The sequence below is a fragment of the Panulirus ornatus genome, chromosome 16, assembly GCF_036320965.1.
Source record: "Panulirus ornatus isolate Po-2019 chromosome 16, ASM3632096v1, whole genome shotgun sequence".
Classification (NCBI taxonomy): domain Eukaryota; kingdom Metazoa; phylum Arthropoda; class Malacostraca; order Decapoda; family Palinuridae; genus Panulirus; species Panulirus ornatus.
This window is the reverse complement of record NC_092239.1, coordinates 1,851,656-1,963,719: the sequence shown is the minus strand read 5'-3', so window position 1 is coordinate 1,963,719 and position 112,064 is coordinate 1,851,656. Positions and strand designations below refer to the sequence as shown.

The 112,064-nt window shown below is 38.5% G+C and overlaps 4 protein-coding genes and 1 long non-coding RNA gene across 7 annotated transcripts; 2 read left to right on the top strand and 3 right to left on the bottom strand.

Annotated features, from left to right (window-relative positions):
- Positions 1-8,215: 8,215 nt before the first annotated feature.
- Positions 8,216-17,941, bottom strand: LOC139754018 (zinc finger SWIM domain-containing protein 3-like). Of its 2 annotated transcripts, XM_071670988.1 has the most exons (5): positions 17,813-17,941; positions 17,222-17,580; positions 15,801-15,909; positions 15,118-15,343; positions 8,216-14,906 (listed from the first exon to the last, which is right to left on the bottom strand). In XM_071670988.1, the coding sequence occupies exons 2-5, from the start codon at positions 17,476-17,478 to the stop codon at positions 14,488-14,490; spliced, it is 1,011 nt and encodes a 336-aa protein (XP_071527089.1). In that variant the 5' UTR covers positions 17,479-17,580; positions 17,813-17,941; the 3' UTR covers positions 8,216-14,487. The 2 variants fall into 2 exon arrangements, with proteins under 2 accessions (XP_071527089.1, XP_071527088.1); XM_071670987.1 differs by having other exon boundaries at positions 17,222-17,868.
- A 1,386-nt stretch (positions 17,942-19,327) lies between these two features.
- Positions 19,328-43,613, bottom strand: LOC139754019 (BLOC-1-related complex subunit 8 homolog). 2 transcript variants are annotated; one of them, XM_071670990.1, is made up of 7 exons: positions 43,595-43,613; positions 43,348-43,444; positions 40,911-41,022; positions 40,049-40,226; positions 36,208-36,315; positions 29,880-29,919; positions 19,328-20,121 (listed from the first exon to the last, which is right to left on the bottom strand). In XM_071670990.1, exons 3-7 carry the CDS (start codon positions 40,972-40,974, stop codon positions 20,056-20,058), a joined length of 456 nt encoding a protein of 151 aa, XP_071527091.1. In that variant the 5' UTR covers positions 40,975-41,022; positions 43,348-43,444; positions 43,595-43,613; the 3' UTR covers positions 19,328-20,055. The 2 variants fall into 2 exon arrangements, with proteins under 2 accessions (XP_071527091.1, XP_071527090.1); XM_071670989.1 differs by lacking the exon at positions 29,880-29,919.
- A 27-nt stretch (positions 43,614-43,640) lies between these two features.
- On the top strand, positions 43,641-50,291 carry LOC139754020 (uncharacterized). Its single transcript, XM_071670991.1, has 5 exons — positions 43,641-44,050; positions 45,896-45,992; positions 46,200-46,262; positions 46,406-46,568; positions 49,278-50,291. The coding sequence occupies exons 2-5, from the start codon at positions 45,931-45,933 to the stop codon at positions 49,401-49,403; spliced, it is 414 nt and encodes a 137-aa protein (XP_071527092.1). The 5' UTR covers positions 43,641-44,050; positions 45,896-45,930; the 3' UTR covers positions 49,404-50,291.
- A 6,172-nt stretch (positions 50,292-56,463) lies between these two features.
- Positions 56,464-58,294, top strand: LOC139754017 (uncharacterized). Its single transcript, XR_011713804.1, has 2 exons — positions 56,464-56,601; positions 57,806-58,294. It is a non-coding gene; the product is annotated as an uncharacterized lncRNA (long non-coding RNA).
- On the bottom strand, positions 56,664-88,094 carry S2P (membrane-bound transcription factor site-2 protease). The gene is made up of 9 exons (XM_071670985.1): positions 87,894-88,094; positions 79,946-80,094; positions 79,611-79,728; positions 78,972-79,075; positions 73,545-73,659; positions 71,328-71,459; positions 66,916-67,099; positions 63,369-63,522; positions 56,664-62,839 (listed from the first exon to the last, which is right to left on the bottom strand). The coding sequence occupies exons 1-9, from the start codon at positions 87,966-87,968 to the stop codon at positions 62,383-62,385; spliced, it is 1,488 nt and encodes a 495-aa protein (XP_071527086.1). The 5' UTR covers positions 87,969-88,094; the 3' UTR covers positions 56,664-62,382.
- Between the last annotated feature and the right edge of the window lie 23,970 nt (positions 88,095-112,064).

The following is a 112,064-nucleotide window of genomic DNA, read 5'->3' as shown; positions in this document are numbered from 1 at the left end:
GGGTTAGTGATGGCCACATATTGAACCAGCAATCAGTGGTTGTCATGTTGCACTCCTTTGACCTAAATAGGTGTCTTCTTTTTGTGTCAACCACATGTAGACTACTGGAGTTCTGTCCACCTACATACAATCTCTCCTTGTCACACAACACTATACAACACAACTCACACAATTCATTCTTCCTAACTATATTTTCCTGCAGAGAGTGCTATGTGCTAGCCCTGCCATTTGGCAAAATGGTAGGAGCAACAGATACAAGTACAAGGAAGGATCATTATAGACAGGGGCATTAGGTAAAAGTGGTAGGTAGGGACATTAGATAGGAGCCTCTGAAAACACAGCATTAGAGGTGCCCTCTGCCATTGGCCTGTTAAGGATGGGGCATAAAGGCTAATACGTAGACTTGAAGTGCACCAGTTTTGGAGACTCTTTTGCCATAGCCATTCCTTTGATGAAGTTCCCTAAGAGAATAGGTGTCATTTATATGGAAAGATAGACAGACAGAGTGCACTAAAACCAGAGCCCATAATCCATAACCAAGCCCTACAGACTATTCTAAAGTTTACCTAAATTGCTTCATGTGCCCTGGTTCAGTTTATTGATGTTAATGATTTCTTTCATGCCTCTTCAGGAAGAGAAAGCTAAACGTCGTTAATAACAGTGATATACAAAGTACATGCTTAATATTTTGATGTATTCCTGACTTCAAAATAAAGACCTGTCTGTTGAGGATACTCCTAATAAAAAGTAATTCTATGGTGCCAAAAGACAATTTCAAAATAAAGTCTTGAGAGCAACCATTCAGAGTTCCATATGAAGTACCAGCATAAAGACACTTTGTACTGTAATGTATTATATTAGAAAACTGTAACAGATGTTACCATATTTTTCCTATCTTGTTATGGATTTAATGTGCAGACATTCATATAAACTGCCCTAAAATAAGACTTTACAATCTGTTTTCATTCTTCATTTCTTTCCCAAATAGTACTTAATGCCACATTTTACAAAGCTGGCTCTGTCACTGACTGCCATGCAATTCTTGATGTCACACTCTTTCTTGAGTGGAAGGAAGGGTCTTGGGTAAGCAAAAAGGAAAGAGAAGACCTAAGAAGGTAGGAGGATGAAATGAGGAGGAGGGAGGGAACATGAAGGTATAAAGGTGAATTAAAAAGGGTGAAAGTGGAGAGAGGTGAAGAAAGGCAAGAAAGAATGGAGGTTTATCACCATGAAAGAGACAATAAAGCAGTAATGCTAAAGAGCAGAAAAGAAACTGAAAAGAGGATAAAGAGAGATGTGAAGAGATTAACTAGTATATGAAGAGAGTACACAGGGAGTGAATGGATGCAAGCTGAAGGAAATTAGCCGATTAAGGAGAAAGATATATGGGATCAGTGGACAAGAACTAAGGATTACTGGTCTGGAAGGAACTGATTAAAATGCAGAGGAAAGTAAGGAGAGGAGAGCTAATGGGAACAGGTACAGAATGGAGGAAGAACAAAAATGGAAGTGGCCTGGGACATGATGTAAGGAGAGAGAAAAACTAAGGAGAAATGATGCAGGTCTTATAAAGATGAAGTGAGTGTGAGGAGAAGACATCAATGTAGAAGTGGATGTGAGAAAAGGAGCTGAGGACATTAGGAATGAAAGTGAGAGAAAAGAGCTAAAGGGATGTAGTCTTAGAAGAGGATGAGGCAAAGCACTTCAGTTTACTGGCTTTGGATGAGTACACATGAATGGAAGGAAGAGATGTAAAAGAGGAATGGATAGGATGTGAGAAGAGAAAAGATGAGGAGAACTTAATAGGAGAGGATGAGAAAGGAGACAAAATTAAGCTAACCAGTCATAGGAAAAAGAACAAAATATTTATCACTTAATAATGTGCTAAAGTTTCTTTTGAGCAAAATCATATTTATAAATACAGGGGATAATACACATGCACTTAGTGAAGTTGTAATTTTAGTATCTTCATTACTACAATAATAGTACTAGTAAATATAAATCTACATGTATTTCCAGCCAGTTTCATCTGGTAACAAACAATTAAAATTTTACAATATACCAGTATGAACAAGAATGATGAAAACTTAGATGTGTAACCTGGCTATGAAATTTCAAGCTATAGAAAATTAACTGATGTAAATAGTATATCATAAATAATGGTATACACCAGATAATACTGACATGTGCTACAATTAAGGGAAATTATCAAAACTTTCCCCACTGATATTATCCATACACAAAGGTAAGTTTGAAAAATACAAAAGCTGATTCACAGACCTCCTTCACAATGCAGCCTATAAATTTCTGTAAAAGTAGAGCGAACTATTGTTTACCATCAAAAATTTTATAAGCTTTGTAAATTTTTGCTTGCACAAAGGTTGATTCATACAGGGTAAACATACAAGTGATTTGAAAGTATTCATTATAATCTACCCGCTTCATATATCACAGATTAAGTTAAATGGCTTAGCTGCCTTAGTTATGCAAGGTGGGCACTTCTTTATATACAAATAGTTGCAGAAATCTGACTTACAACTGCAAATGACTAGCTTTAGACACACACACACACACACACACATATTTTTTTTCATACATATTCACCATTTCCCGCAATTGCAAGGTAGCGTTAAGAACAGAGGACTGAGCCTTAGACGGAATATCATCACTTGGCACCATTCTCAGTTCCTTTTATTTGGAAAAGTAAAAAAATGGGAGGGGAGGATTTCTAGTCCCCTCACTCCCTCCCCTTTTAGTCACCTACTACGACATGCAGGGAATATGTGAAAAGTATTCTTTCTCCCCTAACCCCAGGGATATATTTTTCTTTTTTTTTTTTTTTTTTTTTTGCTTTGTTGCTGTCTCCCGCGTTTGTGAGGTAGCGCAAGGAAACAGACGAAAGAAATGGCCCAACCCACCCCCATACACATGTATATACATACGTCCACACACGCAAATATACATACCTACACAGCTTTCCATGGTTTACCCCAGACGCTTCACATGCCCTGATTCAATCCACTGACAGTACGTCAACCCCGGTATACCACATCGATCCAATTCACTCTATTCCTTGCCCGCCTTTCACCCTCCTGCATGTTCAGGCCCCGATCACACAAAATCTTTTTCACTCCATCTTTCCACCTCCAATGTGGTCTCCCACTTCTCCTCGTTCCCTCCACCTCCAACACATATATCCTCTTGGTCAATCTTTCCTCACTCATTCTCTCCATGTGCCCAAACCATTTCAAAACACCCTCTTCTGCTCTCTCAACCACGCTCTTTTTATTTCCACACATCTCTCTTATCCTTACGTTACTTACTCGATTAAACCACCTCACACCACACATTGTCCTCAAACATCTCATTTCCAGCACATCCATCCTCCTGCGCACAACTCTATCCATAGGCCACGCCTCGCAACCATACAACATTGTTGGAACTACTATTCCTTCAAACATACCCATTTTTGCTTTCCGAGATAATGTTCTCGACTTCCACACATTCTTCAAGGCTCCCAGGATTTTCGCCCCCTCCCCCACCCTATGATCCACTTCCGCTTCCATGGTTCCATCCACTGCCAGATCCACTCCCAGATATCTAAAACACTTTACTTCCTCCAGTTTTTCTCCATTCAAACTTACCTCCCAATTGACTTGACCCTCAACCCTACAGTACCTAATAACCTTGCTCTTATTCACATTTACTCATATCTTTCTTCTTTCACACACTTTACCAAACTCAGTCACCAGCTTCTGCAGTTTCTCACATGAATCAGCCACCAGCGCTGTATCATCAGCAAACAACTGACTCACTTCCCAAGCTCTCTCATCCACAACAGACTTCATACTTGCCCCTCTTTCCAAAACTCTTGCATTCACCTCCCTAACAACCCCATCCATAAACAAATTAAACAACCATGGAGAAATCACACACCCCTGGCGCAAACCTACATTCACCATTCACTGAGAACTAATCACTTTCCTCTCTTCCTACACGTACACATGCCTTACATCCTCGATAAAAACTTTTCACTGCTTCTAACAACTTGCCTCCCACACCATATATTCTTAATACCTTCCACAGAGCATCTCTATCAACTCTATCATATGCCTTCTCCAGATCCATAAATGCTACATACAAATCCATTTGCTTTTCTAAGTATTTCTCACATACATTCTTCAAAGCAAACACCTGATCCACACATCCTCTACCACTTCTGAAACCACACTGCTCTTCCCCAATCTGATGCTCTGTACATGCCTTCACCCTCTCAATCAATACCCTCCCATATAATTTACCAGGAATACTCAACAAACTTATACCTCTGTAATTTGAGCACTCACTCTTATCCCCTTTGCCTTTGTACAATGCCACTATGCACACATTCCGCCAATACTCAGGCACCTCACCATGAGTCATACATACATTAAATAACCTTACCAACCAGTCAATAATATAGTCACCCCCTTTTTTAATAAATTCCACTGCAATACCATCCAAACCTGCTGCCTTGCCGGCTTTCATCTTCCGCAAAGCTTTTACTCTCTTCTCTGTTTACCAAATCATTTTCCCTAACCCTCTCACTTTGCACACCACCTCGACCAAAACACCCTATATCTGCCACTCTATCATCAAACACATTCAACAAACCTTCAAAATACAAAATTGGAGGAGGAAAGATGGAGTGAAAAAGATTTTGTGTGATCGGGGCCTGAACATGCAGGAGGGTGAAAGGAGGGCAAGGAATAGAGTGAATTGGAGCGATGTGGTATACCGGGATTGACGTGCTGTCAGTGGATTTAAGCAAGGCATGTGAAGCGTCTGGGGTAAACCATGGAAAGCTGTGTAGGTATGTATATTTGCGTGTGTGGACGTATGTATATACATGTGTATGGGGGGGGGTTGGGCCATTTCTTTCGTCTGTTTCCTTGCGCTACCTCGCAAACGCGGGAGACAGCGACAAAGTATAATAATAATAATAATAATATATATATATATATCTTTTTCTTTCTTTTAAACTATCCGCCATTTCCCGCATTAGCGAGGTAGCGTTAAGAACAGAGGACTGGGCCTTTGTGGAATATCCTCACCTGGCCCCCCTCTGTTCCTTCTTTTGGAAAATTAAAAAAAAAGAAAAAAAGGAAAAAAATGAGAGGGGAGGATTTCCAGCCTCCCGCTCCCTCCCCTTTTAGTCACCTTCTACGACACGCAGGGAATACGTGGGAAGTATTCTTCATCCCCTATCCCAACAATTATATCCCTCAAGGCTCTATCGTCTCCTACACTCTTTCTTCTTTTAATCAAAAACTTTTTTCTGCAACAAAAACTAAACCCACTGATATATATATATATATATATATATATATATATATATATATTTCTTCTTTCTTTTCTTTCGTACTATTCGCCATTTCCCACGTCAGCGAGGTAGCGTTAAGAACAGAGGAATGGGCCTTTGAGGGAACATCCTCACCTGGCCCCCTTCTCTGTTCCTTCTTTTGGAAAATTGAAAAAAACGAGAGGGGAGGATTTCCAGCCACCCGCTCCCTCCCCTTTTAGTCGCCTTCTACGACACGCAGGGAATACGTGGGAAGTATTCTTTCTCCCCTATCCCCAGGGATGATATATATATATATTTATATATATTATTTATTATACTTTGTCGCTGTCTCCCGCGTTTGCGAGGTAGCGCAAGGAAACAGACGAAAGAAATGGCCCAACCCCCCCCCATACACATGTATATATATATACGTCCACACATGCAAATATACATACCTACACAGCTTTCCATGGTTTACCCCAGACGCTTCACATGCCTTGATTCAATCCACTGACAGCCAGTCAACCCCGGTATACCACATCGCTCCAATTCACTCTATTCCTTGCCCTCCTTTCACCCTCCTGCATGTTCAGGCCCCGATCACACAAAATCTTTTTCACTCCATCTTTCCACCTCCAATTTGGTCTCCCTCTTCTCCTCGTTCCCTCCACCTCCGACACATATATCCTCTTGGTCAATCTTTCCTCACTCATTCTCTCCATGTGCCCAAACCACTTCAAAACACCCTCTTCTGCTCTCTCAACCACGCTCTTTTTATTTCCACACATCTCTCTTACCCTTACGTTACTCACTCGATCAAACCACCTCACACCACACATTGTCCTCAAACATCTCATTTCCAGCACATCCATCCTCCTGCGCACAACTCTATCCATAGCCCACGCCTCGCAACCATACAACATTGTTGGAACCACTATTCCTTCAAACATACCCATTTTTGCTTTCCGAGATAATGTTCTCGACTTCCACATATATATATATATATATATATATATATATATATTTTTTTTTTTTTTTCAAACTATTCGCCATTTCCCACATTAGCGAGGTAGCGTTAAGAACAGAGAACTGGGCCACTGAGGGAATATCCTCACCTGGCCCCCTTCTCTGTTCCTTCTTTTGGAAAATTAAAAAAATTGAGAGGGGAGGATTTCCAGCCCCCCGCTCCCTCCCCTTTTAGTCGCCTTCTACGACACGCAGGGAATACGTGGGAAGTATTCTTTCTCCCCTATCCCCAGGGATGATATATATATATATATATATATATATATATATATATATATATATATTATTAATTTTTTTTATATTATATGTGTGGGCTGGGCTATAGTGGTTCTGTGGAGGAGGTTGAGCTTAGAAATGAATTGAAGAAATGGTCTGAGTGTCGACTCATAAAAAATGTAAGGGTAAATACTGTGTGAGAACAGCAAATATGTTGATAGCAGACATGTTTGGCATTGAACGAGTGAGGATTGCAAAAGGATTATTTGCAGATGAGGAACGAGACAGTGACCAAATTGGAGATTGGATGAGTAAACAGATTTCAGCAATCAGTGCCTGACATACAGGAGGTTAAGGCGTGCAAGAATAGAGTGAATTAAATGATGTGGTTACTGGTTACGTGCTATCATGATTGAGCCAGCATGTGAGTTTTGGGTAAACCATGGAAGGTCCTGTAAGCCTGATGTGAAAGACTTGGGCATCATGCATATATCCATACATTCAAAACTCTGGTTTGAAACGCCTTTTTATTTCCACACATCTCTCTTACCCTTACGTTACTCACTCGATCAAACCACCTCACACCACACATTGTCCTCAAACATCTCATTTCCAGCACATCCATCCTCCTGCGCACAACTCTATCCATAGCCCACGCCTCGCAACCATACAACATTGTTGGAACCACTATTCCTTCAAACATACCCATTTTTGCTTTCCGAGATAATGTTCTCGACTTCCACACATTCTTCAAGGCCCCCAGAATTTTCGCCCCCTCCCCCACCCTATGATCCACTTCCGCTTCCATGTTTCCATCCGCTGCCAGATCCACTCCCAGATATCTAAAACACTTCACTTCCTCAAGTTTTTCTCCATTCAAACTCACCTCCCAATTGACTTGACCCTCAACCTTACTGTACCTAATAACCTTGCTCTTATTCACATTTACTCTTAACTTTCTTCTTCCACACACTTTACCAAACTCAGTCACCAGCTTCTGCAGTTTCTCACATGAATCAGCCACCAGCGCTGTATCATCAGCGAACAACAACTGACTCACTTCCCAAGCTCTCTCATCCCCAACAGACTTCATACTTGCCCCTCTTTCCAAAACTCTTGCATTTACCTCCCTAACAACCCCATCCATAAACAAATTAAACAACCATGGAGACATCAAACACCCCTGCCGCAAACCTACATTCACTGAGAACCAATCACTTTCCTCTTTTCCTACACGTACACATGCCTTACATCCTCGATAAAAACTTTTCACTGCTTCTAACAACTTTCCTCCTACACCATATATTCTTAATACCTTCCACAGAGCATCTCTATCAACTCTATCATATGCCTTCTCCAGATCCATAAATGCTACATACAAATCCATTTGCTTTTCTAAGTATTTCTCACATACATTCTTCAAAGCAAACACCTGATCCACACATCCTCTACCACTTCTGAAACCACACTGCTCTTCCCCAATCTGATGCTCTGTACATGCCTTCACCCTCTCAATCAATACCCTCCCATATAATTTACCAGGAATACTCAACAAACTTATATATATATATATATATATATATATATATATATATATATATAATTTCTATATTATATACTTTGATGTGTGAGGCATGGGCTATAGATAGGGTTATGTGGAGGAGAGTTGATGTTAGAAATGGAATGTTTGAAGAAAATGTGGTCTGAGGTGGTTTGATCGAATAAAAAATGAAAGGGTAAGAAAGGTGTGTGAGAACAGAAATAGTGTGGTTGAGTTAGCAGGAAATGATTTGGACATATGGAAAGAGTGAAGGAAGGTTGACAAAGAGGATATATGTTGCAGAAGTGGAGGGAACGAGAACCAGGTGACCAAATTGGAGATTGAAGGATGGAGTAAAAAAGATTTTCAGCAATCAGGGCCTGAACATACAGGAGGGTGAAAGGCGTGCAAGGAATAGAGTGAATTAAAATGATGTGGTATACTGGGGTTGACGTGCTATCAATGGATTGAGCCAGGGCATGTGAAGTGTTTGGGGTAAACCATGGAAAGGTCTGTAAGGCCTGGATGTGGAAAGGGAGCTGTGCATTCAGTGCATTATACATGACAGCTAGAGACTGAGTGTGAACTAGTGGCCTTTTTCTGTCTTTTCCTAGTGGTACCTCGCTGGAGGTGTGAGTGTGTGTGTGTGTAGATGCTATTTTATATGTTGTGGGGTGGCAACAGGAATGGATGAAAGCAGCAAGTATGAATATGTACATTTGTATGTATGTATATGTCTGTGTATGTATATGTATGTATACATTGAAATATATAGGTATGTGTATATGCATGAGTGGGCGTTTATGTATACACATGTGTATGTGAGTGGGTTGGGCCATTCCTTGTCTGTTTCCTTGTGCTACCTTGCTAATGTGGGAGATGGCAATTAAGTATAATAAAAAAAATACATATATATATATTATATCATTATATCATACTTTATCGCCGTTTCCCGTGTCAGCGAGGTAGCACTAAGAAACAGACGAAGAATGGCCCATTCACTCATATACATATATATATATACATAAATGCCCATACACCCACATATACATAAATATACATAACATATACACATATACATACACATACACAAAGACATATATACACATGTACCTATACAGGGGAGAAAGAATACTTCCCACGTATTCCCTGCATGCCATAAAAGGTGACTTAAAGGGGAGGGAGCAGGAGCTGGATATCCTCACCTCCAGTTTTTGTTTTTCCAAAAGAAGAACAGAGAAGGCCAAGTGAGGATTTTCCATCCTAGGCACAGTCCTCTGCTCTTAATGCTACCTCGCTAATGTAGGAAACAGCAAATATGAATGAAGAAAAATGTATATATATTTTTTTCATACATATTCGCCATTTTCCAACATCACACCATAGTACCACCATCTGGAACTAACCAGTATATACCAACCACTGTCTGCTTCAACAAGCAGTAACAATTAAAAGGGAGAGTGAATAAGGAGGGGTCATGTGGCAGGTGTTGACCTGGGGAGTTGGGTGTGTCTTGAACTTTTTTATATGGTCATCCCTGCATACTGCATGACGGTGCCAATAACACCTCTCCTTTACAGTTTTTCTGTCTGGCCTATATATATATATCTCTACATGCCTTGTATTTGAGGGTATAAATTCTCCCGGTTGTTGCATGATTTGGCCTATTTATTCAGGTCTCACAGATAGTGTTATTGTACTGGAAAGCAACATTACAAGCAGTTTTTAAGAACATGTCTTAGATTAGCTAATTTGTGGGATAGGGCAATGCTTAATGTTTGGACATCCTTATTTGTCACATTTTTGTTATAAGAAGCATAAAATGTCTTCCTAGCTTTCCAGTAAGCTTTGTTCACAATCCAATTGAGATAACATAACTGACTAAAGATACATCTTGTATGACTACATTCATCTACCAGGTCTATGGGATCACATATCTGTAGTGCTCTTAAAAACATAGACATCACTACAGGCATTTTTATAGAAGAATCATGTACTGAAAAATAATGAATATAGCTCTCAGAGTTGGTAAGCTCCTGTAGATTTTAAATTGCAAATTATCAGATTCTCTAGTCAACACATCAAGAAAGGGCAGTTTGCCTTCTTTTTCCCTTTCAATCATGAATTTGATGGTTGGGTGGATGTAATTTAATTCCTGAAACACATGAGATTTCAGGAACATAAAGAGTGCCTATCATCAGTCAAACTGATTGTGGTCATAAAAAGAGTATGGTTGGGAAAGCTAAAGAGGGTGTACTGAAATGGTGTGGACATATGGAAACAATATGTGAAGAAAGATTGACAAAGGGGATACGTGTGTCTAAAGTAAAGGGAACAAGGAGAATGAGGAGACTAAACTAGAGATGGAAGGATGGAGTGGAAAAGACTTTGAGTGATTGGGGCCTGAACACACAGGAGGGTGAAAGGAATACAAGGGAATGAGTGAGTGGGAACAGTGTGATATACAGGGTTTGACATGCATTCAGTGGACTGAACCAGGGTATATTAAGCATCTGGGTTAAACCATGGAAAGGTCTGTGGGGCCTGGTTGTGGATAGGAGTTGTGGTTTTGGTGCATTACACATGGCAGCTAGAGAACAGGTGTGAGCAGACGAGGCCTTTCTTTGTCTGTTGCTGGCGCTACCTTACTAGTTTGGGAAATGGCGAACAAGTGTGAAAAGAAAATCCTGTTTATTATGTAACACCAGAGCATTTAAAGATCTTTCTCCGATGTTTACTTTGACAGGGTGTACATGCTATTTAATTTTTTCAACCAAAAGACCTAAATAACTGGAAAGAAGGTATTAAGTGCAAGTGATGCTAAAGGTACTGAGTAAAACTAAAAAATCATTTACTTAGATGCAAAATTGGAACTGTTAAGGTTATCTAAAATGGTAAAGGTATAACTAAAATTTCTACGATTTGGATTTGATATATCCACAGTGCAGTGGCAGAAGTACAGTGGGGGCTGAAGTCCCCCACTTTGAAAAGTAGGGGGGCTCAGCCACCCCATTTTGTTTAGACGTACTTGCAAAGAAGTGCAGTATGCAGTATGTTGTGAAAGATTTTGCTCCAGTGAGCCCCCCACTTTTTAGAAGCTGTGCTGCCCCTGCAGTGGAAACAAAAATTAATTCTGAGACAAAAAAAACAAGTGATCAGATTTTTACAACTGTAAGTGGTATAAAAATGATGGTAAAGATGAAAAATTGACACCCTAGATATGCCTTAGGTAATAAAAACAAGATAAAGCATTAATGAAAAAAAGACCAAGTGATGGTAAGTGCACATTACCCATTCACATACTCAAAAAGCTAATTTGAAGGTTATTAACAAGTGTTACATCAGGAGGAAATGAACATATTCAAGGTACTAGTTATTGTGGACAGCCTGGAAGACACTGCATAAGTGCCTAATAACTGGTGAGGGAATTGGTAAGAACTCAATTGTAGCAATCTTACTAAGAAAGCAAATGTGTGATTATGGTAGAATGATTAATAAACAAAAGAGCATTACATATGATGAAAATAGACACAATACAATAACTCAAGGGAGTAAACCTAGGTCCCAAGACTAATGAATGATCAAGCACTTCAGCTTCTCTCTAACATCCCTATGATAATCTTACTTTTCTATAAGTTTGTAAAATCTACTTCAAAGGAGTTCTTTACATTCATACATAATCCACCCCAAATAGCAGCAGCCAGCCTCCAGTCAGTGTTGAAAACATTATTACTGGTATTCTTACTTTTGCATTACTTTCTTATCTTATCTAAACATTACTGAATTTACATATGTATTCAAAAGGTTTTCTTAAGTCTTAGGAGTGCTTTTAGTCTTGTGACTGAGCATTTTCTCAAGAAATGTAACATGTTACATAATGGATCTCTGAGAGAGAATAGACTTCTTTAACCAAAATTTTGCTTAATGGTTAACCTCACAGGAATATGTCAACTTTCTAGAAATAGAGATTGGTACACTGCTTTTAATAATAGTCATGAAAAATTACCAGATTTTAAACTCTCAAATTTTAATGTTCTTTGCACTGCTCTTGACAAGATAAGCTAAGATGACATCATCAGTGTAAACAATACAGAAGTAGCTTGGAAAAGATTCAGGAAAGCACTCAAAGCAATAAAGGAAATGTATGCCAATGTGTACCAGATGCTCAATTTCCAGAATCAGGCCAAAATGCTAAAACAATGAAGTAAAGATCTGCCTTTTTTGTCCAACATGGAAGTGCATATTAAATGCAAAGAGGTCAATGCCCAACATAACAGATAATATAAATGTTAGTAAAAAACATAAAAAGTATAGGTCAATGTTAATAAAAAGTTTCTGCTAAAAATGACAAGAAAGCATTTCACAGGCAAGATAAAAGCAGTTAGCTTGTCCATTATTTATGAAAAATGGAGACCTATTTAAAGATAATGAAGCCATTACAATGACCTAAAGTTATTTTTTGCATCTATACTTACCATATACGACAGATTTTGTGTTCCAGATCCTGTCCCATTGTTTGTGGAGCATAACAGTTTGCAACATATTGACATACACGATCAAGATATACAGACAGCACTGAATATAAAAAATTAAGTAAAATGGCAGGCAAAGAGAAGTTTTATCAAAGAACAATGAATGAAGTTATAAATGAGACAGTGAAGGCCTTAATGCACTTCACAATAAGTCACTTGATAAAGGGAAAGTTCCAGAGGACTGGAAGTATGCCAGTGCAACATTGATCTTCAAAAAAGACAACAAATCTATGCCCACAAATCATCACTCAAATAGCTTGACATCCACAAACATGGGGAACTTATGAAAACCATCATTTGAGACAATACTATAAATCACTTGGTGGGTCATCACTTAATTAACATTTTACATAATATTTTTGACGATATTAATGTCTCAAAAATCTCCATGATGTCTTTTATGGTATGTTAAGTATGTATGATGGAAGTAAAATGGTTTATGCCATTCACAGCATTTAGCTCTACAGAAAACACACAAAGTCCTGCATCAAAAAATATTAGAAAAGTTAAGTTACACAGTATGGATAGTGTACAACTTTGGTAATAAAAACTGGATGAGTGGTAATTAGCAATTAATGGTCGTCATAAACTGGGTAAACATAAAATGAGATAAGCCACAGGGATTAGCCTTATGACAAGTCATCTTTCTGACATATACATTAATGACATGGATACTAGGCTGTCTTGTAACGTACCAAAATTTGCAGACAACATTAAGCTTGGAAATCAAGCTACTGCACAATAGAAATTAAACATCTGCAGCTATGAGCTGACATAGGCAAACTGACAAACCAGATTTACAGGTGGCAAGTGAATTTTAATAAGTGCAAAGTTTTACACACAAGCACTAAAAATAAAATGGCAAGGTATGGTATAAGTACTGTACAGCTACATACCACAAATGAAGGAAAAGACTAATCAGTAAGAATCTCCAATGACCTAAAGCCAAGTAAGCAATGCAGACAAGCAGCAAAAAAATCTAAAACAATTTTAGGCTTCAGAGGTGGGGCATTCAAATACAAGCAACTAATCCTCATTTCTGTGTCCCCATCTTGAATAGTGTTCACTTTTGGTTGCCCTACTTGATAAAAGACATAACAGAACACAGCAACCAGATACCAAGATGATTTCTAGATTGAGAAACAGATTTTATGATAGCCTTCTATGTGACTGGAAATTATCTAGCTGAGAAAAGAAAAAATCAAGAAGCGATTTGATACAGGTACTGAAAATCATATCAAAGGCTTTGGCAATCTTGATATAACCAGCAAAATTATACATGGCTAGATGAGTCTGATTTCATTTGCAATAGCAGATACAAACTGATACGCAAATGTTAAATCAAATGAGGCAAAGTACTTTTCCTTTAACATGAATGATGTGCCAATCAGAGTAGTCCATGCAACATCATAGATAGGTTTACAAACAAACTTGAAAAAATTTTCATTTCAGGTCAAAGATTGACATCATATGTGCCATTGTAATTACATGAAAGGTTTACAGGTGTTTCTTCCCACTTTTTCTGTTGGTTTTTCTATTCTGACCACACTAAGCTTTAGATATTTGATCTCATACAATCACACACAGATATAAAAGAGTACATGAACTGCTGCAGTTTGTATTCCTTTGTATAACATGTCCAGTTTATTAAAGCAGTGCATATAACTGTCATGACGTGTCTAACTGATATTTGCAAAAGAAAAAAGTAGTCACCCATCGTCACAAATCTCAGATGGCTCATGTAAAAACAAAGGGCACTTCACTGTCATGGGTACATTACTGCCACAGGATGTAACTCCACGTGGGAAAACCAGAAGAATGAGGAACTTATATGTAAAGTAATACATATATTAGAAGTGCACTTTATTTTCTTGATTACGTGGATGACGTGCAGAACTTAATGCGACAGAAATAAATGTGGCATCTGGGAAATGGTGGCTATAAACTGCCTTCTCCATGAAATCCTTATCTGTCAAAATAGTCTTAATTTTCTCCCAATTATGATTGTGTGACTTGAACATGTCCACTAAGGCAGACATTGTTTCAGTATCCTCCGTCACCACCACAAAGACACACACTATTTCACTTTCCCCGTTGCCATCTACAGCTAGCTGTAGGTATACAGGCATCCGGACATCATTCAGCTTGTACGTAGCATCTATAAGCAGGAGTTCAGGGTACCTCTCAAAGTTCCTCTTCATAGTTTCATCTTGATAGTAGATACCTTTCAGGACATTTTCCTCATCAACAAGGACATCAACAATACTCTCTGCAACAAAATGCCTTTTGTAATAACACAGATGGTTTGTGGATAAAATGGTATACTCTGCTGCATAGGATTTATATTATGAATTATAGCAAAAGGCACTTGAATTACTTTACAAGTATGCAGCTGGGGAGGCCATCTATTTCCCAAAAAGAAATAATGTTAAGCTAAGATGCTGTAATCCCATATACAGAGTGACTCAAATTTACAGTACCTGGGTCATTGATGAACTCTTCCAACATCTCTTCAAGGTTTGAGCCTTTTGCATTGATTTTGAATGAATGGTTTGTCAGGTCACGCAATGTCACAGTTTTTCCTGTTGTTTTTCTAATGTGGTCTTGTAAAACTTTCTTGTCTGGCTTGGTCTGCAAAGCTGTTGAAACCTCCTCTTGGTAATTCTCATTGAGGCGGCGCTGTTTTGTTGGAAACTGGTAGCTATCCTGCAGAAACAGAGTATGGCTCGGCTTAGAGCTACTTTTCCCAACAAGGACCAAAATAATTCATTCTCCTCATGATAATTTATTTACATCTAGCATATTCATGATACTGGATCTAAATCTATGGAGGGTTGTACATGAGCAAGTGTGATGCCCTGGAGGATAAGTATACTATAAGCAGGGTATGTAAATGCAACTATGTTTACATATGGAATCATTTGGATATGAAACAGTTCTATGTCTTAAGTGCTTTAATTATTTGCATGACAACACTATCTCACAACATCTAGGGCAACTTAGCTACATTTCTTAAACAAGGTATGTCAAATACTTTTCTTCTTTATAACTGTATGCTACTTCCTGCATGAGTGAGGTAGCATCTAGAACAGATGCCTGAGCCACATAAGAAAAAAGATTGTCATCTGAGGCAGAATATTCAAGGGCTATTACTAGAACTAACCTTGCTTGTTGGGTGGCTATGCATGAGATTGCTCTGCTTTACAATCAACTTCTGGCCATCCTTACTTGCACAGACCTTCACACATGCACCACAATCTTCTTTGAAAGTTCTGCAATTGAAAGATATGGGTAAACTGACTGATTCTATAATTCAAGCTATGGAATAACAACGCACTTAGTTGTGAGCTGAAGAGAACCTTTAACAACATTCAAAGTCATATTGATGTGTGTGTGTAAGGGGAATGTCCACACCAATGCTGAATAGACAGGTAAACCAATACATCAGTTAGTGTAAATTCAGAGACCATAAACTGGCTTGTCACTAAGTCTGTATACAATCATTTTAAGTACATACAAGAAGACTGACTTTTCCACATGTTGAGAAGGTCTTCAAAGCAAACTGAAATTAGGGAATTCATGATGAAAAGTACATTTCAAAGTAAAAAAAATAACAAGGCCAAACTACAAATGATATTTCAAAGAATGATCTCATATATGCAATCTTGTTAAATAAACACTATTATATTTCTCTTGTTCCTTGAGTCTATTTGGGTTTTATTACATTGAAAAAGTAAGGCATTTTCCATCTAATTTCATAAAAAATAACACGACAAAAGTTAGTGCAAGGTCCTGAAAAGAACATCTTCAAAAAGTCCAAGAACAATTATTTGAAACCATGCATTTCGCCATTGTGGAACACTTTACCTCTAATCATAATCAGAGGCTAAATGGTGAAGTCTTGGAAGTTAAATAAGTTGTCGTGTGAACATAACATTCTTCATAATTACTGAGCTTATTTTATGACTAGACTGGACTTGATGTGAACATTAACAAAACCTGGTACCATACGTGGACAATACTTAACAACAAAATGTTTAAAAAGTTATCATTATTTCTACAAATATTTCATCACCTTTTACGACGATTGACAAAAGGTTTTCCCTGGTCTTCATTACCTTACCTCCCCACTAATAAAGTAGGATGGAATGTAATTCTCCAAATCACATAGCTGGAGTTTAAAGTTTCTACTTTATGTAAGTCTTTGATATGAGTTTCTTCCAAATCTATAACTTAAGGTGTCAGCCCTAAACTTCAATTTTGCTGAAAAACTAAAATAATTGCAACTCTAAAATCTTACTTGATGCAAGTGGTGCCTTTTAACTTTATAAAATAACAATCCATCTATCTTTGCTAATAAAAATTATGTCTAACATTCCCGTTGATAAATGTTTTGTCAGTGTCTGTCACGTGGTGTAGAACATGAATAAAAAGTTTGATTTTTTCTTGCATGGCGCCATGAAGTGCTCATTAATGGCGAAGTACGGCAAGTAAAGTGCATGCTTCAGTGCTCTATGTACGAAAACAAGAGAGAGATAATATGAAACATACCTGGAAATTTATGAGAATATAAGGTCAGCTCACCTCTGGTTTGGTCGTTGCCCCGTTGATTTTGACTGATACGGTCGTCCACCTTTGACACAGGCCCAGTGCACTTGATAGTACTTCAGTGCTGGATTAAACGTAGTTTTTACTATTTTGGCACCAGCCTTAATGGTCCTTGTGTGCCTTCTCCAGTACGTAATGTTCTGAACCTTTTCCAAACGACTAATGGCCTCCACTAACTCTTCGAATGACGAAAATTCATCACCAACACGGATTAAATGCTCTTCAGACGCCATTTTGGCAATTGTAATCGGGTCCGTCACTCGTCAGTGGGTGTTGGACCGCGAGACCAAGTGTCGCCGTAAATGTAGTGACGGCTCACCAACATATAAAGGCTCCTGCTAGTATAATACTATGTCACTCTGGTGCTAGTGCGGAATGCCTGTCAACATATCACTAGACCTACCAATGCCGATATGTCGGCAAAATTACTAGTCCAATAAAACTAAAGTGGGGAGGGATATAAAGTTATAAATTTTCCTTTGGTATTATATCTTTATACGTTCAATGCGTATTTATCCATATATTCCATAAAACGTTCTAACTTCTCATAACAGATGATAAATTTACCTTTTTTGTTATTTGCAAAATTAAGGTTTAGAGCTCTTGTTGACCATCGTTTGCGTTCCTGTAGAATAATGGATGTTCAGCATATTCAGAATCCGACGTATTTGCGTTTGACCTCAAGAACGTAAACAACGCTTAGCTTGTGCTGGTAAATAAATGGAGACCCGGATCTTTAAAAATTAGCAGTCAAAAGTAGTATATATTGGTTGCTAAGGAGAATGAGTAAAATTCTTATAAGTTCTAAGGATTCTTTTTTCCCGTGTTTTACGTTATTCTATATTACATGATCCTTCATTTTTCCGTGAACTTCATATGCTGGAAATGAGACCTTGTGATAGTCTTGTGCACCAACTGCCCTATGGGGCTTCTGTAACATATTTCCCACTGCTGCTTAGTTAGGAGCCTCTGGAAACTGCGCTAGTGTTGCCTTCTGCCAGTGGCTTAAGGGCAAGGCACTAATAGGATAAGAAGTGGAACTGAAGTTCATGATATGGAAACTATGCTGTTTCCCCCTTACGGGAGTTCCCACAAGACATCGTTAGATAACAATACTGAAGAAAATCAAATGAAACTAAAAGTATGCCTTAATAATTTTTATACTGGTTAGTTTTACCTAAATCAGAGGAATGTAGAGACTTTCACTAAAATATTGATAATCTAGCAACTCATACCATGTGAGAGACATAAGACGATGACAAGCTTCATAATATCATACAGATGTAACATTTCTTATATCCGTCAGTTTATATCTACTTACACTTTGTTAGTAATAATATCTTAATAAATACCTCTATATCTCTGATGCCTGTTCCCTTCAGGAACTCCCTCAAGGAGGTAGCCAGGCAGAAGGTTCTCTTTAACTGGTGAACTACAGTGCTGCTTCTTGATCTTTAGTGCCTTACACTTAACAGGCCTCCAGTAGAGGGGAAGTTTAGCACAATGTTTTCAAGTGCTCCAACACAATGTTCCTTGCAATTGCTTCTACCTAATTTTCCAGTGTACTACTTTATCAAATGTTTCTATTTAATGTTCCCTTAAAAGGCCACCACTGTGTTTTCAAATGCTTCTACCTATGTGCCTGTCTAATACTCCAATGTACTACTTTTACCTAATGTTCCTGTCTACGACCTCTTATCTATTGCTCCTACAAATTTGCCAAAAGGCAGGACTAAAGCATAGTGATCATCACAAGAAAATATAGAGTAAAAGAAAAAGCATAGTGATCACCACAGGAAAATATAGAGTCACAAAGAGTTGTGTGATTTAAGTGTTGTTGAGTGATATGTGTGACAAGAGAGTTTGTGTGTTTGTGGACAGAATGCCAACAGTCCAAATGTGGCTGAGGCAGAGAGAAAAGTCAGCCTCCTGGGTCAAAAGAGTGCAACTTGACAACTTGTACTAATAAAACTTTGCGATAATACTTTTCACATGACATGTCACAGTTGACCAAATTCAAACCACCATGTCAGTATTGTAAACATCAATAATTAAATATTGAAGGCAAGAATGATATTGTACTAAGTTTTATATTTTTTTTATATTACCATGTAATGATACAACTTTTTTCCCATATAGTTTGTTTTTCATTCCACATGACATTGGGGGTTCCTTATGACTATGATACAGTGACAGTTTATTTTATTCACAGTTAACCCAGGATCAATTTCTTCACAAGAGTCCTGATATTACCTAGGATCTCTTTCCAGAGACTCCTGCTAGCCAAAGCTGCACTACTTCCAATAGCATGGAAATGTGGTATCCTTTGGAATTTGATTAGACTGTACTCTCAGTGACACAGCCTCAACAAAGGTGGCTTCACTCACGGTGTACCCTGGAGCAGGCAGAGTCAGGTAACACATATGGTGAAAATGAATGGGTTAATAATCATTTAGTCAATATATGTATCAATGTAATATACTGTGATGTCATGAACCTCAAATTCTCTGTGCTACTAATATGGCAAATATCATTGCCATGACATGTCAATACTGTCGTTTTCTGTACTGTAAATTTAAAATTTTTCTTTACATTGCACTTCATAAACAAGAGTTTCCAGTTGCTAACTTGAGTCATCATTCTTTTCCTTTTCATCACTATTTTCATCATCTTTCTTATCATATTTATCCCCATCTTTTTTATCTCCCTTCTCCTTACGGGTATGACTCTCATACGAGCTCCTAGCATGTTGGAGAGCTGACTCAACACGAGAGGCAGTTTCCCTGAAGGCATCTGGTAGGTCGGGAAGGTCAGGAAGATCGATTGAGCTGATGTGGGAAGAGAGACGCTTGTACATGCTTGGCTCCCGTTGCTTCCTGCATTAAAAAGAAATAACAGCACCATTACATCAGTTATCAATAGTGGTTTATAATGATAATTTTTCCATATCAAATAAATCTCCATGAAAAATGACAACAATATGAGCAAGATATATTGATATTTAGTCATCTATCTATAGTGCACCACAAAGCTATTATTAAGTGCAATACTGGATACCACAATCTGGAAAAACATTCAAGGCAAGTACTGTAATGTAGGAAAAAACAGTAATACCAAATGATGCACTTAAAAGTTATTTAAATTTATTTGCCTAGTTTATTCACCCTACAAAATTCAAAATACACATATTTTCAATATGAGGATTCAAATACACTTATTTTCAATATGAGGGTGTATGCAGTAGAAAAACTCAAGAAACCAGATTAGAAGTAATGCCAACTGCACCATCTACTACAATGTATGTTAAATCACCAAACAGAAGGTGCCAATAAATAATGTTGGCAAGTATGAAGTCTGTTGGGGATGAGAGAGCTTGGGAAGTGAGTCAGTTGTTGTTCGCTGATGATACAGCGCTGGTGGCTGATTCATGTGAGAAACTGCAGAAGCTGGTGACTGAGTTTGGTAAAGTGCGTGAAAGAAGAAAGTTAAGAGTAAATGTGAATAAGAGCAAGGTTATTAGGTACAGTAGGGTTGAGGGTCAAGTCAACTGAGAGGTAAGTTTGAATGGAGAAAAACTGGAGGAAGTAAAGTGTTTTAGATATCTGGGAGTGGATCTGGCAGCGGATGGAACCATGGAAGCGGAAGTGGATCATAGGGTGGGGGAGGGGGCGAAAATCCTGGGAGCCTTGAAGAATGTGTGGAAGTCGAGAACATTATCTCGGAAAGCAAAAATGGGTATGTTTGAAGGAATAGTGGTTCCAACAATGTTGTATGGTTGCAAGGCGTGGGCTATGGATAGAGTTGTGCGCAGGCGGATGGATGTGCTGGAAATGAGATGTTTGAGGACAATGTGTGGTGTGAGGTGGTTTGATCGAGTAAGTAACGTAAGGGTAAGAGAGATGTGTGGAAATAAAAAGAGCGTGGTTGAGAGAGCAGAAGAGGGTGTTTTGAAATGGTTTGGGCACATGGAGAGAATGAGTGAGGAAAGATTGACCAAGAGGATATATGTGTCGGAGGTGGAGGGAACGAGGAGAAGTGGGAGACCAAATTGGAGGTGGAAAGATGGAGTGAAAAGGATTTTGTGTGATTGGGGCCTGAACATGCAGGAGGGTGAAAGGAGGGCAAGGAATAGAGTGAATTGGATCGATGTGGTATACCGGGGTTGACGTGCTGTCAGTGGATTGAATTCAGGGCATATGAAGCGTCTGGGGTAAACCATGGAAAGCTGTGTAGGTATGTATATTTGCGTGTGTGGACGTGTATGTATATACATGTGTATGCGGGTGGGTTGGGCAATTTCTTTCGTCTGTTTCCTTGCGCTACCTCGCAAACGCGGGAGACAGCGACAAAGCAAAAAAAAAAAAAAGAAAAAAAAATCAATTAAAAAGATATGCTGGGGGATATCAGGTAAGAAGTTCTGCTTAGCACATAAGCTGACAAGTAATGCTGAATTTCTCAGTTATGAAGTAATGCCTGTAGCATCAGTTAACCAGTAATAATGGTTGTAACAATCAAAAAGTAACATTAGGTGTACCAGTTAACAATTACAGCTGCATGTGTGAGTTAAGTATTGATAGTGGCATACATTAACTGAAGGGCAATTAAATAATACATTTTATATATATTTCTAAATGGCCTTTGAGTATATCTCCTGCATACATGACACAAACAAGTAGTTTCATGGAAATAAATACTGATGACAATCAGTAATGAGTATGGTACTAAATGCTAAACAAGGTTAGGAATTTAATCAATATACACAGCACACGTATAAAAATCCACTTGTTGGGATCGCTGTACCAAAAATCAGTGTGTCACATTTATTTTTAGAGTAAAGGAATTACCAAAGCACATTCAAAACTGAGCTAAAACAGGCACATTAAATTACAAATAGAATATAACTTCTGGCACTTCCCACCAACTAAGCCCCATAGCAAGAACACAGAGAGAGGGAGAGAAAGAGAACAAAATAATATAGAGACAAACAGTTACTGGGATATGTTGGAAAATAAAAAATCTTACTTACATCATACAATCTGGGTGCAACTAAATGGTCAGATAGGAGCTATTTTGGTCTGAAACATGCAAGAGAGAGAATAATAAATGATACTAGATATAAAGAAGCATAAATATTCAACTTAATACAATAAAATAAAGAAAAATGAACTTGTAAAAAAAAAATAATATTTTGTTTGTGAGATCAAATAATTATAACACTGTTTTGCAAACACTGATTGTATATTTTTGGTTAATACAAATAAAAATAATTTATCTGGTAAACCTGAAAGAACACTTTATAAAAATAAAAGAAAATGTTAACTTTTAAAAAGAAAAGAATTTATGTACCAATGAGTCATAAAATAGTAAATATGTAGTGAATATGATTACTTCTTATTGCTTTATATTTCATTATAGGCTAACAGACTAGCAAGATGTTATTGAGATAAAGTATGGTAATGTGCAAATTCTATATGTATCAATGAATATATGCCGTGAGACAGCTTTCTTTATTCAGTGTGATAATTAACAGCATCAATAGGATGTATATAACAAGGTCTGGTTCAAGGTATTTCTAATTGTGTCTTGTGCTATCAGCTATGTTATGCAAATACAGTATTAGTCTGGCATAATTAGGTTCTAATTTGCTAGCGACTTATTACGGAAACTTGTGACAAGAAGTAGAAACTGTGTACTGCACAAAATTCAATCTTCTTTTAGTCACCTAAGATACCTACAGTGAAGCAGTTACCTTGAATTATACTCTACCTTACTGACAAAATCTTTTACTTCTTCCTACATTGTGGAGCACTGGTTTAAAAACATTCAGAGGTCAGGATGAACTAAAATTATATTACATATTACTTTTTTGTCATTGTATACAGTGAACTATACATTTCTTGCTCTTACTTTTCCATGTTAAAGTCTTTGTTAAGCTAAAATAAATAAATTAATGCTTTTAGTACTTACAATTTGGTATTTAAAAATATTTACCTGAGTAAAGAAAATAAAAGCATATCAATTGGCCTCCTCTGATTAGTTTGGTCCATCAAAAATGACCTAAATGATCCTTCCACTACAATCCCTTCTATGGGGCACTTGCAACACTCAGAAAATTGGCCATGTTCATCAGTCAGGACCACACTTCATAAAGTGTGGTGATAAGAAAATGTCTAATGAGGGGTGAGTACAGGGCAACCAAGGAGTAAGACTTCTGTATCTTTGGCCTCACTTCAGAACTGGATCCTTCACCTTAAACCATCACCCTGAGAGAGTTCCAGTTGCTTTAAAGTGCCTCCATCTTACACATCAGATGTATGACAGCATCTACAGAAAGTACCATCATGATTCTGAATGATAACAAGGTTTTTATTTGCTTCAGAAGAGGCATAGTTAGGATGTCTGATAAGAGACCACTTTGGTCAACAATCAAAGGAAAAGTAATCTTTTAGCTTTGATTAAACTTAGAACAACAAAAGGAACAAGTTCAAACACTGAACATCAGGTGCAGTGATAATACAGTGACTCTACAGCTAAGCATATGTGAATTCAAGCCTGGGACAAGACAAGGCTGAGAGGGTGTTCTCCAGTTTTTGATTATTGCCAGTTGTACATTCAAATCAAAGCCCTTCACTATTTCATTTTCTCTGGATCATTTTACTTGGGAAAAACCTTGGACATATGCTCACCTATTCAAATCCAACTAGACTTTATAAAAGGGATTAAAGGTCCTCTTTATTTAGGCTTTTTATCTTAAAGGATAAACTATTAGCCACAATTTTGGCCCAGCCCAGTTACCAAGACTTCTTGGCTTCTTATCATCAGATGCTTAAAGACTGTTTGGAAGGCCCTCCTTTTGAAAAAAAAAACATACAGGGAAACTTGATCTCAACATCCATCCAGTTTCCTCTTCAACAAACAACATGGAAGCAAATGTCCCACGCACCTCAAGAATGTTGTAATATGTACCTTTCACGTAATCCAAAATTCCTGATCAATCCAAGATAATGAAGCTATGCTCAAGCTGGAGTTTCCATAACCCCAACCTGAGTAATAAAATCAAAATGTTGATCTCATGAAAGTATATCAGTCTTATGCAATTGTAAGGTCCCTATTTTGAGTTACTGGAACTTGGCCTGCTATTATGATAGGAATGTAGAATTGAAGCCACTTGGCACATGAGTACAAAAGAAATTCAATTCTGTTAATCACCTTTAATAATATCTTCATGTTATGTGAATCAATGTTGTTGCTAGGGGGCCAGATGATGATAGAGTAAAGATAGTAGTTACGAGGTGTGACAAGATCTTGGGTCATTTCTCCATCCCTTCATGAGCAACAAGATCCAAAGAAAAGACATAACCCAGTGAAAAGGTCAGCATATAAGAGGAGCAAAAACATGACTCAGGATTCTCAGCTATTACACTTTCTACAATAGTAGTTCAAAATATCACCATTAAGCAGGAAAAACAGGGCCTTCCACCACATTCCTGAACAGTAGTTTTCGAATTACAAGGTTCAAAAGGTTCCAAGGCTTCAAAACTGGAAGGAAGACTTGGCTGTTACATCTACAACATTTTGCTTCACCCTTACTTCAAAAGTTTTCACCAAAAGTTTTTTTTTTTTTGAAAGGCAAACATCAAAGTGTATCTCAATGTCTTCTTACTCATGGCCATACCAAATGATATAAGCAATTCTCTTCAAAACAGAACACTTGTCCTTACAGACAAGGGATTTTCTGGTGAATCAGAAAAGTTGTCTCATACCAGCTCAGAGGTCTGAACAGTTAAGCCTTTTGTAGGACACATCTCACTATCATGAGAATCATCCCCCTGACATAATTTATTCTCTCCCCAGAAGATTTACTTTTCATATTCCCAGAAAAGCCTCAAAACAACAAACTGGGAGGGTTATGGGAAAATTAGTTTCATCTGTCTCCATATCACATCACATATAAAGATTCCTGCAGTTAATAACTGATTCCAGCTAGATACTATTCATATGTAGGCCTTCATTAACTATGTCCCATCCTCATTACTTTGCCTTTAACTCAAACTGAATTTCACCAGCTATGCATCAACAACTTTGAAGTTTGTTTAGATCCCTCATAAGCTGAACTTCCCTCACGACCCTTGTATCATATAAGCAAACATATTCAGGTGTGAGTCCAGTCCTTCAGGTAAGTCATTTACTTAGATAACAAAGATCATTGGTCCCAGGACTGAGCCCTGTGGCATGCCATTGATGATCTCAGTCCATTTTAAAAAGGCTATTCTGACGTGCATTTTAAGTCCCCTCTCACTAATTTAATTTTCAATTCACTGAAAGAGTCTACCCCCTTATTACTGTCTGAAGATCCAGCTTCTTTACCTACTCCCTTCAAGCCCAGTCAAGAGCAGAAAATATTTCAGATAGGTAATGGGATGAAGATCTTTTAAAAAGTCTGTGAACGATAGAGAACTTTAGTGCTGAAACAAAAACTCTAATTTAAAGCAAATATTGTAATGGAAGTAGCTAACAGACAGGATAATGTGCTGTGACAATGATCTTTGGTGAAGCTTCTGGAAAATAAGTTATGGAAAAAATAAAAAGGTGCTTTACAGCATGTGATATACTGAAAGGTTCAAGTAAAATATGGAATATACTTGGAGTAGTTAGGAAGATTTTTAGTATCCCTTCATCCAGATTTACAGTTACTCTCTGGCCACATCCACATTCCAGTATCATCTCCCTCACTTATTCTTTTGCCCACATTGCCTTTCTGCACTACCTCCTTCCAAGAAACCTTATTTCTCCCTTGGTTTTGAGTAAATTTTCCTTTCAAAGTCTGAATTTTCTCTCCTTTCATTCATTTGTATCAACTTTTAACTTCCTTACTCAGGCCTTTATATTTAATGCTACCCTTCATTCACCCTACATTCTGTAAGATTCAGTTTCTTCTAAACTTGTATTTATCCAATCAGCCAACTGCTTTATGTCATCATTTCATCATGCTGTTGCTCTCACTGCACAACCTCTTCCTTCAGTGCTACACACCCCTAAGACAGCCTTTATCAATGCACTCTAAGTGTCTCCACATCACCTTAACCTCACTTTCTGTTGTTTTATCCATTTTTTTCTTATTTACATTCTTTGAGAAGTATAAATTTTCATTTCCGTTTGTTAACTTCGCTGTTTCTGTCCTCTCTCTTTTTCATTCACAGTTCTAGTTTTGACCATTAAGCAACATATTATTATCACATGATCTGATAAGCTTCCAATTATTTCTCATAAAACTAACATCATGCATACTACCTTCATATTCTTTCATACTAGAAACATATCTTCTCTTGTTTATCCTGGCTTCTCAGTACCTATAACATGTGTATTAAGGGAAATTCTTGTGGTGAAAATAAGTGCAACACTCCCACAAAAGTATCCACAAAGGTACTTTTTTTGGGGGAAAGTGCACATATTAAACATACTTTCAGCATTACCTTCACTTAAGACTCTGTACTTCCTAATTACTTCAACATTATATAATGTCGATCTATTCATCATACTGCCCATCACAATTGGTTCCTCTCCAGAATCCATTTCCTCAAACCCTGCTTTTAAGTTCTCTCTTGGAAATAACTCCTCTTTATCAATGAGTGGTGCATTTCAACTAAAGGTATTAATTTCAAATATGAATTTTGTAACATACAACTGAGTATATATATCTGCAATCAAAGGTCTTTTCAATCCACAAAACTTTCATCAAAATTCCCATACCCTTTATCACAGCACCATCAGTTCTGTTTAAAGTTTTATCTCACACCCCTTACTTCATTTACTCAAACATTCCATCACTCCTTAAATAGGTCCCTCAGACACCTTGCAATATTCAAACTACCCTTCCTGATAATATGCACAACTTTCATCCTCTTAAATTCATCACTTATTCCTTTTACATTCCATTCAGTTAAATAAATATATGTACTGTGTCTTGTAATTAGCTGTACACACCTTATTTCTGAAGGCAAATGCACCTATAGGGGAAATTTATTTGTATAATTGGAACCAGCAGATCCAACTCCATATGCAGGTAAATGTGCAGACTCACAATTCCCTAGGATAGACTTTCTACCCTACTAGCCTACACCATAGTCTCTTACCTTACTGATTACCTGATTAAATCACTTTACCTAACTGGAGTGAATGCATTTCTTTTTATAGATTATATTCTTTTAGAATATGTAAAAGGATGTGAGCAACATCTACAACAACCGGCAAAATTCCAGAAATTATCCATAACCCTGCATGGCTTGGCACCAGAAGGTGCAGAGATGACGAGTGACTTAAATACATTCTCTGAGGATATTGCTGCATGTGCCATCAAAATTAATATAATATATATGCATCACTGGCAACAGAGTGGCAGCCAATCTTTAAATCTTTATGGCAAAAACTGAAGTATTTAAAAAAAAAAGTTATTTTTTTTAAATATCATAGGGGAGAAAGAATACTTCCCACGTATTCCCTGCGTGTCGTAGAAGGCGACTAAAAGGGGAGGGAGCGGGGGGCTGGAAATCCTCCCCTCTCAATTTTTTTTAATTTTCCAAAAGAAGGAACAGAGAAGGGGGCCAGGTGAGGATATTCCCTCAGTGGCCCAGTTCTCTGTTCTTAATGCTACCTCGCTAACGCGGGAAATGGCGAATAGTTTGAAAAAAAAAAAAAAAATTAAAATTTCATAAACATAACCAATGAAAATAAATTTCAGAAAAATTAGTATATACGATCACCTGAGATCGCTAATAAGCTGATATGACTACATACTCTAATATCCCAATTTATTTACCTACACCATTACCTTAACTTCACCCACTTTACATGGGTGGATGAAATGCATAAAATCTCTCTGCATTCACACACATGTTCAATATGCTAAAGTGAACATATTTTTCCACATTAGTATGAACTTAACCTTTCACTTTGCACACTAGATTGCTTTCCCTTGCAAAAGCAATGCCTCTATGCAATATATCCTCACAAAGAAAACACTTTCAGTGCCTGCTGTTAAGAACAAAAGCCCAGTCATTATCATTATACTTGATTGCCATTTCCTGCGTTAGAGAGGTAGTGCCAGGAAACAGACGAAGAAAGATCCATCCACTCATATACATAGAATCACATACACATGCATGTACATATCAACATATACACATATATACACATACATATGTAAAAATTCATACTTGCTCACCTTCATTCATTCCCAGCGCCACCCTGCCCCACAGGAAACAGTATTGCCACCCCTTGTGTCAGGAAGGTAGCGCCAAGAAACAGACAAAAAAAAGGTCACATCCACTCACACTCATCCTCTAGGTGTCATGTGTAATGCAGCAAAACCACAACTCCCTATCCAAAACCAGGCCCCACAGACCTTTCCATGGTTTACCCCAAACGTTTCACATGCCCTGGTTCAGTCCATTGATAGCATATCGACCCCAGTATACCACATTGTTCCACTGCACTTTATTCTATGCATACTGTTTACCCCCCTCAATCCTTCCACCTCCAATTTGGTCTTCCATTTCTCCTTGTTCCCTCTACCTCTGGCACATATATCCCCTGTTATCCTTACTTAAAATGAATCTAAGCTTTTCTCAATGCACTTCCATGATCTACCTCCTCCTTATACCTTCATCCCAGAGAAGCAGGATAGCAAGCCAATTTCTGAGAGTTGGGCATTCCTGCCCTTTGCCAATCTGTGGAGATGGAACTGAAGACCCTAGCTCTTAAATCAGTAACCACAAAAGGTGCATGTGATCCTCAGATACTGATTAATTCCCTTACTGTTCAGTTCATACCACCTAACACTGCCTCAGATGTTCTCATTTACTCTTCCATATTTACAGATGATGAGTTGAAGCAGGTCCAATAGGCAATATATTTTGTCACTTATGTTACATTGTTGTACCAAGCTGATCATTTCTTTTGTCTGTGAGGCACCACCCTAAAATGTTAAAAGATAACATAAAGGATACTAACTTGATAAAAATTTGTAGATATCTCCTAAACTAGCTAATTTTGCAAAAGTTTCACTAACCTGAGACCTAAAGTGTCATAAGAGAATTACAGAACTTCACAGAGCACTGTAAAGTACTGTTCTCCAAATCTTAAAAGAAAAAGTTAAGAGTCTTATTAGTTAGATCTCTGATGTTTTGGTCATACAGCAGAATTAATCATAAGTATTATTCCTTCCCTCTATATGTAGAAAACTTACAACAGATACTAAATAATCTTCCAAACACATTAATGCTTGCTAAGTCTGATTTCTGCACAGTGATGACTGGAGTGACAATGTATCACTGACTTTTACTGACTAGTTGACTTTGAAGTCTACTTTCAGCATAAATTTAAAGTGAAAAGAGCACAGCAAATATAAATATATTTGGTTTGCTCCCAACTTTTAGTGATACATTAACTGCATTATAATTAGGAAAATGAGAAGAAAAGCCAATACAAAGCAACAAAAGTACATCATTGCCCAAGCCTATTTAGTACCACATGAAATAAATGTTTGCCCTTTACTTAAGAAAATGCCAATCCACAATAAAAAAAGTAAAATATTTGTTTAATATCGCAAAGTGTCTTATGTGGGCAACCTACTCACAGAATTACATGCACTGTTTGTAGCCACCACGGAACCACACCTACAAAAGTGAAAATAATACCAATGAATTAAAGGACAACATCTACATTGCTTCATCAATTTGATGCACAGATACCAAGGTAATGTAAGCCAAATGATTTTATAGTTACATGAAATAAATATTTTTGTGTCAATGATTAACCATCTATAACAGTATATGACGAAAAAAAATAATCAATCTATTGAATAATATTCATAATCTAATAAAACTGTAATACAAGGAATTTGTTATTTGTTGTAAAACTTGTGAAAGGCTTGTTCTTTGTTGCTTCAATCAAGAGGAAAATTAATTTTGAATATGACATTCCTGTTCTCATATGCAGGGCAGCTGCAAAAACATTTATTGCAACTGATTTGTCTGCATTAAGGAGTAACCCAACATTACCTAGGGAACTCAAGTGACACTCTTGAATTTAGCCACATATAATTCAAGTTTGTTGAGCTAAAACAATAAAAAATAAGCACAAACAGTCAGGAAGCTGGACCACAATGCAAAAATGCAGTTACCCTAACAAAGTTTCATAATACCAGTCCAGGATGAAATCTTCAATTTAAATGTCTACACTAAACACGAACACACTCATCCCAATTGTGGTAAATGGGATGGCAACTTAAAAATCTCTGCAGGTGTCCTGCATTTGAAAACAGAAATATCTCTAACAGTGAAAGCTCATACATGTATTCTGCACTTCATTCCTGGCTTACATGGGAAGAATACGCTTGCATATTATTAGGGATAAGGGTGTAGGACAACAAGTCCATCCATGGGAATTAAGTGTCATAGGGTTCCAGGATCCTAGTTCTACAAAATCAATTTCAGCAGAATACGAAATCTCATGTGCACTTAGTTGATTCCATGTAAATGTAAATAAAGCTCAAGGTAACAAAATATTCTACAGGCAATGGATCAATATCCATGCTGTCTCCTTTGAATTAAAGTCTATATTTAATGAAATAAATTACTTCTGCAGCTTATTTTCTTTTGAAGGTCACAACACAGTGAATGAGAAAAATGACTTTACAGCATCTGATTCTAATATTTGCAGAGAATCAAGATTTTCAAACCAAACTATTTAGTATTTCTTAGAGTTTACATATGGGTCCCTGTAAATTCTAATCAATGCAAGTGAAGATTAAGATAAAGATCTAAGTAATTATTATAAAAAATCAGTAAAACTTCCTTGTAATATGAACTGGAAAGATGAAATTGAAAGGTTAGACTTTCCAAAATTCATTCTGATCAAAAAAGACTCATGATGTACATACCTTTGCATATGAGTAAAATTCCTTAAACATGACAAAGCTAACAAAATTTGCCTGAAAAGGGGTGAAACGCTGACTAAAAGTATATCCATTGTTGGATATGACATGTTTACAATATGAGGAAAGAAAGTGTACAGAAAATGCCAAAAAAGTATACAATATAGACCCATGGAACAATGAATAAAAAATAATATGTTTAAATTAAAAAGTTTAAGTCCTTCGATACATACAAGAAATAATTGTAGGAGACCTAAACATTGCTAAAATTAGGTGGGTTTTATTGTAAAATCATCATGAGGGAAACAGAGAAATAAATTATACTGAACATTTCTTTTCATATCAAATGAACCTACAATCAGTAAGAAGTAACAACATATCAGGCTTAGTGATACCTACAAACAGAGATGTAACTAACTTCTGTGAGGTTTGAGAAAAGCTAGGTAAAAGGGATCTCAATATTTTCTGATTCATTATAAATTTCTGCTTTGATTTTCAAGATAAAAACATGACAATACCTAACCTTACATTAGCAAATTTCAATAAAATGCATCAGGACATTGATAATGTACACTGGATTAGAATTTTAGACAAGTACAAAATTGAAAAGATGTGGAGTAGCTTTTAACACATTATATTTATCCTTGAGAGAGAGACTGTATTCCCAAAGGAAAAGAGAAGTGGTGAAAGAGATATGCATGACTGGGTAAATAAAGATACGAAATATGTAATTATGAATAAAATAAATGCACACAGCACATCTAGGCAACAATCCACAGGCTCATGATTTGTGCAGACAAATAAAAAGATTGTGGGAAAATAATCAGAATCAGTAAAAAAGGGATCTGTAATGGGAATGCCACATAACATAAAAAACAATCTCAAGAATCATTTATATATGAAGATGCACAAGACAATGACATCTTAATTACTGACAAGAAAAACATGGCTTCCCTACTAAAGTATTTTGATTCAGTGCTTATGGATGAAAATTTCTAAAACACAATACAAGCACAAAATGCATTTCCTGAGACAGAAAATGAGAAATTAAGCATTCATTCAAAACTATATGGATGTGTTGGAAATCAGATGTTTGAGGACAATATGTGGTGTGAGGGGGTTTGATCGAGTAAGTAATGAAAGGGTAAGTGAGATTTGTGGTAATAAAGAGTGTGGTTGAGAGAGCAGAAGAGGGTGTTTTGAAATGGTTTGGTGGCATGGAGGGAATGAGTGAGGAAAGATTAACAAAGAGGATATATGTGTCAGAGGTGGAGGGAATGAGGAGAAGCGGGAGACCAAATTGGAGGTGGAAGGATGGAGTGAAAAAGATTTTGAGCGATCGGGGCCTGAATATGCAGGAGGGTGAAAGCTGTGCAAGGAATAGAGTGAATTGGAACGATGTGGTATACTGGGGTTGATATGCGGTCAATGGATTGAACCAGGGCATGTGGAGCGTCTGGGGTAAACCATGGAAAGTTTTGTGGGGCCTAAATGTGGAAAGGGAGCTGTGGTTTCAGTGCATCATATATGACAGCTATAGACTGAGTGTGGCCTTTGTTGTCTTTTCCTAGCGCTACCTTGCATGCATGTGGAGGGAGGGGTTGTCATTTCATGTGTGGCGGGGTGGCAACGGGAATGAATAAAGGCAGCAAGTATGAATTATGTACATGTGTATATATGTATATGTCTGTGTATGTATATATATGTATGTGTTGAAATGTATAGGTATGTATATGTGTGTGTGTGGACTTGTATGTATATACATGTGTATGTGGGTGGGTTGGGCCTTTCTTTCATCTGTTTCCTTGAGCTACCTCACGAACGCAGGAGACAGCAACAAAGTATAATAAATAAATAATCAAATACTTGAAAATTTAGAAACATTAAACTGAGTAGGTCAACTGGTCCAAAAAACACTTCTCCCAGAATTTAAAAAAAGACAATCTACCAGATAGCATTTCTGATTACCATGACATTCAATAAATTCCAACAAGAGATGGAAAGTCCCAAATAGCCAGAATCTTGCGAATAAAACAAGAACTTTTAACAACAGGAGACAGCTGATAAAGCTCTTTAAACTACTGATCTATCAATCTTACTCTAAGATATAAATAAAGAAACAATAACTAGGGTAAAATAGTAAAATTTCTATGTATTTATCTATATCTCTGATGCCCATTTCCTTTGGGAATTCCCTCAAGGGGGTGGCCACAGGAAAAGAGCCTCCCATAACCAGTGAACTACAGTGTCACTTCTTATTCTAATATGCCTCCCCCTTCACAGGCCACTGGCAGAGGGTAACTCTAGAACTGTTTTCAGTGGCTCCTAACTAATGTTCCTACCGACTACTTCAACCTAATGTTCTAAATTACCACTAGAATTTTACCTAATGCTCACTCCTAAATGTTCTAAATAAAGAAATAATGATAAACTAATAACTAATTATCAACATGGTTTTCATAATAAAAAATTATTTAACAAATCTGATTAAATTTTTCTCAAATGCAGAACAACCGGGATTTCAAAATAACCTCACATTATCTTATTAAACTTCAAAAAAGCTGCAGACAAAGTACCAAGTACAAGACTGATATGTGAAAGAAGCTTATTGGACAGAAATCAAATATCTACATCGACAGGAGTGGCTCACAGATGGAAAACAATGAGTGATATTAAACCAAGAAGCATCTAACCGAGTCAGTATGACAAGAAGGATACCAAAGGGTTCACTCCTAAACTCATTACTTTAATTATCTATAAATGATCTGGAGATATGATACACCAGGATAATTTGTAAACCTACCAATCATAAAATTATGAAATAATGCCTAACCAAAGTCAGATTTGGTGTGATTTAGACAAGTGAGAAAGTGGTCAGGAATATGGTAATGCGTTTTAGTGCCGATGAATGCAAAGTAATGAATTATGGTATGAAAAATATAAAAAAAAAATTTTCTTTGCTATTATTAAGTGCAAGAAGTATATGCTCTTGGAGTCAATCGGTTGCAAAAAAAATTAAATCTTATAAAGGAACTCAGAGATTTAAAATTATTTTATCTAAAGAGATGCAGACTCCAAAAACTCCAATACAAATTCTCTGATTACTAAATAATTTTGGCAACATCACTATTCTCTACAAGGAATAAGTATATGAAATTACTGGGAAAAGGAATGACATAATATTTGTATGAGTGGGAAAAGGCTTTTTCAGCTGCAGAGTTGCAGAACATTGGGATAAATAACACTGTTTAAATTTCTTTTTTGTTCCTGGGTAATAAGTGTTATTTTCTAATTGTCTAGAAAGAACAGAAAATGGCTAATATTCCCTTGAAACTTTGTTTTTGTGATCAGGACAGTGATATTTTGAAATTTACCTATTTTTCTTCCTTTCACTTCCTCCTTTTGAATCAGCATTTCCCTTTCCTTACTTCTCACATCAACATTTCCACCCTTACATCCACCTCTTTCCTTTTTTTTACCTTCTACCCATATAATTTCTTATTATCCCCAAAATTTTCACTTAACTTTCTTCCAAAATCTTCATTTATTCTTTCTTTGCTTTCTCTATCAGCTTCTTAACATTCTGCTTACATATTCTGCATTCTTTCCTCCTTTGCTGAACTTCCATTGGTACATTCCTATTGAGCAATCTACCATATGCCTTTTTCTTCTCTTCCACAGCAATTCAAATCTCTTCTCTCCACTATGCACTGCCCTTTTTATACCTGTATTTCACTACCTTGTATCCAAATACTGATTCTACAACCTTTACTAGTATTTCTCTAAACACTTTAAACACCTCATTCACACACGACTGCAATCCTACATTCACTACACTTCCATCCAAGCTTTCAGTGACCTTCCTTTCATACTTCTCCCTGTATTCTTCCCAATTCATCTTCTAGCTTGCCAACACTTTAACCTCTCCATTCTTCCTTACACTGCAAAATGGTCAGTCTCCAAAGAATCCTCTCATGACTCTAGCATCTAGCACAGGCTCTCTCAATCTTTCATCCACTACTTACAAACAAAGCTGTAGACTACGGGAGTAATGAAAAATACTTTATGGTGCCACTGGGGCCTGATTCTCTCGTTATGACTATGCTGGCTCAGGTGTTTTTAATGAATTATATGAATCTGTCAGGAATTCATGGAGCAATAACCCATTCATAACTTTGATTCTCAAATTCTTTTTATTTCACATGAGTTTCATAAGACAACAGTTTGATGCATAGCATATAAAAGCATACAAAAAGGCAAAATATGGTGTGGACTAATATAAACCAAAAATTGGCAGAGAAAGCTTGAGCCTGGATTGGAGTGTGCTGAACATGACTGAGTGTACAAGTGTCCTCAGCCATAAATTAGGCAAATTCAAAGACATCTTTGAGATTTTTTTTTTCCAGAGACTGTTTTCAAAAATGCATATATTTTGATATAAAGATTAATGAAAAGTTAACCTTTCTACAATATAAAGTGAATTACTCCTATATAGCAGGGAAGAGTCAATAAATCACAAAAATTTCAGAGAGAGGTTTATGGATTGTGATTTGCACTATGAGTCCAATAATTGAAAGCTTAATAGCAGAAATGAAATACTAAACTGTATCAGCCAAGCACAGTTTACTAATCATTAAAAAACAATAAATTTGAAGTGGAACATTAAAGTCTTCCGAGCAAATTAGTTCATTTAAATAAAATCTCTACAAAAATCTAGTCATGGTAGGAAGGGGCTAAAGCTGCCAATGAACTGATATATGAAGTAAGTTTAGCCAGAATTGAATGCTGTGAGAAGATTCTCCTAAGTCTAACACTTGGTAATTACTTCACCATATCACTTAGATGTGATAAAGGGTATCCAATTCCTCCAGATTATCAAATTTCACAAATACTATTTGAGACAGCTGTCATAGCACACTCCCTTCTATCTTTCCTTCAACACTCAAAGCAATTGCATCTTGAACATTAATCACAAAATAATGAAGCACTATTCGTTCAGAAGCAAACTGAACCAGTAGATACTGCATACCTGCGTGTCTGTTCATATTTCAGCTGCTGACGATGAAATATGGCACTCTTTAAAAGTTCCTGCAAGGAAGTGAATTTTTCACCTGCATCCTTCATTACTCGTACAGCACTGAAAAAGAATATCAATGTTTTAATGACAGTCGTCCTTAATTTAAAAAACTTCCAATGTTCAATTCAAAGTCAATGTTATTCTCTATTAAATTCCTGCATCCTGTATGGATCCCACCCAGTATAAAGTTATTTACAAATAATTGTGGCCTATAAATATTGCTTTCAAGTGTACATGCTCAAAATGACTTTCATGAAGTAAATCCAAGTGTATTTAGGCACTATCATTGTTGAAAAACTAAATGAACAAGCTGAGCTTCTGCCTGAAAATGAGTGAAAAAATGAAATGGCACTAGCTTTTACTCACACACATTTTGTAACCATTTACATAATTCTCTGTTTTCATTTCACTTGCATCCTTCTAGTTTTATTTTAATAAAATGGAAGATCAGGTTAAAAAGTTTGTTTATGTGATCTTTGGGTGGCATCTTTTTCTTTTGACAAGTGGCTTCAGGAGTGTTAAAGGATGTGTCAATGAAGTGTTTGCTTTAAAGAATATATGTAAGTACTACATCAAGAGAGAGGGATTTGTATGTAGCATCTATGGATCTGGAGAAAGCATATGACAGGAATGACAGAAATGCCTTGTGGAAAGTGTTACAAACAGATGGGGCATGAAGGAAGCTACTAAATGCAGTAGGAATCTTTTACCGGGAGAGTAAGGTGTGTGTGGGAGTAGGAAAGGAGGAAATAGTTGTTACTGGTAAAAGTGGGTTTACATTAAGGGTGTGATGTCACAATGGCAATTCAATTTGTTCAATGACGAAGGTGAAGAAGGTTAATGCATCAATGTACACCTAAGTAGCAAGGTATTATCTTATTTACTGCCACGAGTCAAATCTGGGCTCTTTGTAGAACCTATAGATTTACAATGGATGGCAATCCAAACAAAGAACAAGTCACTGCTGTAGTCTGGAGGTCTAAATATCCTTCTTGTAACCATAGTGGACCGTTATATGCCTTCTCTCGGAACTTACAACCTCTGTGGTACACCTGGTACATTCCCACTTTCCCCACTGCACCCATCTCTGTCTTATAATGTATACTAGGCATGCTTGCTTCATGTGCTTTATGATGCATAAAGGAGTTGAATCCTCATGGATACAACTTATGTGATAAAATTGAGCTTCAACCTCCCACTGAGCAAGTTCTCCCTCAGATACTTTCAGAACTATGTCCAAAGGTGAGAAACATTAAGGAACTCTTTGTAACTACAAAGATATTATTCTTCTACTGACTCATTTCCATTATTCATCTGTTGCTGTATATAGGCCCTAATTTTGCCATTTAAATTTCAATCAGATGATTACAGAAGACTATATTAAGTAAAATATAAATAGATATTTGCAAAGATATTTGTATGTAGCATTTATGGATCTGGAGAAGGCATATGATAGAGTTGATAGAGATGCTCTGTGGAAGGTATTAAGAATATATGGTGTGGGAGGCAAGTTGTTAGAAGCAGTGAAAAGTTTTCATCAAGGATGTAAGGCATGTGTACGTGCAGGAAAAGAGGAAAGTGATTGGTTCTCAGTGAATGTAGGTTTGCGGCAGGGGTGTGGGATGTCTCCATGGTTGTTTAATTTGTTTATGGATGGGGTTGTTAGGGAGGTGAATGCAAGAGTTTTGGAAAGAGGGGCAAGTATGAAGTCTGTTGTGGATGAGAGAGCTTGGGAAGTGAGTCAGTTGTTGTTCGCTGATGATACAGCGCTGGTGGCTGATTCATGTGAGAAACTGCAGAAGCTGGTGACTGAGTTTGGTAAAGTGTGTGAAAGAAGAAAGATATGAGTAAATGTGAATAAGAGCAAGGTTATTAGGTACAGTAGGGTTGAGGGTCAAGTCAATTGGGAGGTAAGTTTGAATGGAGAAAAACTGGAGGAAGTAAAGTGTTTTAAATATCTGGGAGTGGATCTGGCAGCGGATGGAACCATGGAAGCGGAAGTGAATCATAGGGTGGGGGAGGGGCGAAAATCCTGGGAGCCTTGAAGAATGTGTGGAAGTCGAGAACATTATCTCGGAAAGCAAAAATGGGTATGTTTGAAGGAATAGTGGTTCCAACAATGTTGTATGGTTGCGAGGCGTGGGCTACGGATAAAGCTGTGCGCAGGAGGATGGATGTGCTGGAAATGAGATGTTTGAGGACAATGTGTGGTGTGAGGTGGTTTGATCAAGTAAGTAATGTAAGGGTAAGAGAGATGTGTGGAAATAAAAAGAGAGTGGTTGAGAGAGCAGAAGAGGGTGTTTTGAAATGGTTTGGGCACATGGAGAGAATGAGTGAGGAAAGATTGACCAAGAGGATATATGTGTCGGAGGTGGAGGGAACGAGGAGAAGTGGGAGACCAAATTGGAGGTGGAAAGATGGAGTGAAAAAGATTTTGAGTGATTGGGGCCTGAACATGCAGGAGGGTGAAAGGCGGGCAAGGAATAGAGTGAATTGGATCGATGTGGTATACCGGGGTTGACGTGCTGTCAGTGGATTGAATCAGGGCATGTGAAGCGTCTGGGGCAAACCATGGAAAGTTGTGTGGGGCCTGGATGTGGAAAGGGAGCTGTGGTTTTGGGCATTATTGCATGACAGCTAGAGACATAGTGTGAACGAATGGGGCCTTTGTTGTCTTTTCCTAGCGCTACCTCGCACACATGAGGGGGGAGGGGGGATGGTATTCCATGTGTAGCGAGGTGGCGATGGGAATGAATAAAGGCAGACAGTGTGAATTGTGTGCATGGGTATATATGTATGTGTCTGTGTGTGTATATATATGTGTACATTGAGATGTATAGGTATGTATATTTGCGTGTGTGGACGTGTATGTATATACATGTGTATGGGGGTGGGTTAGGCCATTTCTTTCGTCTGTTTCCTTGCGCTACCTCGCAAACGTGGGAGACGGCAACAAAGCAAAATAAATAATAAATAAATATTTGCAAAGAAAATATTTATGAAATTATCATGGAGAGAATGAGTGAGGAAAAATTGACCAAGAGGATATATGAGTCGGAGGTGAAGGGAACGCGGAGAAGTGGGAGACCAAATTGGAGGTGGAAAGATGGAGTGAAAAAGATTTTGAGTGATCAGGGCCTGAACATGCAGGAGGGTGAAAGGCGGGCAAGGAATAGAGTGAATTGGATCGATGTGGTATACCGGGGTCGACATGCTGTCAATGGATTGAATCAGGGCATGTGAAGCGTCTGGGGTAAACCATGGAAAGTTCTGTGGGGCCTGGATGTGGAAAGGGAGCTGTGGTTTTGGGCATTATTATATAACAGCTAGAGACTGAGTGTGAACAAATGGGGCCTTTGTTGTCTTTTCCTAGCGCTACCTCACACACATGAGGGGGGAGGGGGATGTTATTCCATGTAAGGCAAGGTGGCGATGGGAATAAATAAAGGCAGACAGTATGAATTATGTACATGTGTATATATGTATATGTCTGTGTGTGTATATATATGTGTACATTGAGATGTATAGGTATGTATATTTGTGTGTGTGGACGTGTATGTATATACATGTGTATGGGGGTGGGTTGGGCCATTTCTTTCATCTGTTTCCTTGTGCTACCTCGCAAACGCGGGAGACAGCGACAAAGCAAAATAAAAAAAAATAAAATATCTTTAACCCACAATAAACTTAAACTGCAATAAAGGATACCTTTTTTGGTAAACTCTCATAAAATACAGAGACATACTGGATTAATGACATTGCACTTAAATGGATCTAAAGTAAGTTTAATTACCTCAAAGCATATTCCACATCATAACAAGCTCCTTGCAGCTGAGAATGGAGTGCAGTAACATGCTGTCTGCGTGTGACAGTCGGAGGTAGAGCACGACGCACATGCTCCTGAAGACGGTACACTGCTAATGATGGTTCATTGGCAGAAATGTGAATGTTTTCACTTACGCGTTCCAAGGCTATAAAAAAAAAAGGGGGGAATTTACACATACAATATTTTGGTTTATCAAAACCTACAAAATTCAACACTATCAATTATGTTATATTTATGAGTTAACACCACATCATTTCTGATTAATTATGATGTCTGCAATTTGGTAAATACCAAATGCAAATAAAATAAAGTATCATAAGGGACAGGGATGGAAGAATATTGGTAAAATCCACACATCTCCATTCACAGAGGGTGACTATGAGGGATGGGAGCATGGTGGTTCAAAATCCTCCCCTCCTGCAGTACTACAGTACATTACGAAATATGAACAGAGGAAGGAGCAAGGAGCCAACCAAGGATTTTCATCAAAGGTTCAATAATCTGCTTCCTGACAAACAGGTATGAAAGATATCAAAGTATTTTGATAATTTGAAAAAAAGAAAAATCAAACTATCTATTATGATTTTAAAAGATCTGCAGAATAGTAAAAATGAATTAATCTTCACATATAACGACATTTCCTCTCTTCAACAAGGCCTCTGATACAAAATCAAATAGAAGCATATCAGTTAGTGGACATTCAGCTATGATCACAACTCTTGATACCATTCCCTCCAATACCTGAAAACTTTCAGCATAAGTAATTCATATTTGCTTGTATAATAATGTTTTCTGTTGAATTCATAGCTGAGAAAGTCTTCATACTTACTTTTTTTCACTTTAATCTCTAAGTCAGGATCATTTGGAGGATGTGGAGGAGACACTGCTGCCATCTTTTATGTCACACCTCACTCTTGGCAATGTCTAATAAACACCATTAACTGTTGGGAGAAAGAAATATGACATCTGTTTCCAGTAAACTGTATTGAGTATGTTCTAATAGTCAAAGATCTATAAAAAAAAAAAATATAACTCTCTCTTTATGTATTACTGATACAATTTTCAGCAAAAACACTCAAACCCTGTGGTGTGAGTGAAATGACACTGCCCCTCCCAAATTGTCAGCTCTGAAAATGACACCTCCCTCTCAATCCCCACTTTCCCATACACCTTACCCAACAAGATCATACCTCTATAATCTGAACATTCATATTTTTTCACCCTTGCCTTTAAACAGACATTATACAGTGCATATATTATCTGCCAGTTCTCAGGTGCCTGATCTAGGGTTGTGCACAAGTAAAGTAACCTGACTAACAGTAAAAAACAAGCACTCATAGGATTTCTCACTTTCAGCTACAAAAATTACAGCAGTAAGTACTGAGTGAGAAATAAATCTCATAGGTACAGTCTACAAAACCTAATCTTATTCCAAGTAAAAAGGGTTGAGGTCACCTGATACAAACCTTTAAAATCATCAAAGACTAACAATCCCTATCGAAGTAGATATTTAAAGCTAGAGCACCCAAAGATGAAAGTACCATTTAAGATTAAATGATGAATATTTTGCCTCAAGTCTTTGACTACTATCATTTGCAATTTCGTAGATACGAAGTTCACAAATGTTATGTTTGCTTTTCCACTGCTTCAGCGTAAAAGCCTAGAAAGGATCCAACTGTCTGTTTCTTATTGCTTTTCTATGTAACTCTATATAATCATTCTATCAATTCAAGAAATCTGTGGAATTCTTTCAATCTAGGCCCATGTGGACAAAGGCATATCTAGGGTATGGCAGGTTGGGCAGGTGCCCTGGGCGCTACTCAACAGGTTTTATTTTGACATAAGCTACCTGACTGACATATTTGATGGTTTGGTTTTGTGAGATAAAAAAAGAAACTCCCTTACTTTTCAACTACAGTAATATTTTGCTATCAGTTGCATTACCGCTTCTACATTACAATTTTGATCAAATAAGTCTCTTAAGTCTTTAATAGTTTATATAAATTTAAGTTTGGCCTAACTCTTCAACAGTTTATAATTACACTGTATATATTTTTTATATGCATCCACTGTATGTACATTTTTAATCAAGCCAGGGGTGCAATTTCAGTGCTTGCTATAGGCACTATTTCCCCTAGATACGCCCCTGCATGTGGATCTCAGTCCACCTAAAGCTATCTAACATTTTTTTCACACAGAATCTACAAAAAGGGTGGGCTGAGATCAACATTGTGTATGTTTGTAAGCACTGACTATCTAGACAGATCATCAGACAATGATAAGTGTCTCATCATCACTCATTGAGTTACATTAATGATAAGAGTGGGCCAGGATTAATACTCAGATCACAGAAGTCAAAGTGTCTGCTAACCATATAAACAAGGATGGTTGAAACTGTGTTATTCTGGATAATATTCCATCAATCTACAAGCATAAAAGCAAGTGCATCATATCACAGGCCAACATGATGCAATGGATAGGGTCAATGACCAGGAGTCACCAAGGGTCTATCCAGGGTTCAACCCACAGAAGTTCAAATACTAGAAACGGCAACTGCCCAATACAATGCATGTTGGTGTTCGGGTGACGGTACTGGTAAGAGCAGTATGGAAAATTACCATTCTGTTACCTGACTCGGAACAAATCTTTTTCATCATATATCAAATATTGTTCTAATAGTTCATCTGAACATACCTAATGCAATTTGGATGATGCACTGATATCTTGGTACATTATGGGCACTTTGGGCATATTTGGGGGCTTTGTCATACTGCTCGATCTATTATCTTTAGGCTGACATTTGTTGGCAGTTATTATGATGCTTAACCCTGAATGTGGTTGGTACATTACGACTAAAATACTGAACATATGCTATATCTTGACTACTTGGAAAGGTTAAGTGGATTTTCTAGGTTTTAAGTATATACTGTTAAGTATTTCGTGTACTTTTATACTGCTCAATCCTAAACTGTCTGCTATTCATAACCCTCGCCACTACTGCTTAATTCACTTGCATTAAATTGACTATTAAGTTCGGAATCATGCTCCACAACTGTAGAACAATAGCTTTCAATATCGAAAATTAGTTTCACTGAGTGGCTAACTGGTAATTTACCATGTTAACTCAGGCAAACACCTGAATAGGCGTCTTCATCTCTTCTTAACAGCAGATTGCGTTCTCTTGATATGTATACATGTACACTGTATAAATACATGACTATCATATATACTTTGACGTATTATAATCCTTTTTTCAGTTAAGTTACCTTAGCAAGGAGCCTCACTCAGCACACTGGATGCATCGATAGGAGGTAATGTTGCTTCTGTCGACAACCTTTTCCCCCACCAAAATGGTCGCGAATTCTGCAATTTAAATGAGACGATTATCCTCACCAAAAGAGAAGTTTGTATGAGATATAGATAATCAAACTGATTTTTTTTTTTATAGAATCTTAAAATAAAAAAGGTAATGTCGTCAATTCATACGAAAACAATGTAAGAGAAATATGTTACGTCTGTAGTGTGGTATTATGAGAATTTGTATGCCCGTAGCTGCTGCCACTGGGAATGTAAACAAAGAATATCAGAGGAAATAAGTGATCAACTTCACCAAGGACAAAATATAGAACAAAATAAGATAACCTGACAACTCTTGTTTGGAAATGAAAATGTAATCACTGTTAAAGACCTGATTTATAAATTTTGGAAAATAAGAGAAAGGAAGTCAACATAATTTAATTGAGTAAATTTAATGTACATAGAATGATAGGAATAGTTTTTTCTACGTATCAAGAGAAAAACGGAGGTGCCGTTCCTGAGGCAAGACCTCCGGAAGTTCAACAAATCTGAACAATAGGTATCAATACTGTGTCTCTCATGGCATTTGATAAAAGGTATCGGTATTTTTTAACTTTACCAAGATCTACGAATTAGCGGTATCAAATGACGCTCCTGTCACTTTGGACTGAGGTAAGCTTTTTTTTCGGAAAACGTATGCAAATCTTGTTCTGAACTTAAATCGTACAGGGTTTCCTTCTGGTAGGGCTAAAGCATGTAGATATTGGTTATTTGTATGGCTGAAAATATAGCTGGAGAAACTGGTTGTATATAAAGATTCAGAATGATCTTGTAATGCATTTACGTATGGATATTGTGATTTTTTCTTGCAATGATAGTGCACAGTTCAGAGAGTAGAGTAATCATGGTGAGGCGTGAATTTAAGTATTTTATTCGACGATATCAGTTAAGACGATCGTAGTAGGAGGTATAAAGATCAGTGAAGATCTGGGATTAATTATCATAAAAGTAGGTGTACAACGTGTACAAAAAAAGTTAAAAGAACACAAAAATTTAATTTGACCTCATTTAGCATCTGAGACTTGTAGTAGAACTATACCAGTACTTATGCAGTTTATGGGTGGGAACCATGTTTCATGGCTGAGTGTGGTACAAATAGCCTCATTAATTTCCATGATTTTTTTTGTGATCTGTTATACCTACTTTTACATTACTTAAATCCAGAATGTCTGTGATTGTGCCTCAAGCCACTGTTGTCTTATCAAACATCATAGAAAAAATTAACCATTCTTGATCATTTGATGCCATTATTATTGTAATCTTGAAACATTATATTACCATTGCAAAACGAAGTAATTTGATATCCAAAAGCTAATGCAGTTACAATGTACAGCTAAACTAGACCTGGTTTGGCAACCTTTAAGGTAAGTATTTACCCTCATCAGGTGAGATTATAAAGAAATTATCATTCTACTTGTAGCTGTAAGATGAGTTTTTTATTTTAGCCAACAAATTTGTGATAGGAGAGAGTAAAAAAAGCACACAAGTTTTCACCACAGAACAAAAGGTAATGATTTACTTTAATGCTACCTGATTTTCAGTGATCAAAAATGAAAAAGAAAAATCATATGAATGATATTAAATCTATTTTTTCCCACTATGCTTGCCTTTCCAACCCTCAAAATTCACGTTAAATCTTTAAAAAATGTAGCTTTACAGTTCCAAAGATATTCATATAGCAATGATAGAATCATTTCAGAAGTTTGTTTCATACATTACTTTCACTGTAATAATGTATAGAAGTTTTGTAGGCCACTAATTTTTACAGATTCTGTAGGCTTCTGATGGTATGAAAAGGTATCTGGATGTTTAAACAGAGGCCAGAAAACTTAGGACAACAATTGATGTCAGCTGTTGTTTGTAAGAAAAGCATCATTTGATGTGAGTCATTATGTAAAGGTTAAAGGGAAAGATTATTTTATATGTTGAATATAAGAATGAAGAAAATATTTGTTTTTCAGCTCTCTCACAAGTACAAGTGCTTGCATGTCATTATTCAAGTCTCTACCCAAATTATCAAAGGTTGTAAAAGTGCAATGTCAAAGTTCATTCTATTGTAGATTGTGGGCTTGTGATAATGATATAAAATTGGTTGCCTTTCCAGTCTCTGGCAAGGTAGCATCAGAAACAGACTGTTGAATGATTAAGAAAAAATCCTCACTATGCTTTTTCCTCTGTTCCTACTTTTAGAAAGTGATGATACATAGGGAAAGAATACCCATTCCCCTTTTCTTACCCCTTTTAGATGCACTTTATGACACACAGAGAATGTGTACATAGTATTCTTACTCCCTTGTCTACAGGAATACAGTACCTTCAAATGGAACACTTTGAAGGTATTTTCATATTGTTTCAAATATTGTGCATGTTTATTGTTTTAATGGAATGACTGTATCTTACAGTTATGCACACTTAAAGTTGCTGGATGAAAATCTATTTACATATGTCATATTCCAGTGCTCCACAAAGGTAATCAGGCTTATTTTGGAAAGATGGCTGACATGGCAGAATATGATCACCAACTGTCTGAAATTCAAAAGGCTGTGAGAGAAAGGTATGATTTGTATGAATTTGCTAAATGCACATTGTGTAGCAATAGTTATAATTAAGTTTGAACAGATATCTAGTGTAATCATTATTTCACTTCCTCATCTGGAAATGGGTGGATATATATAATGTGGATTTACAAATCAGAAAGTTATACTTTATGTAATGCATTTTGTAAAATTATGACTATTTCAGCCTTGTTTTTTCCACTTAGGGAGATACATCGCCTTGAACTGGAAAAGCAACGTTTGAGGAAAACTCATAGAAGAGAAAAAAGGTAATTGCTTTTTTGTTAATTGTGGAATTGAGATGACTTAAATCACTACTAACTTTTTATCAAAATGTTTGAGCGGGCTTTAATTATTTCTTGTCTAATTATCCAGAAATTATTGTTGAAGAAAGTTGATGTTTTGTTGTTAGATATGAAGAATTACAAGATAAAATCAAGGAGCTACACAGAGAACTTGTACAGGAGGAACTAGAGGCAAAACATCGCTTTCAAAATCTGCTTGCCCAGGTTGATGCATTGAGAAGAGAACATCAGCTTTTAGAAGCCCACACAGAAAGACTCAGGCAGAAAAAGGTTTGTTCAGTATTGTAATCTAACGTGGGGTAATATATCAACAGTACCGTCAATGCACTGAAGCATATTGCTCCAAGAAGTGGTACCTCATATTGTCAGCATTTGTAAATTCAGTATTTTATGTTTAAGTGGAAAAACACTGAAAAAGCAGATATAGAGTAAGTTTGATTAATGACATAAAAGTTGATTAAAAAGAATGTCAGAGCAAAACAGCACAGTAAAAGCTCGAAAATATTGATGTCTTTGTAGTTACAATATTTCTTATAGCAACTTTAAACTTAATCCTCCTATATTTTAATTGACAATAGCTGTTTGTGTGTTTTTATTGTCAGCTGCTTTAAAGAAAACACAACACTTACTATGCAGTTACCTTGCACTCTTTTCATATGGATACATGCATCATCACAACACTTTATGACCTATGGTCCTGATCAGTGAACTTGGCTAGCTTTCTAAGTGCTGCAGAAGCCTTGTAAGGATAGATAGGATTCTTAGGGCAGGAAGGTGAGGTAAAGTAATGTATATTATTTATTTATTTTGCTTTGTCGCTGTCTCCCGCGTTAGCGAGGTAGCGCAAGGAAACAGACGAAAGAATGGCCCAACCCACCCACATACACATGTATATACATGCACATCCACACATGCAAATATACATACCTATACATCTCAACGTATACATATATATACACACACAGACATATACATATATACACATGTACATAATTCATACTGTCTGCCTTTATTCATTTCCATCGCCACCTCGCCACACATGAAATAACAACCCCCTCTCCCCTCGTGTGTGAGGTAGCGCTAGGAAAATGCAACAAAAGCCCCATTCGTTCACACTCAGTCTCTAGCTGTCATGTAATGATGCACCGAAACCACAGCTCCCATTCCACATCCAGGCCCCACAGAACTTTCCATGGTTTACCCCAGATGCTTCACATGCCCTGGTGATGTATAATCTGATAAAAGTCAGTGTCAGAAATGAAGGAGATTATAATACAAATGTCTTTGAGCACTTTTTATTTTCTTACATTAGGGGCTCCAGTTAAGGACAAAAGTCCACATTGAAGTTAGCCTGGGAAGGTGCATAAGTTAGACTAGTTTTGACTCACTTCAGTCAAGGAAGGTTGCAGAGCTAGAACCTCCTCAGATGTGAGAGCATTACCCCATACAAGGACAAATTGATCCATTGCATAAATGGAGCAACTACTTTGAAGAAAAGAATTTTGACATCTAAACAGGACTCCCAGTTTCTTAGAGGAAGCCTCAGGCATTTCTGTAATGTGGGGTTTCCAATAAAGAGTGGATGTTACAGTAATACTATGTTCACTGAGTCAAGAGTTGGAATTGCAGAACCGTCAAAGGAGAGACAAGAGTTGTAAGTTTTGATAGATGGGTAGAAACTGGGTCTTAGGCACTAAACTAGATTTCTTCTACCCCACTGAGATATCCTCTCCAAGAGTGAGTTTATTGAGGAAAATCTATCAAAGCAAGATGCAGCTTGAGTGACAGAAGAGGGAGCAGAATTGAAGGATGTGGATGTATGCAGTGTTGAGTCATCAGCAATGAGTGGACTTTGTTATTTGTGGAAGAAAGGAAAGAGTAAAAGGAGAAAAAAAATGTATGGGACAGGTCAGCACCTTGAGGGCCACCACTGTTGATGGAGAGGAGAGGGAGGTTGATCTGTCAATAACCACAAAGATAGATTGGCTGGATAGGAATCTAGATTTTAAGCAGCAAAGTGAGGGAGGGAAGCCGAAAGAGGGGAGCCTTGCGGTGAGATACCAGTGCCACATACTGTCAAAAGCTTTGTATATGTCAAGGGCAACTACATCAGACTACTCAAAATCTTTCAGGGATGATGACCAGACATTAGTAAGATAGGACAGAATATCACCAGTGGATCTTGTCTTATGGAAGCCATAATAGGGACCAGAGAGAAGGCTGTAAAGATTCAAGCTGTCTAAGGATATTGGAGTTGAGGAGGTATTTAAAGACTTTGAAAATGGTAGATGTGAAAGCAGTAGGATGATAGAGGAGTCAGAATGGTCACCTTTCTTTAAGATAGGATGTATCAATGCATGCTTCCAAGAAGAAGGAAAAGTTTTGGGTTTTAAATAGAAATTGAACAGATGATTAAGCAAAGGTGCTAGTATAGAGGCATACTCTTTCAGTACATGGGGATGGATGCCATAGGCCTTGCTTGTGTTTAGTGAGAGAAGCACTTTTCTGACAGTCAAAAAGAGATTATGGGGAGGGGCATAGGATTAGTAAAAGAAGTATCAGAGAGTCATCCAGAGTGGAGCTAGAGGAGAAACAGGAACGAAAGAGAGTTACTTTGTGTACAGAAGAGATGGCTGTAGTACCATCAGAATGGAAAAGTGGAAGAAAGGTAGAGCAGCAGAAGTTGTCAGAGATGCTCTCAGCTCAAGCCAGAAAGACTTTTCAGTAGAGGATGAGGAAATGTTGTCGCACTTCCTTTGAATAAAGGAATGCTTTGCCTCACAATGATTATTTGTATGCTTATTCATTATCTACTTTCTTTTCTTCCATTCCAGAGTTTTGATAGTGCTTGTGAATCCCATGCTGACTTATTAAAATTGCATTGTCATTATTTGATAATATTGTCAGTCTATGCTTTTTTCTATTTCCCCCACCTCATAACCTGTCACACAGTTCCTCATCTAGTGGACCTTCTTTCAGTGCCAGTATGAAATGCAGTTGGCCAAAACTAATCCTGGTTTTCAGTATCCTCTACAAGGTGGTCAGTATCAAAACTTTCGAAGCTCAGGTGAGACTTTTTTTTTTTTTATTCATGCAACATTTTAATTTTTTTGTAAAGCTAAGCATATCTGAAGTCAGTGTTTCAGCCACTCATCATTATTTTTATTACTTGTGTGTTTGAATGAGTTAACCACCTTAAGCTTGAAGATTTTTCTCAAACATTTAAAGTTTTTCATAGGTTTTTGTAAGATGTGAAAGTTGAGTTTTATATATCTGGGAGTGGGGATGTGGGCTTGTCAGCGAATGGAAGAATAGAAGTGAGTTATAGTGTGGGGAATGGGTTGAAGATTCTGGGAGTGATGAAAATTGTGTGGAAAGAGAGTGTATATATATATATATATGTATATATTTCTTTCTTTCAAACTATTCGCCATTTTCTGCATTAGCGGGGTAGCATTAAGAACAGAGGACTGGGTCTTTGAGGGAATATCCTCACCTGGCTCCCTTCTTTGTCCCTTCTTTTGGAAAAAAAAAAAAAACGAGAGGGGAGGATTTTCAGCCCCCCACTCCCTCCCCTTTTAATCGCCTTCTACGACACGCAGGGAATACATGGGAAGTATTCTTTCTCCCCTATCCCCAGGGATAAATGTATATTATTTTATTTTTATTTTGCTTTGTCGCTGTCTCCCGCGTTTGCGAGGTAGCGCAAGGAAACAGACGAAAGAAATGGCCCAACCCACCCCCATACATATGTATATACATACACGTCCACACACGCAAATATACATACCTATACATCTCAATGTACACATATATATACACACACAGACACATACATATATACCCACGCACACAATTCACACTGTCTGCCTTTATTCATTCCCATCGCCACCTCGCCACACATGGAATACCATCCCCCTCCCCCCTCCTGTGTGCGAGGTAGCGCTAGGAAAAGACAACAAAGGCCCCATTCGTTCACACTCAGTCTCTAGCTGTCATGCAATAATGCCCGAAACTACAGCTCCCTTTCCACATCCAGGCCCCACACAACTTTTCATGGTTTACCCCAGACGCTTCACATGCCCTGATTCAATCCACTGACAGCACGTCAACCCCAGTATACCACATCGATCCAATTCACTCTATTCCTTGCCCGCCTTTCACCCTCCTGCATGTTCAGGCCCTGATCACTCAAAATCTTTTCCACTCCATCTTTCCACCTCAAATTTGGTCTCCCACTTCTCCTCGTTCCCTCCACTTCCGACACATATATCCTCTTGGTCAGTCTTTCCTCACTCATTCTCTCCATGTGCCCAAACCATTTCAAAACACCCTCTTCTGCTCTCTCAACCACGCTCTTTTTAATTCCACACATCTCTCTTACCCTTGCATTACTTACTCGATCAAACCACCTCACACCACATATTGTCCTCAAACATCTCATTTCCAGCACATCCACCCTCCTGCGCACAACTCTATCCATAGCCCACGCCTCGCAACCATACATACATACAATATATATATATATATATATATATATATATATATATATATATATATATATATATATATATATATATATTTATGAAGTCTGTTGTGGATGAGAGAGCTTGGGAAGTGAGGCAGTTGTTGTTTGCTGATGATACAGCACTGGTGGCTGATTCATGTGAGAAACTGCAGAAGCTGGTGACTGAGTTTGGTAAAGTATGTGAAAGAAGAAAGTTAAGAATAAATGTGAATAAGAGCAAGGTTATTAGGTACAGTAGGGTTGAGGGTCAAGTCAATTGGGAGGTAAGTTTGAATGGAGAAAACTGGAGGAAGTAAAGTGTTTTAGATATCTGGGAGTGGATCTGGCAGTGGATGGAACCATGGAAGCGGAAGTGAATCATAGGGTGGGGAGGGGGCGAAAATCCTGGGAGCCTTGAAGAATGTGTGGAAGTCGAGAACATTATCTCGGAAAGCAAAAATGGGTATGTTTGAAGGAATAGTGGTTCCAACAATGTTGTATGGTTGCAAGGCGTGGGCTATGAATAGAGTTGTGCGCAGGAGGGTGGATGTGCTGGAAATGAGATGTTTGAGGACACTGTGTGGTGTGAGGTGGTTTGATCGAGTAAGTAATGTAAGGGTAAGAGAGATGTGTGGAAATAAAAAGAGCATGGTTGAAAGAGTAGAGGAGGGTGTTTTGAAATGGTTTGGGCACATGGAGAGATGAGTGAGGAAAGATTGACCAAGAGGATATATGTGTCGGAGGTGGAGGGAACGAGGAGAAGTGGGAGACCAAATTGGAGGTGGAAAGATGGAGTGAGAAAGATTTTGTGTGATCGGGGCCTGAACATGCAGGAGGGTGAAAGGAGGGCAAGGAATAGAGTGAATTGGATCGATGTGGTATACCGGGGTTGACATGTTGTCAGTAGATTGAATCAGGGCATGTGAAGCGTCTGGGGTAAACCATGGAAAGTTGTGTGGGGCCTGGATGTGGAAAGGGAGCTGTGGTTTCGGGCATTATTGCATGACAGCTAGAGACTGAGTGTGAACGAATGGGGCCTTTGTTGTCTTTCCCTAGTGCTACCTTGCTCACATGAGGGGGGAGGGGGATGGTATTCCATGTGTGGCGAGGTGGCGATGGGAATGAATAAAGGCAGACAGTGTTAATTGTGTGCATGGGTATATATGTATGTGTCTGTGTGTGTATATATGTGTGTACATTGAGATGTATAGGTATGTATATTTGCGTGTGTGGACGTGCATGTATATACATTGTGTATGGGGGTGGGTTGGGCCATTTCTTTTGTCTGTTTCCTTGCGCTACATCGCAAACACGGAAGACATCGACAAAGCAAAATAAAAAAATGAAATAATGAAAAATATTTTTTCATACTATTTGTCATTTCCCGTGTTAGCGAGGTAGCGTTAAGAACAGAGAACTGGGCCTGAGAGGGAATATCCTCACCTGGCCCCCTTCTCTGTTCCTTCTTTTAGAAAATTAAAAAAACGAGAGGGGAGGATTTCCAGCCACCCGCTCCCTCCCCTTTTAGTTGCCTTCCACGACACGCAGGGAATATGTGGGAAGTATTCTTTCTCCCCTATCCCCAGGGATAATATATGTATATATATATATATATATATATATATATATATATATATATTGAAATGTATAGGTATGTATATGTGCATGTGTGGACATGTATGTATATACATGTGTATGTGGGTGGGTTGGGCCTTTCTTTCTTCTGTTTCCTTGTGCTACCTTGCTAATGCAAGGCAGCAGCAGCTGGTATACCACATCATTCCAGTTCACTCTATTCCTTGCATTGCGCTCACCTTCCTGCATGTTCAGACCCCAATTGCTCAAAATCTTTTTCACTCCATCCTTCCACCTCCAATTTGGTCTCCCACTTCTTGTTCCCTCCACCTCTGACACATATATCCTCTTGGTCAGTCTTTCCTCACTCATTCTCTCCATGTGCCCAAACCATTTCAAAACACCCTCTTCTGCTCTCTCAACCACGCTCTTTTTAATTCCACACATCTCTCTTACCCTTGCATTACTTACTCGATCAAACCACCTCACACCACATATTGTCCTCAAACATCTCATTTCCAGCACATCCACCCTCCTGCGCACAACTCTATCCATAGCCCACGCCTCGCAACCATACATACATACAATATATATATATATAATATATATATATATATGTATATATTTCTTTCTTTCAAACTATTCGCCATTTTCTGCATTAGCGGGGTAGCATTAAGAACAGAGGACTGGGTCTTTGAGGGAATATCCTCACCTGGCTCCCTTCTTTGTCCCTTCTTTTGGAAAAAAAAAAAAAACGAGAGGGGAGGATTTTCAGCCCCCCACTCCCTCCCCTTTTAATCGCCTTCTACGACACGCAGGGAATATGTGGGAAGTATTCTTTCTCCCCTATCCCCAGGGATAATATATATATATATAATATATATATATATATGTATATATTTCTTTCTTTCAAACTATTCGCCATTTTCTGCATTAGCGGGGTAGCATTAAGAACAGAGGACTGGGTCTTTGAGGGAATATCCTCACCTGGCTCCCTTCTTTGTCCCTTCTTTTGGAAAAAAAAAAAAAAACGAGAGGGGAGGATTTTCAGCCCCCCACTCCCTCCCCTTTTAATCGCCTTCTACGACACGCAGGGAATATGTGGGAAGTATTCTTTCTCCCCTATCCCCAGGGATAATATATATATATATAATATATATATATATATATATATATATATATATATATAATATATATATATATATATAATATATATATATATATATATATATAATATATATATATATATAATATATATATATATATTATATATATATATATAATATATATATATATATTATATATATATATATTATATATATATATATTTATGCAGTCTGCTGTGGATGAGAGAGCTTGGGAAGTGAGTCAGTTATTGTTCGCTGATGATACAGCGCTGGTGGCTGATTCATGTGAGAAACTGCAGAAGCTGGTGACTGAGTTTGGTAAAGTGTGTGAAAGAATAAAGTTAAGAGTAAATGTTAATAAGAGCAAGGTTATTAGGTACAGTAGGGTTGAGGGTCAAGTCAATTGGGAGGTAAGTATGAATGGACAAAAACTGGAGGAAGTAAAGTGTTTTAGATATCTGGGAGTGGATCTGGCAGCGGATGGAACCATGGAAGCGGAAGTGAATCATAGGGTGGGGGGAGGGGGCGAAAATCCTGGGAGCCTTGAAGAATGTTTGGAAGTAGAGAACATTATCTCAGAAAGCAAAAATGGGTATGTTTGAAGGAATAGTTGTTCCAACAATGTTGTATGGTTGCGAGGCGTGGGCTATGGATAGAGTTGTGCGCAGGTGGGTGGATGTGCTGGAAATGAGATGTTTGAGGACAATATGTGGTGTGAGGTGGTTTGATCGAGTAAGTAATGTAAGGGTAAGAGAGATGTGTGGAAATAAAAAGAGCGTGGTTGAGAGAGCAGAAGAGGGTGTTTTGAAATGGTTTGGGCACATGGAGAGAATGAGTGAGGAAAGACTGACCAAGAACATATATGTGTCGGAGGTGGAGGGAACGAGGGGAAGTGGGAGACCAAATTGGAGGTGGAAAGATGGAGTGAAAAAGATTTTGAGTGATCGGGGCCTGAACATGCAGGAGGGTGAAAGGCGGGCAAGGAATAGAGTGAATTGGATCGATGTGGTATACCGGGGTTGACGTGCTGTCAATGGATTGAATCAGGGCATGTGAAGCGTCTGGGGTAAACCATGGAAAGCTGTGTAGGTATGTATATTTGCGTGTGTGGACGTATGTATATACATGTGTATGGGGGGGGGGGTGGGCCATTTCTTTCGTCTGTTTCCTTGCGCTACCTCGCAAACGCGGGAGACAGCGACAAAGTATAATAAATAATATAAAATATATGTTTTAATTTAAGAGTTTTTTGTACATACAGAGTGTACCAGGTTTTCTAGTCACTGAAGTTAAAGGTTAATGCAGAAATGGTTAAAACTTAAAGCAAGTTCAGTTAAAGAAGTAAGTAACACATTTCAGTTTCTTGTGTACTTGACAGTGAATCATAGATGCACACACCTACGACTTTTCTGGGAGTACGGTAACACAAAGACACAATAAACAGGTGCAAATCACACTTTCTCATTTGAGTGGTCACCCCTTAGTATAATCTGTTTTTTTATCTCCCTAACCTTGAACCACTAATAGTTAACCATATTCTCCTTAGGTAATATCTGGCCCTCCTACAAGCAGCATATCACCTGGGTTTCCCATTAGATCTGTGTATTCCTTTAGATTACTTCATACTTTTACAGAAGTATACTGTTGCAACAATTAAATGAGGAAAGTTTAAAGTTTTTCATTGCTTCTCTAGTCAAGATGGAGGAGGCAAATATGCACTTAATAAATCCATATCACTAACCATGTGGTTAAATTTCCTTAATGTCTAGAGATAAATATCTGCCAACTGCAAAAATAAGATAAAATTGAGCATTAGTTAGTAGAGTCTTTCTTGAATATTGGGGTTTCAGAAGGTTCACAGACTCTTTACTTGTTCTCTTCTTTTACTCCAGATTAAAATCAAAGTATACTCAGATGTTCTGTTTATTGCTCACTGCTTTTGATAAGTTTCCAGATGATCTTGGTAAATATGTATTGTTGATTTTTTCTCGTCAGAAGGGAGTACTGTAAAAATACTTAATACAGAATCAGTCATGCATTCTTTTCTGCAGATAAAATACATAGGCCAAAGTGGAATGTTTACCAAATGTCTTATCTCATTATGTTTTTTTATAGAAGACCTAACATTAACACTTAAAACACGTATTGAAGAACTAGATGTTGTTTTGACTTTCATGTAGTCATCACGTTTACTGTGAAAAAATAATTACTTAGAAAAGGAGCACTGATTAGCAAGCACATGTAAGAAGGGAAATACTGTAGGTGTAAGAAAACAAAAACATAAAAATAATAATAGGAAACAGTAAAAGAGAAACAGGTTGTGGTAGATCTTCAAAGAACGTCATGGAGTTTGGAGAGCGAGACATAGGGCAATAGTATTAATACAAGCAAAGAAGACAATGATCAGTAAAGGATAGGGTGCTCTTTTCAATTTTCCCACTGCAGGGCCTCTAAGAAATGTCAAGGCCAGCTGGTCTCTTACATACCTTATTTTTTCATTTAAATTCTTCTCTCTCTTCCTAGAAACTTTTACGTGAACTGCATTGAGTATTAATCATTTGTATACTTTGTAATTGTACCTACCCTGAGTTGTTCCACCAATCCTCAGGCACTTCTTGATCCAAACATACTTTGAATATCCTTACCAACCACCAACCAATCAATAACATAGTCACCCATTCTTGATAAATTCAACAGCAATACCATTGACTTCAGGTGACCCATGAATGCGTCACAGTCAGCACCGCTAATGCTACACCACACAGGTCCATTTGGTGTTAGCTTTTCAAAATATTCATGTTAATACTTTTTAAAGGGTACATTTCCATGTTGTTAGATTTAAAATTTTGAGGAAAATTAATAAAGTACATATGCGGTTACTTCTTTCCTTGATAAGCAACTTCCAAAATACATGATAAATATATATAAAATTAGCCCTATGTCTAAGATGATATATCTTTTCCTTCCCCCAGATCAACACTCAAGCCATTTGCTTCCAGTGTTCCAACTCTTTGGCCTCCTCCACCAGGAACAGATACAGATAGTGTTGACAGTGTAGAGGCAGCAATACAAGCAACATTGAAAAATAATACAGGTACTTGATGCATGTTTCATATATGATATTTGTTATTGTCGAGGGAAAAATAATAAAGGTCCTTAAAGCATATTTCATATATTTGTTACTGTGATGATTTCACTTACAAAGTGGCATGATTATTTGCTGCCAGATGCTTGGGTTCCTGTATATGGATTATTCCTGTGAATTTTGTCAACTTATCTGTACTGCAGCTCCAAACCATAGAAGGAGCATAGCATATAGTTCTCCTCATAGGCTTATGTTGGGACTGTCTGAATGTGCAGTAATGTAACCAGGATGAGAAGGGAATGGTAGGCATTGTTTTGTAAAGGAGCCTAGATGTTCTGGCTGTGAGTGAAAGTAATCTTGAGGGGAAGAATAGTTTGGAAAAGCATAAGGAGTAAAGTTTCTAGTTAGTGCAACCGTGAGAGCAAAGGATGTGGTAGACCTTCTGCTGAGGTAGGAGTTGTGAGAATATGGTAAAGAGTATGAGTGAGTTCCAGACTGGTGAAGGTAAAAATGAAAGTATACTACAAGAGGTAGGTGATGATCAAGGTTTATGCACTTGGTAGCAAGAGGAGAGAGGAAGAGATGCAAGTCTTTTAGGAAAAAGTAAGTGATTGCTACTGAAATTTTGATATAAGGGATTGATTACTAGTGGTAGGAGATTTGAATAATATATTGAGTGATGTGACAGAGAGGTTATAACTGGGGGAGCATGGGGTAAATTCTTTAATTTCATATGTTTAAATGTAGTTAGTTATATAATCCAAGGACCTCCTTTATGGGGCTCCTACAGTTTCAAAGCTGTGCCGCAAGCATTAGTAAAGAAATTGTGAACTCCTTTTCATCTGCTGATGATGCCACAATATTTCTTAAGATGACTTGTCACTGGCAGTGTAATCACAAATGGTGAAGTTCAGTAACACCAGTGTAAAAGTATGTGTAGGATTGAAAGCATTTGGGCAGGGTGGTATATAGGGGAGTGACATGCTGTCAGTGGGTGGAATCAGGCACATGAAGCAGTTAGGTGAAACCACAGAAATTTGAAGACTTTTTTTGTCATTCTCATAATTTGAAATTCACTGACATATGTTACATAAATCAGAGGTCTAATTCTTAACCTGTCACAAAGTTGGTAAAAGTTTAAAAGTTCTGTCATATTAGCCATATTATTTGCATAAAAGTTTTCTCTTTAATAAGGTTCCTGTATACATTACAGATAATTCATCTAATAAATCCAAAGTTCAAGATCCTCAGGAAACACCTTCACCAAAAACCACATCACCAAAAGCAAATTTATTATCATACAAAGAAAATATAAAACCTGGAGTTGGAGATGGAAGCAAGCTTCGACCATCGGCAGCTCTTCAGTTAAATCTAGAATCTGACTCAGAATCATATGGTGTTAGTGCAGGGGGAGAGGCCTCCGATGAAGATGATTTTGATTTTTATGACAAATTTTAACATCTATGAAAGTCACTTTACAGGGAATTTTTTTATGTACAAAGTCAAATAGTGACCGAAGTCATCAATATTGTTTTAAAAAAAAGCCATGTCTCTAAATAATATTGTCATATTAATGGGTGCTTCTGATGGTGACTTTTTCTTTTATGACCAAATATTATCAATGTAAAGATCATATTCCTAGAAATCTGATTTACATATAATGACCATTATTACAACCAAAATAAAAATACATGCATATGCACAGCTGAATAAATCTCAACCTGAATGTTCAGGCCACAATAGCTCAAAGCCTTGTTCACTCCATTCGTCAATTTTCCCCTTGTTCCCTCCACTTTGGACATGCATGTCCTCTTGGTCTCATTTTGCTCATCCTCAAGTTATTTCAGGGCAACCTGGTCAGCTTTCTCACTCTTACTCTGCCTACTATAAAACCTCTCATCAATTGATTCATACTGATCACCCCATACTGACACATACTTCTTCCACACACCTCAATTACACCAGTGACTTCTCTACTGTATGACTTACTTCAATCTCCATAGTTCCATCTGCTGCCACATCCACTCCCTGTTATCAAAAGCACTGAACTTCTTAGTTCTTGTTTAGACTTGCTCTTAAGCCATCCAGTCTCATATCCTCGTAGCATTACACTGCCTTATGTTTTTCACATTAAATTTCAAATTCACTCTCCAAAACTCTGTCATTAGCTTCTGGAGTTTCTCACAAGTCTGCCAACAGCACTATTTCATCTGCAAACTTAGGTCACCCACTCCAAATATGTCACAGACCTGACCATATGTTCACCTCCCTCACCATTTTTTTCATAAACAGACTGAACAACCAAGGGAACATCACACATCCTTAATGCAGACTCTCCTTCACTGAGAACTACTCACCCCTTCTCCCATCCTTTTCACACAGATGCCTTACTGTTCTGATAAAAACTCCTCTGCATTTAGTAGCTTTCCATATACTACACATGTTCTTAGCATTTTTCCATAAGGCCCCGTGTCAACTCTTTCATAAGCCTTCTCCAGATTTCTATATGCCACATCCAGTTCACTCACTTTCAAGTATTTCTTTTACAAATTCTTCAGAACAAATAATTGGTCACCATCCCCTTTACCTCTTCTGAAGCTACATTATAGGTGGGCTAAAGAGTGAGCTTACATAGAGAGAACCTGGAAAAAACAACATTTTAGATACCTGGGAATGGATATGGTAGCAAATGGAACAATGGGAGATGAAGCCACAGGATGGGTGAGGGGATAATCCTGAGGGCAGTAAGGAATGTGTAGAGAGGTCACAGTTTATGAGGACAAAGATGGTTATGTTTCTTAGCACAGTAGTCCTAGCAATGCTGTATGGATACAAAGCATGGGCAATATAAAAAAAAAAAGTACTGAGGAAGATGAATGTGTTGGAAATTAAATGTTTGAGGATAATTGTGGTTAGGAGGGTTGAGTATGAAATGACAATGAGAGAAGTGTGTGCTAATAAGAAGAGTAGGAAGAAGTGGCCATTTAATTAACTGGATAGATAGTTCACAAAAATGGTAGGGAAAAAGGTATAAAAGCAGGATTGCTTGTATCTTCATATTAATGAGTGTTAGAAAGTGAGCTGATATACTTACTATACATCTGATGTTACTATATTCATAATTCATGATATGAATCACAACTCTGTTTGCAGAAAAGATCATCTGTCAGTCTTCATTCAGACAGTTATAAATCACAACCTATTTGCAGACAAGATCATCTGTCAGTCTTCATATGGACAGTGTTTTCAGGTGAACTGAATCACTACAAGACTGATATACTAGAATCCATAAGCCATGAAAGAATTCATGACTATTTCTATATAACACTATGTATGTAACACTAAAGAAAGTCATCTGCCAAGTTTAAGTGGATAACGTAGATAATTAATAATGATGATTCACTCTAGTATCTGGGAAATGAGCATGTTGGAATTACAGTAATGCATTGAGCATTGTGACAATTTTAGGTTTGCAGGGTGGAATGAAATTTGAACTGAAAGAGACCCTAATCAAAGGCAGAAGAATATTATTCAATAGTGGAGAAACAAAAATTCAATTTCAAGAGATCATGCACAATATGAAATTTAACGATCATGGTTAAAAGCATATTAATTTGTAGAGACACAAATGCTCTCTAAAGACAGCAAAGCCAACCTGCAAACCTAAATATGAATGGAATTTACTACATTTCTTCATTTTATAGCTCTGAGGCCAAGATCTTACACTGATATTGCAGAGTTAAAGATGTCTGAGTATTACCTTTGTTCCCAACATATGACAGATTTGGTCAATGCAATTTGGATGTCAAATATTAAGGGAAAAAAAGCTGAATATTCATAAGCAAAATTACCATTCCTAAAACATAAAAGGTGAACAATTTTATGCATGTTTACCACTCATAAACAGAGGCTGACATTAGTTAACAGCAAAACTAAAAATGTTAGTAATCACTGTGTCACAGACACCACTGCTAATACTCCTTTACACTTGTGCAAGTAATTCATTATTATAGCCATACAGCTCCAGGACCCAATTTATGACACTTCTGCTCCTTCCCATAGCTGGGAAATGATGGACTTTATTGGGGCAAGAAAGTCCTCAGTAAGGATACAGTCTCAATGAAGGTGCCTTCTCATTCACAGAGTAACCAACTGCAAGCAGACTACAGTAACTTCAGGACTAGATTAGCTTTGTCCTTATTTTTCCAAATAAATCTATGTCAACTACAGTTCTTGCACTTTACTGACAACCATACTGAACAGGTGATTGATCTGAATTGTAGTTTCAGTATTTTTTTTAACAAAAGAACATCTGAACTTGGGCACCTATGACAGCCCTACCACAGGAAAGATATTTCTTCCTTGGCTGCAATTTTTTCTTCATGAACACTTGCTATGCAAGTTATGTGGTGGTTGGTATATATTAGAGACCAGTATATGCTTAAAAGATTCACATTATCTTTTCTCCATCTTTCGTTCTTCATCTTACTCTCACTTACATCTGTATTTCCCCTGTCATATTTTGTTGCACTTTTATCTTTTGATATTTTTATACTTTGTCGCTGTCTCACATTCCTGTGCAACAATATTGAATTGTCTCAAGTATCTGATATCCAAAAATAAGAAGCATACTTCAGCATATATTTCAACCAGTGATAATGGTTGTTAAAATATTAATTGTATAAGGAAGATTATGTGTGTGCCACCTAAATTACAGTAACAGTAGTAACTTGAATTTTTAATTATTAGTTATACAACTCTAAGACACGTTTCACTGGGCCCCTGCAGCTTCAAGGCTGTTTTACAGTCTTGAATACGAAAATGAATTCCTTTAAAGTGAGAAATTCCTTGATAAGACTGTACTCCGTTTCATGAACTGACAATGATACAAGCTCATCAAAGATGACTCCTAACTTGAGGTGCATCCCCATGCAGGTAGAGCGTGGCAGCACCAAGCAACAATATGCAGACTGCTAAACATAGGCTTTACTTTCCATCAGCAGCTTTGAGGTACAGCATTTTAATGTCACATAACAGTTACTGTGAAACACCATCAAATAACTCAAAATAGAGTTACTTTATTGTAAAGTTACAGGAAGAATAAATGGCTTTGCATAAATCACAGTCAACACCAAACCAATCTTGCCTAAAACTCATTGTGAATGTGAGTTCCCATAGGTTTTGAATGCTGAACCATAACATTTCATTAAGCACTTTTTATATTATTGCATATCCTTGACACTGTCATTCCTTCATTCTTTTAAAGATCATAGAACAATAACAGATGGTTTCCTCAGAAGTTTCAAGATCTGTCCTTTTACATATTTGATTTCATGTTACATATTTATTCGGAATCTATGAACAATTAAATAGAAAAATTACATCTGAAATTACAAATATTACATACATTTCCACCCTAACTTCTCTTCAATCCACTCCTTCCCAATCATGGAAAATATACTCAGCATAAAATTACATTATAATATAATAAATAAAACATAATACCTATTAGATACACAGTTTTGTACAATGTCATATATTAAATATTAAAAAAATTTACAAATTAAAAATCAACAAAAGAAAATCCTACCATATCTACACCTAGATAACTTTTGTCAAAACCTTCCTATGAAAAAATGAAAAGCACTTTCTATAAGACTAGACATCATGACAAATAAAATTTCTAGAAAAACAACATAAAAACTGGACAATGCAAACATCACAATACTGTATACCACACTGTGAAAATAAAAAACCAAGGTACAAGGGGTCTATTTTTCATCACAGTATTTATATGATGCTCCAAATACCAATTACAATATTCAAAAATAACAATACAGTTCCTATCACTGTAATAATTACATGGATAATTCTTCTTGTTACTTGATCACATCTCGATGCCAAAATTAGATCAATGACTGCACCAGAAATCCAGTAGCCATCCAGATGCAAAACGGGGACCATGTTCAGGACTGCTAAGGCTCCTGAGAACTTTACCATGTAGTCGCAAAAAATCTCAATGGTATTGGGCCAACTCAGAGGAAGGAAAGAAAACTTGGGTATAAAACTTGTTAAGAATACTGTATGATACAGATATACAGGTGGCCCTAAGTAAAGTACATCCTCCTTGCGTTCTCCATTTGGTCCTCGTCTACTGATCTGTAGGAGTCTTGATGCATTTCTCAGAGATGGTGCAAAGCAATGGGTGTCAGTAGGGCAGACAACAGAGTTGATGCATGTCTTGGTACTGAAAAATATAAAATATTATCACTGTATCCATTAGGTTTATATTAAAATATATACAAAATTTTTTCTTTATTCATGGTACAAACCCATTTTTCACAATATATGTGATATGTAGTGGCATCCTTCGGGGTGAATGAGGAAGAATTTGCAAATTCATGGCCTTTTTCATGTAAGATCAGTGTTCTACAGACATAAACCATTACTTTGTATTTAAATACAAGTTAAATCTCCCTTTGTGAATTTTATGACCTTTTCAGCAAATGAAGCAGATCTAACTAAATGAAAACAGTAAAAACACTAACCAAGTCCAAAGACAGGACACATACCAATCCTGCAACAGCTTTAACTTGAGCCAATTATTAACACTATGCTACTTCTGACATTAAATCTGTTTTCCTGGAATTTCTTCTTTGTTTCTAACAACTACCACAGCATCAAATATTCATTAAGTATGAGTGTGCTTAACTACCGCATAAAATGTTATAAGATTACAGTTAAAACATCATGACAATTATAATGTGTTCACTAACCTCATAGAGACGGCCATGCGTGCTGGCAAACATGAAAATGGCTGCATTGCTGCAACCCCTGTGTCCACTTCTCTATCTTCCATTAACTCAAAGCATAAATGGGCTTCGCTATCCCCACTGCAACACTGGACTGAACCATCTGCACCCTCAAAAGCTGAAATTCATAGGCAATTTACTAAATGATTTGTGAAAAAGTATGCTTGTTTGTCTTCTAGACAAACTCTAAAGGTATCATGAATGTGATGAACTAAATGCTTTCCTGTTCAATCTCTGCACATAAACACCTATAATTAAAGAAACAAGACTTAGAAGACATCAAGTAATTTCAGTACTATGAGTTTAAGAGGAAAATAATAAAAGGTTTTGAAACTTTCAAAGGATATGTCCAAAAATTAGATGATCAAGCACTTACATGTCAGTGCTCATGACCTCCCCAGCAACGTCGTCCCACCATCAAAACCTATCCCTGGTTAACCCAAGGAAGATTTTTAAGACCAGAAGTATTGAAGCAAACCCACATTTCAGCTGCCAAACAAGAAAAGCAATCCAAAACTCCTAGGAAAAGTCTCTTAAAGAAGCATTCAACATCCGTCTGCAAAAAGATCCTTCAAATTCCCTCTCACAGTCAGCTGCCTAACCCCTGCCTATGAAGGAAATGACATGCAAAGGACTTGCATTTATAAAGAGATACAAGGACTGGAGTGAGCAACAGTGGAGTACAGTGATGTTTTCCGATGAAAGTCCCTTCAAGAGTGTGTAGTCAAGGGAGAGTGAGGACACAGGAGGGTACCTGCCATTATGATTCTCATTTCACATCCAGACTGGATACTGATCTGGGATTGCTTTTGTTGTGCAATGTTAAGGGAATGGTTGTATTTCTTACCTAAAAACACTACAATGACTGGAGAGAGCTAGAGCTAGAGGACCATCTGCTTTCTTTTTTCAGAGGTTCATGTGTAAGATTATTTTTGCAGGATAGTGTCCCATGCCAAAAGGCTAGAAAGATGATGAACTGGTTATCAAAGAAACATATTCAACTGCTGGAGTGGCTGGGGAAATAAGAAGACCTTAACTCAATCAAGAACTGCTGAAACCAAATGAAAGTCAAACCTTCCTTCCTGCATAATTTCATCAGTGCCTCACTTCACTCAGAAGATCAAGACCCTAATTACCCAAAATATGCACATAGAATACTTCTGGAAGCTTGCAAATTCCATGCAAAGACATCTGATGGTAACCAAGGCCAAAGGAAAGATGACAAAGTATCAAAATGTAAGTGTGACATCATCTTAAAAAATATGTGGGGGCAGACATGGTCTCGCAGACCCTGTTTCTACATACTCATTTTTTTCATGCTTGTTCAGTGTTTCCCACATTAATGACATCATTTAGCTCTCTCAACTACTCTTCCTACTAATACACCCATTCTTACTCTTCCAACTCTATTTAACCATTTTCTTACTTAATGAAACTATCTCCCCGCATATTTTCCTTAAACATTTCATTTCCAACACATCCAACTTACTAAGCACATCCTTATCTATAGCCCATGCCTTGCATCCATACATCACTGGAATCATTCCACCTTAAAACCTACCAGTTTTTACCCTCCCAGGTAATAGCTCTGTTTCACACATTCCCAAATCCTCCAAGCTCTATTTCACACATTCCCAAATCCTCCAAAAACATTTGCCCCCTCACCCATCCTAAGACTCATTTCCACAGTTCCATGGTTCCATTTGCTTCCATGTCCACTCCGATGCATATAAAACTCTTAAATTCCATATTTTCTCCATTCAAACTCACAATTAAAGTATCCCTCTTCCTTTCTAAACCTAATAACCTTACTTTTATTCAAATTTACTGTCAACTTCCTCCTTTTGCACACTCTCCCAAAATCAGTCACCAACTGCTGCAGTTTGTAACTCAAATCTGCCACCAGTGCTCTGAAAAAAAGAAAAAAAAAAAAAAAAATTCCAGCCCCCCTCAATCCCCCACCCTTTACAGACCATATACTTATCTCTCTTTCCAAGACCCTTGCATCTACCTACCTAACCATCCCATGCATGAACAATTTAAATAGCTGGGGTGGCCCACCACCTGGAACTACTCACTCTCCTCTCTTCCTGCTCGTACACATGCCATACACTCTAGATGAATACTTCTCTGCATCTAGTAGTTTTCCTCCTTCACCACATAACCATAAAACCCTCCACAAGGCATCCCCATCAATCCAATCATATACTTCTCCAAACCTATAAATGCTACATACAAATCTTTCTGTTTCTGGAAAAATAAAAATTCACTGCCCCCTCCCAGACCACATACTTGCCCTTTTTTCGAAGACCCTTGTATTTACCTCCCTCACCATCCCATCCATAAACAATTCAAACAGCCAAGGTGACCCACCTTCACCTGGAAACTCATTCGCCTCTCTTCCTACTTGAATACATGCCATACACTCTCGATGAAAACTTCCCACGGCTTCTAATAGGTTTCCTCCTTCACCACATAGCCATCAGACCTTCCACAAGGCATCCTTATCAATCCAATCATATGCTTCTCTAAACCCACAAATGCCACAACAAATCCTCCTGTTTCTCTAAACACATAATACACATTCTTTTAAGTAAACAGCTAATCTTCATATCTAATACCACTCCTGAAACAATATTGTTCCTCCCCAATCTGATACTCAGGATATGCATTCAGCTTGAGATGTGTGAGTCCCTGAAGATGACTGATGGGAAAGTAACCAATCAGCTAAGTAATTTCCATGAGTCTATGTTGCTGATCACCATGATGGGTTGTAAAATGTCTTCAAAGACTGTGTACAGCACAGAAAGAAAACTTTAATAATAAGCAACAGAATTCTAGATCTATCTATCATCTCTTGACACCTGAGAACTCCCTCAAGGGGGTTGCCACAGCAAAAGTATCTCCATGAGTGATGAAATCCAGTGCCACTTCTTAGCCTTTAGTACCTCACCTTAATAGGCCACTGGTAGCGAGCAATTCCAGCACAGTGTTTTCAGAGGGCCCTAACTAATGTTCCCAAAGGCTACTATTCCCAAATGTTTGAACCTACTACTCTTACCTAATGCTCCCAGCTAATGTTCCTACCTACTACTTCTACCTTGTGTTTCTACCTGATGCTTCTTTCTAATGTTCCAGTCTACAATTTCTATCTAATGCTCCTACCATTTTGTCAAAAGACAGGGATAGTGTACTGCACTGACAAGAAAATGTAGAATCAGGAAGAAAGTTTTGCGAGTTGTGTCATCGAATGTTATGTGACAAATTGTGTTTGTGGACAGAATGTCAGCACTCTATGTGTGGGTGAGGAAGAAAGAAAAGGCAGCTATTGGGGTCAAAGGAGAGCAACTTGACAGCCATTGCAGTGCTGGCTCATTACACATCCATCACTGACTCTCCTGATACCCAGGCAAGTGGTACTGGTAGTATAACTCCCTAGTTTGTGGCTGCCTACCAACAACTACTTCTAGACCCCATGCAATGTAATAATCAGATAATCAAACACACTCACCATGGTGGATGGTTTCATCATACATGTGAATGACAGATTCTGGCACACAAAAACCAACTTGATCAGATGTAATGCTGGTCACAAGAGATTGTTGCCAGTCATCTATACTAGTAACTGGCCACCTGTTGATTGCTGTGATAACATCACTGACTTCTAGACCCGTAGGACCCAGAGCAGGAGAGTCCTGTAAGAAAACTGTATTGTCAATATAATGAACACTATACGGTATAAAGTGTATGGGATTGTGTAGTAATATGCAAAGATAAGCCATGTCCAACATACATCCTAGCTTCGCAAGGAAATTTAGACTGAATTCTTCATGTGTGGAACCACCTTCCTCTGAAACACCCCTTCAAACTAACACAGTATTGCCTCCATCCCATGATCAGAATCAAGCATGCCCACATTGGGGGCATCGATGCATGCATAAAGTGTGCATTAACCCTTGAATACCAAGTGTGCACAGTAAAACTGACATGAGATAGCCATACATCCACACAGCAAAAGTTTGTTATGATGTTAAAACAAGGTCTTTTTCTTAGAGAACTAATCCAGATGCTCATTACCCTCTTATACTTCAAGATTTAACCTCATCCTCCAGCAATGATTTCTACACGTACATTAAAAAAATTATGCTTTTGTTTTATGAAATGACAGGGTGACATCAAAAGTGAGTAAATGGCACACAAGCAAACAGCTTTTGGGAGCAAACATCAAATACCTGTAGAGGAGGAAAAATGAACCAATATTGTGGTGTAGGGTAAGAGGATCAAGTTTTGAAATTAACCCAAGAGAGTTTTTAAGTAGGATCACTTTTGACTAAACTCTGTCAAGTCAATTAAGGATGCACAGCTAGAACCATTCCAGAAGTGAGAACAGTACTCCATACTAGCACAAATCAATCCTTTGTATTTTGTATAAACATAGCAACTATTATCATTTATCTATTTTTCATTTATTCATTTTTTTGTTGTACCTAGTCACCATCTCCTGCATCAGCGAGGTAGTGCAAGGAAACAGACGAAAGAATGGCCCAACCCACCCACATACATATGCATAAACGCCCACACACGCACATATACATATCTTTACATTTCAAAGTATAAATACATATACATACACAGACACACACATATATACACATGTACATATTCATACTTGCTGCCTTCATCCATTCCTGTTGCCACCCTGCCACACATGAAATGGCACCCCCCTCCCCCTGCACGAGTTAGTGCTAGGAAAAGACAACAAAGGCCACATTCGTTCAAACTCAGTCTCTAGCTGTCATGTGTAATGCACCAAAACCACAGCTCCATTTTCACATCCAGGCCCCAGAAAACTTTCCATGGTTTACCCCAGAAGCTTCACCCAGATTCTTAGAGGCAGACCTAGTGGTGAACAACATGAGTATATCTAGAAATACAGTAAAACAATTGTTATTCAAAATGCTTGGGGAATCAGCCGTTTAGAAAAGAAAATTCCAGTTATTCGAGGTTTTGTAAATATATTAAATAATTTAGGAACTATAATATTCTAAAATTATTCAAACAGAAGAAATACAATATTAACATATGAAAGCATATGCCTCGACCTTCTTATGCAGCTTGGTAATCTTATAAATAATTGTCATGCTGATACTGAAGTCCTTAAATGCTGCCTTGGACTTGCCCTGCACAACTCCATATTCTCTTCAAGGCCTTAAAATTCCTCTTGCACTTTGTGTGAGATGTAAATGGCTTTGAGGAGCTGTCAGGCAACTGTTGACAATGCCTGAAAGGGGCCACAGTCCACAATAGGAATCCAGGGTGCACATAATACATAACTGTGCATGACCAGCACACTACAACATGCCAGAAAGCACATAGGAGATAGTGAACAGTTACCCGAGCCACAAAATACTGAGTGGTGAGTAAACTCATTGCTGTAACATGATTTGAAAGATTTTAACATATCTTTTTTAATTTTTTGAATCTTTTTGGAAAGTGGAGGGCTGCCAACTGAAATAAAAAAACATACATTGTTTTGCACATATTGTCTTAAGTCATGAATAACATAGGTTTTATTTTATCATACTATACATACTAAAACCAACTGATAAGTAAGAGTGGCTGGCATGTGTGGGGAAGACAGTGAAGGTTTAATTTCTTTTAATGCACGTGGTTTCCTACTCTACTCTTATTTATTGAACAGGTGCATTGTTAATGGTAAATAACAAGAAAATTTTCATAATCAGTGCACTACACATGCTAAAAATGAGTGTGACAGATTTTTTGGCAAGTGTAAGGAGGTTATTGGAGGTATCTTCCTTTAGAAATATTCTAGCTCTATATCTATCATCTGTTACCAAAGTCCTCCATTACCAAATGATCCTGTCAAAATCCCTCTTTAAGTCACTTAATACTTCACATTTCTCATGTCCTTCTTCAAATTCCTCACCAAATGACATATATAATGAGCATTTCTCATCAAGGTCATCCAACACAGTATATATAATCCAAGGGGGTCATCATGAATGCAAATCCTAAAGGTAAATAACCATATACCTACAGTGGTGGTTGAAGTGTTCATTTGGCTAGCAAAATATTTTTGCATGCTTTTCTGGCTACCAGGATCTCCATAAGCTATTAACGGTGTAGTATATCAGATGGATATACAGGCACACCACTGATTTTCCGGCACTCTTGGTTCTAAAGCCTTGCTGGATTAACCATTTTGCCAGACCAACTGTGGTCACACAATAATTCATCAACACACCTCTAACCCACTAATTATACATCTCTCATGTGTCTAACATATACCATGGACTGCTAGAAATTTAAATAAAACAAATATTACCCCAAGATGGTAAGTCTGTCCTTAGATTGTTAGAATCCTGTGGGGTCTTCTTCGTCTTCTGTTGTTAGTGTTTTCCTCGGTGAGCATCAACAGAATAATGCAGTTTCGTTTGCATTATACACCCACTCAAGACTGAGGTGCTTATCAGCTATGAGTTTCGCAAATTCATTCACATACTTGGCAGCTCCTTCGTGGTTTGCAAACCGCTTTTCTCCGCACCCTTTATTCATGGAAATTCCATGACACTTCTTGAATCTTTGAGGCCATCCTTTACTACAGTCACACTCATGTTGTAATTTAAATTCTTTATGGAACAACTCAGCCTGATCCATTATCATGCTACCTAACAAGTCCACTCCATGACTCCAACGCTGTTGAAACCATTCCATCATCACTCGATCATGCTTAGCACTCTTACCATCTTTCATAGTTTTTGCTTCTTGGAATCGCTGTCTGCATAGAATTTTAATATTTTCTCCCTCTGCTTCCATATATCATAAACAGTTGATGAACCAATACTGTAGATATCACACAGCTTATGCACCGAAACATCACGGACCATTTTTTTTCAACAGTTCTACTTTATCTTGGATAGATATGGACTGGTGTTTATGTATGACACCACGACTGACACTCATATGTCTTAGAAGTCATTTTCTTTTTTTTCATACTATTCGCCATTTCCCGCATTAGCGAGGTAGCGTTAAGAACATAGGACAGAGCCTTTGAGGGAATGTCCTCACTTGGTCCCTTCTCTGTTCCTCTTTTGGAAAATTAAAAAACAGCCTCCCGCTCCCTCCCCTTTTAGTCGCCTTCTACGACACGGAGGGAATACGTGGGAAGTATTCTTTCTCCCCTATCCCCAGGGATAGCTAAGGTTGAATTTAAACAAAATAAGCTAAGAATCTCACAGAACTGCAGTGTCACCACCAACAAGTGCAGTGTAAAGAATGCAACTAAGCGTGCCCTACACACAACGCCATCTGTGGCCACCCAGTAAACTATTCTAGTGGCTGCGGTAATTTCAAGTTCCCTTGTGTAATTTTGTCTGGACTAAAGGTGTCGAACTATCAGTTGCCGGAAATTTGGTGGTGTACCTGTATAAAGATGTGGAAAGACTTAAATCATATAATGATGTTGATGGAAACAACAGTCTTTAGGATCATCAGATAATAATGGGAACCATGTCAGGGTTTTAAGTGCAAAACTAACACAAAGCAACATTATAAAAAACTAATAAAAACCTGTCATATAGAATTTTCACAAAGACTTTTTTGTCTATTTGTCTGAGTCACCACCTAAATATTACAAACTTGTTTATTAACACAATTATGATTTTACAGGAAAACTAATATGAGACCTAACTCTGGAGAGCTATGAATGTTGATATAAAACATGGAAAGTAGTCTTTCTTTGAAAATAATTCTGTCCAAATGCTGTCATAATGCTCACTAAGCAATTGCAAAGGCAGTCTTTTTCATAACTTGGTCATGAGTGATAAAGGAAAATGAAACATTTTCTATAACCTCGTAAAAATTAACTCTACCAAACATACACAATACTATAGCTTGTCTAACCTGTGATATTCTCACGACAGTCAGACCATGACCAGTGATGTAGAATGGCTGTAAGATATATGGAGAAGAGAGTCCAATACCAACTGCCAGTAATACAAGAACAATATTGTGCCACACTCCTGCACAAAGTATCTGAAATCAAGGATATGAAAAATTAGTCTGTGAGATTGCAGTACCATAAAGAAAACCTGCTCAGACAAATGACAAGTATTTTTCTGTGAGACCGTACTTGCTTTTAAACTTCACAAAGACTCATCATAGAGACTAGCTGGATTGAATTTTTCCCATACATCTCAAAAGAAAAGTAGCATGGTACAACCTTTACAGCAGCGAGAAAAAATATGCCACTGTGGGATCCCCATTTATGCATACCTCTGGATATCTCCAAACAATATCCTATCCATATATGGTCATACTGAGCAGAAATGAGGTTGGCTCATATAAATCTAATGAATGATTGAAGAAGCAGTACTCTATGTCTCTGAATTAGCCCATTTTTGATGGTTACTACATTCAGTGTGGGGTTTCACAAAACTGGAATATATCAACTTTCAATTTGTAATTGTCAACACCATTAAAGCATTTCATTTACACATACATATATTAGGTTTATTCATAAAGTTGTCCAGATGTGCTATGAAGGATGAAAAGAGGAACAAGAAAATGTTAGTCTGATCTTTAAACTAAGAGAGCTTAATTATGATGAATTCAATAACATCTTAATTGTCTTACTTAATAGTTCCTTATAGAGGTAAAAAACTAAATTAAGATCAAAAATTTCCTTAAAATGTTTACTTGAATCATGGATAAATCACTGTTCAATAGATAATTTGGTCCTTTCAGTATGATACAGAGTGCACTCAGTAGACTCTCATGAATCACCATTCCTAGAAATATGGATTAAGATGAAAATGTAAATATCCCTGGTCATTGGCTGCCTACCAACTATGACTTAATAATAATAATTTTTTCAAACATATTCGCTATTTCCCCTAATAGCGAGGTAGCATTAATAACGGGACTGAACCTTAGAGAGAACATCCTTAATAATAATAATAATTTTTTTTTTTTTTTTTTTTCATACTATTCGCCATTTCCCGCGTTTGCGAGGTAGCGTTAAGAACAGAGGACTGGGCCTTAGAGGGAAAATCCTCACCTGGCCCCCTTCTCTGTTCCTTCTTTTGGAAAATTAAATAAAAATGAGAGGGGAGGATTTCCAGCCCCCCGCTCCCTTCCCTTTTAGTCGCCTTCTACGACACGCAGGGAATATGTGGGAAGTATTCTTTCTCCCCTATCCCCAGGGATGAATAATAATAATAACAATAATATTCTTATTCATCAATTTATCATACTTTGACACTATCTCCCGAGTTAGCGGGGTAGCACAAGGAAATAGACGAAAGAATGGCCCAACCCACCAACATATACATAATAATAATAATAATAATAATAATAATAATAATAATAATAACAGCCGCCGACTAGGGATGTATATTACCAGTACTACCCACCTGAGTATTGGGAAGGTTTGTAATGCCTGCATAGTTAGCCAGCACTTCAGTGGTTGTCAAGTTGCACTCCTCTGACCCAGGTAGCTGTCTTTTCTATCTGCCTCACCCACACATGGATGAATGGCATTCTGTCCACAATCTCTCCTTGTCATACATAAATCTTCACAACACTTTACTCACAGCCCATTCGTGGTGACATTAGATTTTCCTGCACTGAGCACTATACGCTAGCTCTGCCTTTTGGCTAAATATTATGAGCAATAGATAGAAGTAGAAGACAGAAACATTTAGGCAGGAGCTATAGGTAGAAACATTAAGCAGAAATAGTAGGCACGAATGTTAGGCAGGAACATTTGGTAATAGTCAGTAGGAACATTGGGTAAGAGCCACTGCAAACATTGTGCTTGAGTTGCCCTTTGCCAGTGGCCTTTTAACAGTGAGGCACTAAAAGCTAAGAATTGGCAATGCAGTCCACTAATTAAGGAGACTTTAAAGCCGTGGCCACCCACTTGAGGGAGTTCCAGTTGGGACCAGGCATCAGAGATATAAACAGATAGTAAATAGATAATAAGAAATAATGGAATTTATGAAATAAAAACAAAAGTAAAAGAAGGAAGAAAAGTTGTAACAATGTAAAATAAGCCAAAGTTCATGGTTTCTTAAAAATAATATTTATTTCCAAAAGAATGCTAAGTGTGTTCCTTACCTTTAGTTGTCTGAATGGAGTGAGGGTTCGAATCTCTTCAGTTGGGACATCTACATATGCTCCAGGCAAAATGAACATTAAAAGGAAACCAAAACCATTTACATGGACATCTTCTCTGAAAAAAAAAAATACATATCAACCATAAAAAGCGGAAGGATATCTTTGTCAGATGTAAAAGATACTAAGATCTTTCATGTATCAGCATACCCTGAAAGCTTGTTCTGAGGCTACTTGGAATGTTATCCTATGTTAAAAGCAAAGATAATGGATGTGGGTCAGAGGGAGATCATCTAGAACAAAGAAGATTCTCACTTTTCCTACTTGCACATGCATTAATCCCTTTGGGATTCCCAATAATAACTGTTTGCAAAAAAATAGAAATCTGTTGGACAGGAATATGGTATGCCAGGCCGGAACTCCTCAAAAGTATAACAAAAATAATTTTCTGCATCAAAGCTAGGTGTTTGCTAACTACTAAATCAGTCATAATGACAGCCCAAAGATGAAGAGAAGCAGGAAGAGGTAAAAGGTCAATGTGCCCAGAAAGTATGAAAAGTAAATTTAGGATATTTCTAGCCTGTTATGAAAATACAGCATTCTCCCTCTCCTTGCACTGCCTAAATATGTGGCATTCAAAATTAAACAATGATCTCTATCACTTTCTCTTAATGTTCAATATATGTATATATAATTTTTTTTTTATTATACTTTGTTGCTGTCTCCCGTCTTAGCGAGGTAGTGCAAGGAAACAGATGAAAGAATGGCAAAATCCACCCACATACACATGCATATACATACACGTCCACACATGCACATATACATACCTATACATCTCGATGTATACATATATATACACACAGACATATACAGATATACACCTGTGCATAATTCATACTGTCTGCCCTTATTAACTCCCATCGCCATCCCGCCACATATGAAATGACAACCCCCCTTCCCATGCATATTCGTGAGGTAGCGCTAGGAAAAGACAACAGAGGCCACATTCGTTCACATTCAGTCTCTAGCTATCATGTATAATGCAGTGAAACCACAGCTCCCTTTCCACATCCAGGCCCCACAGAACTTTCCATGGTTTACCCCAGACACTTCCATGCCCTGGTTCAATCCACTGACAGCACGTCGACCCCAGTATACCACATCATTCCAATTCACTTTATTCCTTGCACACCAATCACCCTCCTGCATGTTCAGGCCCTGATCACTTAAAATCTTTTTCACTCCATCTTTCCACCTCCAATTTGGTCTCCCATTTCTCGTTCCCTCCACCTCTGACACATATATTCTCTTTGTCAATCTTTCCTCACTAATTCTCTCCATGTGACCAAACCATTTCAAAACACCCTCTTCTGCTCTCTCAACCATACTCTTTTTATTACCACACATCTCTCTTATCCTTTCATTACTTACTCAATCAAACCACCTCACACCACATATTGTCATCAAACATCTCATTTCCAACACATCCATCCTCCTCCGCACAATTCTATCTATAGCCCATGCCTAGCAACCATATAACATTGTTGGAACCACTATTCCTTCAAACATACCCATTTCTGCTTTCCAAGATAATGTTCTTGCTTTCCACACATCTTTCAACACTCCCAGAACTTTCGCCCCCTCCCCCACCCTGTGACTCTCTTCTGCTTCCATGGTTCCATCCGCTGCCAAATCCACTCCCAGATATCTAAAACATTTCACTTCCTCCAGTTTTTCTCCTTTCAAACTTACCTCCCAATTGACTTGTCCCTCAACCCTACTTGCTCTTATTCACATTTACTCTCAGCTTTCTTCTTTCCCATACATTCCTCACGTGTCGTAGAAGGCGACTAAAGGGGACGGGAGCAGGGGGCTAGAAACCCTTCCCTCCTTGTATTTTAACTTTCTAAAAGGGGAAACAGAAGGAGGAGTCATAAGGGGAGTGCTCATCCTCTTCGAAGGCTCAGATTGGGGTGTCTAAATGTGTGTGGATGTAACCAAGATGAGAAAAAAGGAGAGATAGGTAGTATGTTTGAGGAAAGAAACCTGGATGTTTTGGCTCTGAGTGAAACGAAGCTCATTCACCAACTTCAGCAGTCTCTCACAGGAATCTGCCACCAGTGCTGTATAATCAGCAAACAACAACTGACTTACTTCCTGGGACCTCTCATCCCCCAGAGACTGATACCTGCCCCTCCCCAAGACTCTTGCATTTACCTTCCTAACCATCCTATTCATAAACACATTGAACAACCTTGGTGACATCACATTCCCCTTCCACAGAACAGCCTTCACTTGGAACCATTCACTCTCCTTTCTTCCTACTCTAATACAAAAGCCTTATACTCTTGATAAAAACACTTCTCACTGCTTCTAACAGCTTTCCTCCGACATCATTTAACTTTAAGACATTCCGCAAAGCATCTCTATGAACCCTATTGTGTGCCTTTAGCAGATCCATAAATGCCACATTATGAATCCAGCTGTTTTTCTATGTATTCTCACACACATTCTTTACAGCAAACACCTGATCCATATATCCTCTACCACTTCTGAAACCACTCTGCTCCTCCCCAATCAATACCCTCCCATGCATATTAACAGGTATACTAAACAAACTTAACAGGTATACTAAACATACCCAGAAAGCAAAAATGGGTATGTTTGAAGGAATAGTGGTTCCGACAATGTTATATGGTTGTGAGGCGTGGGCTATAGATAGAGTTGTGCGGAGGAGGGTGGATGTGTTGGAAATGATATATTTGAGGACAATATGCAGTGTGAGGTGGTTTGATCGAGTAAGTAGAGAAAGGGTAAGAAGATGTGCGGTAATAAAAAGAGTGTGGTTGAGAGAGCAGACGGGGGTTTTTTGAAATGGTTTGGTCACATGGAGAGAATGAGTGAGGAAAGATTGACCAAGAGGATATATGTGTCAGAGGTGGAGGGAACGAGGAGAAGTGGGAGACCAAATTGGAGGTGGAAAGATGGGGTGAAAAAGATTTTGAGTGATCAGGCCTGAACATGCAGGAGGGTAAAAGGCATGCAAGGAATAGAGTGAATTGGAACGATGTGATACACCAGGGTCGACGTGCTGTCAATGGATTGAACCAGGGCATGTGAAGTGTCTGGGGTAAACCATGGAAAGTTCTGTGGGGCCTGGATGTGGAAAGGGAGCTGTGGTTTCGGTGCATTATACATGACAGCTAGAGACTGAGTGTGAATGAATGTGGCCTTTGTTGTCTTTTCCTGGTGCTACCTCATGCACATGCAGGGTGAGGGGGTTGTTACTTCATGTGTGGTGGGGTGGCGACAGGAATGAATAAGGGCAGACAGTATGAATTATGTACATGTGCATATATGTATATGTCTGTGTGTGTATATATATGTATACGTTGAGATGCATTGGTATGTATATGTGCATGTGAGGACATGTATGTATATGCATGTGTATGTGGGTGGGTTGGGCCATTCTTTCGTCTGTTTCCTTGCGCTACCTCGCTAATGCGGGAGACAGCGACAAAGTATTATAATAATATGATAATAACCAAACAACTCTGTAGTCTGAACACTCACCTTTATCCCCCTTGCCTTTATATATATAATGGCACTATATATTTATATTATTTTGCTTTGTCGCTGTCTCCCGCGTTTGCGAGGCAGCGCAAGGAAACAGACGAAAGAAATGGCCCAACCCACCCCCATACACATGTATATACATACACATCCACACACGCAAATATACACACCTATACATCTCCATGTACACATATATATACATACACAGACACATACATATATACCCATGCACACAATTCACACTGTCTGCCTTTTTTATTCATTCCCATCGCCACCTCGCCACACATGGAATACCATCCCCCTCCCCCCTCATGTGTGCAAGGTAGCGCTAGCAAAAGACAACAAAGGCCCCATTCGTTCACACTCAGTCTCTAGCTGTCATGCAATAATGCCCGAAACCACAGCTCCCTTTCCACATCCAGGCCCCACACAACTTTCCATGGTTTACCCCAGACGCTTCACATGCCCTGATTCAATCCATTGACAGCACGTCAACCCCGGTATACCACATCGATCCAATTCACTCTATTCCTTGCCTGCCTTTCACCCTCCTGCATGTTCAGGCCCCGATCACTCAAAATCTTTTTCACTCCATCTTTCCACCTCCAATTTGGTCTCCCACTTCTCCTCGTTCCCTCCATCTCCGACACATATATCCTCTTGATCAATATTTCCTCACTCATTCTTTCCATGTGCCCAAACCATTTCAAAACACCCTCTTCTGCTCTCTCAACCACGCTCTTTTTATTTCCACATGTCTCTCTTACCCTTACATTACTTACTCAATCAAACCACCTCACACCACACATTGTCCTCAAACATCTCATTTCCAGCACATCCACCCTCCTGCGCACAACTCTATCCATAGCCCACTCCTCGCAACCATACAACATTGTTGGAACCACTATTCCTTCAAACATACCCATTTTTGCTTTCCGAGATACTGTTCTCAACTTCCACACACTATATATACATTCCACAAATCCTCAGGTACCTCATCATGATCAACACATACTTAGTCTTAAGTATCATGTCAAATTTCTCCGAGGGTATAAGACAGAACTTGAAGGTTGTATGTGGGTTGAACAACTCACAGCACCTCTTGGTTTACTAATATGCTGATACAGGAATCTAATGAGATGTGACTGGTCAGAATGGAATGCTGTATTTATATCTTGACACTGCTATATACATAACCTGGAGAATATTCACCAATAGTTTTATGGCAATGGTGTACATTCACTTTTACAATGGCAGCATCAGTAAAAGGGGTACCTGTATGATCTCTCTTGATTCAACTGAGCTTAGTGGGGCCAATAACTAAGCTTCTCCATGTAGTCTTCTTTTTACCACCTACAAGCAAAGTTTGACCCTGTCATCAAGAAAAGGGTATGTGAACTCCTGCACAGTGATGTCCTGAAGCTCCAAGATGGCAACAAAGTACTCAATCCTAAATTTGAGATTACCTATGAGAAAGTAAAAGGACTAAGCTGAATGCACCATTCTAACCAAAAATCTTTGTGATGCAGCCAAGGAGCTTAGAAACAAGCCAAATATCATAATAAGGTGTGCAGACAGGTCTTCTGTTTTTGTTATTTTCACCTCTTCCCAATGCTGCTTTAATTACGAAGAACAAGGAAAATGGAAGGTATACAAAAAAGGTCTTCTACATTTATTCTTATGTGTAATCTTACAATTAATGGATCATTTCACATATTCAAGGCAAACATACTATTATCAGCTAGGCTCTGATCATGGATATCCAGACATCAAAATAAGTTGTTTATTTCTATGTATATACATAAATCTTATACATATGGTAAACAGTCTTTGTCTTTAAAAAAAACAACTTACTTTACAGCTGCAATTGCATGTCCAGCTTCGTGGATGACGGATGCAATCAATAATGTTACAAAGTAGTATGGTAAGTCCTTTATGGCTAAGTTAATCCCTGGTACCTGAGGAAAAAAACATATAAGATTTTCATAAATACTGTTTTGAAATGAAAAGTAAGTGAACTGCATAAAAAAATGGCTAATGTAACATAAAAGGCCTAGCATTACACTTCAATATGATTAAATCAGACCTGTAAAACATTAAGTATCAATTGCCATAAAAGATACATAGAGCCTTGGATGCTAGAAACATACCTGAGAAATAGTAGGCATTTTCTTATGGGTAACTTACTTGTTGAACAGGTGTTCTAGACAAAGTTAAGGGATTACATCATAATTTATGTAAGTATAGCATGTGTGAAAGTCTGAGCTGGCTTTTTCATTGGCAATTCATGAGTAAAGGTTTATCCATGTGTACTTCAAGGCTATGTATGTTTTCCATTCCAAGTCCACTGCAGGGCTGAGTACACATAGTAAGGGCATGAGGTTAAGCTCATGTAAACAATGAAAGAAGGAAAATGGTATCTCCATGTATTCAGTCAGAAATGGATCAGGTAATTCAAGTTACTAAACTACAACACTATATACATTCCCTTACCACAGGCTGCAGTACTTGTACTGTTTGCTCATGAAGTGGTCGCAAATGGTTCACAAGTCCACTTATCAACAGGCAAATTGCAGGAAACAACAACACCCCAACCACAATCACACCAATCCTGAAATTAATTTCATTCTTTTTTTGAAAAATATCATGTTTTCATCAAACTAAACTATTAAAAGCATAATAAGGTCAATCACACCCCCTTATATTCATTTACTATTTTATTCTGCCAGTTTATCACACATACAAAATTCACAGAGAAATCTCATTAAGTATGTGTTGCCCATACACACACTTCAAACTATTACTTTTAATAGATTATATCAACTTACGTAAACCATATTTTGAAAAACTTGGGCCTCCACAATGCCCATTTGGTTACAGATCGATTAAAAGCAGTTGTGAACCAGTGGAGCTGGAGTGGTTTCACTGTTATTCCAACATTCTCCAGGAAGTACAAATATGGAACATTCAAGCAAGACTGAAACAAAGACATAAAATATATATGTAATAAAAGTACTTCAGCATCAGAAATATTCTTATGCCGTTAGATAATTCAGATGAAAAATATAACAGAAGTATCTATTTCAGCACCAGAAATATTCTTAAGCCAATAAATTTTTCATATGAAAATCAGCTTAATGATTTCCTTATCAATATTCTCAATATACATGCATACTATCATTTGCAAGTTTAATTTCCAATTCAATAAAAAGTTTGAAGATCTAAAGTGCATCAAATCTTGGACATAAAAGTATGTCTTCAACGTTAGCAAGGTATCGAAAGGAAACAGACGAAAGAATGGCCCAACCCACCAAATTACACATGTATATACATAAACACCCACACATGAACAAATACATACCTATACACTTCAACGTATACATTCATATACATACACAGGCATATACATATATACACATGTACATATTCATACTTGCTGCCTTCATCCATTCCCGTCGCCACCCTGCCACACATGAAACAAAGACCCCCTCCCCCCCACATGCATGCAGTAGCACGAGAAAAAGACAACAAAGGCCACATTCGTTCACAATCTCTAGCTGTCATGTGTAATGCACCAAAACCACAGTGCATAATAAAAATGTAAGTAGTAAAAGAATATAAAGTATCATTAGATGATGGAGTGGCAGATGTAGGATGCTTTGATTGGGGTGGTGTGTGAAGTGAGAGGGGTCAGGGAGAATGGTTTGGTTGAGAGAGAAGAGAGGTAGTGAAAGCTTTGCAGAAGATGAAATCTGGCAAGGTGGTGGGTTTGGACAGTACTGCAGTAGAATTTATCAAGAAAGGGGAGACTGTGTTGTTGACTGGTTGGCAAGGATATTCAATGTATGTATGGATCATGATGAAGTGCCTGAGGATTGATGGAATGCATGCACTGTGCCACTGTACAAAGGCAAAGGGGATAAAGGTGAGTGTTCAAACTAGAGAGGCATAAGTCTGTTGAGTATTCCAGGGAAATTATATGGGAAGGTATTAAATGAGAGGGTGAAGGCATATACAGGGCATCAGACTGGGGAAGAGCGGTGTGGTTTTGGAAGTGGTAGAGAATGTGTGGATCAGGTATTTGCTCTGAAGAATGTGTGTGGGAAATAATTATAAAAAACAGATGGATTTGTAAGCAGCATTTATGGATCTGGAGAAGGCATATGATAGGATTGATACAGATGCTTTGTGGAAGGTCTTAAGAGTATATGGTGTGAGAGGTAAGCTGCTAAAAGCAGTGAAGAGTTTTTACCAAGGATGTAAGGTATGGTACAAGTAGGAAGAAAGGAGAGCGAGTGGTTCCCAGCGAAGGTCAGTCTGTAGCAGGGGTGTGTGATGTCCCCATGGTTGTTTAATTTGCTTATTGATGGGGTGGTTATGGAGGCAAATACAAGAGTTTTGGAGATAGGGGCGAGTATTCAGTCTGTTGGGAATGAGAGGGCCTGGGAAGTTAGTTAGTTGTTGTTCGCTGATGATAAAGCTCTGGTGGCTGATTCAAGTGAGAAACTGCAGAAGATGGTGACTGAGTTGGGAAAAGTGTGTGAAAGGAGAAAGTCAAGAGTAAATAGGAATAAGTGCAAGGTTATCAGGTTCAGTGAGGTTGAGGAACAAGTAAATTGGGATGTAAGTTTGAATGGAGGAAAATTGGAGGAAATGGAATGTTTTAGATATCTAGGAATGGACTTGGGAGTGAATGGGACCATGGAAGGGAGTCACAAGGCGAGTTAGAGGGTGAAGGTTTTGGGAGCGATGGAGAATGTGTGGAAGGAGAGAATGTTATTGCAGAGAGAAACATTATATGGTTGCAAGGCATGGGCTATAGACAGGGTTGTACAGAGAAGGGTGGATGTGTTGGAAATGAAATGTTTGAGGACAATAGTGGTGGTGTAAGGTGGTTTCATCGAGTAAGTAATGAAAGGGTAAGGGAGATGTGTAGAAATAAGAGTGTGGTTGAGAGAGCAGAAGAGGGTGTGTTGAAATGTTTGGACAAATGGAGAGAATGAGTGAGGAAAGATTGACAAAGAGGATATATGTGTGGTTTCGGTGCATTACACATGACAGCTAGAGACTGAGTGTGAACGAATGTGGGCTGTTTCGTCTGTTTTTCTGGTGCTACCTTGCTGAAGCAGGGGTAGTGATGCTGTGTCCTGTGGGGCAGGGTAGCGCCGGAAATGGATAGGAAGGTAATTAAGTATGAATAGGTACATGTGTATAAATGTGTGCATATATCTGTGTATGTGTATGTATATGTAGGTATATGTGTATATGATGATATGTATATGTATGTATATGTGTGGGTCAGGGTGTCATTTCATGTGTGGCGGGGTGGCGACAGGAATGAATAAGGGCAGACAGTATGAATTATGTACATGTGTATATATGTATATGTCTGTGTATGTATATACATGTATATGTTGAAATGTATAGGTATGTATATGTGCATGTGTGGATGTGTATGTATATACATGTGTATGTGGGTGGGTTGGGCCATTCTTTCGTCTGTTTCCTTGTGCTACCTTGCTAACGCAGGAGACAGCAACATAGTATAATAATAATAATAATAATAACAAGAATAAAATACATATATATATATATATATATATATATATATATATATATATATATATATATATATATACATATTTTATTTATTTTATTATACTTTGTCGCTGTCTCCCGCGTTTGCGAGGTAGCGCAAGGAAACAGACGAAAGAAATGGCCCAACCCCCCCCCCCCATACACATGCATATACATACGTCCACACACGCAAATATACATACCTACACAGCTTTCCATGGTTTACCCCAGACGCTTCACATGCCTTGCTTCAATCCACTGACAGCACGTCAACCCCGGTATACCACATCGCTCCAATTCACTCTATTCCTTGCCCTCCTTTCACCCTCCTGCATGTTCAGGCCCCGATCACACAAAATCTTTTTCACTCCATCTTTCCACCTCCAATTTGGTCTCCCTCTTCTCCTTGTTCCCTCCACCTCCGACACATATATCCTCTTGGTCAATCTTTCTTCACTCATCCTCTCCATATATATTTTTTTTTTTTTTTTTGCTTTGTCGCTGTCTCCCGTGTTTGTGAGGTAGCGCAAGGAAACAGACGAAAGAAATGGCCCAACCCACCTCCATACACATGTATATACATATGTCCACACACGCAAATATACATACCTACACAGCTTTCCATGGTTTACCCCAGACGCTTCACATGCCTTGATTCAATCCACTGACAGCACGTCAACCCCGGTATACCACATCGCTCCAATTCACTCTATTCCTTGCCCTCCTTTCACCCTCCTGCATGTTCAGGCCCCGATCACACAAAATCTTTTTCACTCCATCTTTCCACCTCCAATTTGGTCTCCCTCTTCTCGTTCTCTCCACCTCCGACACATATATCCTCTTGGTCAATCTTTCCTCACTCATTCTCTCCATGTGACCAAACCATTTCAAAACACCCTCTTCTGCTCTCTCAACCACGCTCTTTTTATTTCCACACATCTCTCTTACCCTTACGTTATTTGCTCGATCAAACCACCTCACACCACACATTGTCCTCAAACATCTCATTTCCAGCACATCCATCCTCCTGCGCACAACTCTATCCACAGTCCACGCCTCGCAACCATACAACATTGTTGGAACCACTATTCCTTCAAACATACCCATTTTTGCTTTCCGAGATAATGTTCTCGACTTCCACACATTCTTCAAGGCTCCCAGAATTTTCGCCCCCTCCCCCACCCTATGATCCACTTCCGCTTCCATGGTTCCATCCGCTGCCAGATCCACTCCCAGATATCTAAAACAATTTACTTCCTCCAGTTTTTCTCCATTCAAACTCACCTCCCAATTGACTTGACCCTCAACCCTACTGTACCTAATAACCTTGCTCTTATTCACATTTACTCTTAACTTTCTTCTTTCACACACTTTACCAAACTCAGTCACCAGCTTCTGCAGTTTCTCACATGAATCAGCCACCAGTGCTGTATCATCAGCGAACAACAACTGACTCACTTCCCAAGCTCTCTCATCCCCAACAGACTTCATACTTGCCCCTCTTTCCAAAACTCTTGCATTCACCTCCCTAACAACCCCATCCATAAACAAATTAAACAACCATGGAGACATCACACACCCCTGCCGCAAACCTACATTCACTGAGAACCAATCACTTTCCTCTCTTCCTACACATACACATGCCTTACATCCTCGATAAAAACTTTTCACTGCTTCTAACAACTTGCCTCCCACACCATATATTCTTAATACCTTCCACAGAGCATCTCTATCAACTCTATCATATGCCTTCTCCAGATCCATAAATGCTACATACAAATCCATTTGCTTTTCTAAGTATTTCTCACATACATTCTTCAAAGCAAACACCTGATCCACACATCCTCTACCACTTCTGAAACCACACTGCTCTTCCCCAATCTGATGCTCTGTACATGCCTTCACCCTCTCAATCAATACCCTCCCATATAATTTGCCAGGAATACTCAACAAACTTATACCTCTGTAATTTGAGCACTCACTCTTATCCCCTTTGCCTTTGTACAATGGCACTATGCACGCATTCCGCCAATCCTCAGGCACCTCACCATGAGTCATACATACATTTAAATAACCTTACCAACCAGTCAACAATACAGTCACCCCATTTTTTAATATATATATATATATATATATATATATATATATATATATATATATATATATATATATATATATATATATTTATTTTGCTTTGTCGCTGTCTCCCGTGTTTGCGAGGTAGCACAAGGAAACAGACGAAAGAAATGGCCCAACCCACCCCCATACACAATGTATATACATACACGTCCACACACGCAAATATACACACCTATACATCACACTGTACACATATATATACACACACAGACACATACATATATACCCATGCATACAATTCACTCTGTCTGCCTTTATTCATTCCCATCACCACCTCGCCACGCATGGAATACCATCCCCCTCCCCCCTCATGTGTGCGAGGTAGCACTAGGAAAAGAGAACAAAGGCCCCATTCGTTCACACTCAGTCTCTAGCTGTCATGCAATAATGCCTGAAACCACAGCTCCCTTTCCACATCCAGGCCCCACACAACTTTCCATGGTTTACCCCAGACGCTTCACATGCCCTGATTCAATCCACTGACAGCACGTCAACCCCAGTACACCACATCGATCCAATTCACTCTATTCCTTGCCCTCCTTTCACCCTCCTGCATGTTCAGGCCCCGATCACACAAAATCTTTTTCACTCCATCTTTCCACTTCCAATTTGGTCTCCCACTTCTCCTCGTTCCCTCCACCTCCAACACATATATCCTCTTGGTCAATCTTTCCTCACTCATTCTCTCCATGTGCCCAAACCAATTCAAAACACCCTCTTCTGCTCTCTCAACCACGCTCTTTTTATTTCCACACATCTCTCTTACCCTTACATTACTTACTCGATCAAACCACCTCACACCACACATTGTCCTCAAACATCTCATTTCCAGCACATCCACCCTCCTGCGCACAACTCTATCCATAGCCCAAGCCTCACAACCATACAACATTGTTGGAACCACTATTCCTTCAAACACCCATTTTTGCTTTCCGAGACAATGTTCTCGACTTCCACACATTCTTCAAGGCTCCCAGGATTTTCGCCCCCTCCCCCACCATATGATTCACTTCCGCTTCCATGGTTCCATCCGCTGCCAGATCCACTCCCAGATATCTAAAACACTTTACTTCCTCCAGTTTTTCTCCATTCAAACTTACCTCCCAATTGACTTGACCCTCAGCCCTACTGTACCTAATAACCTTGCTCTTATTCACATTTACTCTTAACTTTCTTCTTTCACACACTTTACCAAACTCAGTCACCAGCTTCTGCAGTTTCTCACATGAATCAGCCACCAGCGCTGTATCATCAGCGAACAACAACTGACTCACTTCCCAAGCTCTCTCATCCCCAACAGACTCCATACTTGCCCCTCTTTCCAAAACTCTTGCATTTACCTCCTTAACAACCCCATCCATAAACAAATTAAACAACCATGGAGACATCACAAAGCAAGAAAAATATATATATATATATATATATATATATATATATATATATATATATATATATATATATTATCATACTTTGTCGCTGTCTCCCATGTTAGCGAGGTAGCGTAAGGAAACATACAAAAGAATGGCCCAACCCACCCACATACACATGTATATACATACATGTCCGCACACGCATATATATATATATATATATATATATATATATATATATATATATATATATATATATATTCATACATATTCATACATATTTGCCATTTCCCACGTTAGCGAGGAAGCATTAAGAACAGAGGACTAAGCCTGAGAGAGAAACCTCTCACTTGGCCCCCTTCTCTGTTCCTTCTTTTGGAAAAGTAAAAAACTGGAGGGGAGGATTTCCTGGCCCTTGCTCCTTCCCCTTTTAATTGCCTTTTACAACATGCAGGGAATACATGGGAAGTATTCTTCCCCCCCCCCTGTCCCAAGGGATAATGTACATATTTTTTTCATTATCATGCCTAATTACTGTTTCCCACATCCGCAAGGTACTGCCAGGAAGCAGATGAAGAATGGACCATTCATTCACACAAACATATATATACATAAACGCCCATACACATACATAAACAAATACATATCAATATATACACATATACATACACATACACAGACAAATACATATATACACATGTACATATTCATATTTGCTTGCCTTCATCCATTCCTGGCACTACCCCACCCCACATGATCACCATTTCCTGTATTAGTGAAGTAGCACCAGGAACAGATAAAGAAAGGCCACATTTGCTCATATCCATTTTCTAGCTGTCATGTGTAATTCAGCAAAACCACAGCTCCCTAAGCACAACCAGGCCCCACAGACCTTTCCATGGTTTATCCCAGAAACTTCACATTCCCTGGTTCAGTCGACTGACAGCACATCGACCACAATATAACCACATCATCCTGGTTCACTCTATCCCATGCACACCTTTCACCCTTCTGCATGTTCAAGCACCAATTGCTCAAAATATTTTCTCACTATCCTTCCATTTCCAATCTGGTCTCCTCTTTCTACCTGTTCCCTCCACTTCTGACAAATATATCCTCTATGTCAACCTTTCCTCAATCATTCTCTCCATATGTCCAAAACATTTCAGCACACCCTCTTCTGCTCCTCAACCACACTCTTTATTACCATGCATCTCTCTCGCCCTTTCTTCACTTACTTGATTAAACCACCTCATACCACACATTGGCAGGAAAACAGCAATACAGTAGCATCATGGAGTGTAAATCAATGAACAGATGTGGAATACAAGTAAAAAGAGTAACTGAAAAAGATTTTAACGTAATTACAACCACCACACACTATAGGGAAGGAATTTCACCATTTTCCTATCAGTAAAAAACATGTTGAAACAAAGCACATTCTTTATCCTTCTCAAACATTCTTAACGGGAACCTCAAATGTCGTAAACTGATAATCACTAAGATGTTCATCTTGCAATGCTTAAGGGGCCTTTGCCACTTCACCTGTCAAATCTTCAACTAAATGCTTGGATTTACTGAATAACAAAAGCTGAGAAAGCTGAGCAGCTGAAATCAACTTTTATCCTTTTCATTTTAATGATAATGGATTACACCAACACCACTTATCACGTGGACAGGCTAACCTTACCTTTAGGAACTGGTCAGTGAAATATACAGCAGCATGGATAAGGATAATAATAAACAGGAACGTCGCTATATCCATCCCTGGTCACTACATTTAGTCACAAGACTTTTCATCAGGGGAAAACTACATAACAGGTTGGAGTAGTTTTCCACCATAACTCTACTCAGATGTAAACATCTTGTTCGAAACTGTGACACGAGATAATCGAACTTCAACTTGTCCGAATGTTACTATCGTTACAGGGTTTTCATCTCTTATCGTAGAGCATCAAGAAGATAGTAATTTTGCAAATGATGAAAAATGTGAAAATTTTGCGTGGTTATATTGAACTAGGAGCCTATGAAATATGGAAGATAAGAATTTCAATTATCAAATAAAATGATCCTTCTTATGGTTTCTTACTGCAAATGCTCATTTAGTTTTCTTGTCCTTCGATATCTTTGAATTATACAATCTGAGCTTATAAGCGCTCTTAACACAACTGAGAATATTCTATCTTAGAGATTCATTTTAGCCACATCAAAAAGGGTTCCTCCCCTGGCTCAAACAAATGACCAGCTCGAGTTTTGATAGACCAAAAAGGGAAGAACGAAAAGTATGACAAGAGAAAAAGTAGCCTGCGTGTGTTGGTCTGAAAGATCCAGCTTGACATTTGCGGCGTGGTTAAACCTACCAAGGAAAAGAAAATCCCCGTTGCCGTAGCTCATGCCATCATTCCCCCAGTCAAACCCCACCACCGCGTTAAGTCCGTGTAGATTCGTTATTAGACCTATACATTGTTCCTGTTACGTCATGTAACACTCTCCTGCAGTGGGACAGGGGATAGTTTCCTTTTGATGTCCCATGTGTAACTTATTTGAAGCATATTTCTGAATTATGTATTCCATTTACTATGTTATCTTTTTGTGTGTGGAATTATTCTTTGTTCTTGAATTCTTGCACTTCCTTACCATTTCTCTCTCTCTCTCTCTCTCTCTCTCTCTCTCTCTCTCTCTCTCTCTCTCTCTATATATATATATATATATATATATATATATATATATATATATATATATATATATATATTGGAAAGGATCACAATTTTGCGCGTGATCAAGATATTCCTATGAGTCCACGGGGAAAATGAAACACGAAAAGTTCCCAAGTGCAGTTTCGTGTAATAATCACATCATCATCAGGGGAGACACAAGAGAGAAATATAACAGTCAGTTGATATACATCCAAGAGACGAAGCTAGGAAGCCATTTGATGATGTGATCATTACACGAAAGTGCACTTGGGAACTTTTCGTGTTTCATTTTCCCCGTGGACTCATAGGAATATGGAGAAAAACTGGAGGAAGTGAAGTGTTTTAGATATCTGGGAGTGGATCTGTCAGCGGATGGAACCATGGAAGCGGAAGTGGATCATAGGGTGGGGGAGGGGGCGAAAATTTTGGGAGCCTTGAAAAATGTGTGGAAGTCGAGAACAGTATCTCGGAAAGCAAAAATGGGTATGTTTGAAGGAATAGTGGTTCCAACAATGTTGTATGGTTGCGAGGCGTGGGCTATGGATAGAGTTGTGCGCAGGAGGATGGATGTGCTGGAAATGAGATGTTTGAGGACAATGTGTGGTGTGAGGTGGTTTGATCGAGTAAGTAACGTAAGGGTAAGAGAGATGTGTGGAAATAAAAAGAGCGTGGTTGAGAGAGCAGAAGAGGGTGTTTTGAAATGGTTTGGTCACATGGAGAGAATGAGTGAGGAAAGATTGACCAAGAGGATATATGTGTCGGAGGTGGAGGGAACGAGGAGAAGAGGGAGACCAAATTGGAGGTGGAAAGATGGAGTGAAAAAGATTTTGTGTGATCGGGGCCTGAACATGCAGGAGGGTGTAAGGAGGGCAAGGAATAGAGTGAATTGGAGCGATGTGGTATACAGGGGTTGACGTGCTGTCAGTGGAGTGAATCAAGGCATGTGAAGCGTCTGGGGTAAACCATGGAAAGCTGTGTAGGTATGTATATTTGCGTGTGTGGACGTGTGTATGTACATGTGTATGGGGGGGGGGTTGGGCCATTTCTTTCGTCTGTTTCCTTGCGCTACCTCGCAAACGCGGGAGACAGCGACAAAGTATAAAAAAAAAAAAAAAAAAAATATATATATATATATATATATATATATATATATATATATATATATATATATATATATATATATATATGGCGAATAGTGTGAAAGAAAAAAGAAAGATATATATATATATATATATATATATATATATATATATATATATATATATATATATATATATATATATATATATTCTTTTAAACTTTCTTTTAAACTATTCGCCATTTCCCGCGTTAGCGAGGTAGCGTTAGGAACAGAGGACTGGGCCTTTTTTGGAATATCCTCACCTGGCTCCCTCTGTTCCTTCTTTTGGAAAATAAAAAAAAAAACTAGAGGGGAGGATTTCCAGCCCCCCGCTCCCTCCCCTTTTAGTCGCCTTCTACGACATGCAGGGAATACATGGGAAGTATTCTTTCTCCCCTATCCCCAGGGATATATATATATATATATATATATATATATATATATATATATATATATATATATATATATATATATATATATATATATATATATATATATATATTTATTTTGCTTTGTCGCTGTCTCCCGCGTTTGCGAGGTAGCGCAAGGAAACGGACGAGAGAAATGGCCCAACCCACCCCCATACACATGTATATACATACACGTCCACACACGCAAATATACATACCTATACATCTCAATGTACACATACATATACACACACAGACACATACATATATACCCATGCACACAATTCACACTGTCTGCCTTTATTCATTCCCATCGCCACCTCGCCACACATGGAATACCATCCCCCTCCCCCCTTCATGTGTGCGAGGTAGCGCTAGGAAAAAAAAAAGAAATAAAAAAATATATATATATATATATATATATATATATATATATATATATATATATATATATATATATATATATATATGGCGAATAGTGTGAAAGAAAGAAGTGGTAGAGGATGTGTGGATCAGGTGTTTGCTTTGAAGAATGTATGTGAGAAATACTTAGAAAAGCAAATGGATTTGTATGTAGCATTTATGGATCTGGAGAAGGCATATGATAGAGTTGATAGAGATGCTCTGTGGAAGGTATTAAGAATATATGATGTGGGAGGCAAGTTGTTAGAAGCAGTGAAAAGTTTTTATCGAGGATGTAAGGCATGTGTACGTGTAGGAAGAGAGGAAAGTGATTGGTTCTCAGTGAATGTAGGTTTGCGGCAGGGGTGTGTGATGTCTCCATGGTTGTTTGATTTGTTTATGGGTGGGGTTGTTAGGGAGGTGAATGCAAGAGTTTTGGAAAGAGGGGCAAGTATGAAGTCTGTTGGGGATGAGAGAGCTTGGGAAGTGAGTCAGTTGTTGTTCGTTGATGATACAGCGCTGGTGGCTGATTCATGTGAGAAACTGCAGAAGCTGGTGACTGAGTTTGGTAAAGTGTGTGAAAGAAGAAAGTTAAGAGTAAATGTGAATAAGAGCAAGGTTATTAGGTACAGTAGGGTTGAGGGTCAAGTCAATTGGGAGGTGAGGTTGAATGGAGAAAAACTGAAGGAAGTAAATTGTTTTAGATATCTGGGAGTGGATCTGGCAGCGGATGGAACCATGGAAGCGGAAGTGAATCATAGGGTGGGGGAGGGGGCGAAAATTCTGGGAGCCTTGAAGAATGTGTGCAAGTCGAGAACATTATCTCGGAAAGCAAAAATGGGTATATTTGAAGGAATAGTGGTTCCAACAATGTTGTATGGTTGCGAGGCGTGCGCTATGGATAGAGTGGTGCGCAGGAGGATGGATGTGTTGGAAATGAGATGTTTGAGGACAATGTGTGGTCTGAGGTGGTTTGATCGAGTAAGTAACGTAAGGGTAAGAGAGATGTGTGGAAATAAAAAGAGCGTGGTTGAGAGAGCAGAAAAGGGTGTTTTGAAATGGTTTGGGCACATGGAGAGAATGAGTGAGGAAAGGTTGACCAAGAGGATATATGTGTCGGAGGTGGAGGGAACGAGGAGAAGAGGGAGACCAAATTGGAGGTGGAAAGATGGAGTGAAAAAGATTTTGTGTGATCGGGGCCTGAACATGCAGGAGGGTGAAAGGAGGGCAAGGAATAGAGTGAATTGGAGCGATGTGGTATACCGGGGTTGACGTGCTGTCAGTGGATTGAATCAAGGCATGTGAAGCGTCTGGGGTAAACCATGGAAAGCTGTGTAGGTATGTATGTTTGCGTGTGTGGACGTATGTATATACATGTGTATGGGGGGGGGGGGTTGGGCCATTTCTTTCGTCTGTTTCCTTGCGCTACCTCGCAAACGCGGGCGACAGCGACAAAGTATAATAAAAAAAAAAAATAATATATATATATATATATATATATATATATATATATATATATATATATATATAGTGGCCCATGCGGAGTTCGACTTGAACAGAATCATAAATTTACCTAACCTGGTCACTAGATTTACTTAACTAAATCACGATGGCATCGCCCTTGAGCACGACTTTGCGAACTCGATCTGCTCCAGGGTCATATCCTCTTGCGTAATGGGTTGAAACACGGTTGTCACTGCCAGTGACGCTATGGACAAGGTTTATAATCTTTATCATTAAATACTTGCACTGCTCAGTGCTAAACAACCAGTGGTAACAGTATGAATTGTTCATTAACTCTTGGTGTTAGACTCTAAAAACGACAAATATCTATGATACATCTGGAAATCGGATTAGGAATATTGTTGGGTATTTCTGGACCACTTTCCTACAACTGGTGCAAGTGATACAAAATAGAAAATGAGCCTGATGTATCTGGATAATTTTCAGGAGTTTAATGGCTATACTCATTGACAAATACCTTGCAACAAACATCTTTGTATACTTAACAGGAACGTTTGAACATGAGTCACTTGCGAGTTTCGTGTCTGACGTCATTTTGTAAATTCCCCTGTATACGTAGTGGTTCGTTCAAATTTTCCGCGTCCGACTGTAGTATAGTATAAAGGGTGGTGCAGCAGGTCAAACCACACACTGCCTGTCAAGCCACACACTGCCTCAGTCCCTGCAGTTAACTTCTATCTTGCATGACAGCCATGTCCAGCTCAGCAACATTATTGGTGTTAATGGCTGTCAGCCAAGCCGTTATGGTTGTTCCATTCCCTCACCACTTTACGCTCACATCGGAACAAGGCCAGACACATTTCACAGCCAATCACGTTCATCTTACGAGGTCAACTGATGACGTTCACCACCATCACAAGAGATCTGCATCCCAGAACAACGTCGGCTGCGAAACATTCGACGTTTCATGGACTGAAAACACCCCATGGAACCATGCATGCAAGTTCCGTATAGATGCTGACACCGCAACCATGATACCCCTCGACAGTGGTTCCATTTATGACTGTCTAAGCTTGACGGAAAAGATTGGTAATGAGACTAGAACCCTGGCAGTCATCGCATTCGAACAAAGGGTAAGCAGCACACTCGATGTCTCAGGCCGTCCAAGATCTTGAGAGGAACTCCGTCACCATCCGTGAAAACCAAAATAATGGGTAGAACTGTGTTATGTTAGATTTACGCTTATATCATGTATTTTTTTTTCTTTTCACACATGTATCATGAATTTAATATGAAAAGTCATTAAAACATTTATCTTCTTTTCTGTTGTATGATATCCTAAAATGCCATTACAATACCTACTCTGAGGGAACTTACCTCTGCCTTACATACATTGCTGACTTCCTAAGAATATTTTTAAGGAATATATTACATTCTGTTCTTTGAACAGAATCTTAGTGTGAATATTATACACATGTTATTCGTTCTTTACAGTTTCTATTTATCTCTTCGTTGGAGGCTCCAGTCATGGTCAAGTCCACATCAAGGTCGGGCCTTAATTCAAATGCAGTGAGGTTCATGAAAAGGAAAAATAGACCATGGAAAGTATTCACGAATCTTGGAGGAAGCTTAAAAAAAAAAGAACTGTCTTTAAAAGTGCCAGGTGATAGTCATGAAAATGACACAAGATAGCACAGTAAAACAAAACTAAAGACGTTCTTCCAAGCGCTGATCAAGATATTCCTATGAGTCCACGGGGAAAATGAAACACGATAAGTTCCCACGTGCACTTTCGTGTAATAATCACATCATCAGGGGAGACACAAGAGAGAAATACAACAGTCAGTTGATATACAACGAAGAGACGTAGCTAGGATGCCATTTGGTAAACATGCAATTGTCCAAGACAGAAAACGAGCGTATCATAAACTTATCATTTTACAAATTTTATCAACAATAAATTTATCTAATTTGATTCCCGCCGTCCAACACCAATCCTTATAGACCGAGCACTGTCTGCTGTGTCTGGCCAAAACCGTTGTAAGGGAGAGTGATTAAGTTGGGGGGGGTCACGTGGCAGAGGTTGACCTGGGTAGCTGGGTGTCTTTTGAACAACTTTTTTTGTTTTCGTATTTTGTCAGTTTTCCCATAATGATTTTGTTAATGCTAGGAAGGGTTTTAAAATTGACTGGGGACAAATCAAAGTTCTTTGTATTAACAATTAAGACATTCAATGACGTAATGTGTGGCATAATCAGCAGAGAGGTATGAAATAACGGGATTTTCAAGATGTATGGGGTAATCATTTTCATGAAAATGTCTAGCGATCGCATTTTTGTGGTCATCCTTGCGTACTGAATGACGGTGCCAATAACACATCTCCGTTACAGTTTTAGTAGTCCGGCCGACACAGATATATTTACATACCTTGCATCTGACGGGGTAAACACGCGCAATTGTTGCATGATTTGGCCTACTATTTTCTAAGGTCTTACAGATGGTGTTACTGTACTGGAAAGCAATATTGCAAGCACTATTTTTAGATCATCTCTTAAATTAGCTAAGTTGGGAGAATAGGGCACATCTTTTTTCACAAGGAACATAAAATGTCTTCAAGTTTTCCTTCTAGCTCCCACCGTGAGGACACAAGTAATGTGATGTCCGAAACATCGATTTCTAGAGTAGCATCTTTTCCCTGGGTAGTTATTTGGGCATCTAAGTTTATGGATTGCTAGAGTCATTAAGGCCATCATATATAATCATCAACCGAAAAATCTTGAACACTTCCTGCGGGTGTTAAAGATCATTCTAAGACGAGATAGACTGGCATTACGAATATTTTCCCGGTTTGCCCGTGTACTATACCGGTAACTGGCCCGGGTTTCGGGACTGCGGACTTAGAGGAGAATTTCGTTGGCACGGATGTGTCACCACACAAAGTAACTCAAATGAACGTGGGCTTTGCATAACGTACCCACAGCCCGGATGCTGATGACATCCGTGCCAACGGTATATCTATATATTCTATCTATAATCATTCCAGTTCCAGTTTCAGTGAAAGATTCCTAGTTATTATCCAGTACATTTCTAAAGGCAATATATATTAGAATTTTTTCGGTGAGTCTCCTTAAGCGATCTTTGGCTCGCACGCTAATCAGAAGTCTGGATTCATTACTGCCATAGAATACTATATCAGTCATCGTTTTCAGAACTGACGGGAAGAAATTTCAGCCAACGTACAAATCCTTTTTTTTTTTTTTTTGTAAAAAAGAAGTAGAAGGGTCTTTGTACAATACAGACATGAAACGATTCAGCTGTAAACTGAAGCATTTCCGGAGAGGGTAAGTGAAGAATGGAGTTGCAACAGATGTGATAATACTATGTATAACAATACCCAATATTAGGTAACGTTCAAATACAAGGACAAGATCTCATTGCCCATCTGTTCATCCATAATGCACAAGTAAGAATGTAGCATCTACAGTGTAGCTTGTGTTGATAACAGCCTACGTAACCTTTCCTTACTGATCAATGAATACATGGGTTTCAAAATCTGGAGTCCACGAATTTTGAATGTGATTTGCGTGTTCTAGAAGGTTTGTATGTTTAGATAGAGAAACATAAGCTATACGACTGCTTATCTTCCACTGATATTTATTTGTTAATTCAGCATCTCCTCGGTTTCATACCTTTCCTTTGATTGATCCCCCCCCCCCCCCCCCCCGTTCTTTTGCATTGTTAATCTCTTCAATTAGTTATCCCTAAACCTCAAGCCACGTTTTCTCTTATTTCGTTCTCTTTGTCGTAGATCCTAAGTTTACCTTTTTGGCTTCAAGATTATCTAAAAAATAAGAGAAATCAGTTCACACTTGTACGTCAGAAACCCAAGGGAACCTGTTATTTTTGCAGTGCATCAAATGGAGGCAAATGAAGCACATAATGATGTTTCTGGCCTTGAATGTCAAGCAGAAATGTAGTTTTTGCAAAAGCTGTGGCGTAATTACCATCATAGTGCATGCACTTTCATTTTTACGTGGGATGAACCTCAAGCTAAACTACAACCTTAAAGCACGACTCCTGGGCCTCATGGTTTGAACTTTGACCTGGCTCGTAAGGATCAGGTCAAAGGCAAAGTCATCATATGCAAAGATCGTCGTGTTTAAGGAATCAAAGGTATTCTAATAACACTAGGAAAACAATAAGCGTTCACATACTTTAAATAAGAAATCAAAATCATCAATAGATGCTAAATACCGCCCCCTTCATCGTTCCACTTGCTTGGCTTTACTATTTGCTTATTGAATTTAATGTCTCATTCTCGTTTCTTTGGTATTATTCATGACTTTTTTCCCCTTCCTAACCAGCTCCATTGCCTTCTGTATATATATATATATATATATATATATATATATATATATATATATATATATATATATATATATATATATATATATATATATATATGCGTGTATGGACGTGCATGTATATACATGTGTATGTGGGTGGGTTGGGCAATTCTTTCGTCTGTTTCCTTGCGCTACCTCGCTGACGCGGGAGACAGCGACAAAGTATTATAGATATGAATAAATGAATATATATATATATACATATATATATATATATATATATATATATATATATATATATATATATATATATATATATATATATATATATATATATATATATATTCATTTCATACAATTCGCCATTTCCCGCGTTAGCGAGGTAGCGTTAAGAACAGAGAACTGGGCCTTTGAGGGAATATCCTCACCTGACCCTCTTCTCTGTTCCTTCTTTTGCAAAAAGAAAAAAAAAAACCGAGAGGGGAGGATTTCTAGCCCCCCGGCTCCCTCCCCTTTTAGTCGCCTTCTACGACACGCAGGGAATACGTGGGAAGTATTCTTTCTCCCCTATCCCCAGGGATATATATATATATATATATATATATATATATATATATATATATATATATATATATATATATATATAGTGAGTGGTTGGATGAAGAAGTAAGATTATTAGTGAAAGAGAATAGGGAGGCATTTGGACGATTTTTGCAGGGAAAAATTGCAAATGAGTGGGAGATGTATTAAAGAAAGAGACAGGAGGTCAAGAGAAAGGTGCAAGAGGTGAAAAAGAGGGCAAATGAGAGTTGGGGTGAGAGAGTATCATTAAATTTTAGGGAGAATAAAAAGATGTTCTGGAAGGAGGTAAATAAAGTGCGTAAGACAAGGGAGCAAATGGAAACTTCAGTGAAGGGGGCTAATGGGGAGGTGACAACAAGTAGTGGGGATGTGAGGAGATGGAGTGAGTATTTTGAAGGTTTGTTGAATGTGTTTGATGATATAGTGGCAGATATAGGGTGTTTTGGTCGAGGTGGTGTGCAAAGTGAGAGGGTTAGGGAAAATGATTTGGTAAACAGAGGAGAGGTAGTAAAAGCTTTGCGGAAGATGAAAGCCGGCAAGGCAGCAGGTTTGGATGGTATTGCAGTGGAATTTATTAAAAAAGGGGGCGACTGCATTGTTGACTGGTTGGTAAGGTTATCTAATGTATGTATGATTCATGGTGAGGTGCCTGAGGATTGGCGGAATGTTTGCATAGTGCCATTGTACAAAGGCAGAGGGAATGAGAGTGAGTGCTCCAATTACAGAGGTATAAGTTTGTTAAGTATTCCTGGTAAATTATATGGGAGGGTATTGATTGAGAGGGTGAAGGCATGTACAGAGCATCAGACTGGAGAAGAGCAGTGTGGTTTCAGAAGTGGTAGAGGATGTGTGGATCAGGTGTTTGCTTTGAAGAATGTATGTGAGAAATACTTAGAAAAGCAAATGGACTTATATGTAGCATTTATGGATCTGGAGAAGGCATATGATAGAGTTGATAGAGATGCTCTGTGGAAGGTATTAAGAATATATGGTGTGGGAGGCAAGTTGTTAGAAGCCGTGAAAAGTTTTTATCGAGGATGTAAGGCATGTGTACGTGTAGGAAGAGAGGAAAGTGATTGGTTCTCAGTGAATGTAGGTTTGCGGCAGGGGTGTGTGATGTCTCCATGGTTGTTTAATTTGTTTATGGATGGTGTTGTTAGGGAGGTGAATGCAAGAGTTTTGGAAAGAGAGGCAAGTATGCAGTCTATTGGGGATGAGAGAGCTTGGGAAGTGAGTCAGTTGTTGTTCACTGATGATACAGCGCTGGTGGCTGATTCATGTGAGAAACTGCAGAAGCTGGTGACTGAGTTTGGTAAAGTGTGTGAAAGAAGAAAGTTAAGAGTAAATGTGAATAAGAGCAAGGTTATTAGGTACAGTAGGGTTGAGGATCAAGTCAATTGGGAGGTAAGTTTGAATGGAGAAAAACTGGAGGAAGTAAAGTGTTTTAGATATCTGGGAGTGGATGTGGCAGCGGATGGAACCATGGAAGCGGAAGCCCCCGCTCCCTTCCCATTTAGTCGCCTTCTACGACACGCAGGGAATACGTGAGAAGTATTCTTTCTCCATCCCCAATGATAATACATATATATAACATACAAACCTCCAACAGCCAGGATCGAACCCGGGACCCATGTGTCACAGGCGGGAATGCCACCAATAGGGTATGTGCCCGGCCCATAACCTAGCGGTAGCATTCCCGCCTGTCACAGCGGTCTCGGGTTCGATCCTGGCTGTTGGAGGTTTGTATGTTCTATGAAGGTGCTTGTTCATATGCACTTTATTCGAATATATATACATATATATATATATATATATATATATATATATATATATATATATATATATATATATATAATATATATTCTTTTTGTCCTACTCTCATTCCAGAAGATATTCATCACCGGTTATAAGTGAAGAAACGAATCTTCTCCATAGGCTGAATTTTATTAAACTTGTTAAAGATGAAGAAACTATAAGAACACGGCGATAAGCTACTCGGAGGATAGGCGGGAAAACGAACATAGGGGATACAGAAAGGCGATGTGTCGTCATGGTGGACAAAATATATGTGAATATCATGAAGTAACTGAACACGATTATACCACTCTTGAGCAAGATAACATGACCCTGTAGCACGACGTTACGACCTTCGGGTATGATGACGTGATCAATGACTTGACCTTTAAAGGTGAGACCAAAGGTCGGGCAATCGTACCCAAGGTTGCCTCCAACATAACTAAGGGTTAAAGAACCTGTCAGTAAGGGAGCCAGACATCAGGCGAGGCTGAGAGGGCGACCTCCGGACAACACCACATGATGCAATGTCAGACATGAGATCACCACAAGGTGCCGGATGCTGGACATGACGTGAGACGAGCTGGGAAACTGGGAGTCAGAACATATGGTAGGGGACGAGGTTGGGCGTCAGACCACAAAGAGATTGTTTGAATTTCACTTACCACGGAAATTTCCCTGTACACTACACCGAGAGGGATAGGCACAAAAAAAAACTATAAATAAAAGGAGGGTAAGACAGGTATAGATGTATGAGAGTTAGATATAAAGCCTGGAAATGGGATATGTAAATGCATCCAGTATATCTGTAGTCATGATCGATTGTAGAACACTAACGCAGTACTCCGAAATACGAAAATCGATCGAAAAAGATATCACATTTTGAAAGAAGCAAAGTAATAAAAGAATATTTACAAACACTCTTTGGAATGAAGATTGGGATATGAATAAGTGTAGGAAAGGAAGATAATAACATGAAAATATGGCACATGGCCGGGATAAGCACATACACACGAGCATGGGAAACAACAACACGCGTGAGACGCAGGAGATATGGTACACGCGTTATAGAAGACTGGAACATGGCAATAAACATGAAAAGCGAGAGAAACATGGCATTATGCATCAGAGGCGAAGGAAACATGGCATGTGAGTGTGAGAGGCGCGGGAAACAGGCACAGAAGAGAAAGGCATAGACATAGCAAAATGTTACTGACAATGTACTCAAATTAACTCTTTGTGTGTGTGTGTGTGTGTGTGTGTAACTGATCCATTTAGATAACTTTTCATTATCAGGATGAGAGGGGATTATGTGCCTCTGCACTGAGTTGTATATTATTGTTTATAATAATGATAATAATAATAATAATAATAATAATAATAATAATAATAATAATAATAATTATTATTATTATTATTATTATTATTATTATTATTATTATTATTATTATTATCATTATCATGATTATTAGTTTTGTTATTCTTGCTCGAAAGATGAATGTTGAAGTACGGATAAAGTTAGATTATATCAAGAACGTAGTAAATAGTGTTCAGATTGCGTTCACTATGCATATTGAAATATTCATTGGTACATAAGAATCATAATGCATTCATGAAAACCCGGGAACCTTAACACTTGTATTGGTGTGTTCTGAACAGGCTTCTGATATGTCTTCTCTTTATTTTCCTTTCAGTAATATCCTACTGGTATGAAAAAGGTTGTCAGTTATAGAATTCCTGTGAGGTAGTTGACGAATTACTGTCTCTCATTTGCTTAACGTCAGTTGGTGCTATTAGCAGGTTAGTTATTGATCCTGACTCTACCGTCCTCAGACACTCCACTCATGTTTTCATCAGACATGTGTTCCAAATATCTACATAACTGGGGATTCTTCTACTATCACATCTTAGTACCTTTATTTCATATGTCCGTAGAATACGAACAGACTCCATGAATTTTATTTAGTTCGATCGCAATACTTTTGCTTATCAAATTTTATACCTATCACGTGGGGGAATGAACAACAGTATGAAGCGTAGGGCGTGGCTAAGCCTGGCGGGAGTTTTGAAGAGAGGAGTCGGGAACTTCGTTATCAACAGTTAATGATGAACAAATATCCAAAATACCTTCGACTTAAAAAACCAAAGGAAGCTTCTGAAAAACAAAATCGAAGAGTCGCTGTGGATACGAGGTTACTTCTTGGATATAAATGTGATCGGAAGCATTGATGATATAAGCTCGCCAAGTTGAAAGGCGCGGGAAATACCGAACACAAGAGATGGAAGGCGCGACGAGATACTGCGTGGGAGCGCGGGAAACCCTGGTGCTGCTTGCTCGGGAGGGAGGAATAGATGGTTAGTAACCCTCCCATAACGCCAATGTATTACCTGATATACGTTCGTGTGTAGGTATCTACAAGCTAGAATAACGCAGGGAACACGACAGTTTATCAAACCTAATAAATGTGAAATCTCGCGGAACGGTTTTGTTATGTATGTTGAAATTCGTTAAGGCAGGTAAAGGGTTTATCAGATCCCATCTTGTCCCTCCATTTTCTACTGTGGGTGAATAAGGCTATCTAACCTCTGCTCACAGCAAAGCCCACTTAGTTCATCTGCAGTTTTTGTTGCACGGCGTTAGATCTTCGAGTCTTTGTGCACTTATTCAAGTGAGGAGACCGGACTGGTACCGAACATTAGGGTCTACGTACATGTACTTGCAGGCGATACTGATAAGATGTGGTTTGTCTCCCTTGTAACCTTTCTTAGGATGACAATTCAGACACTAGGAATTCTAGCTCTTTTTACAGCTTATATGAAAAACTCAAGTGCCGTTTAGTTGTGCAATATCATTTTTTTCTTAATGGCTTGCTTTTACCTGTGCTAATTTTAAACTGGTGTAAAACATACATGGACGAAGATGAAGACATTATGTGTATGGTCTTACTCTACAAGTTCACAAAGGCTAATTATACTACGGGCAAATATGTCAAGGAATCTGGGTTTGCCCAAGAATGAACTGTGGTGTGGCGCTACATTTAGTTTACTGCCCGTCTGGCAATACTGTACCAGACGGTGGCAAATACATTTATTATTTATCTATTCACTACACTTGCTGTTTTCCGCGTCAGCGAGGTAGCGTTAGGAAACAGACGAAGAATGGCTCAGCCACTCACACACACACACACACACACACACACACGTTTTATTTTAAGGGTGGACTCATAGGAATATATATATATATATATATATATATATATATATATATATATATATATATATATATATATATATATATATATATATTTTTTTTTTTTTTCTTTCTTTCATACTATTCGCCATTTCCCGCATTAGCGAGGTAGCGTTAAGAACAGAGGACTGGGCCTTTGAGGGAATATCCTCACCTGGCCCCCTTCTCTGTTCCTTCTTTTGGAAAATTAAAAAAAAAAAAAATGAGAGGGGAGGATTTCCAGCCCTCCCGCTCCCTTCCCTTTTAGTCGCCTTCTACGACACGCAGGGAATACGTGGGAAGTATTCTTTCTCCCCTGTCCCCTGGGATATATATATATATATATATATATATATATATATATATATATATATATATATATATATATATATATATATATATATATATATATATATATATTCACACTCATCCATTTCTGGCGCTACCCTGTCCCACAGGAAACAGCATCGCTACCTCCAACTTTAGCGAGGTAGCGCCAAGAAAACAGACAAAAAAGGCTATGCTCGTTCACACTCAGTCTCTAGCTGTCATGTGTCATGAGCATTATTGATAAGACTGTAAGGCAACAGCACGACTATATCCTGTCATACCACTTTTGGTCACTATATTATAAAAAGGACAGTAATTCCCCTGACAACGTACGGAGAAAGATGACAGTTGATACAAGACCTTATAAATCTCTCACATGATGACAGTTTAATAAAACTATGATTAAATTCTCAGGTTTATCTGTAGGGATAGGGAAGAAAGAATACGATCCATGTAACTCTTGGGCGTCGTAGAAGGCGACTCAGAGGGATTAGGTCGGTGGCTAAAATTACCCCATTCTTTATTGTTACCATAAAAAAAGAGAAAGAAGCCAAGTGAGGATTTTCCTCTTGGTCCCAGTTGTCTGTTCCTCCCGTTACCCTGCTAAAGCGGGAAACACTGAACACACATGAGAGTCTTATGAGAATACGTATGGATACTGTACTAGAACTTATGAGAATACGTATGGATACTGTACTAGAACTTATGAGAATACGTATGGATACGGCACGAGAACTTATGAGAATACGTATGGATACTGTACTAGAACTTATGAGAATACGTATGGATACGGCACGAGAACTTATGAGAATACGTATGGATACGGTACCAGAACTTACGAGAATAGCGACGAATACGTTATCTTGGGCGTGATAAAGATAAAAAAAAAACTTAGTCTTTTGAAGGTATCTTGTAAAAACATTTGGAGGACAGGAAAAACGAACTTGTCTTGTCTAGCATTTATAGAACGTTGTGAGCTGAACATAAACAGCCGTTCTCCCCCGCCTTAGGTAAGTAGAGCAAGGCTTCTAACACACACCTCACTGTTCTTCACTTTTCCCCACCCATCATACTGCTTACTGACCTGGTCAGTCTCTGATTTTTCAATTTGGCCGTCCAGTTCGTTATCTATAGATAATGAAAGAAGCGGCAAGAGATAGCAGATGACTGCAGAACTTGCACTCATCTCCAGCCGGATTCTCTCAATCATGAGTACAATTAAGACCTAGTACTTGGTGAGAGTTAAGTCATTGTACTCAAGGGTGGAGGTTAAGTCGCCGTACTCAAGGGGATTAAGTCGTCCGAAATAGTGTGATCCGTGAGGCCTTGAGGAGTCTGCAGCCACCGCTGACGTGGCAGATGGTACGGGTCGGGCTGGATCAGGGAGGCTACGATGCGCTCCATCATCAACATAGTTCAGTGGGCTGAGTTACTTTTCTCGTAGGGATAAACCCTTGACATCTGAAAATTGTTAAGTGACACTATGTTCGAGTCGAGTATACGCATATAAACTCTCTCTCTCTCTCTCTCTCTCTCTCTCTCTCTCTCTCTCTCTCTCTCTCTCAGGCTTTGTGCCCCCGCCCCTCACCCGACACAACGCATCGGCACGCAACCATTCATACAAAACTAAATAGGTGACATTGTATAAGGTATCACATTTTAATTCTTAAGCAATGTTAATATCTATGTATTCTATAGTAATGAACATGAAATGATCGTACATTTATCATTAACATAATAACTCAGGATACAAGTTGCTGTAACGGGTGTCAAACGGCAGCAGGCCTCTGCTTGAGAAGGCGTACAAATATATTAGGATTAATTCTTTATTGCCTTCTTTCGTATTTGCCTACTAATTTTTTTTCGTATTGTTTAACTGTAAGATTTGCGGGAATGTTTGTCATAGAAATGTATTTTCTAATTTGTTTAATTACCTTTGTTGGTAGTTGTCAATTCAGTTGGTATGCCTGTATTTGAATTTCTCGTGCGTTTGAACTTATACGATTTTATTGACAATTGATACCTATAGAGTAATTCATAATCTATTTTCAGTCTATTCTCACATCAATTCTTGTTTCTGAATAGTAGCTGTATAGTGTAATGTTCCTATGTTCCCAATTACTATACAAGTGAACATGAGGAGTATTAAGAGAACGAATAGTTCTCACAGTATTCATCTACTGTTATTCATCATTCTAAATGCTGTTCTTGTTCTTTCTTTTTTTTAATGTGGTCGAACAGAGCCTGTATGTCTATAATATCAGTATTCCATATAGTGCAATGAATAGCGTAGAATATATATATAAAAATCCGCGCTGTTTTTGGGATGGAGAGACAAAGAAATGAATTCAGGACGAGTAGGAGGCTATGGCTAGGACGAGTAGGAGGCTATGGCATGATCGCGCCGTTTTCTCCTAAACTCCCCTTTCATTCCAGAAATCTTTTCAAGTTTCACACGTTATTTCTTCGTTTGTTAAAGGTGGAAAGTAGTCATGACTTTTCTCAATGAGCATTTCTTTTTCACTGGAATACTATCGCCAGACAGGGTAATTTTTCCTCGTTCATACTGCAGTATTTCTTCGACGTTCTGAGATTTAGAAAACGTCTAATCATTCGGAATGCATGTGGAATACTACTCATTCGCGTAAGTGGAATGCACGATGATTATTCTCATTCAAGGTTCATCCTGACTTTTAGTATTGCAACATTTTCTGCAATGAAATAAAAATTTGGACGACCAGTTTAGTTAACAATTTGCTTTATCTATCAAGTTAGAGGAAATAAGATTTTATAAATTGCAGTTCAATTTCACCAGCAGAATAAGGGCTTCTTATTTTGAGTTATTGCAGTGAATGGCAACAATAGCACAATCACTTCATTGCAGTAACAGTTCAAACGCCAGTGCTTACATCTCCATACTTCGTCCTTAGTTGGGGAAACACCTGTTTCTATGTGATTTCATTAAACATTTGTGTAGAAAATGCTTTCTATGATATATATATATATATATATATATATATATATATATATATATATATATATATATACTATATACATATACTATATATATATATATATATATATATATATATATATATATATATATATATATATATATATATATATATATATATATATATATATATATATAAGGTGACAGTATTCTGGTGCTGGCAACCACGAGTCATTACTTTCATTACTGCCATCTTTTCTTTATTTTGTAGAATATTGATTGTCCTGTGATTCATTTCTAAAATTGACCATTTTGAATGTATTTTACCACAAATATTAGGTCTATATTCTATGCGGTTAATATGAAACCCTGATATAAAGAGAAAGAATATGTTAAATATTCGAGACCTTCGTGGGGTGGCACCTGTGTGACGCGGGAGACTGGTCGGGTAGCAAGGGGCCTGTAGAGCCGGCCCAGTCATCATACCACATCACCCAGCCTCCAACCCGCTGACCTGTACACCCGCTTCTCTTTCATATTCCCCGCGGGAATGTGTGTGTGTGTGTGTGTGTGTGTGTGTGTGTGTGTGTGCGGAGGGGGGGGGGGGGGTTGATTAGGGTAAGAATTCTTCACTCGCGTTGCCTCGTCTAAACCTCGTGTGTGTCTCGTTCCTTTCATGCCTGTTTGCCGTTTCCCGCGTTAACTAGATAGCGTCTGGAACAGACGAAGAAATGGCCTTATTTGCTCACATCCACTTGCAAGCGAACATGTATAATGGACCGTAATCAGTGCCCCTGTCCACAAACAAGCCCCACAATTCTTTCCCACAGATAGCACGTCGTTCCCTGTGTGCCACAGAGTTCCAGTTTGCTGTCTCTCCTTGCACTCCTAAATACCTTCCCGTATATTCGGCCTCCAAACGTTCAAAGCATATAACACTATATTCTTCCACCTCGCTGGTTTTCTCTTCTTTCTTCCTTCCACTTTCGACAGGTATACTTTTGGTCATCTCTTCACTCATCCTCTCCATATGTCCAAACCATTTCAACACCCTCTTCATCTCTCTTACATGTTTTCCTCTAACTATTCACCTCTCTTTTTTCCAATAATTTCTTATTCGATCAACCCCTGAATGTGTATCATGCCATAAACTTACCTAAGCGCACATTCATTTGTCAGGTATATGCATGTGTAAAGTGTTAGCACAAGATATGTGTTTGTGTGTGTGTGTGTGTGTGTGTGTGTGTGTGTGTGTGTGTTTGTGTCTGAACTGTGTGCTTTTGATTCTGGTATATGTATGTATATATGAATGGCGTCCTTTTGTACATTTGGAAAAGTATGTTTTGTGGAGTGATACAATTCTTCGCATTTGTATATACATCAGCTTTGAGTATGCGTACAAGAATAAATAGATGCATAAAAATAGTTAGTTTGGGTTACTGCTTACTTAACGTCCAACTCACCTATTGCCATGGGTACCTACATACCTACCGAACTGTGCTGTTATCCACTGATACCTCTATCTATCTTCCCTACTTACGTACATTGCCTATATCTACCTATCTCCATCACAAGTGACATGAGCTTCCTATCCTATTTACACTAGCGGCACCAGTCACTGTCCATCTACGTACAGTGATATTTGTGGCCTATTATTGTGTCTACACCAGTGACATTAGTTACCTCTCAGTCTGCCAGCACCAGAGATCATTTACCCCAGTTTACGTAAGCTGGTGATATCACCTGCACACACCTACTCGTACAGATATGTAAATGTAGACAAACACATATAAAGAGGATATGGTGGCCCACAAGTGTTTACCCTCCCCCCCTCCTAACACACACACACACACACAGACACACACACATCCATGTACTTGAGAAGTGTGCAAATATACTTAGCTATTCACTCGAAACGTTGTTCAAGTTGCGGCTGGAGGAAGGTGAAGTGCCAGGGAAGATGAGGAGAGCAAATGTCATACATTTTACTGAGAAAGGATTTTATCTTTAAGATCTTCGAACCTCTGCTTGGTCCGGCACGAGCCTCTGCCTGTTGGCGGTCCCCTGGTTTTTATGCATGGTTTTCTGGGGTGCAAGCAACTTCTTATGGAGATGGTGTTGGGCGCGCTATTTTCATCTTGGAGGTGGGTATTCACCTGTGGTCCGGAGCAGGTGTTCCATATGGTTTTTTGGGTCTTGTAAAGTAGTGAGGTCGCTGGTCTTCCTCACTGAAGGCAGGGACTCTTGTGCGGAGACTTTGTGTCACTTCTCAGTCCAGCATGTAGTGTTGTAGTGGATGCATAGACGGCTCCTTACTGTAGACGCAGTCTCGACGCCATCAATTTTTTGCCAGCTACATTGGTACCCTAGTCGTAGACGGTGTAGATTGACTACGGTTTTCCTGCTCATGCCGCTGACATTGCATGGTGGCTCCAGTAACGTGGCCACCATGTACCACTTGGCTGACAGATCCGTCATTGTAGGCGTCCTCTTGGATTGGAGCCTTGCTGCTTTCTGTAGCTGGTGCTGGACTTGTTGCAGGCTCACTGGGACATTCACCTAGATATTGCTAAAGCGTGTAGCTGCTTTAGCTGCCTCGTCTGCTGTCTCGATCCCCAAGTGGCTGGGGATCCAGTGTATGATGACGGTACGTCCCTAAGGCTGTAGCTCTTGAAGCTGAGCGAGGATCGAGGTGACAGGCTTAATGTTGTCGTTTGGGAGGCTGTGTATCATCACGGGCTTCTAGTGTGTGATGGCTGCGTGTTCTAGGGCTTTGGAGATGGCTACCAGTTCCGTCTGTATTGTGGAGTAGCCACCTGACAGCCTGCAGAGGCGAGTATGACCTTTGGTGTGGAAGGCCGCCCCCGACCTTCCCTCATCTCTCTGGTCCACTGAGCCGTCTGTGAAGTATGCTACAGCTTCAGCAGGTGTCTCAGTCGCCATTGCTCTCAAAGCCAGTCTTCCCAGGTCTTCTTGCTGGGGGCTAGACTTCTTGTATGTATCCCAGTGTTGTGACTGCGAAGGTGGTTGGTGAAGGGTTCCATGGAGGCGTTAAACTATACCGATGGTGTGGTGTATCCTCCGTCTCCAGTATGGATGCCGCCGCATGAAAGGCTTGGATGGCACTGGCCGCCTCGTGCGTCCAGGAGGTTCCTCACACCCTGTGATCTAGGTGAAGGGTGGCCCGGACTTTGGCCTTCGTGGTTGAGGGCTAGTCTGACCTGCAGATCTTAGCTAGAGTCGTCATTGTCGTCTGCTTGACTCTTGCTGCTAAAGGTGGCAGTCCAGCCTCCATCTGCAGGTTGCAGATCCTTTTCTAAATTGGAGCTCCCAGCATGGTCCTGAGTGCATCATTATGGATGACCTCCATGTTGGTTACCTGGTCATCCCTCAGGCCAATGACTGTTGGAGCCCAGTAGTCTACCAGCGATATGATGGCTGCGGTGTAGCAGGCCCAGTCTGTTGCACTCTTTTTCAAGCAACTTGAGTGTGTGTTGGACGTTGGCGAATCAGTCGCGCCCTCGCACTATCAGCTGGAGACCATCGGCATAGCAGAGGAGCTTATCCATAGGCCTGAAGGGGAACTTCATTAAGTTCTCCATCAAAACGTTGAAGTTTTGGGCTGAGGATGCCTCCTTGTGGAGTGCAATTTTCGTAGCGCTGGTTCCCACTGTGACCATTCCTCTTCTTGATCCACCATGTAAATGACTACCCAGAAGGAAATTCGTTACTATATATGAAGATGCCAAGGTCATTAGGGGAGCAAAGGAGTGAGGAGGATTACATCAACTTGCAAGAGAACCAAGACGAGCTCCCAAGTTAGTATGATACATGTTTGAAGAAATTCATTCCGAGTAAATGCCAAGAAGATATGATGAAACGCAGTGCAGAAGGCCTCACCTTAAATATCATCTCGAAGGAAATAAACTACAGGAATCTGTGTGTGCGAGGGACGTGGGGGGTCGACATTAACCTGTTGCCGGAGCTCCCCCTCAAAAGAACTGTAATATAAACAAACTGTCAGCTGGCAACTATTAGAATCGCATTCAGACACATTGATATAACTGAAAACTGAGCAAAACTGAAACATGGTTCTCAAGTCTGGTTGCCACACTTTGGAAACCAAGAATATAGATGCTCCTGAGGTGGGCAACGAAGACGGTAACAGAACTGTAAGAAAGGTAAATTACAGTGAGAGGTTAGAGGCCATGAGTAAGTCCATCATGGAGAGAACGATAGGTGACAGCACATCCCTTAAGTTTTCAAATCAGTTTGATGACGTCCTCAGTGAACAGTTCTTTGAAAAAGGCAATAAGAGACAACCAGAGACCATAACATGGAATTAAACAAGAAACTTGTTAGAAAGGTGTAAAGAAGTAGTTGTAGTATAAAGGTAGAGGACGAATTAAGTCAACTGAGGAATGAAATTGTGACTGGGTAGCATATAGCTTAAAAAGTTGTATAATAGAAAAAGTTCATGAGATGGCCTCACCAGCGTAGAACTTTCTCCCTGTACAACACAAATAGGTGATGAGATACACAGATATACACAAAACTACACATACATACACCACGAATATCTAAATTCTTCATGTACTTTGAAGTTCATACATTGGTAAACATTTCTTGTACAAGAGAATAAGGTGTGTGTATATATATCAGACAGGTCTGTATGTGTATGTGGAGGTATTTACTGCCCGAGGGTATATGATTTGTACATGATTGTGTTCATATGTGTTGGTTAACAGTTTATATATAGACCTTTCTACAAATGTGGAGTGGATAAGGTGTGCATGCATGTACAGGTATATCCAGCATATTTGGTGTATAAAAGGACATTAGGTAACATATACACAGTTCACAGTGTTTGTACGAGGCTGGCAGATGTGTGTGCGAAGGTCACATGTTGGCAAAACGGAAGCGATGAGAGTCATCCAACCGGCACAGCCACTCCATCTTCCGTGGATCATCCACCACTCCACCTTTCGTGGATCATCCACCACTCCACTTTCTGTGGATCATCCCTACTCCCCCTTCCGTGGGTCAACCACCACTCCACCTTCCATGGTTCATTCACCACTCTACCTTCCGTGGATATTGCGCTGCTCTACCTTCAACGGATCATCCACCACTCCACCTTCCGTGGGTCATCTACCACTCCACCTTCCGTGGATCATGCACTGCTCCACCTTCCGTGGATCATGCACTGCTCCACCTTCCGTGTCACCCACGGACCACACTCAGCTTTAAACCCATCATTATGGAAGAAACATTGGTCTGGCGGACAAGTTTTCTTGAACCTCAACACGCAACATTAACCTTAGGGTTGACAGTGTTGTCCAGCAGGGGTTGAAAGGTCTGGGGTTCTTCATCAAGTTCCTTGACTAACGTGCACAAATTGTGGTATGATAGTGGTGTTTTTGCTTGCTGACTACTCTACAGATTTTTATAGTTCATTTGCTGATTGAATTGACCCTGTGCTGACTTTTTAACCTGTTGACTTCATAGGATAATTTGTCGGTATTTAGTTTACCATGTAAATTGTCAAGTGACCACATAAAGCAAATATCACATTACCCAGAAATGAAAACTATCCTACAGTCAGGCATCACCTAAGCTATTCAGGATGGTGCCATCTCCCTTTTGTTTATTTCATTTCAACGAAGTAAGGTATTTGGTAATTTTTAGTCATAAGACTAAAACTGACCTTAGATCAATTATCTTCCCAATCGAAATCATCAATACTGATAGTGAGGGGTAGCTCACAGTGAATGCCATTTTGCGGTGAAGAGGAGGGGGTGCTTGCACAAGCAGTCTGTTGCTAGGGGGATGCCAAATCACAAGTTGCTCTTTGATCTCTGAAAGACAGTTGTGTTTTTTCAGCAACATCATTAACTCGTCGTAATATTAAGTGTATTAGCATGAACCTATGCTCTATTAAGTTGGGTGATTAGCCGTATGAACAAGGAGAGGATGTTTCCACCCTGCGCGTCACAAAGTTCTCCCACCGGCTCTCCTCCAGTCGCCATCAGCTCCCTCCGTTTTCTGTGAGATCCAAACATGTCTCTGTTCATATTTGTAGGGTTTACTGAGCCTTAAATAAGTAGTTCATTAATGAGACTCTAAGTGAATTAGTGGTAGTTAATATAACGGCTAGAACTCCAAGATAACTAGTAACATAGTACAGAAGTGGTAAGAGATGTTTTCTAATCCGTTACACATTCAAAATGGGGTGTGGCGACGCAGGGTACGAACCCCGACTATAACCTCCAGATTGTCAAAATCTGCCGCGAAATTTAAATCAAATCGACCATTGGACAACGCGGGAATGTTTTGTTTAGAATAGATACACCATAGTTTGTGTGATGGTTTACGGTTAGCTTTCGTTTCATGTTCTTAAGACTACTATTCTAAAGAACTTTATTGTATTAATGCTCCCACAGTATTACCAGTTGTTATTACAACTACCATGATTAAAATTGTCATAATCTAACGACTTCCACAGCTACTGATAATGTTGTAACAGCTTCTTCAC

Bases quoted from the DNA above. Each gene is read 5' to 3' on its own strand.
- LOC139754018 (XM_071670988.1), bottom strand. From the start codon at position 17,478: ATGGCGTCTGAAGAGCATTTAATCCGTGTTGGTGATGAATTTTCGTCA. The intron at 15,344-15,800 runs GTTAGTTCTAGT...CTGTTTCTGCAG, and splicing joins ATAGCCACCCAACAAGCAAG to GATAGCTACCAGTTTCCAAC. The intron at 14,907-15,117 runs GTACTGTAAATT...ATTTTGTTGCAG, and splicing joins AGAGTTCATCAATGACCCAG to AGAGTATTGTTGATGTCCTT.
- LOC139754019 (XM_071670989.1), bottom strand. From the start codon at position 40,974: ATGGCAGCAGTGTCTCCTCCACATCCTCCAAATGATCCTGACTTAGAG. The intron at 40,227-40,910 runs GTAAGTATGAAG...TTTTTTTTATAG, and splicing joins AGAGATTAAAGTGAAAAAAA to CCTTGGAACGCGTAAGTGAA. The intron at 36,316-40,048 runs GTAATTAAACTT...ATTCTTTTTCAG, and splicing joins GATGTGGAATATGCTTTGAG to TGCTGTACGAGTAATGAAGG.
- LOC139754020 (XM_071670991.1), top strand. From the start codon at position 45,931: ATGGCTGACATGGCAGAATATGATCACCAACTGTCTGAAATTCAAAAG. The intron at 46,263-46,405 runs GTAATTGCTTTT...TTTTGTTGTTAG, and splicing joins ACTCATAGAAGAGAAAAAAG to ATATGAAGAATTACAAGATA. The intron at 46,569-49,277 runs GTTTGTTCAGTA...ACCTTCTTTCAG, and splicing joins AAAGACTCAGGCAGAAAAAG to TGCCAGTATGAAATGCAGTT.
- S2P (XM_071670985.1), bottom strand. From the start codon at position 87,968: ATGGATATAGCGACGTTCCTGTTTATTATTATCCTTATCCATGCTGCT. The intron at 79,729-79,945 runs GTAAGTTGATAT...AATTAATTTCAG, and splicing joins TTTTTCAAAATATGGTTTAC to GATTGGTGTGATTGTGGTTG. The intron at 71,460-73,544 runs GTAAGGAACACA...CCTTGATTTCAG, and splicing joins CTCCATTCAGACAACTAAAG to ATACTTTGTGCAGGAGTGTG.